At 47.8% G+C, this 144,179-nt stretch overlaps 4 protein-coding genes across 4 annotated transcripts; 1 reads left to right on the top strand and 3 right to left on the bottom strand.

Annotated features, from left to right (window-relative positions):
* Positions 1-12,554: 12,554 nt before the first annotated feature.
* LOC149361748 (uncharacterized) lies at positions 12,555-13,989 on the bottom strand. Its single transcript, XM_089569581.1, has one exon. It carries the CDS (start codon positions 13,782-13,784, stop codon positions 12,609-12,611), a length of 1,176 nt encoding a protein of 391 aa, XP_089425707.1. The 5' UTR covers positions 13,785-13,989; the 3' UTR covers positions 12,555-12,608.
* Positions 13,990-59,420: 45,431 nt separating this feature from the next.
* LOC149361745 (uncharacterized) lies at positions 59,421-124,443 on the top strand. The gene is made up of 9 exons (XM_089569579.1): positions 59,421-59,462; positions 74,765-74,904; positions 78,513-78,605; positions 96,395-96,533; positions 98,424-98,464; positions 104,250-104,319; positions 107,644-107,680; positions 112,251-112,314; positions 124,166-124,443. Exons 1-9 carry the CDS (start codon positions 59,426-59,428, stop codon positions 124,364-124,366), a joined length of 822 nt encoding a protein of 273 aa, XP_089425705.1. The 5' UTR covers positions 59,421-59,425; the 3' UTR covers positions 124,367-124,443.
* On the bottom strand, positions 65,214-67,298 carry LOC149361747 (uncharacterized). Its single transcript, XM_089569580.1, has one exon. The coding sequence runs from the start codon at positions 66,550-66,552 to the stop codon at positions 65,227-65,229; it is 1,326 nt and encodes a 441-aa protein (XP_089425706.1). The 5' UTR covers positions 66,553-67,298; the 3' UTR covers positions 65,214-65,226.
* Positions 66,941-68,908, bottom strand: LOC149361746 (THAP domain-containing protein 11-like). The gene is made up of 3 exons (XM_089567466.1): positions 68,680-68,908; positions 67,851-67,944; positions 66,941-67,071 (listed from the first exon to the last, which is right to left on the bottom strand). Exons 1-3 carry the CDS (start codon positions 68,830-68,832, stop codon positions 66,941-66,943), a joined length of 378 nt encoding a protein of 125 aa, XP_089423592.1. The 5' UTR covers positions 68,833-68,908.
* Positions 124,444-144,179: the final 19,736 nt, after the last annotated feature.

Raw genomic sequence — 144,179 nt, 5'->3', positions numbered from 1 at the left:
GAACACCTACTGCACATGAGACAATGCTTGACAATGTGGGAATCAGGGTCGTAGTTTTCGACATTTTTGTTGTGTTCGCGAAAACGCGTGTTCAGACACCCTCCAGTCTGCCCTATGTACTTGGCTCCGCGTGAATAATTAATCTGATATATTACGCCTTCATTGCACGCAATGAGCTGCTTCTCAAGGCGTACAGTGCAACCCTTGCATGTACCTTGGTTCTCTGGTTCCTGTTTATGATGCACCGACGGAAAAATGCGGGCCAGCTGCAGGGAAGCGGACAAAAAAACGTCAATTTGATACCGCTTCGCGAAGTTTTTGAACCCATGCAGGAGGAGGTGTGCACAAAGAATGACAGCCCCAGGACAGTAGTTTACAGTCTGTACACAACTCAATAACGGAAAATAATAACGAGTACGCCTCCACTGGAAGATGTGGGATTACTATAGAAGGCTTTCTCGAACTGCTTCATTTTTATCTACGTTTCCCGTACGTTGGCTGGGAAAGGTAAAGTGTATACCCAGAAAGCGGGAATTTGCATTCGCTCTAGTCTGACCCCAATAATAGGTGAATTGTTTGTGAGCTATGTAGATAGATCCCTAGAATTTGCATTGGTTTGGCTTCACTATAGAACATTTAGGTATATTGGTGATTACCTTGTTTTTGCCACTAGTTCTAATTCCAATTCTTGGCTTTTAACATCCTGCAAATGTTGAAGCTGCCAAAGAATGTTTCCTGCAATATTTAGGCGTACAGAACAAACTGGAAGAAAACAATGCCTGCTGGCACTAAACACAAGGTAAATTAAATCGATCCCTAATTTCAACTCGGCACACTCAAAGATAGTTAAAAAATTGCATAACCAAGTCGTGCCTACAGAATGCCCTGAAGAAATCGTGTTTCCATCTTACGAACATTAGCTCCGAAGCCCTGGTGAACAAAAAATAACGAAGTAGGCTACCCGCAGCAACTACTGGCAGGCATCTCGGGCGAGCTAACAAAAGGAATAAGTAGCCGGCCTTCCCTCACCGATCAACAACGCAGCATGTGCTATCGCGCTCAGTATGAGCTGCACCCCCCGAACGCATGGCCAAGTGGTCTGCAAATTTGTACAGTGGCGCCGGTCATAACGTATTTCCGAGTTATCAGGAGAGAGTTTGGCTTTTCCAGAAAGCACGCTGGATCCCCTCGGCCCCGCTTATCTGAAGGATATTGCTGTCATTTTTTTCTTCTTCGTTTTGTTTCCGCTGAAGAAGGACCTGTGAGATGTTACTGTATTTTCCCCACCGGCCACACATGGCATGCGAAATTTATCAAGGAACGGGCGCTTCTTGCGTGCAAGAACGGCTATGCGACTGCTTAGACATGATTTCAGCAGTAGTGGGCACCCGAAACATGGTGAGAGCTGACGTAGTACGTATTGCTCTCTATTCTGGACACTGCAAGCACCCGGTTTCACGTACATTGTCCCGAGGGCTACATTATCCGCAGTCTCGCCGTTTTGCTGTGGCTGTCGGTCGCCAGTTCTCCGCATGCGTGAAGAGCCGAGGGACGTCAGAGCCGCGCAGCTGGTGCGCCGACCACCGACCGCGGAGCAGACGCCTCTCACCTCCGACCGAGACGGCCGCGTGATACTCTACGCACCACCGCGCCGTCTTTCTACCTGTCAATAAAGTTGAGTAGCACGTTCCCCGTTCACCACATGTCTCGTCTTTAATGTCTAACACGTAGTCATGACGATAAGCAAAGCAAATAGACGTACAGGTGCCCCAAAAGTAATACGGAGCATGCGAGCGGTGGCAGAAATGGAAAAAACTGCATGCCAGCGCGCTCTATCAGCAGATGCGCGGCAAAGGACTAAGGGGCGTCGGCACATCCGGCTGACCCATCTCGATAACTTGATGCTCGTGTTATCGCTTCAACGAGCGAAGCTGCGCTGCTACCATCCCTGCCCGCCAGGGGCGCTTTCAATACCTCATGGTTTGCTGTTCGTCCGGGCCGTGAAGAAATGTTTGCCATCGGCATCGTGCGCTTTACGCTCCGTCAGGTCCTACATGATCTTTGTCTGTGGAGCAGCCGAAGTCTGTGATACACATGGCGGCGAGTTTGTGCGCTGACGAGTATAAGCACTCGAGTAACGTTTTGGCAAATGCGGTGACAACTTTGCTTCGCTCTAGGGAACGCATGACAAACAAAAAAACAAAAACAGTAGCATGCATGTGCTGTCTTTGATAAAAATATGTGCTCAACGGCATAGCAAGTGGGCTAATAATTCAAGACCATTTTCTTCCACACAAATTCACTTTCTTACATTGGACAACCTTCGAGAGCAACCCGGATACGTCGACTCATTTACGAGTCCCTTCATCGACGCATAGTCGATGTCATTAACGTGAGCGGGAGCTTTACTCGTCATTAAACTTTGAGTTTGCATGAATAGCGCCTTTGGAAGTTGTTTTTTTTTAATCGCCTCCACCCTGTAGTCCTTTTCTCCTTTGCATGTTTGTAAAATATAGCTGACAGGGGACGACTAAATGAGAGACAAGCTCGTTTTTTGTTTCTCTTTTTCCTCCATTCCAAGAAAGCAAATTTGTGCCAACGGAAGTGATCTTTAATTAGTTCAGTTGCGCACAAACTTCACGAACACATCACGAGCTTGTTCATCACGATAAAAGCAGCGCGAACTTCATGACGAACGCAGAAAGGGAAGACGATCAGAGTAAGACGTTCCATGGTTATGTCAGCGTCTGTGTCTCGTCTTCCCTTGTTGTGTCCTTCGTGAAGTTTGCTCAGTTTTCACTGTCACAAACTCGCCGGGAAGCGAAGAGCGACCCACGGCGGTCCCGCAGGCTGAAAATGGTGGCATTCCTGAAAAAGCAAAAAGTGCAACCTGCCGAACACCACTTTGTACACGGCGCGGCCAAACAACAAACGCTTGCATGATGTATTGAAAGTGCCCCTGGCGGGCAGGGATGGTAGCAGCGCAACTTCGCCCGTGGCGGCGATAACGCGAGCATCAAGTTGTCGAGATGGGTCAGCCGGATGTGCCGACGCCCCTTCGCTCTTTGCCGCGCATCTGCTCATAGAGCGCGCTGGCATACAGTTTTTTCCATTTCGGCCACCGCTCGCGTGCTCCGTATTACTTTTGGGGCACCTGTACCCAGGAATATACCGTACCTCTCGCTACGTATAACCTGTCATAGCTGAGCTAAGCTACTGCCATTTTTTAGTCTCCGGCGCTCCACTCCAGCATTCTGCTTTCAGTAAAATGATTAAGCGCAAAGTGGCGTACTAAACATTACCGATTGTGTTAATCGAGACTGGCCAGAGCACGAAGTTAGGGCGTCAATCGGCCGCTGCCGTTATCATTTTAGAAACTGATATCAGAACAAGACTAAGCGAGGTTGAAGGTAAAAGCAAACAAGTGCCTCTAGGCGATGCCTGCTTGCAAGAAGAGGTACACTTTCTCCAGATAACTCGGAAACACGGTGCGATCGGCGCAACTCTACAACCTTTTAGAGCGCCCGGCCCCGCGCTCGCGCGTTGCCGCTCATACTGAGCTCGATAGTACACCGCCTCTCGCATGGGTTAAAGAACGTGGCGAAGCGGTATCAAATTGATGACATTTTGTCACTCCCTTGAGGCTGGCCCGCATCTGTCCAACGAGCATCATAAACTGGAAGCACCGGGCCGAGGTACACACATGGGTTGCACTATACGCCATAACAAGCAGCTAGTTGTGTTCAATGAAGGCGTAGTATATCAGATTAGTTTATTATGATGAGACATGTATCGTCGAAACGAAAGAAGATTAGCACTGTGACGTGACACCGGAGCGCCAGGTAGCAACGCTTGGCGGTGCGGTTACGAGCATGCCGATAACAAAGGTGCCAAGGCGTGTTCGCAATGCAGGGTGCTGCGCCAGCCGCGCAGTGCGATTTTCGTCACTCCGGTGACGTCACTGTGCCAATATTTTTTCTTCGCCACTGTACATAGGGCCGACTGGATGATGTCCAAACAAGCGCCTTCTAGAACACAGCAAAAATGTCGAAAACAGTGACCCAGATTCCCACATTGTGAAGCTCTGTCTCACGAGCAGTGGGTATTCGTCCTTATTCAACACAGCAATAGTATTATACAAACACAGGGATAAGATCACACGGGAGTTTGTGTAATCCTACCATATCGCAAAAGACCGGGGCACGTGCATCAGCAAAGCCACAATAGTACTTACAGATAATAAGCTCGCATTCCTGGACAGAAGCTGACGACTCCATGGAGTGTATGTTGGTTGTTATCTATGACCGTACGCTGTTCGTTCCTGTTCCTTCCATGCAACTTTTTCCTGCCGCTCATGCGTATATAAACACCTTTTCAAGCCAAATAATCTTAGTTCACAGTTAGCGGTCGTCGTGTCGTCGTTACTTTCGCCGTCGTCTCTATTCGCGCTGTTGTTTCACGATGGGCCGATACCAGCTCACCCCATTCGCTTTTCTTCTACAATGAGTTTTCTTTATTTTCTCTTTGGGAGGTCACGATGAGTAAACAACGATAGCACACAAATATAAGGTATGTCTGTCCGCACGGCCCAATCGGCAAGAATACAACAGTGACAAACTAGTTATTAGCAGGAAATCAGGTGAGACTACGCACCCATCAATGTGTCCAATATGTTCGTCCTTTCTTAAACTGAAGCAGGACAACGCAAAGAAGCGAACACTCGACACCGCTGGTTCCGCCATCTGTGCATTATGAACGAAATAGGCGAGCAATTTACTGTACTTTCTTTAGCTATCTTAGACATTTTTGTTCATGCTAAAATCAAGGCCCAAGCAGCACTCTGCCGCTGCATGTCCAACTGGAGCTCCATTAGGCTATGCCAAGTGTGATTTTTTTCTTATTGCAAAATTTCATGTCTCATGAATGCATTCATTTAGAAAAACTTGTAAAAATTTACCAGGGCGCTTAAACGTACAGAAACAAGGTATACACGTTATAGCTGTTCTGGTTCGTCAGTGAACCCAGACTTGGTTTCAATGAAAGGTAGTTTTCGTGTAGTAGCCAACATATGAATAAGGCGACCTCCGCAGCTGATCACTTGAAGATCTAAGCTCCACTTCCGAAAGAAAATGTCATCTCAGGCAGATCAGGTGCGCATTTTCAACAATAGGTGTGCTGTAAGTAGGTTGCAGTAACCTCACGCCTGCGGAGCATTGCTTTCTAGCAGCCTGCTTCAGTTTAGTTGTGGCAATAAAGGCATGTGCTTCGACCACTGGCGCCACCCCAACCCATGTCATAGTGGACCAACTGGTACTAGAACACTCCTTCTCTCTGATGGGGCCTATATTTTTAGGTGGCGCCTGAGGCTAGCTGTACTGCCGTTGAAGCTTTTACCGACGCAAGCTATACTAGCACACACTATTATGCTGCTAAACAACGCGGGGCAACTTCTTCGTGATATAGCAATGGAGAGAGCCAGCGCATGGCTTGAAGCAAATAGCGGTTTCGGTTAGATCACCTTACCTACAAAAAATACCTGCAAATAAACCTTCTTTGCATTTCACTGTGTATAACTCTCCCCGACCGCTACACTCCCCTGCCCTCCTGCCACACCCATGCAGCGCGGTGTGATAGTTGCAGCTGCACCCTTTCCCGGCTGCTTTCAGTTTCGTAACACTTGATTGCTTTAAAAAGACACTGCTCATACTTTTTTTTCGCTGCGTGCGTTCTTAGAGGAAAACATAGCAGGCCTTTCGAAAATCTGTCATGACCTGGCCAGCTTTTACACTGGAGTTTTGGCATTCCCAGTAATTGGCGCCAAGCTTTGTAGTAGTTCTTTGTTGAAACCTGAAAGTTCTGGGGTGGTATTCTCCCGGTGTCGCCTTTTGCGACATGTCGCATTCGCTCTTCGCTGATTGGCTCGAGCCGCGGTGACGGCGTGACGACACGGACCCGCCTTCCTGCTACGTCATCGTGACGTCGCCCCAATTTACTACGCTGAGTCGAACAACGGAATGCGCTGAAGCGATTCGCGCGGGTGACGGGCTACCGTTAGCGTACGAACGCAATCGGCAGTTGCGGCTTTTGCGCCCTTGGCGTGAAAACATGGCGACGTCCTTTCAAGCGAGAGCCGCCCGCTTCAGCCAATTCAGCAGTCCTTGCGACTCCGGTCGGCATGTTTACCGGCAACTACTGGTGTTGTTACTTTTCGCTATGACTTACCTAGCTTCGACGATAAAGTTTAAGCTGCAATTCAGCCTAGTTTTTTAGATACGCTCTCGATTCTGGAGCGTGCAAGCCTAATGGAACCTCCAGCTACACTGCTACCGTCTGCAACTGCCCGAAACGCGGCCGAAACCTAGCACAACCGTTCGGAACGAAAGAAAAATAGATTTGGAGCTTTTTCGCGGTGTTGTATAGACTTAAATGAAGTAAAGCGAGTTTATATTAAATTTGCAAATTTTTTTTGAACGTTAGACGTCATGTGATGGCAAATATTCTTGCTATAAAAGATACGAAACTACTGCTGCTAGTGGATCAGCAGTGGTAAATTGTCGCTTCTCGGAGTGAATGAATGCACCGCAGACGAAAGTGCCGGCGGCTTTTTCCGTTTCTTCGAGCATCTGTAAGCACTTTTTTAGGCCCCGCCCATATGCGACATGTCGCAAAAGGCGACACCGGCAGAATACCACCCCTGGACGCGGCTTTGTCGTTTTGTATGCAGTGCAAGACGCGACCAGATTTATCGCGAATGCTCGTTCTCATGCGGAACCGATTTTACGTCGTTCCATAATTTTGTTGCGTGTCCTTTCCTTTCTTGTCTGTCGTCCTTGCATGGTGCTTCGTAGCAATCAAGACTTTTGGCGTTACTTTTCACACCGTATCTGAACAGCTCCTTATTTTGGAGCATTAGTTTATTAAATCATTCAACTGTTGACTTTGGTACTGCTTCGCGACCGCTTAATTTAAACCTACTTATATTATCTACACAATACCTTCGTCTGAGCTAGGCTGAATTGTGGTCTATTTCAGGTTAGCTTGCTGTCTGCTTTGTCAGTCTCAAGGATCACCGATGAAGAAAACTTTGAAGTAATTTCCTTAGCCCAGCAGGACTGCCGCAAATAATTTGAGTTTCTGGCACGGTCCTCGAAGGTCAATGCCTCTGGTCGTTGGCCAAGTGAAGACTTTTCTCTGGACTACAGGTGGAGGAAAGCCGTATTGAAAAGGCTGCCCCCTCACCAGTATCCCAAAAATCGGAGTGGGTTTAACTATTTCGGTGCCAGTTTGAAGAGGACGGACTAACGAGCGAAACAAGCTTATGACCCTCAGAACTTCAATTTCCTATCAAAGTTTGACAGCAGACGCCCTCTATTTGATTTGGCACGGTTCAGAAAGGTTGTCCACCCCCACAGAATTTTAAATCCTTCGTTTCAGAACGTGAGGAACTCTCGCAATAGTGCATGCGGGAGGTGGGGGGTTCGATCCCTAGTGCCGCCAGGTACCCACTGCTGAAACAATGGCTACAAGCTTTCCCGCTTTATCTTGCCTGGGCACAGATTCTTTAGGGTGAAATGGTTGGAAAATGGGCCTTTGACCCCACCTTAAGTAGAAGAAACAACCTGGCGCCATGTCGCGGTTTGGCGACAGACGCCCTTGCGCCATAAAAAATTATTCATAATCATCATCATCAGCTTCCGCGATAGTAAAATCAGTTGCCAAACATTGGAGTACCATCCCACATCTCTTCCCTCTTACCGTCCTATATTATTTGAGCCAATGGATTACGATTGACAACTTTCTTTATATGATCTGTCTCCAGGTGTATTCAGGGTTGCCAGCCGCTGTGTAAGCTCCTGATAGCGTCAGTTCAAAAATGCAGAAATATCTCTTTGAAGACCCGCCAAACTGTTTATTCATCCTGTTAACTATTCCATCAAGCACGGCTATCTACGTTCCGAATGAAAGGAAGCTCGCTAAGCAGATTTCTTTATTAAAAATCAAAGGGCTCAAGCCCATGCCCTGGAATGATATTCCACCTAGTTCTTTACTTTAAACATTAAATTAATAGGAAACGTTCTGCAATCTCGTGTTCTGTGCATCATGTGCAGCGGAGGTATTCTGAACACTTGCCTTTTTTGTGCCAGGACGCTGCCCATGAAATGCACAGGCTGACCTAGAGAGTCATATTATGTTAGCTCCACACAATATAATGTTCGCTGCTTTGCATACCCAACAATTCTGGACAGAAGCATTTTTAAGCGGAAAACGCGAGTCAACGCAATTTTTTCATATAATGCAAAATTTCTGCATAACAATCAATTTATCCGCATATCACCTGACGGCAGTTTTTCATTTCCTTGCTATTAACCTTTTTGTTTTTCCTGTTGTCAAAAGCGTTTCTCATTGATCTTCTAAGGCAGGCTTAACTATTCGATGTGGTCGATGGAAACTTTTTAACAGAAAGGTTTTGCTATATATCAGATGAATGGACCATTGTCTCCGCTATTTCCATAAGAGTGTCTTATATTTTCTAGTTATAAAAATTTTTGTCCAAGGGCTTTGGACATGATTACGCTGAGCATATCGCACCCTTACTATAGCTTTGAAATTTATTCTAAATGAATTGACTACAGTGCCTGAGCTTCCGAAAGTATTTCGTATAGTTGATCCCGCATTCTGATGGCGGAGAGCTTTTATTTTTGTTAATTATAGCACACACATTAAGCTGTAAGCCAACGAGAATCGAAACACAAGGACCTATCACCTGCTGTGCGTTATTGTTGCGAGTCGCCGAGCCATTTCGCGTACCTGAGACAAGACGATACTAGGCATGCGCGAGGAGCAGTGACGTCACACGGCGCACAGCTGGCGCGCCGCTACCGTCGCTGCGCGGATGACTCAGAGATGCCGCCGCCGCGCTCGCCAGTTGCGCGTGCGCAGTAGCGGTGCATAGATAGAGTGCCGGGGCCGCCGCCGCTGCAGCGCGCTCTCCATCGCCTCTCTCGCTCTCCTCGTTGCTTTCGCAATCCCGCAGATTAACCAGAGCTAAACCACTGCAAGTTTTTTTTACATTGTTCTAAACTGGAACCCATCCAAATCGAAAGTTCGCACAAGTAAACACATCGTTGGCGTCTTTTTTTGTTTGCAGCTGCAGCAGATATCCAACCTCTTTGTGTTCGCTTGCAATCCTATTTTAGTGCCCTAGAACAACAACTTTGCACCATACACCTCAAGAAAAATGCAGGCAAGTGTCTTGTAATCGTTAGAACGAACCAGGATTCTGTATTTCTCTCTGGTTTATTACCTACAGTCCATTCCTTAAGTTTGTATTTACAACCAAACACAAACCTTGCGGCCACACGTTGATCATTTCACGGCTAGGGGGGGGGCTCCTTGGGTTAATATGCTGCGAGGTTGGACATTCTTCGATGAGGAATTTGGAGATATGGAGTTCTAATGACCTACGGAATGTGCGTCAGACCAACACTCGAAATAGGTTCTGGACACTCCTCCAGTTTTCCTGCCTAGAAGCTTTGTCCCCTTGTTTCTTTGGAGGGGCAGCCTGTCATCTCTGTCTTGGGATGTCGAGGTATGAGGCAAATATCAAGTTCTACCTTGACGCGCCTAAGAGATTCCTTTTCTTAATGTTTAAAAGGCTTTCCGTGCAAATACATCTAAAACAGTAAGTATCACGCTTGTGCCACTCGTAGTCTATTTTTTATTGCAGGCCCTCCTCTTTTTTCTGGCACCCACTGAACTTTGTATTGTTGACACCCTGGTTTTTGACCGTCTTAGTATCCGATCATTTTCGGAAGCCTTCCAACTCAAGTTATTCTCGCCACGGGTGCCTCCAAATTTAAAGAAAAGGCATCCTAAATGGATGAATGGTGAAACATCAAGTAACGAAAACAATTGATGCTGCACCGTTCTTCTCTTTAAGCATGTCTTACCAACTTCCCCAATGCTATACGGTTCTTGAAGAAAAGGCAGGTGTGGATATTAGCGGCCCGACGCTGGATTCGTCCTTTCCTTCACAATTGCTCGGTTTCGCTCTCGCTTAGCGCGCAGGTACTGGCGGTTGTGTTTGCTTTGCGCAAAATAGAGCGGTCGCTTTCTTAATAGCGGGAGTAACTTGACGAAGCTTTCAAATATATACGAGGGGGTACCCAAAAGAAACCGGACTAAATTTTTTGGCCGGCAAAGCTTCTGTGGTACCGCGTTTTGCCACTAGGAGTGCATAGAACGAACATTTCAGAGTCAGTAAGCCGAGTGCCGTCGTTGAAGGAGGTCAGACTAGTTTAGGCAGAGTTTTAGAATGACGACTGTTTTGTGGGAATGTCGTTTTTGCAATGGCTGATTTTCGTGAACAGCGTGCGCCGGTGAAATTCTGATTTTTGCTCGGAAAAAGTTGAATAGAAACTCTTGAAATATTAAGAAAGACGTACAAGGACCATGCTAAGGGGACAACTCAAGCGTTCCTGAATCGAATCCTGAATCAAATCAACAATCATGCCAATGGAAAACTTCAAATTCACCTCGACTCAAGAAAGCTCGTCAGGTGAAACCAAACCTCAAAAAAATGCTGATTTGTTTTTTCGACGTGAGAGGAGTCGTCCATTGAGAATTTGATCCGCAGGGTCAGACAGTTAGCCAGGCTTTCTACTTTTATGTTTTTAAAACATTGGGCAACAGTGTGCGGTGGAAGTCGGCGGCGGATTTGTGGCGGTCGGGTGACTGGTTTTTCCATCATGGCAATGCCCCTGCTCACACAGCCCTGTCTATACGACAATTTTGGACCAGAAATGGCATGACCCCTATTCCTCAACCCTCATACTCTCCCGACCTTGCCCCGTGCTACTTTCTTTGTTTCCTAGAATGAAAAAATAGGCGAATGGAAAGCGTTTCGCTGATGTTGCTGAGGTGAAGAAAAAAACGACGGAGGCACTGTCAAGCATCAGAAAAGATGAATTTAAACAATGTTTTGAAAAATGGAATGAAAGATTCGACAAGCGTATCATTGCAAGTGGGGAATACTTTGAAGGAGATTGAAGGTCTGTGCTTAAAATGTGAACAAATAAGTTCAAACAAAAATAAGTCCGGTTTCTTTTGGGTACCCCCTCGTATTGGTGCTTGAAGCCACAAGCGCAGAGCTTAATCACGCTTTGACGCGAGATGCGACCATACTCTGCAACTATTTCAGCCACGCGCCACTGCTACATAATGTTATAGACTGTTGTGGGTGCATTTCGCGCCTTATCTTGAAATACCTTCGCTAGCTTTAAATTGAGCGCTACAGATAGTAGCTGATGGTCTCATCTTCGTCGACCGCCGGGCCCACTTGCTATCGCTGAAACGGAGGTCAGTTCTCTTCGGGACATATGTTTGCCAAATGAAGAGTTTCCTTTAAAAGGATTCTACCGTCCTTTTGCTAGAGTGCCCTCGCTACAATGCGATAATGTGCTTATTTTGGGCTGTTAATTAAAAATTCCCCACCTCGCAAAAGTATCATCGTTTCAGATTTCAGGCAGTAAATGCAACCTTCACCCGTCATTGCGTCAGTCTTTAATGATACGTTAGTGATATTTTAAAGTGCGGAGGTAGCCTCTGCTGAAGTGGACGGCTAAAATGTGCTCATAGTAATATCCCACTACAGCATATGCGACTGACTAACGTAGTGAGGATAGGGTGTCTTATGGCATCGAAGCACAATAAGTGAGGATTTTCAAGTGCAATGCGACTGTACTGTTCTGCACTGCACCACACCGAACCAGTTGTGCATTACTGAGATTAAAAAGAGAGGCCCCAGGGAGGTGCATCAGATTCAAATCTGATGCACCTGAATTCAACTGTATGGTACCTGTTGCCCACACCGTGCGTTAGAGAACTTCAAACCATAATATTTGTGCGATATTACAGACCGAACCAGTTGTGCATTACTGAGATTAAACAGAGAGGCCCCAGGGAGGTGCATCAGATTCAAATCTGATGCACCTGAATTCAACTGTATGGTACCTGTTGCCCACACCGTGCGTTAGAGAACTTCAAACCATAATATTTGTGCGATATTACAGAATTGTTAATTCGTGAGTGCATATCTGACGTTGAAAAATCAAAAAGAGGTTGTCCTATCCTCGTCGTCTTCCACAAATACTTACGAGGCGAACAATACGTTAGGTGACCTCCTCACCACCACTGTGATCAGGACGATTCCCGCAAATATATCGATAGCAATTACAACTCATTTGCGGTCTGCTATGGCACATTTGAAGGGTTATGAACCCACAACGCTATCTGGAGTCTTCATACCCCTTATTGCGCCGTGGTGCAGCGCTTAAGTGATGCGCCCCTGCTCTGCGATGGCAGGCGATCTCAGCGGTGGGCCTTGTGCGACCTCGGTTGCTCTTTGGGAGCGATAACTCATCAATTTAACTTCCACCTGCCACAGTGGCCAGTTTCACCTTTCTTCGGTGCTAGGTTATCATGTGTCTGCAACGAAACGTGTCTTCAACTCTATCGCATTAACAAAATTAAAACTATTTCCTTTGCACCTTTTATTTCTTTATTTACACAGTTCCCTGTCTAACAGCGCCTCCTCTCTTGCCACTTTTTCACAGCTGTGAAGTGTAGTTAGGGGTGCGCAAGAAGTCCATGACGTCGCTTCCCACGCCGTCAAGACGTACAGCGTTCAGGCCAGTCTGGTTCGCGTTGCTGAGGCCCAGGACACGAACGATTATAGGCTCGATCTTGGTGCGCAGCATGTATTCACCCCAAATGTCCCGCACAAATTTTGGACAGAGCACTTTACGAGCCTGGTCGACCGTCACCACAGCTTCTGTGATGTTGTTCCTCGGGATCCCAGCGGCTTCAGAGTTGTAGTAACTCACCGCATGCGCCCACTTGAGAGCCTCCACCTCTCCGGCTAAAGCACGTGCGTTGACGCCACTCCCGGACTCTTCCTGGTGTGAGAAGCAAGACTCGATGCCGTCCGGGCAGTTGTCATTGGCCTCGACTACCTTTGCATCGAGGACATGGTTCTCGTTCTCAGCTCGAAGCATACCAAGCGTGACGTGAGATTGGTAATCGCTCTTGCCCGTGAACATCACCGAAAGACGCCACCCTTCGCCGCAGACATGCTGGCCCATGGTTTCGTTGTTACGCACGGTGGCACGGAATCCCTGCTTCTTGATCAGCGCACACGCCGCTGAAAACCAGGTATCGGTGATTGCGTGTAGAGTATTCTTCAGTGCTTGCAGGATATCTTTGGCTTGGCTGTAGTCCACCCTCACGGCCAGATGCGAGGGGTAGCCGTGGCCGACAAGAAGCCACGTTTTTCCAGGCTGCACAGACATGCTAACCGATCCGTTGCGAAACAGGGTCTCGGCGGCCGCAATCTCGGTTCTGGCCCCATCAAGCAACTCGTTACGGATGGAAGTGAGCAGGTTGTTGGGCAGCGAGGCTGGGTTGAACTCGTCCGGATGGTCCACGTACAGGGCGGCGTGAAACACTGTCACGTGCATGGCCGAGTCTTTTGTCTTGAGCACAAACAGGTGTGGGGCCAGAGTATCTCGGATGTCGTGAATAAGTTGTCCTGGCGCAACCTTAAAAATCACACCGAAACCAGGCTTAGAGTGAAGCAGGGACGTACCATCATCAATGCAGCGAGAGTTCCAGGGGGGCGGCAGTTGAATCTCCAACCTTCGGCGAAATTCATCATGCAAGTCATCATTCAGCAATTTCTTCTGCGGCTGCTGCTGGCTGTGCTCCGAGATATTGGGGTCTGCCATCTCCTGCTAAGCGGTGTGGAGGATGCGCCGTAAGCTGGACCTAGGTTCCTTTATATTATGAGGGGCCACAGCCGCTGGCTATATTTGTTCTTATCTGAACCAATCAGCACGCTGGTGGCTGCAAAACGAGCAGCAATGAGAACAGCCGTATCAATCACCATATTTGCTTTAATTTAAAAAAAAAAGCGAAGACGAGGGCCCACGGATGAGAGGCATGCTGGAAAGTTAATAACATAAAAAGAGAAGCGCAAATATACGCCCCTAAAAACACAGTGACACAGTCGGTAGCACCGTAAGACTGAATAGGTAAACAAGATTTGAACAAGGGAGGTATAAAACAAAGCAGTCATAAGAGAAATGCGATTAATGGGCACTACAAAAGACGAGCATTCAGCAAACCCTAAATGCTTTATCCTGGCGTTTCGAAGCACTGGAGTGAATGCAGCAGTTAGGCTATTGCACTTGATCATGAAACTGGGGATAATGAGAATTTGTGCAGGTGGGTCCTCACAACAAACGAAGTAACAGGTACTGGATGAGATTGACAAGCTCTATCGGTAAGAGCGCTTAGGTAGTCTGTGTACTGTCCCCTTATCACTGCGTGCCTGGCAATCATGTTATCAGGTTCCCATTTGGCCACCACGGGCGTCGGAAATTGCGGTCGAGTTGCAAGTGCCATCTTATCTCCTGAATAAATCACATGTTTGATGTCGGAAAACTTGGCGATGAAACCATAGTGCGATCGTGATGTGTTGTTTAAAGGAGCCCGCCGCCAAACAGGCAGTCGTATCAATTGGTTGTGAGAAATTTCCACTTATGGAAGAATTCCGCCGGCGTCAGCTACAGTTCTACTGGGAATTACCTGAATATTTTACAGATGCGCCCATACAAGTGCAAGCACACGTTGAAACTCTTAGTGTACAAACCTTCAAGCAGTTGCTTGCACCACCGTTTCGACGACAGCCTAGAGGGTGAGTAGAGAAAGTCTGCGTCACAAAATTCTTAAAGGTGGCCTCACCAGAGTGTTCTTATTACATCACATTTTTCTTAATTGGCTACAAAACCGGTCATGTGCACTGCCACATTTCATGTAAAAATGTATAACCGCTTGATAACTATATACTTTGTAATCATATTGAAACAGTTTGAAGAAATAATGACGGTATATGATGCAATAATCACAATTCCGCCCAGTGCTTCTGCAAATATCTTCAACCCTATGTCATGAACTACTGATTCACTGCAGTAACTTTGAAGGCATCGAGGCAGAACTTGTAAATGAAGTTTTGGTGGCTCTACACGCAGCAAAGCTTTATGTGCAAGTGGAATAAGGATGCCCCACATTATTCTCTCCAGGTTCCGCAGATATAAGATCTTGCATAGAGAGTGGAAGCGATGGCCACTTGAAGTCCTCATGAACCAAAAAGGTAACATAAAGTTCGACACACAAAAGTGCAGGTATGTTATCCCGAATAAGTTACTACATTTGATTCAATCCTTCAGGAAAGAAAAAAAAACATTCATAATGCTATTTTTCGCTTTCTTAGGCTAATCCAATTTTAAAAATGAGATACATCTACTCACTTATGTTCGAAACATCATTTTTGTTTTTGTGCATTTATTCTGTAGTAAAAACATTCTTTTCTTTTCACAGCACGTGCGCCTTGTGATTGTTACGTGCAATTAAAGAGCACGTAAATTCCAATCAGTTTTTTTTATGAGCGGCGAAACAGAGTTTCTCGTGATTGGTAATCACAAAGTCAATAAAGGGAGAGAAAACCTCAAGGTGCTTGCCAACATTTCGCAAAGATAATTTGTCTTCCTCTGGGCCCAAAGCCCAGACGAAGGCCAGTCCTCTTGTCGAAACGTAGGCACCCACCTTGAGGTTTTCCATCTGTCGCAAAATTCAGCGCATTTCCTAAAACAGGGGAGAAGGAAACTGGAGAGCAACGAGCTTTCTCTGTACGGCTGCCCCTCCCCCACCGCTCGCCGACGCAACGCGCCGACGCATTGCGTCAGCCATGACGTCAATTGTTCTGGAATGTCGCAGACGTTTCTACTCGAAACCGACTTAGAGGGCGTAGCCTTGCGTGTGCTAAGAGAGCCCCCCCCCCTCCCCCCTTCCCTCCTTCTCTTCACTGGTGCGTCAGCGGCAGCGCGGCACCGGAAAGTTCTTGATGCTCCTCGAAGCCACTCCCGGCGTTTTGAACAATGGGGACGCGCCCACAAAACATCGCCCCCCCCCCCCTCCCCCTTCTATGAACCTCCCTGAAATCAACGTGCCAGCGTGGTCTCGGGCGTAGTTTGCCTAGCTGGCGAGCCAAGGGCCGTGTCCTCAGAAAAAATGAGTGAAATTTTTCTTTGCGTCACCATACAAACTGCGTCACTTCAGAATCGCGCCAAAATTTGAAATGCTCTTTCCACATAGATTTATTTTAGACATACACGTCTGACATCACGAGTTACGTAGGTTTTTGCCGAAACGCCACCGAAACGGCGCCGTTTGTCCCGCTGAATGGCAGACTTCAACAAACGGCACGAATCCGCGATGAGTGATAAGCCTGCCAATAGTCACGTTCGAGAACTTCACTCCCGAGCGCATCTCTGAATGGGATCACTGATAGGCTATGATACTTATGACAATCGACGTAATAACTTAGCCACTACCGAGATGGCATTGAAAATTTTTATCATCAACTTATGCACTCTAGTAAACGCGAAGGAGAGCTTTATTGTTGAATATAAACTGACTCGGCCATAATATCATACCCCCTTCCACATGATACCCTAGATATTTGAAGCAAATTTTCCATATTCCAACAACAAACACCACATATTCTTATAAGGAAGCGCCACAGAACAGGAGCATAGATCAACTTCCCAACCCCAGATCCGCACTATGGGACGCTGGTCTGAACAACGAGGACACTGGCCTTCGCAGCTGACAGGAAAAATTATCTAACGCGGATAGGAGTCCCACCCCTTGGTACTACAATATTTCTATCTACAATAAATTGTTTTAAGAAAACAATGACAAATGCGAATTTGGTATAACGTGTCCGTTGCACCCTTCAGATGAAGCAATTAATTCATAAAATGCAGAGGGCACTAACGCCAATGTTACGCCGTCGCTGCGTCTTCTCGATTAGGAACGCGTTCTGCAGTCGGTTTTCTGCTGGACGCACTGGCACGTTCCATGCAAGTGGCGCGCATTTCGGTCACAGAAAGCAGGGTGTGAAGGGAGCGTAGCGGTTTTAAATGGATGTACTGTCCGTGCGCAGCTGAGCGACCTAAATACAGGATACGAGAATGCGGGCTGCTCCTCCGAGCGAAATGAAAATATTTCCTCTAATTCGCTCCTTGTGAATGTGTCTTTTGAAGAATGCAGTTCGGACATTCAAAACCGGCGAACCAGGACGCAACTGAGCAGCGCCACAGGTTTCTTGGCAAACAGCCATGAAGGGTGCTTAAGGGGCCCGTGACCACTGGTCTGGACATTTCAGACACGTAACCCACTGCATAGAAAAGGTATCGAAGATAACCTCTGCAAAATACTAGAGCCATGCGGGTCCCGAAAAACTGTAAGAATTCATATCAAAGCCCCACCGCTCTTTCCTTCGATAAGGAAACATCCTCATCCTCTACTCTGGCTCCCGAACCATTAAGTTGACGCCATATTGAAAACCTTCGTGAAAGAGGCTTCAATGGTGCGTCCTTCTGACTGACGAGCGAAGGTTGGTCGTAGCTGGTTCGTCGCGTCGTCTGCTCGCTGCGCGCGCGTTTTCCGTAGCGACTTCCGTTTTCGCACAGGCAGACCCCCCCAAAACAAAGTTTTTAGTTACTCGTGCCACTTCATGTATGCTTCAGCCTTTTCTGTGCGTGTGTCGTTTCGTGTGTCGTACGGTGTCACAAAATTCGGCGCATTTTTGAAAAAAAAAATAGAAAAAGAACAGCGCCTGGCGCACGCCATCTGGCCAGCGCGATCGTAAAACGGGGGAGGTGGGAACCCCCTGGGGAGCGACTAGCCTGTGTGCATGGGTGCCCTCTCTACCACCGCTCACCGACACGGCGGGCGGAGAGGGAATGAGTCAACCATGCCGCCGATTTCTCTCGAATGCGTGAGTAGTTTCTGTGCGATGTTGACGGAGAGGGCGTAGCCTTGCATGCGCTAAGACCTGCCCCCATCCTCTTTACTCGCACGTCGGCAGCGGCGCCATGCCAGAACTAGCCCGAACCTTCGAGAAGCGTTTCCCGACTTTTGACCAATGAGGACGCGCGGCCGGCGAGGGAAGGAAAGGAGGACTGCACGGCCGACACTGCGTGTATGTGCGTGCCTACTCTGGCGCGTAGAACTAACAGACGCGGACCAAGCCTCTAGAGAAGGGCGTTGACCGCTGTCAGATTAGGGTGTATCTGTTTTTTCAACCAGCGTCCGCTCTGGCTGACGCGGTTGTTGCGACGCGCATCTTTCTCTCTTTTTCTCTTTCCTCTTATCTTTCAACTCTCTTCTACCTGCACGTGGCAGCGGTGGCGGCTCGGCTTGAGCCAGTTGGTCAGGCTCGTTAACTTTTCCTTTTCATCGTTCTCTCAGTCCAAACCAACCAACCAACCTGTCAGATTAGTCCAAGCCGCCGTTTAAGCTTCGAAGAAGAGCGCCCGCTTGACTCCCGGGACCATACCACTCGATCAGTAACGAACCAACGACGCAACGTGCTCCAGGCTGCGGGACGGCATCGTCGTGGACCTCTGGTCGTCGGACTGTCGCTGCGCCCGGTGAACAAATTGTGCTTTGTTTGGTTGTCTCTCTCTTGTTTAGTGCACTTTAGGTGTAATATTGCCCTTGTATTCTATTCTCTCTCGAGATTAACTTTGCACAAGTTGCATTGTTTTGTTAATCACTTTGTATGTGTTTGTACTAGTGATTGTGAAATCCTCTGTAGCGTCTGATTGCTGTATAAACATTGTTTTGTTTGTGAACCTTTGGCTCCGACCCATTCTCTGGCTTGCGACCGGTGAAAGCTGGGCAACAAAAGAACAGAAACCTCTTGTCACTTGGTAGCTGGTCTCCGCAGAGCTTGCCACGCTGAGTCGAGGGCATCTCCTTTGAGTCCGAGACCGCTACCCCCACACGCTCTAAGGGTGTCCGGGAACCTCACTCCAAAAGTGCGTGAAATTGGGTGACATACGGCCTTTCCCTCTCTCGCACTCGACCGCGCCGCACGCACACTGCTTCTCGCTCGTCCATCTTGTCTGCACTGCCGAGACAGGAACTTAGAAGCAGAGAAATGACACACACAGAAACCACAAACACACACGGAGAAGCGTAAACGTGCATTTCCAAGAAATGCCGGCGTTTCGATGGAGGCGGAACGTAAAAGGCGCCCGTGTGCTGTGCGATGCCAGTGCAGGTTAGAGATCCCCAGGTGGTCGAAATTATCCCGAAGACCTCCACTATGACACTTCTTTCTCTCTTTATTCTTTCAGCGCACCTTCCTCCCTTCTCTTACTGCGCGGTTCAGGCGTCCACCGAGATAAGTGAGACAAGTACTCCGCCACTTCCGTTAATCAAAAACCAAATTAGGCCTTGCAGAAAAAAAAATTACGGAAGATAAGATACTTCCTAATGTGAAATTTGAGCGCAGCTCATCAGCTGTTTAAGCTTTTCGATATGTTAAGACAAAGAATTCGGGCAAGTACAGACAACTTGTTATTTTTCACACATTTTCCTTCTTCAAAAAACACTCCACTAACAGTTCTTGATTGTCATAAAAGAAGCTTTGTGGTCGGCGCACACTGTAAGATATATAGGTGAGGATACTGCGCGGCCGGCGCACTGGCCGCAAGCGGCCAGATAAAGTACCAGCCGCCTCATCCGAACCGGGCCGCTGATCGCAGCGTCAGTTTCGATGAAGCAGGCAAACTTCGCCCGAAGAAAGAAAACATAAATGGAACATCTTGTTGCGATAGCAACCACGCAAATATCGCACGGCTCGTTTACGTCACAAAAGCCGTTCGCATGGCGCGGGCATCAGCAGCATCGTCGTGGAACTTTAAGCAACCTGAGCGCGGTCCATGGCGGTGCGGTTTTACGCCAGTGCTTCCCATCGGCATGGTGAGAAGAAAGTAACAATTAAATAAAACTCAAGAACGCGCATAAAATTGTCCACTGTAAGACTACATGAGTTATGGAAATCCATCTCTCCGCTTTCTTCTATCGCGCTCCTAACAACACCGAACAAATCATCGTGGGGCACAGAATAAAACAGATATTCCACATCTACCGAGAACATATACCCAAATGAAGAATTACCCTCGAGAAACCGTACAACCTGTAGCGAGTTTTTTACAGTGAAGGGGTCATGGACCTGTAGAGAGCCTAGGTGTTTCTGCAGGTACCTACTGAGGACGTGCTGCCATGTACCGTTTTCGCCTACTATACACCTAAACGGTGCATCTGCCTTATGGGTTTTAGCTGTGAAAAACACAGTGAGGGCATTAAACTTAGAGTCAATAATGCTATTCGCTAAGCTGTTCAGCTCTAATTCCCTGCACATAGCCGCCGCCTTACATGCATGGTGTCTGCTCTCTCGAAGTCGTGCCCGCATGCTTTGCAGTGTAGCTTTAATAAGCATGTACACCGGCTATTTATGCCTGGGTTCCCCTGCGTGGTCATTGTTTCTGTGGCCGAGGCCCTACTTCGGAAAACCAAACAGGTCATGTTCGCCAAAGCGAACGTACTAGAAAGGAACTCGTTTAAACCAGTAGTGGTTCCGTATATCCACAAGGTTGCCCATCATGTGAAGAAGGTGGCAAAGCCGACACGGCCTTCCTGTGGTGTTCTCCGCACCGAAGAAACTTGCCCAACATTGCTCACGCATTTCGTTCGCGGAAAAGAAGAGTGGCTGCAGGAAGAAGCACTCGAAGAAGTATGTCGACTACTGTTCCGGTGTCGTTTACGAGATACCTTTGACCTGCGGTAGGGATTATATAGGCCAGACTGGGCGGTGTGTCAATGACCGGGCGGGGGAACATTTGCGGGGATTAAGGGGTGGAGGGACACATTTGGCAGACCATTATGCGAACTGCAGAGCGTGCGAGCCGCGGCTGAAGGAGATAAAGATACTTGGCAGAGGCGGTGATAAGACGGCACATGAATTATTAGAAAGAAGCCTTTCACATCAAGAAGAGGGGGCATGACTGTGTGAGTGACACATCAGTTAATCTTTTGCAGGCAGAATACAGATACCTTGAGCACGCATTGTGATATGACGATCTGTTTCTTTACTGCGCATGTCTCGTTTTATGTATATATTTTCGCTCTCTTACCTGCGAATAAATGAGATGAAGTTAGCGCCTGTCCTGTGTGTATCCTCCTCTTGTGTGCGTTTTTCGTGTACGCTTAAATTTCATTTCAATATAAGCTATGCACCATCTACCCCAAACAGAACTTTTGTTAAATAATACTGTTAAGGTTAATCATTCCGCCCCGCCGCGTTGGCGGTGGCACAGTGGTTACGGCACTCGGCTGCTGGCCCGAAAGACGCGGGTTCGATCCCGGCTGCGGCGGCTGAATTTCGATGGAGGCGAAATTCTAGAGGCCCGTGTACTGCGCGATGTCAGTGCACGTTAAAGAACCCCAGGTGCTCGAAATTTCCGGAGCCCTTCACTACGGCGTCCCTCATAGCCTCAGTCGCTTTGGGACGTTAAACCCCAATAAACCAACCAACCAATCATTCCTTTTGCCTTACAGAGCAGCGAGTAGAAGCATAATGGTGCGCTTGATGTTGCAATGTGGTGGAGTGGGCGGCATATCACCCGACAAGTGATTTAGAGTTATTCTACTGTAGGCGCTCTGGAAACATAGTTGTTGCACTTTTAGTAAGCGCAAATTAAAGCAAGGGGACTGCCAAAAACATAGCGTAAAACATGTGGCCGCTTGAATTCGCTATCGGGAGAAAGACGAAAAAACACATCGAGAGGAGCGGAAAAATAAAGAGCAAGCAAGCAACTCAGTAAACTAATGGTATAATAAGCAAGTGCATGAAAGTACAAACGAGCCGCGCGCACGAAAGCAAATGCGACAATTATTTCAAGAACGAACTAACGTGTTAACTAGCGAAACAACGAGTGGGGCGCGCAGCAGGCGAACGAATGAACGGGCCAACCAACGCATAAACCAACGAGCCAAATTCAACAGAACAAAAAAGACGAGTGATGGTTACATGCTCGGTTATCAGGGCTCCGGCAAGTATTCTTGTAGTAGGGTCAAAAAACCCGCCAGAACTCATCACCTTCTTCGCCTTCAACTAAACCAGCGCGAAGCCGCTGCTTCATAAAAATGCAGTTGGCGACGAAGTGGTACGGAAACAAAGCGGCAAAAGTGTTTTCTTCTTTTTATGGGCAATAGGTTTCGGGAAAATGGCATTCACAAAACGCGCATTCTCAATAGAAAAGCATTGCCTCCCGCAACGGACCGGGCCGCTGAGCGAACAGCCATCTCGTGGCACTTCTGGAAACTAGGAAACTTTATCTGAGAGCGGCGCGGGCCGCTTTGACCAAGTCCGCATCCACCCCACAAACAACACTGTCACCATCAGCACACCGGCCAAAGGACGGGCGTTGCTGTATGCTAAAATACAAACTTTAACCATCGACTCCAACGCCATCCTGGTAGCCACATACGCCCCAGCCCCCGATGACTCCGTGCAAGTAATCATATATAGAGCCTACAGTCACGAGACCGACGCTGAGATCCTCGCTGAGCTCCAAGCTCGAAACCCCGATCTCCCCGTAGTCGCCGCACGCCGCATGGGCGGCACACGACATTTCGTGGTGACTATCGTTAATGCCAAGTTACCCCGCTACGTGAGGTATCTCGGCTTCACTTTTGAGTTGTTCCCCTACAAAAGCCGTCCGGAGGCATGCTTCAACTGCCGGAAGATAGGCCACAGGACGGATGTGTGACCCCACCCGCGACAACCAACCTGCCGACGCTGTGGCGCAGCCCATGACCCTCCTCCAGCTGGCCAGCCGCCCACGTGCCAAGCCTCATGTATCGTCTGAAAAGGTGCCCACCCTGCAGGCAGCAGAAGCTGCAAATACCGGTTCACGTCCTCCACTCGGCCCAAGTCCTCCCTATCGGTCACTGACACTGACACTGACACCGATACCGGCTCCAACTCGGCAAGCCCCGGACGCCAGTCGCGGTCCCGAGACCGCAAACGCGGCGACCACAACCTACTGCGGGACGGCTCCTTCCTTCCGCTTGGCAGCGACAGCCCTTCCAGCCGCACTCGCAGCCGTTCCACATCTGCCTCACGCAGCTCTCGGGACAGCTCTCAAGCCCGGCCGGAGATCAAAGCAGCCAAACAAGTTTGATGGAAGACTCCTGCACAAGTCACCGCTTCTCCACCAGATTCTCAGGTAAGGGAGCTGGCAGACATGGTCAAGGAACTACAGCTACAATTGGCCAAAGCAAACGCTAAAATTCATAGCCTAGAATCAGCACAGGCAAACCTCAAATTGCAACCGCAGCAGGTGGCTGACGCTGCCACATCCGACCCCGTAGGTGATCCACACATGGACACTCAGCAGTCTAAGCGCACGAAGCGTAAAGCACCTCCCCCTCCTCACTAGCAGACATAGATGCCAAATTTAGGCAGCTGATACGCGAATGGCCCAATTCGAGGGTGCCCTCCATCGACTCGCCCCCCCCCCCTCCCCCATTGACCGTCTAGTAGAAAGCTTCGCCACAATGGCAGCCAACATCCAAACCCTTCATGTCAAGCTCGATACCCTCACGAATCCCCCGACATCCGCAACCCCCTTGAAGTCGACAACCCCTCCTAACTACCCAGCACCCATCATTGTCGCCACATCGGAGAGTGCAACCGCACGCTCACGTTCAGGCGGCATTCTTAAATCACCCGTCGCGCTATCACAGCGCCCCGAACGCTACGGGAAACGCGATGGCTAGCTCCCCCTTCACAGTTTGGCAATGGAACTGCAGGGGCTTCAAGGCGAAGCGGCGAGCTTTGGAGCACACCCTGCAGGCCCAGCCGCAAACCCCCCACATCATCGCACTTCAGGAAACCTACATGGACACGAAACTTACCAGCTACGCCGCATATAACCAACAAACGACACCAGACCACCAGCCCAACACCGCCATCCTGGTCCACCGAAATTTAGCAGCTAATCATATAGACCTTAGTTACCCCGAGGTTCCGCACACTTTCGTACAGGTCCTACCGAACAGCCGCTCACAAGCCCCGCTCCACATCCTCAACGTCTACAGCCCCCCTAACGACAAAAGAACACGAGTGGCAACCCTCGTTCGTAAGACCGCGCGACTGCACAAACAGGGATGCTACTCATCTTAGGTGACTTCAACGCGCCGCATACCGAGTGGGGCTACCCCCGCAAAGCATGCGGTCGTAAGGGAGCCAAAGTGTGGGAGACAGCCCAAACACTGGGCCTGAGACTAATCCTAGACCCCGACAGGCCTACTCGCATTGGAAACAGTGTCACCCAGGACAGCTGCACCGATCTCACTTTCGCCCGCAACATCCCAGACGCACGCTGGGAAAACCTCGGCATGAACATAGGTAGCGACCACTATGTTCTCAGCACAACCTTCACGGCTACACACAGCAAAGCCCCCAACCGAACAATCAGGCACACTAACTGGGACGCCTTCCGATACGTGGGCGCCAAACGCACTTCGGCCCCCATAGACGACCTGGACACATGGACAAACTCGCTGCTCGAAGACACCGCCAATGCCACCTCCACGACTACCCAGAACGAGGATGGCCCCTCTCCCGACGCCAAACTCATACACATGTGGGAGGCCCAGCGCAGTCTTAGCGCTCGCTGGCTCCGCCAAAAACACAATCGACCCCTCAAGCTCCGTCTCGGTCGCCTCGAGCGAGAGATCGAAGGTTACTCCACCAAACTGAGTCAGGAGCAATGGCACCAAACCTGCGACCGTCTTAACAGCCAGTTAGGATGCAAAAACTCGTGGTTCTTGCTCAGACATCTACTGGACCCAACTCACACCAAATCCACATCTCACAAGAACCTCACCCGTGTCATACACGCTTTTCAGGGAACAAATGAGGAACTCCTGGCTACTTTGAAAGACAAATACATCAATACTTCCAATGAAATTCCCATCCCTTCAGGATACACGGGTGCTCAGAACACCAACATGGACGCCGACATCACGGCAGAAGTCCGCGCCGCCCTCAACCAGATAAAAACCACCGCGGCCGCTGGCGACGACCACATAACCAACAAGATGCTTCGTAACCTCGAAGATCAGTTCGTCGAGGCACTCACGGACCTCTTAAACCAACACTGGCATAAGGGTCGCCTTCCAGACACTTGGAAGCATGCCAAAGTGATTTTCATACCTAAGCCAGGCAAACGACTCGAGCTGGGCAACCTTCGGCCCATGTCGCTCACGTCCTGCCTGGGAAAGGTCATGGAACACGTCATACTCAATAGACTCCACACTCACGTAGACCAAGAGGACCTTTTTCCCCCCACTATGATCGGCTTCAGGACAGGCCTCTCCACTCAAGACATTATGTGGCAAATCCAACACGACACCCTCGATCCGAGACCCATCCGAGCTACACGAACCATCCTAAGCCTAGATGTCAGCAAGGCTTTCGACAACGTGGCACATGCTTCCATCCTGGCAAACCTCTCACAAATGAATGTAGGCACTCGCACTTACAACTACATCGCCGACTTTCGTCATAACCGTACAGCAGAACTTCACATTGCAGACCTCCACAGCGAGAAGATCACACTAGGCACCCGAGGAACACCACAAGCAGCAGTCCTACCTCCGTTCCTTTTCAACATTACAATGAGAGGCCTCCCTCCGCTCCTGGAAGAGATACCTCACATTAAACACTATATATATACCGATGACATTACCCTGTGGACCAACTCTGGCTCTGGCGGGGAAATCCAAAACTCCCAGCAAGCAGCAATCGATAAAGTACACTCCTTTGTACAGGCGAACGGGCTCACATGCTCCTCCACGAAGTCCGAATTACTAGTCATCAGGGACAGACGAGCTCGCCTGCCCGTACCCGACCCGCAAGAACCTATTGTGCTTCAAGTCGACACACATCCCATACCTCCGGTCCGCACCATCCGCGTTCTGGGTATGTTAATACAGAACAACACGCAAAACTCGGAAGCCATTCAGCGCCTCCGCACCACAGCCAATCAGATCAACGGCCTTATCCGCCGCATCAGCACCCGCCGCAGAGGTATGAAGGAGGATGACCTCTGTCGGCTCACGCAAGCTTTCCTCATTAGCAGGATAGTTTACTCCTACTCCTACTATCACCTCCGCCGGAAGGACGAGGAAGCTGTGAACAGCATTATACGTTCAGCGTACAAAGCGGCACTGGGGCTACCTCAGTACGCCAGCAAACAGCACCTCCTCCAACTCGGCTTCTACAACACGCTCACAGAGCTCATAGAGGCACACAAGACCACCGAAATCCACTGCCTCTCCCGCACTAAACACGGGCTGCTCATACTTGACCGTCTCAACATCAACCCCATAGGCGACGTCCACCCCATGACGCCCATTCCGATAGGGGTCTATAGCCGCCTAGTTATAAAACCAATCCCCAAAAACATGCTACCTGGCCGCCACGATACGCGCCGTCAGTTGAAAGCCCAAGCACTAGATGCCACATACCTTGCCGACGAACACGCAATATACGTAGATGCTGCACGGCAAAGTGCAAACACATACGTGGCTTGTGCAACCACGCCACAATCTACTCTCGTCACCGCCGCCACGGTAGTAGCGCACTCTCCGACAGCTGCTGAAGAAACCGCCATCGCGCTGGCCATCGCTGACCCACGTACGCGCACAGTCCTCAGCGACTCCAAAAGAGCGATACAAAATTACTCGGCAGGTTCTATCTGCCACCCCGCTGCACGCATCCTTCGCGGCTGCACTCCCGACCATAAGATCAACCTGGTCTGGGTACCCGCTCACGCGGGAAACTCTGGAAACGAAGGGGTCGACCGACTAGCCCGAGGACTAACCAACCGGGCGGCCGGCCCCACGGACCCAGACGCTCTTGCCGAGGCTCCCCAGACCTTTGCCGAAATTACCAACCTCTACAGAAGATGAGACGCCAGTTCCCGCCTCCACACCCCGACTTGAATCGAGGGCAAGCCACCTTGCTCCGCAGGTTGCAGACACACTCCATCCTTAGCCATTCTAGACTTTCACTCATCACAGACGGGGAATACGACCCCGTCTGCCAAAAATGTTAGGAGGGAGAAATCGCCACCCAGGCTCACATCTTCTGGGGTTGCGCGGGAAATCCGCCCCCTCGAACCTTACTGCCAGCTCCCTCCGAAGACGGATGGAACCAACTCCTCAGAAGGCCAGACAAGAGCATCCAACTGGCACTCATTTCGTGGGCCCAGGAAGTCGCCCCCGCCTGGGGGCGACACCAAGCCCACCTGCCCTAAATCCCGCCAATCTATGGCAATAAAGTTGTTTATCTCTCTCTCTCTCCAGCTTTGTCCTCACCTATATATCTTCCACCGTTGGTCGGAGCAATGGATAGATGCTCGACTTGCTGCGCCAATGCTTGGTTCTCGAAGACAAGGTCTGTGCAAGTATTTCGCGAGATTATCAGAGGCGTTGGAGGCGTCACGAGTAAGAAGGACGGGATGTTCTCCCGCATAAGTGATAAGAAATTCATGTTTGTCTTTATATGTACATTAAAGTCCCCACCCATCCTGCCACCCTAGAAGGTGGCAGTTAATGGTTGATCGCGAGAGTTCGCTCACCGTTGCCAGCACTAATCCATGCAGCTGACTTCTCTCTCTCATCACCCTATGTACCTATATGCGCAAATCAGGCGTCTGCTGACCCAGGGAGCCAGTTATGCGCACTTCCATTCCTTAAAATCAGGAGTGTAAAACGTTGTGAACGCAAACAGCAATGAACACAATGAACGCCGACGGACTATATCTTCTGCGCCGCGTTTCTGGTACAGCCTTGTCGATGCCTACAGCTCACATCTCTCTCTCATCACAACATGTACCTATAAGAACGATTCAGGCGTCTGCTGACCCAGGGACCCATTATGCGCACTTCCTTTCCTTAAAATGATCGGAGTGTAAAAACTGTCAACGCCAAAGCAAGTGAACACAACGAACGCCGACGACCTGTGGCTTGAGCGCTGCGTTTCTGGCACAACGTTTTCAGTGCCGGCCACCCACATCTCCCTGTCTCATCACCCCACGTACTTATAAGCGCACTTCAGGCATCCATTGACCAAGGGAGCCAGTTATGCGCACTTCCTTTCCTTGAAATGATCGAAGTGTAAAACGTGGTCAACGCCAACGTCAATTAACACAACGAACACCGACGGCCTACGGTTGGTTGGTTGGTTGGTAAACATTTATTAAAACAGTCAAGGGGCCGAAGGCCCAGATCTAGGGATCGGCCAAGGCTCCTTGGAATCTGGAAGCCTCTAGAGCGAGACCGATGAGCGTTCGTTGGTCGTCTAGGGTAGAGCTGCGTAGACGAGCCTCCCAGGTATGTTGTGTGGGTGTTGGCATCTGTCGTCGTGGACAAATCCAGACCATATGAAGGAGGTCTGGTGGGATATTGCAGTGTTTACACATCGGCATATACCGTTCAGGAAATATATTATGGAATCCTTTGGGATTGGGGAAAGTGTCCGTCTGGAGTTGGCGCCATGTGACGGCCTCTGTCTTTGTAAGTTCTTGGCGCGGACCTGGATGGAGTTGGCGAGAAAGACCATAGTGCTGGAGCAGATCACGTGAAGTGATTATGGTGTCCTTCCTGACCAACACGGGCATGTTGGGGTGGGGTGATAAGCTGCTCGGAAAGGGAGCCCTCGAGCTAGCTCATGTGCTCCCTCAGTACCCTTCAGACCCATGTGGGCTGGAGCCCATATCAGTAGGGTCAGGTGTTTAGGAGGATTTGATACGAGTACGCGAAACGCTTCGACTGAAATACGGCTATGAGTAAAATTAAGAAGGGCGCGCTGTGAGTCACTTATGACTACTCTAGCTTTAGAAGTGGAGAGCGCGAGAGCAATAGCTACTTCCTCCGCTGTAGTGATATGTGAAGTGCGTACGGAGGAGGAGGCATGAAGAGTCATGTTCTCATCTGTGGCAACCGCTGTTGAAGCAGTCCGAGTAGGATGGTCTGCCGCGTCTGTGTAAAGCACGTCAAGTCGGCCAGCATATCGCTGCTGGAGTGACGCGGCCCGAGCTTCTCTGCGATCTTGATGATGAGTTGGATGCATGTTGCGGGGGAGAGGGAGATTCTTGATGTTGGCCCTGATGGCAGGTGGGAGATTGACCAACGAGGATGGCAAACAGACGGCTTCAGCGCCGCGTTTCTGGCACAACGTTGTCAATGCCGGCCACCCACATCTCGCTCTCTCATCACCCCACGTACTTATAAGCGCGATTCAGGCATCCATTGACCAAGGAAGCCAGTTATGCGCACTTCCTTTCCTTGAAATGGTCAAAGTGTAAAACGTGGTCAACGCCAACGCCAATGAACACAACGAACGCCGACGGCCTACGGCTTCAGCGCCGCGTTTCTGGCGCAACGTTGCCAATGCCAACGCATGCACCGCACACCGGTCACTACCGCCACTTATCTTAAAGCATGTTTGAGGTGTCCACATGCGCCTTCTCTCTGTTCAGGTGTCCACCGAGATGTGCACACCTCGGCCTCACCTCACGCTACACTACGTATATTCTGGCATAGCTGAGCTAGTTGTTGTGACTGAAAGAAGGATGGAAAGGAAATTGCACGGGCCTGCCTGCTGGCTCAAGCCAAGCCACCACAGCTGCCACGTGCAGTAAGAGGAGAGTTAAAAGATCAAAGGAAAGAGAAAAAGGAAAGAAAAGGCGCACGTCGCAGCAACAACTGCGTCCGCGGGAGCGAACGCTGCTGAAAAAACAGATAAGCGGCCGAAGCCGCGCTCGCCGAAGCGAGAACAGATGACCTCATAGCAGAGCTAAGCCACTGCCAATTTGATATACACCACAAACCATGCATATGGCGATGTGCAATCACTATTGCGCATCAGAGAGGGATAGAGAGAGGGAGGGCTATAGCGTCGGCTAGGGGATGGAGAGCGCGCGGCGGCTCCGGCAGCGGCCCTGCGCGCCAGCTTTGCGCCGTGTGACGTCACCAGCCACTCGCGCATGCGCAGCTTGACCTTTCCAGAGCTCCTCGAAACGGCTTGGCGACTAGCGTAGTGTTGCTTTCGCGGCAAAAGCGTTACAACACACCACGAGGAGAGCCAAGGAGCAAATAGAAAGGGTGGAACCCCCCATGAAATATCTCGGTAGCAAAAAGTAGGAAAAGAATTTTTTTCAAGGCGGTGCCCTGACGCAGACATGTGACATACTCCACCAGACACCACGCCTCCCGCTAACATCGGAGGGGGACGGGTGAATTTCACTTGCGGAGCCTACTGGAGGAGGCGCGAGAACGAAAGATCGCGCGGAGGGAATAGAAGGAAAGGAGGATGGCGAAGTAGCTTGATTGCGATGGCTGCAACTACGCTATTTATGTCTTTTGAAAAAAAAATAACTTGCGGCCGCGCGTGCTGGGGAAGATGCCTCGCTACCAGAGAGGTAGAAAATATTTTCGACCAGAGGGTAGTCAGTGAACGTTTAAGACTATTGCTTTCAATCAGGTTTTTTGACGCTATGAATTAGCGGTGCGGTTCTCTCTGCGTAAGAATACAGTTATAGTTCGCATTGTCAAAACAATTTTTTTCCTCTTATTGGTGGAAAATTTCGCATGTTGGGATAGATTCAACTGTTTTCGCACGAGGAGAACGGAGACGTAGACGAAGAAAAGGCAGAACAAGTAGTCTTTAGTTTAAAAAACAGCAATTCAAATCTAGCATATATTTTACAATATTTTCTTGATGGGATTACATTTTATGCTGCATTCGGTGATGCTCCAGTTCAAATATTGTTCTTTTCAAAATCAATCAGGTGAAACCGGAATTTCCAGTACTGTATCGTCGACAAGAACGTAGTTACGCACCTGCGATTGTACCACGCTGAGCTAAGTAAAAGAAGAAGAAGAAGGAGGAAATCTTGGAAGAACACCGTTTTAAAAAGAAAAAGAAGGACGACCGTTTTCCATGAGCCTGCGTCGTTCCGGGCCTCATGCCAAGAAGGATGCCGTCACGCACGTCTTGGGAGCGCCGAGCCAATATCTCAGATGGCACCATGTCCCACACAGGCGACTACTTCACTGCGAGAGAGCACATACGGACATCGGATTACTCAGGCGGTGCCCCGATGAAGCCGGACGCCGCCAGGAACGCCGTGGGCGCTGGCCTTGGCATTGTCCAAGGCCGACAACCTCTCATTGTATTGTGCGTGGTCATGACGCTGTTGGTCGCTTTCTTGGTCCTGCTACTAAGCTCCGGAAGAGGCGAACATCCGACGTACGTTTTCCGCCGAGGTGCAGCCAACGTAGAAGAACGTAAGGACTCCACTACTGACAACGATTTGAGCCCTCCCTCTGACTCTGGAACTTCGAAGCAAGATGACCGTGACACCGTCGGGACGACGGCAACGACTGGGCCTCACCTTAGGCCATCTTTTACTGTAACGTACGAAAAGTTTACATCAACTCCCGCACTGGACGTACTGTCTAACGAAACTGACTTGAATGTGAATGCCACTCCACAGGCTGTACTTTAGTCAATGAAAACAACGAAATAACGCTACTGACTTTTAGTTTGTGTCATTCGTTTATAAAGAGGCCAACTAGTACCAGCACTTACTAGAGGGCAATGTTGTTCGGCACTACAAAAAGTAAAACCTCTAACATTAACCGACCATTTTTAAGGCGGAAGCCTTTAATGCCTCATCGTTGTAAGCAGGAGTTGTCGATAGAAATGTCACGCTTTTCAATTGCTCGAAACGCGGCCAATTGTACTTTGGCTAGGAACCACGCAACCAATTAAAGGAATGGTAATGTGATGCTAGAATTGTGATGTAGTTTAGTTAATTATCCACCTAGCCAAATTAACCTTTCTAATTAGAGCAGAAAAATAAATAAACCGGGCAGGAAACTCCTCGAGTTCAGGAATCGAACCGGGGTCTCTGGAGTGCGAAACATAACACGCTAACCACTCCACAATGCCAACTCGATGGTTTGGAATGAACAAAGGCGCGGCTAGTGAATACAGTGTCCTCCTTCACTCCCATCTTTCTGCCTTCCCTTACGCGAGGTTCAGGTGTCCACTGAAGCATGCGATACAGATATATTTCCTTTCCTCAAGAGAGAGAGAGAAATAACATTTGTTGACACTCGTCAAAAGGTTGACCGGGATCCGAGTCGCAGCTCGGTCCCAGCCATGTCCTCCCCCTTAACCGTCGACCGGAATCTCCTGGATCTCGGCAGCGGCCAGGGCGAGACGGATGACAAAAACCAATTTACCGACGAACAAGGCGTACAGCCGAACGAGCGATGGCATTCTGTGGACTCCCTGCCAGCGTTGCAAGACGATGTCGCGTTCGACTCTGAGAGGGGAAGCTTAACACCTTAACAACTCGTCAGTGACACAAGGAGCAACGCCGCGCTTAAGGCTTCCGCCTCACCACACGTTAGGTCAACAAAGTGCCCTGCTGAACTTTTCTCCATTCAGTAATATCAAGCTGAACTTGCATTGCTAAATATTACGAAATATTCATCCCAGAAATTTTATTTCGTTACGTAGATACAGTAAAGCTCTAAATTTTAACAATGCATTAGACGACATTTCTATCTTAGGGCTATGTGTTCCCATGTACCCGCTCCACGATACTTAAAATTTCAGTTATAAAGCAATCCATGGTTGTTGTAAATTGTAAAAATATTGTAGTTATATCTGCAATACGGTGTCCACGCCTGTACCTTCTGTTCTAAGAACTGCTACAATAGTGCGTTGAGTAAACCACGCTTTTCCTTTAGACAGCTGCTGACAACTCGTGTTGCATAAAGGGAGCGTTGATGCAAATATATTACAGAGTTTTAGAATTGGAGACACAAGACTCTCAGCCCCCAAGTAGCGTTGCGTTGTTACTTTTGGGTTTAGAGGAGCAGCAGAGTGTGTGAATTGGCACAAATGTGGACAGCGTTGGGTCGAGCGCTCGTTACTACTCAGTGGGGAAACAAAAAGGTGCTTGAAAGCAACAAAAGACAAAAGCTCTTGTTGCAAGTGAAAACGAGCAGAATGCATTTTTGAGCAAGACGAGCGAGTAATAGAATCTCATTAACGTAATCGTTTTTTTAATACTACAAATTAAGTAAACGATTTTAAGTCAAACAAAGTCAATCACAGCCAAGTGCTCTTAAATAGTGTTTTTTGGTGAGTCACTTTAAAACTGCTAGTTCATCTGTGTAAAATCCCAAAAATCAGTCAAAGGACAGTATGTTTACTCTGCGATCATCTGCGGTACACTGATGTGAGTTGGGCTGACATTGAATATCTATTTCTGCCGTTGCCAGAAGCGATTTACCGACGACATGGCCGGCGGCAGTATACGTCTCGCAAAGGATGGCTCGACGTCGGAAGCGTTGAAGACGACGTCTTTCGAAGAATGTTTCGTTTTAAGAAGGAAAACATCGATGAATTGTCATCTGCTCTCTTAATTCCCTCTCCTGGCTATCTCGCGATTTCTCGACACTCGCGAGGGTGACCCAACACGGCTTGGGGGCCTACGCTGGTTTTTGATTTTTGGGTCTTGGGTTGACACGAACGCAAGAGCCCAAGACTGGCTTGTGTTCTGCGCATGCGCACTTGCGGGGGGTAATTCTTTTGGGGCCTCCAGCCGCTTGGGCCCCCAATTCTAAAACTCTCTAATATTATCTACAATCCAAAGCAATCTTCGACAGGCGCGTGGTCTTTCCTCTGTGTCTGATACCTCATGTTTGTCCTATCAAACTCTGAGGCAGCAAAAAATCAGTGATATTTCATGCCCACAACCCTGGATATGTGGGAGGCTTTGTACTGCATTGCTCGCAAAAGTCAGGCTCTCATTCTGCGTGACGCCGGTATGCTCTTGAGGGCAGCTTTTGTTGCTGATTCCAGCTGTCGTGCGCTCTCTCTCCGGGCATTTCCCACGGGACCCGACGCCGACCAGGACACTGATTTCAATCCGATTTATACTTTTAAAGAAATATGCGAGTATTACAAATCCACGCACCAAACTCTACCCACCCCGTGCAAAGGGCTGGGGAAGGTCAACGAGCGGGTTCTCCTGCGCCTGCTCACCAACACGATGTTGTGCCCGGCAACTCTGCAACATTTCGATCCTCAATTCGACGGGCGGTGCTCACACTGTGGGGAGGTGTCTGACACTTACCACATGGTGTGGGCCTGCCAGCAGAACCCATCCCTCCCCCCTATCCCAAACCCCACCCGAGAGGACTGGGAGGCGACCCTGTCCGGTTGCTGCACCCTCGAGGCCCAAAGGGCCTTAACGCAGCGCGCCCGGGCTGCGGCAAACGCCAATGGGGTACCTGTCTAGGTATCCCACGTAGTGGTTGTAAGGGCGTGACCCTTCAGGTCACGACCCCCAACACCTCTCCCTATGATTTAATAAATGTTTTCACCACCACCACCACCAACCCGCAGGGTGTGCAGCGGTAACTAAGCGTCTGAGTAAAAGTACAGAATAAACCAGCTTTTAAAACCTATCAAGCGCTCTGGAGAGTACCAGCGGTACCGCGTAGAGGATTACAACAGAAGAATTCTTGAGGACTGTTGGCTTCATGGTCATAGCACCGCTCATTTCTAGCTCCATATATTTAGATAATACTGAATAAGAAGCGGTAAATGCCTTTCAAAGGAGCTCCGCCTACAACCAACGATCTAGAATTATAGGGATGGTGTAGAGGTTCACCGCCTTGTGCCTCCTAGCCTGGCAGAACGCATGGTTAGCGTTCGTGTTTAGCCTGTTTAGAACTTCGGCAGGCATATACTTTCTGTGACTTCTGCGTTTTCAACACAGTGCGTAGCGGTCGCAGAAAACACCTCCGCTTTCCAAAGTTTAGCACTGTAGAGCCTCCATATCACAGCAAGAAGACATCAGGAGGGGTTTAGTCTTGTTATGTCGTTTGGACGAACTTTGCTAGTTGCTTACTAGGAAAGGAAGCCTAGACAGGGAATAAAATCTGCATGTTCAACACCATTGGGTTGCGTTTACGTGCATCTCAAAGCCAGTTGTGACTCCGCTAACGGCTTAAAGCAAAACGAAGAGTATCCCTTCCAATGGTAAGAATTCTTTCCACTTTTGTTACCACCCTCTATTCTTTGCAGTTGCTTATTTTTTGCTTGTTTGCACTAACTACGTAGCCTCTTACATAAATGCAGGGGTTGAAAAGATTATCTGCGGTCGCTTCCATCATTTTTATACGTAGAAGCGCAATCTGGGGGAGCAGCATATCACTAACAGAAAGCAAAAGTAGTTCATTTAAAAAGGAGAAATTTAAGGCGTCTGTACAAAATTTTTTTCTAACTACAGTGTGCCCAGAACGGAGTTAAAATGAAGGAAGCTTCCACAGGACTGGCGGACTCAAAGTATAAAAAATATATTACGAAATATTACTATGCAGAACAAAATGTACCCTTGTCCCAGAATAGCCATCTAGAGCTTGGAAGTAATGCCGAAAAAAAAATTGGCTGTAGTTTGACCAATGGCCAACCCGAGTAGAATTGCGGAAGCAACGGCGTGGCAATCGCAGCGGCAGCGGCACCTCTGAGTCACTCGCCACCGGAGGAGCCGGTGGTGGCACCAGCGCCACAGCTGTGAGCAGTGTGACGTCACTCCTCCTGGAGAATGCACTGCCGGCGCAGCGGCGACGGCACCTATGAGTCACCCGCGCCGCGGAGGAGTCGGCGGCGGCTCTGCGCTGCTCTGACGTAACTCGCTCCTCGGTATGCGCAGTTGGGGCTCTCCGGGCTCCGAAAAATCGCTGACACCTAGCGTAGTGTTGCTTCCACAACAAAACATAAATGGTATAACTACTGCAGAACCTAGTTAGAGAGCGAAAGCTGTGGCATACCAGGCAACTATACGCGGCTTGGCGTAAATGACGTTCAGTGCGTTCTGGACACTGGCTAGGCAGCGTACCCACCCTGCCCCCGTGGCAGATTGCAGTTAATGGATGGAAACAACTTTATTACACCAAAAAAAAATAACAAAATCTTCCAGGGTGGTCCCCTACTGGTCCAGGAGTCCACGGGCTTGCGCTTCACGTAAAGTCCGATCCACTAGCCATTTCTGGCCGGCGGGCTGAGCGGTCCGTAAAGCAGCCTCCCAGGAAGAATGAGTGGGATTGGGGATGGGGAGTACTGCCTTTGGGGAAGGACATTCCCAAAGGTAGTGGAAAAGTGTAGATCTGGGCACGCCACAGGTGGTACAATCAGGAGGAAAGGTGGAGTTAAAGCATGAGAGACGGTGGGGGGAAATAAAACAGCCTGTCTGCAATTGCCGCCATGTGGCGCTGGATGAGGGCGACAAGGTACTGTGGGGTGGTGGCAGTGTCATGCGGCTGAGTTTGTAGAATGTTGTAATTTGATGATATGCCTACAGGACCGATGTAGCCTCGTTCGCAGGGTTGGGCGCCTGATCATCCGGGGTCCGGGAGGAGAGTTCTCGGGCCAGCGCATGAACGCGCTCCTTACCGGGGATCGAGGCATGCCCAGGGACCCACGACAGAGTAACCGTTCGGTCGAGAGAGGCGACTGTGGCAAGAATACGATGTGTTGCCGGCGTCGCCACGCCCTTTAGGTAGTGGCGGTACGCGGCCTGGGAATCTGTGCAAATTTCGGTTACGTTTTTGTCAATGGTGGAGTGGGCCAAAGCAAGTGCGATGGCGGCTCCTTCCGCTTCTGCAGGCGAATTAGTCCAGATAGTGGCGGCGGCCCCCACTGTGCCGTCTTCATAGGCTGCGACTGCCGTGAAATATCCTGGTTTCGTATTTTGTGCCCCGTCGACATAAAGGATATCGGAGCGGTTGCTGTATGTTTTCGTGTAATAGCTCGCTCGTGCCTGCCGCCTACCCTGATGGAGATTAGCGCTCATATTGCGCGGTAGGGGCTTCTGATATCACATGGGCCACACCGAACATAACCGTTAAATCTCACACGGTGCTCCAAGACAGCCTTGGATCTGACCACTTTCCAGTCTGCACTATTATAGCTTATGATTCCAAGATTTTCAACCCTCGTTCGCAGCTTCTCACTGACTGGGATAAATTGCGCTCATATTTGGCAGCTGATTCTACAGAACCCCGTACTGTTACTGACTGGACTGACCGTCTGGTGAAGGCCATCCAGGCGAACAGCAAGAGCATTAAAAATACCCCTAAGGCACCGCAGATTGATCCGCATCTTGCTCATCTATGGGAAGCCCGACAGGGACTTCTCAAGTGCTGGCGTCACCAGTGACACAATCGGAAATTGAGACTCCGCATAGCCGCTCTCACTCGCGAGGCAGAAGAATATGCGAACACGCTAGCCCGCTCAAACTGGGCAACATTTTGTAACGACCTCAAGGGTACATTAAGCACTAAACGCACGTGGTCCCTCCTACGTGCTCTCTTGGATCCAACAACCACTAAATCTCAGACACAACCCTACTGAAAAAAGTTTTATGAGGCTATAAACTCATACAGTTTATCATACAAATGTCATAGACTTATCATACCAATCACATAAAATTATCATTCAAATGTCATTCATTTCTGTGAAATCATACAGTCATCATAGAGATATCATAGAATATCATACAGTCTATGCAATTCGTATGATATTCTATGATATCTCAATGATGACTGTATGATTTCACAGAAATGAATGACATTTGAATGATAATTTTATGTGATTTGTATGAGAACTCTATGAAATTTGTATGATAAACTGTATGAGTTTATTGCCTCATAAAACTTTTTTCAGTAGGGAAGTAAACGCACAACGTCTAATACAACTAGAGCTCCAAAAGGGCACCGACGTAATTGGCCAACTACGGGACACTTATATACCCACATCTCTTCAGTCGGCAGATCCACCTAATCTACCTCCACCTAACCCAGAACTTGATGCCGACATCACCTTAAACGAAGTCCGCCGAGCACTCTTCAGTATTCGCCGCTCTACGGCGCCGGGGCCGGATGGCATAACGTACAAGGCACTACTCAATCTGGACGATGTCTCCCTCCAGGAACTCACGGAGCTCTTTAATAACCACTGGCAAGCTGGGACGCTCCCATCAGCCTGGACCCATGACAGCATGCGATTTATACCCAAACCGGGCAAACCCGTCACTCTTCAAAATTTGCGCCCAATCTCCTTAACGAGCTGTGTCGGCAAGCTCTTCGAGCATGTCATTCTCAATCGCCTGCAACCGTTTGTAGAAACAACAGGCTTTCTATCCAACGTTCAATTCGGCTTCCGCCCAAACATCTCGGCGCAAGACGTACTTCTTGCCCTTAAAGAGTCCCTCTTTTGCACCAGGCGCCGTACAGCCAGTATGCGAGCCATACTGGCCCTGGATATTCATAAGGCTTTCGACACAATTAGCCATGACCATATCCTCACGACATTAGCCACCACGGGATGCGGCACCCGCATATGGCAATATATTCGGTCCTTCCTTCAGGGACGCACGGCAGAACTCCACCTTGGGGATATTGCCTCCCAGCCTTTCCCCCTGCCTAACCGGGGAACCCCACAAGGGGCGGTTCTGTCACCTTTACTTTTTAACATTGCCCTAGCGCCACTGGCAAAGGCCCTTGCTGCTATCCCAGGGCTGCACACAGCCATATACACAGATGATATAACCCTCTGGACAACGGGAGGATCCCTTGGAACAGCCCAGGATATCCTGCAATCTGCCATAGACATCACCACCACTCATTTAGCTAACACAGGCCTCCGTTGCTCTCCAAATAAATCGGAACTCCTGCAACTGAAGCCCCTCCCCAGTGACCCCCAGATCGAACTACACATGTACGGCAATCCAGTGCCCATTGTGCCTCAGGTGAATATTCTCGGCCTTCTCATTAGCAACACACTCGTTGCAACCACCACCCTTCAGCTCTTGCAAAAACAGACCAAACAGGTCGCTGCACTTATCAGGCGGGTGGCAGCACGCAATCATGGGCTGTCTGAACGGGGGACCCTCAATATGACAAATGCACTAATCATTAGCCGCATTATATACCACCTCCCATACCACATACTCACTCAGCGGCAAACACAACAGGCAGACATCCTAATACGCACGGCTGTCACCTCCGCCCTACGGCTTCGACGGACGGTTAGCACGAAAGGTCTCCTGGCCACTGGTACCCACAATACAGTGACCGAATTAATAGAGGCTCAACGCACCAACCAAATAGTCCGCCTGAGTCGCACAGAAACAGGACAACGCCTACTGCGACAGCTACGTCTCAATCCACCCATTCCCACCCCAACAAGTTCTACACCTTACATGATCTCTCTGCGCTCTCAGGATTGCAGTTAATGGTTGATCGCGAGAGTTTGCTCACCTAATGAACGCTGCGTCCTAATGCAGCTGTGCCGAGTGTCTGCCACAACGTTGTCAGCGCTAATGAATGCAGTCCACATCTCTCTCTAAGTGGTAAGTTGTTGTTGTGTGTTGTTGTGACTGAGAGAAGGATGAAAAGGAAATTGCACGGGCCTGCCTACTGGCTCCAGCCGAGCCACCACAGATAGAGGATAAGGGAGAGTCAAAAGATCAGAGGAAAGATGAAAAGGAAAGAAAAGACGCGCGTCGCAGCAACAACTGCGTCCGCCGGAACGGACGCTGCTCAAAAAAACAGATAAGCGGCCGCAAGCCGCGCTCGCCGATGCGAGAACATAAGAAATTCCTGTTAGTCTTTATATGTACATTAAAGTAACCACCCACCCTGCCATCCTGGCAGGTGGCAGTTAGATTGATCGCGAGAGGTCGCTCACCGTTGTCAGCGCTAACGCATGCAGCCCACATCTATCTCTCTCTCTCGCTCACGCTCATCACCCCACGTGCCTATAAGCGCGATTCAGGCATCCACTGACCCAGGGAGCCAGTTATGCGCACTTCCTTTCCTTAATATCATCGGAGTACAAAAGCCTGTCAAAGCCAACGCCAATGAACGCAATGAACGCCAAAGGCCCGTGACTTCAGTGCCGCGTTTCTGGCACAACGTTGTCAATGCCAACGCATGCAGAGCACATCTAGCACTACCGCCACTTAGCTTAAAGCACTACTGAGGTGTCCACTGTTCCGAGAAGGCATTTATGCGCCTTTGCTTTCGTAGCTTAACGTGCGACTAAGGGGTCCACTGTCCCAGGGGGGCAGTTTGCACCTTTGCTTTCGAATCTCAAGGGCATTTGGAGGCGAAAACAAATTTAAGGCACACGATGATCGATGCACGAGGTCACATAGTGAAGCTTTCGCTTCAATAGATTTTTCGTCTAGCTTACTGCGGTCCCTTCCTGCCTCTCAAAGCAATTCTTTATTTTCTCTCGGGTGGAATTGTAGCATCACCTTTTAATTTTCAAGTGAAAAACAGTTTGGATCAGGTTAATTTCTTACATATTATCGGAGTCTAGAACGTTGTTAACGCCAACGCCAAAGAACGCAACGAACGCCGACGGATTACGGCTCCAGTGCCACGTTTCTGGCACAATGTTGCTAATGCCAACGCATGCAGCGCACACCTATCACTACCGCCAAGTAGCTTAAAGTACGGCTGAGGTGTCCACTGTTCCAAGGGGGGCAGTGATGCGCCTTTGCTTTGCTTTCGAAGCTGCCGCTCTTCATCGGTTTCGAAGCTCAATGCGCGATGAAGGTATCTACTGTGGAAGGGGGGGGGGGGGTGGAAGGGGTGCAGTTATGTTCCTTTCCTTTGCTTTCAAAGCTGCCGCTCTTAGTCGGTTTGTAGCTTAAAGCGCGACTAAGGTGTCCACTTAGTGTCTACTAAGGCGTCCACTTAAGCACCTTTCATTTATTTTGCTTAATCTGCAGGTCTAATGAAGGTTAAATCCCCAAACAGGGTTACCTTGGCTTTACCCAGAGTTTTGAAGGTTCCGCTTCAAAATATTCAGGTTTGTAGGTTATATCGAAGCGCCCCGTCATTACAACATGCTCGAAGCATCGCCTGCTCGCTGCTCAGCTTTATCGCCAGACACCGCGCTCACCTTCTTCCTTTTGTCTGTTTCTTCTTGCTACTTCTCTGTTTTGTTGATCTGTTATTAGGAATGTCTTGAGCGAGGCGAAATGCAAAAGTCGTGCGTGTGTTGTGATATGAGTGCAAGTTAAAGACCCCCAGAAGTTCAGAAAACTCAGGAGCGCTTCGCTACGGCGTATTTTCTCTAAGCTAAGAACAAGCTTTACCACGATATACCTCACGCTACGTGTATCCTGGCAAAGCAGAGCTAAGCCATTGCCAATTTTTTTCTCTAAATTTAGTCCTAGTGCCGGCGAATATAATTTATGCGCTGCCTGATAGCACCGTCGTATTTAATCCAAACATCAACTCGAACAATGCCAGCACCAGCCAATGAAATACGAGTACCAACGCAAATAATACAAACGCCAGCGGATTTAATACGGGTGCCAATGAATTTAATTCATGTGTGGCAAATGAACGCGCCAGAAGATTTCAACGCACACATTACACGAATGCCGGGAATAAAGCTGAGATAATTCTTCAGATCTTGTGACGCCTAAGCGAAGTATGCACATATTGCATAGGTTTCATCAATATTATAACCAACATTGCCTAGATGCAAATGTTGTAAAACGCCGTTTAAAGCGCGCAATCTAAGCAGTGCGCAGGAGCTCAATGCTATGGCTTACTGACTCTTACTTACAGCGCAGCTCTTTGGCGCCTGTTTCTGCATTTCGCGGCGTCGCCGTCGGATCGCCGTCGCCGTTGTCCGTTGTAACCAGCAGTGCACACCTTAGTCGCACTTTGAAAGCCTACTTGACCAAAATTTTGCAAACCTTGAAAAGGTTGTTTTTTCATAGTACACCATCTGATTATGTTACCCAGGAAACAATACATTCCAGTTTCAAGCAGTTAAGTTGCAAACTTCGCGCAAAAATCAGTTTTCTTTACCGAACCTCGAAAAACGGGCGCCATTGCCGCCCATCGGAAGTGAGGCATGTTTGAGACTGGAGTCCGGACAGGTACGGAGCGCCTGCTCATTGCGGCTCATGCAAAGCGCTGGTACCGGTAGCACGTACAGCACTTTGCTCAATAAATAATGGGTGTATATAAAAAACATATTAAATCATATAACACACATCTTGAATCGAATTAAACGCGTCAGAAAAAGTTTGCAGCGTATTTTATTTTTTGTAGTAGACAAGGAAACTCCTCGCTCAACCTCAGCGAATGTGATCTGATCGCAATGCTAATGAGCGTTGTTTACCTGGCAGTGTTAGATTATAGCTTGTGCAAAAATCAGTCATCTCGAAGGAAGGAGGCATATTCAGATGGAGTCCATGAAGAAAAAAATTCTTGTGTTATCAAGTCGGCTTTTTTGAGCGGACACGCTCGTGCCAATAGCACATATGCGCTGTGCTGAGCGCGCAATATGGTTATTTTCTTGATAAAAAAACTGCCTTCTCCTTTTCCTTCTCATTTTTATCCCCCGTGGAAAGGTATTCCTGCCTGTACATAGGAACTTCGAGCAGGTGCCATGAACATGAGGTAATTCCATCAAAACGGCTGGATGTCAAAAAAGGGAGCTCTACAGAATTAAGCGCTGTATAACGCGAAAGAATATGCCAGAAACAATATTTGCATTACAAAATAAATATATATTTTTCTCTTCGAAGACCGTAGCATCAATGCGGTGCCGATGGTGGGCTGGTTCATCTTTGGATGCCCCGGTCGGGCAAGCCACTGCGCGTTGCAAAATACCTGTCGATTCAAATGAACAAAAACGTATACGCTGAGTTCATTACTGCATTTACCTACAACCACTTAAAGCCCGTGTACTGCAGGGACGGAAAAGCTTTTCTAATCTTTTCATACCACACAGCTGGGCAGAACGACGTGTTTGCCGGACCCCAGTAGAGCGTATACATACACCACGCAAATTACCGTAGGCAGTGTATCTGTATCGACTGAGTAATAATGCAGAACATTAAGTGTTGTCTTCTTTTGAAAGTATTGTCATTCAAATAAAACGTGTTGAGGTATCGGGGTCTTGGAGACGCGCGGAAGGCAATGCTGAAGCTTTCTGTAATCGACGTCAATTATGACTGGCGTTAGGCAGTAAGTTACGTTTTCAGTAACGCTCTTGTGGCCTTCCAGGATTATCAGCCCGGCCTGCGAATCTTCGAAGCAGCAGATACTCTCGGCGCAGGATGGCATAATTGCGTATAGGGCGGAGCTGTACCTGCAATAAACGCGTGCATGTTGATTCCTTTTCAGACGAATCAGACCTCTCCATAGTGTAAACAACGTGGCGTCAAAAGGGTGGTGCTCGATGGACAAAGCCGTCAACTCTACCTTCTGAACCGGCTAAGCTAGCTTGTGACCAGCGATCCTCCGTGCTCTTTATTGTTTCGATTAGAGACGCCTCGGAGCTTTTTCTTCTCCCAATTATAGTCCCCTGGTATGCGGCATTCTTTGCCGATCGGACCAGAAACACGTATACGTGCCCTGATGCATGATGTAGAGCGGGAGAGCTCGGTTGACGAAGCCCTCTCTACAAAAGGGGTTAGCGCGAGGGAGGAGCGCCAGTCGCCAACCTTTGTTATCTTTTTTGAAGAAGAGGGGAATTCACGTTAAACACTGAGCTCCAGGCAGTGGACACCAGCTTTCCAGATCGAGTGGGAAGGGAAGTAGCCGAGAGGTATACAATGGTGCTTTCCGCATTCCTCGATTCCTCGTATTCCTTTCCACGGCCACGCACTTTGTCGACATGATGCCAGCAGTTACTTCTTTTCGGAGACCATAGAACTTCGCAGTGAAAATAGAAAGAAAGGCGCCAAAAAAAGGGTTTACAAGGGGCGCTCACTGACTTGAGAACGCCTGAAACTGGCGAGCCGGCGATGCCAGTGTGCGTCATTTCAGGTCAAGTTTGTTAGTTGTCCAACACATCGCCAGGGGACTGCGTCGTCTGCTACAGAGGTTTTTGAACGCTTCTAACGAAAAAAACTACATGCTTCAAAGCCCTAATAATAAAAATAAGTGCTGTTCATAACATGAACAATATATCGAGTGCAGAATTAGCCGAAGTAAACTTTCAATCAAGTAGGCCTTTAAGCTGCGACACCAGTGGAGCGGTAGCTTGAAAAGCAAAGGAAAGGCGCATAACTGCCCTCTTGGAACAGCGGACACCTCAATCGTGGTTTCAGCTACGTGGCGGTAGTGACAGTAGTGCGCTGCACGAGTTGGCATTGACAAAGTTGTGCCATTTTAAGGATGGGAAGTGCGCATAACTGGCTCCTTGGGTGAGTGAACGCCTGAATCGCGCTTATAGTTACGTGGGGTGATTAGAGAGAGATGTGAGCTGCAGGCACTGGCAACGTTGTGCCAAAAACTCGGTGCTGAAGCCCAAGACCGTCGGCGTTCATTGTGTTCATTGGCGTTGGCGTTGACAACGTTTTACACTTCGATCATTTCAAGAAAAGGAAGTGCCCATAACAGACTCTCTTGGTCAGGGGACGTCTGAATCGCGCTTAAAGGTACGTGGGGTGATAAGAGAGAGATGCGGGCTGCATGCGTTAGCGCTGATAACATTAAGTGAACTCTCGCGATCAACCATTAACTGCCACCTGCCTGATTGGCAGGGTGGGTGGGGACTTTTTTTATGAACACGAACAAGAATTTCTTACCATTTATTCATATATTTATTTATCTATATATATATTTATTTGGAATACTGCCAGTCTCTAGTTGAGACGATTGCAGGTGGGCATAACATACATCAGCTTTAACAAAGTGAATCTGATTACTCAAAGCAGCTTTTTGAAGCAAGTCATGCAGTGCAGAAAACAAAAATGAAGTTAACAAATTTATACAAGCACTTTCACGGAAGTCAAGTTGAATAGAAAACATTGGGACAACAGACCGCGTACTGTTGTAATTGTACATATTGTACATGCATGCGTTTCTCGAATCCTTTGCCACAATCGATCGAAAAGCTCAAACAGCTAATCAGCAGCGCTCAAATTTTGCTTTAGAAAGTAACGTAATCATCGGCACTTTTTTTTTTGCCAAGAGAGCAGAGGAGGGCCCAAAAAACTGCAAGTGAATCCGCGTTAGTAATGGATGCATCTAGGCTATTGCATTCTCTTGTTACTAGCGCGAAGAAGGAGTTTTTAAAGGTATCTCTGTGATGTACATATTCAGTTAGTGTATTCGCGCGCTGGTTTCTTAATGCTCGTTTCTGTAACAGTGAAACATAATTTAATGGATCAACCTTGAATGTGTTATGAAGAAGCTGATGGAGGAATTTTAGACGAGCGCGCTTTGCACTTGTTGATAGTGTTTAGAGCCCGGAGGTCGCAGCTAGTTCAATTGGCGAGTCTGTTTGTTTGTATCTATTGTGAATAAACCTCAGTGCTTTACGCTGTATTCTTTGAAGTCGTGAAGTATTAGTTGCAGACTGAGGAAACCAAACTGTGTTAGCATACTCTCCGAGCATACTCTCCGGAGCATACTCTCCGAACTGTGTTAGCATACTCCCCGATTTATGCGGGAGAACATCAGTTCCTCTCGCTCGTAACGCCTCACACGGCTGTGACAACATCGCGAAATACTTGCCCAGACATCGTCTTTCAGAACAAGGCATTGGTGCTGCAAGTCGAGCGCACCGCCACAGCGAAATCGCAAGTTCATGGCCAATGTGCCTTTCGCTACAATATCCTTCTATTTATACGACCACAAGACTTCCTTCATGACAATGAAGAAATGTTAGTGGAATGTTTCTTGAAAAAGGAACATGTGTGAAAAATAACAAGCCGTCTGTAATTTTACATGCATGCGTTACTCTAATTCTTTGTCACAATCGATGGAAAAGCTGAAACACCTAATCAGGAGCGCTCAAATTTTGCACTAGGAAGTAACGTAATCATCGGCAATTTTTTCTTGCTAAGAGAACGGAGCAGAGCCCAAATGCGCGGACTGTTTATAACAGAACATTGAATTTCGTTGACTTCAGTAAAATGTACAATTATTTTCTCAGAGATTTAAATTTTTTTAATAAACCGTACTTAGTGTTCTCCTCCATAGCTGCGCAATAAATAAATGGTACGCAGCCAATGATAGTAAGTTTTTGACCTTAGTTTAGTTCGCCGCATTGTCGCTTGCATTTGCACAATGGAGTAAAGCCGGATGGTGGTACTACGTACTAGTATGCTATAAGCAAGTGGCAGTTCACGTCTTTTAGTAGCGTGGCTTTTTGGGCTTGTTGGTACATTGTTCCAATATACTGTAGCGCAGCAAAAGACGAGGACACAAGAGACGAGAGACGAACAACACGAGCGCTAACTTCCAACAGATTTTATTCCCCTGAAGCATCACATTTATACGCCAGAAAACAGTAATCACATGTGCGAACAGTATCAATTCCTCAGAAAAACAAGCTCTTTATCTGTGAGGAGAATGGAAGGTGTGCTTACACACGAGCATCCTGACCTATTTATCTTTTCAGCTTCGATGATTTCGCGCGTTATTCTTTCTCTGCTTTTTCCTATTACGACACTTTTATCAAATAAAGGCTTACAGGTTTTTGACTTGCATGCGAGAATGTGGTCAACCAGCGATCCGCCTTGCCCGTTTCTGACGTTGCGAGCGTGTCCCATTAGGCGCTCGTTCAGACATCTCCCCGTCTGGCCGATATAGTGTTTCCCGCATGACAAGGGAATTTTATACACAACACCTTCATCGCACGTGACGTAGGGCTTCTGGTGCCTAGTTGCGCATCCGCGCGCTTTGTTGGTGTTTGTTTTTCCCAGTTTGCACAACGTGGAAAGTTTTTTCGGCGCCGAGAACACGACGGTTGCATTTGCTCGTTGACCAATTCTTTTCAAATTGTGGGAAATCTTGTGGAGATAAGGTAATACAACAAGGTTTTTTCGTTCACGAGGAACCGGGTTTGGGTGACATTGATTTTCTGGTCTACTTTTCTTAACAAGTTTTTCGGCAACAGAAACTTGAACATGGGAGGGATACCCGGCATTAGTCAGCCTCTTGGACTGCTCTTGAAAATTATCGGTCATCATGTGCGGACAATATTTCTGGAGAGCATTTTGAAAACATAAATTGACAATACCTCTTTTGACCAGTTTTGAATGAGCGGAATGATATGGCAGCATCGGCTTGTTGCTACGCGGCTGGTAGGCCCAGCATATGTGATGAGCGTGAAAGGTGAAGTTAATGTCTAAAAATCTAATGGAATTATTGATGGGCAATTCTGATGTTAAAACAAGCGGTTTAAAATGTTCTTTCATGATAGTTGAAATGCTATGAGCCTTTGGCTCAAGTGAGCCATGGTCACACTTAACAAGAATAAAAAAGTCATCAACAAATCTAAAGACCTTGATTACGTCCAAGCTGTCTAAGTGGCTGGAAACAGCCTTGTCAAGTTTTGATAAAAACAGATTACTCAGAATCGGCGCTATGCACGACCCGATGCAAATCCCTTCTTTCTGAAGGTAGGGTTTTCCTTCCCAGTTAATGAACGTTGACTGCAAGTAAATAGCTAAAATGTCTAAAAAACTGCTCGCCGACACACCCGCCGCGTTCTGGAAAGCAACACACCCGAACTCATCTATGCACTCCTCTACACAGCACAGCACCTTGTCGTTTGGCAGCGAGTAATATAGATCCTTAACATCCACAGAAAATGCAACAATGCTGTCATCAGAGCGCGACCGAACAAAGTTTAAATTTCCTCAGATTTCTTAACCATAAAAGGGTCGTCAAGCGGTAAAAGGTTAAGTTTGCTTTGTAAGTACATAGAAACCGTTTTTTGCCATGTTGCAGTTTCAGAAATTATCACCCTGAATGGTTTTTCCGGTTCATAGGTTTTTGCACTGAAAAACACGTCCAAAAAATCTTTTCGTGCATCGCCTATTGCTTTAGCCAGCTTGGTAAGGTTTAACTTGTTGCATAACTTCTTCGCTTTAGCTTTTACTTTTGACATCATTACTTCGTTGCGGCAGTTAAATACAGAAGACACGGCTTCGTCAGCCTTGGACTTGTAAAGTTCACAGGATAGAATCGCAAAACCACCTTCTTTGTCAGCAGGCAGCACGACCAGGTCCTGTTCCTTGATGAAGGACTCGACACGCTTGAGGGGTAGCTTGGAAGATCCTGGCTTTGAGCATTGCAGAACGTCGACTCCTTCTGAAATGCAGCGGTCGAGTTCCAGTTGCGTAGCACGCTGCGATACTTGGCGTACCATCGCAAGTAGTTGTGCAGCTGACGGCTTGGGCTCCACAGCAAACTTTGGTCCTAACGATAGAACCCTTGACACGTCATCCGGTAGATCCAGGGCCTCCAGGGTGTGGACGGTGCTCCGGGCTGTCTTCGTCCTGCTCGCAAGGTCGGCCCGTTTGCTGTGGTGCCCAAGCCGTCAGCTGCACAACTACTTGCGATGGTACGCCAAGTATCGCAGCGTGCTACGCAACTGGAACTCGACCGCTGCATTTCAGAAGGAGTCGACGTTCTGCAATGCTCAAAGCCAGGATCTTCCAAGCTACCCCTCAAGCGTGTCGAGTCCTTCATCAAGGAACAGGACCTGGTCGTGCTGCCTGCTGACAAAGAAGGTGGTTTTGCGATTCTATCCTGTGAACTTTACAAGTCCAAGGCTGACGAAGCCGTGTCTTCTGTATTTAACTGCTGCAACGAAGTAATGATGTCAAAAGTAACAGCTAAAGCGAAGAAGTTATGCAACAAGTTAAACCTTACCAAGCTGGGTAAAGAAATAGGCGATGCACGAAAAGATTTTTTAGACGTCTTTTTCAGTGAAAAAAGCCATAAACCGGAAAAATCATTCAGGGTGATAATTTCTGAAACTCGAACATGACAAAAAACGGTTTCGATGTACTTACAAAGCAAACTTAACATTTTACCGCTTGACGACCCTTTTATGGTTAAGGAATCTGACGAAATTTTAGACTTTGTTCGGTCGCGCTCTGATGACAGCATTGTTGCATTTTCTGTGGATGTTAAGGATCTATATTACTCGCTGCCAAACGACAAGGTGCTGTGCTGTGTAGAGGAGTGCATAGATGAGTTCGGGTGTGTTGCTTTCCAGAACGCGGCGGGTGTGTCGGCGAGCAGTTTTTTAGACATTTTAGCTATTTACTTGCAGTCAACGTTCATTAACTGGGAAGGAAAACCCTACCTTCAGAAAGAAGGGATTTGCATCGGGTCGTGCATAGCGCCGATTCTGAGTAATCTGTTTTTATCAAAACTTGACAAGGCTGTTTCCAGCCACTTAGACAGCTTGGACGTAATCAAGGTCTTTAGATTTGTTGATGACTTTTTTATTCTTGTTAAGTGTGACCATGGCTCACTTGAGCCAAAGGCTCATAGCATTTTAGCTATCATGAAAGAACATTTTAAACCGCTTGTTTTAACATCAGAATTGCCCATCAATAATTCCATTAGATTTTTAGACATTAACTTCACCTTTCACGCTCATCACATATGCTGGGCCTACCAGCCGCGTAGCAACAAGCCGATGCTGCCATATCATTCCGCTCATTCAAAACTGGTCAAAAGAGGTATTGTCAATTTATGTTTTCAAAATGCTCTCCAGAAATATTGTCCGCACATGATGACCGATAATTTTCAAGAGCAGTCCAAGAGGCTGACTAATGCCGGGTATCCCTCCCATGTTCAAGTTTCTGTTGCCGAAAAACTTGTTAAGAAAATGAGACCAGAAAATCAATGTCACCCAAACCCGGTTCCTCGTGAACGAAAAAACCTTGTTGTATTACCTTATCTCCAAAAGATTTCCCACAATTTGAAAAGAATTGGTCAACGAGCAAATGCAGCCGTCGTGTTCTCGGCGCCGAAAAAACTTGCAACGTTGTGCAAACTGGGAAAGACAAACACCAACAAAGCGCGCGGATGCGCAACTAGGCACCAGAAGCCCTACGTCACGTGCGATGAAGGTGTTGTGTATAAAATTTCCTTGTCATGCGGGAAACACTATATCGGCCAGACGGGGAGATGTCTGAACGAGCGCCTAATTGAACACGCTCGCAACGTCAGAAACGGGCAAGGCGGATCGCTGGTTGACCACATTCTCGCATGCAAGTCAAAAACCTGTAAGCCTTTTTTTGATAAAAGTGTCGTAATAGGAAAAAGCAGAGAAAGAGTAACGCGCGAAATCATCGAAGCTGAAAAGATAAATAGGTCAGGATGCTCGTGTGTAAGCACACCTTCCTTTCTCCTCTCAGATAAAGAGCTTGTCTTTCTGAGGAATTGATACTGTTCGCACATGTGATTACTGTTTTCTGGCGTATAAATGTGATGCTTCAGGAGAATAAAATCTGTTGGAAGTTTGCGCTCGTGTTGTTCGTCTCTCGTCTCTTGTGTCCTCGTCTTTTGCTGCGCTACAGTATATTGGAACTATGTACCAACAAGCCCAAAAAGCCACGCTACTGAACTATATTTCTAGTACAACGGGCCCGCTTTTTAATGTTCGCCAGAATCCCTGTGCTACAGTTTCACTCATAGCGCTTGCGACATGCCGTGCACGCACAATGTCGTTCTGCATTCGCAACAAGTTGCTGCCTGAAGACGTGAGGTGGTTGTTTGGAGGATTCGTCCCATCGGCTGGTCACTGCATGAGGGCGTGCAAGCTTGCCAAGTCCGAGTGGTACAGGCAAGCCCGGCTTCACAGGCAGTGCCTCGAGGCTCAGCTTCTCTCGAATGGCGAAAGTCAGGCAGCCTGGCGAACTCTTCGTGAATACCAGCGTATAACTGCTCAAGCTACCGAATGCTTGTGGGTTCAACATCTGCCACAACTACGGGCCGACCTTGCGAGCAGGACGAAGACAGCCCGGAGCACCGTCCACACCCTGGAGGCCCTGGATCTACCGGATGACGTGTCAAGGGTTCTATCGTTAGGACCAAAGTTTGCTGTGGAGCCCAAGCCGTCAGCTGCACAACTACTTGCGATGGTACGCCAAGTATCGCAGCGTGCTACGCAACTGGGACTCGACCGCTGCATTTCAGAAGGAGTCGACGTTCTGCAATGCTCAAAGCCAGGATCTTCCAAGCTACCCCTCAAGCGTGTCGAGTCCTTCATCAAGGAACAGGACCTGGTCGTGCTGCCTGCTGACAAAGAAGGTGGTTTTGCGATTCTATCCTGTGAACTTTACAAGTCCAAGGCTGACGAAGCCGTGTCTTCTGTATTTAACTGCCGCAACGAAGTAATGATGTCAAAAGTAAAAGCTAAAGCGAAGAAGTTATGCAACAAGTTAAACCTTACCAAGCTGGCTAAAGAAATAGGCGATGCACGAAAAGATTTTTTAGACGTGTTTTTCAGTGCAAAAACCCATAAACCGGAAAACCATTCAGGGTGATAATTTCCGAAACTGGAACATGGCAAAAAATGGTTTCGATGTACTTACAAAGCAAACTTAACCTTTTACCGCTTGACGACCCTTTTATGGTTAAGAAATCTGACGAAATTTTAGACTTTGTTCGGTCGCGCTCTGATGACAGCATTGTTGCATTTTCTGTGGATGTTAAGGATCTATATTACTCGCTGCCAAACGACAAGGTGCTGTGCTGTGTAGAGGAGTGCATAGATGAGTTCGGGTGTGTTGCTTTCCAGAACGCGGCGGGTGTGTCGGCGAGCAGTTTTTTAGACATTTTAGCTATTTACTTGCAGTCAACGTTCATTAACTGGGAAGGAAAACCCTACCTTCAGAAAGAAGGGATTTGCATCGGGTCGTGCATAGCGCCGATTCTGAGTAATCTGTTTTTATCAAAACTTGACAGGGCTGTTTCCAGCCACTTAGACAGCTTGGACATAATCAAGGTCTTTCGATTTGTTGATGACTTTTTTATTCTTGTTAAGTGTGACCATGGCTCACTTGAGCCAAAGGCTCATAGCATTTCAACTATCATGAAAGAACATTTTAAACCGCTTGTTTTAACATCAGAATTGCCCATCAATAATTCCATAAGATTTTTAGACATTAACTTCACCTTTCACGCTCATCACATATGCTGGGCCTACCAGCCGCGTAGCAACAAGCCGATGCTGCCATATCATTCCGCTCATTCAAAACTGGTCAAAAGAGGTATTGTCAATTTATGTTTTGAAAATGCTCTCCAGAAATCTTGTCCGCACATGATGACCGATATTTTTCAAGAGCAGTCCAAGAGGCTGACTAATGCCGGGTAGCCCTCCCATGTTCAAGTTTCTGTTGCCGAAAAACTTGTTAAGAAAAGTAGACCAGAAAATCAATGTCACCCAAACCCGGTTCCTCGTGAACGAAAAAAACCTTGTTGTATTACCTTATCTCCACAAGATTTCCCACAATTTGAAAAGAATTGGTCAACGAGCAAATGCAACCGTCGTGTTCTCGGCGCCGAAAAAACTTTCCACGTTGTGCAAACTGGGAAAAACAAACACCAACAAAGCGCGCGGATGCGCAACTAGGCACCAGAAGCCCTACGTCACGTGCGATGAAGGTGTTGTGTATAAAATTCCCTTGTCATGCGGGAAACACTATATCGGCCAGACGGGGAGATGTCTGAACGAGCGCCTAATGGGACACGCTCGCAACGTCAGAAACGGGCAAGGCGGATCGCTGGTTGACCACATTCTCGCATGCAAGTCAAAAACCTGTAAGCCTTTATTTGATAAAAGTGTCGTAATAGGAAAAAGCAGAGAAAGAGTAACGCGCGAAATCATCGAAGCTGAAAAGATAAATAGGTCAGGATGCTCGTGTGTAAGCACACCTTCCATTCTCCTCACAGATAAAGAGCTTGTTTTTCTGGGGAATTGATACTGTTCGCACATGTGATTACTGTTTTCTGGCGTATAAATGTGATGCTTCAGGGGAATAAAATCTGTTGGAAGTTAGCGCTCGTCTTGTTCGTCTCTCGTCTCTTGTGTCCTCGTCTTTTGCTGCGCTACAGTATATTGGCACGTCTTGTAATTCGTCTAGCATGGACATTAACTGAAGCCGATGAGCCGTGCTCTTACATCCTAGTCGGACACCGAACGCGATGACCGCCATTCAAACCTCCAGATGCACTAAGAATAATGAACAGCAAAGTCTCCGAACATGACAGGGCAAGAATGTACGTTCTGTCGACGCGTGGAGGAGATGTGAAAACATTGGCAGACTTGCTGGGCATCAATTTTAAGACAGCAAGATCCACTGCAGTTGCGGATAGAGAGGCATTAGAAAAAGGTGCAACCTCGAACAAATTCGGAAATGAGGTTGTAGCGGCTCTAAGAAATATTGTGGACAACAATCCTGCCATCACGCTTAAGCAAATAAATCAGGCGATGGAAGAATAATTGCCCGGAATTGCCATCAGCAAAAGCAGCATTGATCGCCTGGATGCGCTCGGCTACACTATGAAGTTGATGACTCACAGGCCGATCGACCCCAACAGAGATGACGTGAAACGCACCCGCCAAGCATATGCGTTGTGGCTGTAGTGTGAAGAACCCCGCTTGTGCAGGTTTTATGTGGATGAGAGTAACTATATCTTATGGTGTTTGAGGTGGTCATGCGGTTAAGGGACAGCTTGCGGTGCAGACGACGACTGACACCAAAGGAGCCAACTTAAACATTATCGCCTGCATGCCAACATATATTGTCATAGACTGGTCGCCTGTCGACAACGTTCACTGGGTCGTGTTCAATGAATTTTTGAGCGACATTTCAGCCCGTGTCGAAAGTGAAGAACCTGGTTCAGAAGAGGGTTTTATTTTTGCCAATGCTCCCGCTCACAGTCATGCGAAACAGGCAAGCCTGGCCGGTCAGATGCATTCGAGCAAGCGACGGCCTCCTTACAACCCACTCTTCAACCCTATAGAGTATGTGTTTTCGGACGTCAAAGCTTTCCTCAGCGAGAGGAGAGACCTGGAGCTCATCACCCCATCCGGCATGACTAAAAGGGAGCATCAGCGCAGTTTGTTGCTCGACCCTCTATGCAGCATATAAAGCGGGTAGAGTGTGCTGCTTTCGACCGTCATAACTTTTCTTTTAGGAAGCAGCAGCTTTGCAAGAAGATGATAGGTAAAAAGTTCGAGGTCACACTTCGAGCGACCTAATGTCCTCCAGAAAATAAAATGCATTTCAAAGGTGGCCTCTTCTCTGCTGTTATAAGCCTAGATTGATTATAATATGCACCGCTACCACTTCGGGGAGCAGGCCTGAGAATATGAGATCCTCCAGGCTCATTTTACTTGTCGGCTCAGTGATCTGGCGGTGTCGTAGCCTTAACTCTTGTCCCTGGTAAATTCCACATCTGAATGATATAGTCGTCACTCCCGCCACTAGTTTTCAAACTATAACTTTCGATCTGCTTAATGTTTCCGTGGCGCCAATTCTATGCGTCTAGGTGCGACAGCTGAACCAGTGCTAGCATGGTGCGACGAGCAGGCCGCCGCGAGACGTGTGACGCCATGCACTCCTCCCGCCTAGGCGAGCGGGAAGTGGCGCTCGTGCACAAAAGCTACAAAATAACAAAATCTGCGCAAAAATACATGAAATAAAGTCTGAAACTTTATATAATCCCACCTTCTGAATGCAGTTTGGCGATTTGACAGAAAGTCAAAATTTAATGCAGTATCAGTATAAAATTAGTGAAGCCTGCGCTTGGTTTGTTGGGAGCTGTGCGGCATCCAGAAGCCTGTTTGCAAGAGTGGTGCCGCAAGGTAGAGTCTCGTTTGAACCTGCGTACGGCACGCACTACGGAGACGAGCAATTCTCCCCACGATCGCGTCGTCTTCCTGACGGCGGCCAGAGGGCGGCATTTTCCGTCGTGGCCTGCTCGCGTTCTTCACTTCTGGCGCCGGCGATGACGGCCGCTCTCGTGGGACCACATCGTTTTCCGCGCAGCTTAAGTTAGGCTGAGTGGTTTTGGCGGGCAACCGTCCTTGGATATACTTCAGCGGCCCATCTCGCTGCCACCGAGCTGCTACACAGCTCTACGGCGGCCACAACAAGCGCCTCGCGCTTGGCTTTCTTCACGCCCCTCTGTGCGCCCGCTACGCTGCAATCTGCATCGCTCATCCTGTCGAGCTGGCTAGTCCAGCAAAATTACGTACTCTGCACTCCCCCCCCTCCTCTTCGCAGGAACCTCAGGATGCTCTTTTTATGGATGTCCGGACTCCCTAGAGTAGCTCCTCGCACCGTTCGGACATCGGCTCCGCGCACTGTGGCTGTGCTGCGCGGCGGCAGCAGTCGGAGCTTGCGCTAAAATGGCTGTTTGGCCTTGTTGGCCAGTTATCATGGTTAAGAATGCAGCGCGAGAAGACAAGCACAAGCGGAATGCGCGTAAATACATTAAGAGCTATGAGAAGAGTACGTTGTTTTGTATTTTCACTTTATCCAATATTCTACAGGTGCGCTTCGAAATGTCGTAAAAGTGTACCGTTGGCAAAAATGAAATGTTTTATTACTTTCCCCCGTGCGTTGGCACTCCATAAAACTCGACGAGGAGATTCGACCTCATCTATGCCGACATGCCTCACGAACCGGCACATCTGTGTCTGGCTCTATTGAAACCCACGTGCACTTACAACGCAACGTGTACATCCATACGCCAATTCAGGACATCATCGATCAAATATCATAGAGCAAATATCAGCTTCGCGAACTGCAAAACAAGCAGCATCAAGTTACAAACCCCATGTTCCTTGCCACACTGCCCTTGTGAATTGCGTAGAGCGCCAATGACGGGCTGGTTAAGAAATACTGCAAAACTTGCTCTCGATTTTTAACAAGCGCATTCAGCAGCCAGTAGCTTCGTATGAATACTCAAAGGAAATCTAAACGATATCATCGTTCAAAACTTTCAATCTATGATGGAAGTTAAGAACATGGCAAGAAATTACACAATGAAGAGGTGCCCTGCATATGAATAACTTAAATCTAATTTAGGTAAAGCGCATTACACCATTCATTTGGCGCAGAATCAGATGTAGATTAGTTTACTGCCTTCTGTGGAGTAATTCACGGTGGAAACAATAACATAAATGGTTGCCTTTAATTTGGTAATGAGCTTTACAGAAACAATGTCTTGCGCCTGAAAAGGCATTTTTATTCGGAAATGTTCAGGCTGCGCTTTAAGGTATATTGTAACTCATATCATTACATAAGTAGCAGATGCACTTTGTAGACTGAAGCTGCCATCTAGGTCCATTATAGCGTTATACACATAAAAGACAAGACCTTTAGTTGGCTAATATGCGCTCGCCATGCTCAGTTTGAAGAAACTACAGAGTGCAGTATTGTGTAGTACTACATGCGCCCGCTTCGGCTGGTACCTATGCTTAAATTAACTGAGCCGTAAAGTGCCTTTTCAAATTCCGATACTAATATTTTCATTGCGAAAAGTTTTCGTCTTAAACCATACCAACAATACTTTCATAAGGAGTTTACGATCATATCAAACTCACATAAAAATAAAGTACAATACAGTAATAAAATATAGCAAGTAAACATAAAATTAAAACAACATAAATGACGCACATTTGGCAGGGTAGGATATGTTATTTTGCTTGTATTATGGAGATAGGGAGACACTACATTTAACAAAATAGAACCTAGAGTATCATGACTTGAATTCAAGAAGAGGGTTCAGTCGGGCTGGTGGGTGCAAGTTGGTGGAATGGACTGAAAAGCGCTGACAGAGGGGCGGCTAAATTACTTCCAAATGATAACTAAATAGCCTCCACACGCACTCTCCTTCACTTCGAATTCATGGCCGTTACGTTTTGTCACTTACTATGAAATAATAGTAACTGAATTAAGTAATATCTGCAATAGCAGTTGATTTCATACTTTAAATAATTGATTGGAACATATCATTCTTTATCTAGAACTACGAGGTACTAAAGGTAATTTAGGGAAAAATTAAAGAAAATCAGCGAAGAGGTTTTTGCCACTTCGACTAAAATATGGCCATTTATAGAAATTTTTGTGTTACAAAAGACTTCAACTAATACTTAGAGACAACCTTATCCGTCGATATTTGCAAGATCCATATATACACAGGACGCAAGATCCATATACACACAATGAAGTTTGTAGCCACAACTGCTTAATCCTACTAGTCCGTTTATTGCCCTAAAAACTGCCCTTCTTGGCACGCACAACTTTTTGAGCGATGATTGCGACTTTTCTGCCAAAGTTCAAACAGCCAAAACATGTTTTTCGAGCTTTTCGAGCGTTAAATTTTGCCTGAAAATGCTAAGAAATCCATTCAGTTCGACAATTTATTTTGTTCTGCCAGTATATGTCTATGGGAGTTGGCGAAATTGCAAAAAAAACTGATTGTCGACCTTTTGCGAGATAAGGTTTTTTTTTCTTAATAATTCTACAGCCTTTCTTGAAAAACTAAGGTCCAGGGCTCTGTGTCTGCACATTTCCCTATCAGAATTAATATTTCATTGAAAAGAAAAAGTCTCACGTTATCTCGGTGAGAGTCCTTAGCTAAACACTTCTGTAAAAGAAATCCTTTAGTGTACACATCGAAAAATGCGCTACCCTTAATCAGGAGCAAACTTTGAGCCATGGAGTTCAATGCAAATGCATTCAAAAGCATTTTTGGAGAAGTAATTATCTTGAATGGTATCGATTGATTGACTGATTGATTGATTGGTTGATTGACTGATTGAAACATGTTCTTTATTAAAGAAACAAGGAAATCCGGTAAGGTGAAGCAGCCAACGAATGGTTGGCTACCTTATGATGGGGAATGGGGGAAGAATGAAACCAAAATATGAATATATATTGTAACGTGACTAGGTGGCAATATATACACGGTAGTAATTTTAAGTCTGACACGTAATTCACTTGGTCGCTTAAGGACATATCCAGCGCGCAGGAGCTCCATACGTTAGGGAGAGTTTTATCTCCGTACACGCATGTGGCGGCTGGTACAGACGTCGTGTTCAATAATGTTATTCAATTAGATACTCTAAGAAGGATCAATATTTTTGCCGGCAAAATGTCAATCGCCTAATTTTGCGTAATTTTTGCAGTCACACCTGCAGCAAATTTTTTTTGTCATCGGAATGCAATTTTTGTAATATTGTTCGCTATAAGTTGTAGTAAAACAAATTTTTGTGTTAACAAAAGATGTCTCTATGCGTTGTGCTCTCCCTTGTCATAGCGACAAATTAACAGAAAATCACTCTAGGAAGGCACTTCAGTACTACAGAAAAATCTGTCGTTACGACAAAAGGACCAACAAATTTTCCATATTTTGGGCACAATGCCCTAATATATTTTGTTCAACTTGGAGCGATCAATTTATTGCAAAATCTCCTATTCGTACTACAAAGGACGCTGAGAACAGAATTATATTTGCCTGTACGGGTAGTGTACCGGGTTGAAACCACCGAAAACTAGGCTTTTTAAGCTATAAATGACCAATAAATGAAACACAAAGGTCCCTGTTGATTTCGCGAGTGTACTTTGTGCGTCCACACCAAATTTGGAGCGTGGATCCCGTTGGCTTACACTGATACTGCGTTCAAAACGATGGTAACCAGGAGTTTTCAATGAACATATTACGAGCCTAAATAGAGCGACAGCGAGCTTTTGATATTGATTTCTGCTTCTCTAGTTGGCGAGCAAAAGTTAACATATTTGGAAAAGCCGGCGAATTAATTGTTAATTACAACTGTATTGGACGGCCTTTTTTCTCGGCATTTCTTTAAATGGTCACGTAAATGCTTTGACAATGTGTATACTCCGCAAAACTTTGCATAATGAGCTTTTGCTACGTAGGATCCTAATATGCAAGCAGGCCTCTAGGCTGCTGGAATCAGTAACCACCGCTTTGCCTAAAGAAAGAAAAGCGCCACGGTGAAGCAGAGGCGAAGAGGAAAAGAAGACATGTCCACGAATCCTTGCCTTCAGTTTACGTTGGTGCTCTCAAAACGATAAAGCAGCGAGACCAGTAACATCCACTGCGTAGGTTTAGTCACCCCAGAACGCAAAAAAAAGATCGGAGCAGGACGCATTTCCGGTGTCAATTCGGAGAGAGAAAAAGAAACCAAACGCAGCTGGCTGCTGCCAAAGATGTGCGGTCATGCGTTGTTTCGCGCTACATAGCTTTCTGCTGGGGTCTGCACTTTTCGCTCGATCAGAGCTATCTGCTTGAGCTGGCCCAAATAGAAAAGTGCAAAAAATGTAGCAACAGTTCAAGCTTTCGAGCAGTACGAATACGGGCTAGCGCGAACTTCCTGCGCCGGCAGCACAGCTGCACACGCTCGTCCTCTTTGCGAGCTAGGCTTTTGATTGCTGATCATTAGGTCGGCTGAATTTCCGTTCGCGAAATTCATTTCGAAAACTTGCCGCAGCCTGTCGACATGCCCGATCTCAAGGAAAAAGTGGCTCTCATCACTGGTAAGACCGCCGTTTTGTAAACTGCGGGGGAATACTCCCTTTGTTTCGTGGAACCGCAAGCAGCATGCGCCGTTGCGGGCAGACTGAGGTTGAATATTTTATTACGCTAGAGTGCTTACGGAGCGTAGCGGTCACCCATTTGTATAAACTGTTATCTATTCTGCGCGAAGGAAGTTGTACAACAATATAGTTTGGCATCTGCTCAAAACAACATACGGAAACACTACTCGACAAGAGATTATTAAAAGAGAGAGAGAGAGGCAGGTAGGTTAATAAAAGGGGTACTGTGAATGGTAAACAACCATAGAAAGCCGAGCAGTGAATTTGCGTATGCGTAGCGCGAAATCATATTGTATCGTTCATGCAGGACGACCTCAAGAATCAGAGAAAGGCATGGCAGGCCTTGGTTGTACCGCGAGTAGTTATGGCACTAACACGGTCGAAATAGCATGCTTCCATTTTTTGCATCAGGCTGCTAGTCTGCCTCCATTCCAAAAGGAACTCACGAGGATCTTCTCCACTTCCAACTCTCGCAGCTGCAGTGCGCACCCATTTCAAAGGGAGCAGCTCCAAGGAGATGCATTCATAATCGTGGTTATAACTCCATCATCTTGATCATTTTGTCATTTCTAAGAAAAACTATTGCTCGGCGGTTCGCTGATAATTATGGACCCGGTCAAATTTAGCGCTCCGACTTGTAAGCTTGTACTTGAATCTGTCTCTCAGGCGTGGACGTGCACAGTGGCTACAAGAAATGCTTCTCGGTGGAAGTACAGATTGCCAAGTAAAATGTAGTAAACATTGGTATCAACTCTGCAATTCCATTGTTCATATAAAAGGTGTACAAAATAGTTCACAACAAATCATCTTATTTACTTTGCAGGAAGATTTACTACTAAAAGATGCCGCGGAGGAAGATCCACATCTTGCCGCCAGTATTGCTTAAAATTAAAAAAAAAATGAAAATGGGTGCTGTATGAACATTCACACTGTAGTAGACTGCGCTGGAAGAGGCATGTTCATCAGAGAGACCCTTTGCACTCTCACCAAATTGTTAAGCAGTGGAAACCACAAATAATACAACTTCTTGGCCCCAAAGCTGCCATAAGCTGCAGTGCCATTACGAAAAGCGCATAAAACTATAATACTGGTAGGCGGAGCTTCATCCAGCGCATTTCCATTCACAATGCGCTCTCTCGTTACACATTCTCAAGAGGTCAAGCTTGCATTTGTGATTCAGTCAAGTATTTGTTCTACTTTTCAGGAAATATAACACATAGTGCCCTAGCAGGAAAACTTGACTATACCAGACACCCAACGTTTGTATTAGCGTGGAGCAGAGTTTTGCCTCAAGAGCGCAGGACAACAAACAGGGCAAATCTCAAGTGTTCTATCTTGAGGCAAGGAGCACGATGCACGGATCGGCCTTTCTGAACAAACTTGTGCTGCTGACAAATGACCTGTGGTCTTCCTGAACGCCAACTTGACGTGTCGTGGAGATTTGGTAGCACATGTTTAGCGCATTAATTCGAGCTCCGCAGTCCTTTTAAGCAGACGCGTCCGTGGCGTCTGTCAGCAACACTGAGGTTTCTGATATGTGTTTTGCGGTTCGACTGGGTTGTTACACAAGGAGAAATTAGAATAATGGTGGTGAGCGGTGCATTCCTTTACAGTCACTTTATTAAAGGAGCTTCCCATCGAAATAATTAGGTGAACCAGATTCAAACTCTTTTTCACTTGACTAGTAAAGGCTGGTGGTACGTTTCCACCAGACAGAAAAACGATAACGATCGCTTTTAGACACAGGAAGGGACCGCAGTAAGCTAGACAAAAAATGTTTCTTATTAATTAATATCTTGCCTGAAAGCAAAAAGCATAAATGCACATAGGCAGGGAATTCGCTACGGAAAAAAGGTAGCCGATTGTATTTTAGGGTAACGGAGTACATTCCAACCGCTGATTCCAATATAGCAGTAGGAGGCAGAGAGTAAGGCAGGGAAAGGGCGTCAGAACGTTTGAGGCGTTCGTTTGGGCCCACTTGACGAAGGAGTAGGTTTAATGGAGATTAATGGGAAAGTCCAACACTGAAGGTATACACTTTCTCCTTTATCATCTGGTCCGGTCAATGGTACATGGTCTCACAGTTAGGAGTATAGGTTATTTATGTTATCCAGTTTGTAGCTTGTCGAAAGAACAAGTACTGAACGAATAAGCAGGTAGCTGGGATATAATACAAGATAACGAAAATTCTGTCTGTGGGTACTTGCGGACACAGAAGGCAGAGGAAGGCATGATAGTTCGTCATGACAAGGGTTCAGTTCGAGCTCACGAGTACAACAAATGCACCTTCTTAGAGAGGTAGGCTTAGAAAAAGAGGACAGAGAAAAAGGAGAATATACATGAAAATAAACGAACGTTTCCATAAGATAGACGGGCTCCAATGGTAACTTCCATGTGGAGAACTGCAGATGATGTCCTTATATAGACGCTTTACATCACCGTATCATGGAGGCTGCCATCTTTGATCATGTGATCACGCTGCCATAAATACGCCTCCTGACCGCTCGGCGCGCACCTCGTCGCGACGGCTGCTGCGTCTGATGATTCGGCTCCGACTGGCCCTGTTTCGGCTGATACGGTTGCAAAGGAGTAAAAATACGACACTGCGGTTTGTCTAAAGCTTTGAAGGACATGTGAGGACCATAATTAGATCACTTGAGGCGTGAAAACATGATCGCGCTCCATGTCGCGAAGAGCCGTTTAGCTCTTCGCCTGTTGGAGCCAACGGGGGATTACTTGAATGCTCGTCTTTGCATCGGCTGAAGGATTTGCTCAAAGTTTTTATTATAATCTAAAACGCAAAGGTTCAATGCTCCTGAGAGAACGCAGATCGTTGATTTAATTATTGTATACATGCATGCACACACCGCTCAAAAACGCTCACATATATACCGTACGCATTTATTTACAACCTGTTAACGCTGCTTAGTAAACTTAAAAGATTTTCTACTCGTTTGGTAAACACAGAAAGGGTTAAATAGGCACACCAATGTTAACTAATCATGTAAGCAGTACCATGCATCAAGCAGCCTACACAAGCTGACGTGCAATCGTTTCGAAAGATTCCGAGATATAACTCTTATAACGCGCGCATGGGAACGTTCTACTACTACGCATAGTTCCCAATTATGTCAGCCTCGCATATAAAATCGTGGTACGCTCTATGCTCGATACGCGGACACGAAAATGAGGCAGGTATCGCCGGTTGTAAGTAATCAGCCAGAGTCACTTTTAGAGACTGTCTCCCATGGACCGTGAGGAAGTGACGACCACCCAGCGCAGCACCCGTAACGCAAATGCTTTATTCCGACTATGATCCACGAAAACAACTCTACTTGGAGCCAAGTTCAACAGTAGCTCCACGACGGCGTGTAATACAGGGACTGACGGTAAGGGCTGTCCGCTTGCACGGCTAAGCAGTGCAGAATATGCATTAGCGGTATGTAGGAGCGCGAGTCTTCCTTCTTTTACGTTCTTAATTCGGCCTCTGGCGCTCCTTTTACGAATGGCCGCACACCTTAACTTCCGAGCAATGGGTTCTCGGCACACTGCACAGCAACTTAAAGCACGAAGTGACGGTTTCGGTGGCTGAACAGCTTGTTCATGTGGCTATGCTGTGCACTTACCCTCGCAAGTTTTATTGCGAAAGCAATACTACTTTCACTTTAAGCTCCTCGCGTAGCGACGCCGCGGTAGCTACCATTGATCTTTAGCTTGACCTCTGCTATGACGTCATACCATCTGCCGCAAAAACCAGGGGCCCAACTTGTGCCGTCTTGAGGCGAGGCCGCGCTTGGTAGCTGCTGCCTAACTCCAGCGCCCGCCGCGCGAGGCGCGCCTAGAGGTGTGACGTTACAGCTGCAAGAGCAGGGCTCCAACTTGTGCCGTCGCAAGGCGAGGCCGCACGTGGTGGCTGCTGCCTACCTCCTGCCCCCGCCGCGCGCGGCGCGCCTAGCGCTGTGACGTCACAGCTGCAAGAGCAGGGCTCCAACTTGTGGCGTCGCGAGGCGAGGCCGCGCTTGGTAGCTGCTGCCTAACTCCTGCGCCCGCCGCGCGCGGCGCGCTGTTCAATTGGATTGGAATGGATTGGATTGGATTAGATTGTATAACCGATGCATCACCACAAGTCTAACCACAAGCACCACCACCAGCTACACCACCGGCTGAAGCATGGCGTAGCTACGGATATTGCTTTCGCAACTACTGGGCTTAACCAAGCTAAGCCACAGCTATTTTTTCAATATCAGAACCTTTCTTTCGATATTGGCTATCTAGCGCTGGAGATCTTGCTTTGTGCTTTCGCCCGTTCGGAAAGGGTGCATAGAAGAGGCGCAAATAGGGGCAGTACGTCCTTGTGCTCTTCGGCTCCGTTAAGCTCGCAAACCATCGCATCCTGCACCTTTAACTATATGTCGAAATTCTTGCAAACCACAACACAGTACGTATTTTCCCTGCCTTTTCACGTCTTCCTAGGAAGAACTCATTCGGCAGCCACCCGCACTATTTCCACTGCTGCGTTGTGGCGTACCCGCCGGCGACATACGAGGCCCGGCAACGCCGCCGTGTTCTGAGCTAGGGTGCCTCGATGCGCGCGCCCTCTCCTCCGCTCCGTGCAGGGTGGGGACAACCGCGTCGTCTGCTGCAGCGTCCGCCATATTTGAGCCCATTCGTTTCAAAACACTGGAGGTAAGCTTCTCTGCGCAGCGAAAACCCCTTCACCATCGCGGCGAAACAGGTTTTGGAGGCAGAAATAGGGTTTCAGCGCTGGGGACATCTATTGTAACCCCTTTCCTACAGGCTTCTGCCCTGTGTTGCTTTCACAATAAAAAGATTAGGGGCCGCTGTACAATGCACCCTCCCCGGGCTGCATTCCTGAAGGAAATTTGAAAAGCAGCTGCGCCAAGGTGCTCGCCTGTGCGGCACACCATAACACATTGGAATAAAAGTCGCTCGCGCTGCACCCAACTCTTCTCCCTCGGACAATTCGCGTCGCCATCGTGAAGGTATTTTTGTTATGCAGGAAAGCTGACTTACGGAATTTTGTAAATTGTCTGGGGCTCAGTGCGCTGAGTAGCAAAAACAATGTTTATCTCGTTTGCCGCAACGTATTTGTCAATATTAAATGCTGAGAATGATAAGGCTTATTAATGAAATATTTTACCAATACAGAATTAAATTGACCCAATCTGTAGGCTCTTGGACAGTCGTAGTCGTTAGGTCCTTGGCATCGCTTGTTTTAGGACACTTAATTTGCGCAGGTGAAAAAAGAGAAGCAATGCTGTGGTACAGGAGTTTGCACTGTACCTGTAAAATCCAATGCAGCTGCATAATTCGTGCAGCCTTTTTCATGCAATGTGGCCACTTTAACAACGCATATGGGATAATTTCGGCACCTTCATACCTTCACCGAAAACATTAAGTGAATGCAAACTTGAGTGTGAAAAATACTCTCATGAAAAGGCAAAAAAATAACATCTATCAATAGAGCATACGTTGGCAAAATGCGCGTGTCTCATTGACTGAGAAAGTTGTTCTTATATAGTGTGAAGAATAAATGAGAAACGTAAATGAATAAATTTCACATACTTAGGAGTTGTAATAATGCAGTTTATTTATGTTGGAAATTATGAAAGCTACTGTCAAAAATAGGACACAAGCAAACTATGGTGAATTTTACATATATGCACAATATTTACAAATCCCTTCACGGCAGACTGACGCCAGCACATGTTTTGCTTGCATGTCCATTGACTTTTTTTTCTTCCAGTTGTCGCAGGTGTATTCGCAGCCTAGTTCGAGCATAGGTCGTGTATAACAACTTTTGAATGATTTCGTTGTGAACCTGGCATGTTTCAACATTAAACTGCACCATTTGTCTTAGGTATGTTATCACAGCCTGCAAAGGAGATTTCATAGTTAGAAGGCTTTCCGCCCATTCTGTGATGCCTTTAAAATGCTCCTCGCACGATTTCAGCACTTTCATCCCTTCAGCACTGGGGTAATGCAGGTTGTCGCCATTCTCGATGTACTCCTTCAGCCTTGTGAGATATGCATTTTCAGCGTCACTAGAACCAAGCAGAGCAGCTTTGCATTGCTCGCAATTATTTATGGCTTTCAGAACACCTTTAACGAGGAATCCGGCAATGTGGAACAGGATGCTGCATTCAGTCGATGTTAGCGCTTCAGTTAAAAAAATCTCCGAGTCATCGATTTCCTGTGTGTCGGCTTCGGCGAGCTCACGTTTTCCGTTTGACAGAAGGTCAACCAGATACTCGGAATCGTCAACAGCGTAGCTGGTGGTAGTCGGCGTGTGCAAAAATTGCCTTATGCACACAAGTTTCAGAGCGCATTTCATATCATAGGCGTCTGGGACAGGCTTCCTGAGACGAACCACAGAGAAAAGATTCTCAAAGCAATCTTGTAGCAGCCTGCTGGTGAGAAAGAAGCCGTACCCCTCCGAGTTCAAAAGAATGTCTTGCAAGAGAAACACGACTGTTGTGGAGATCAGGAGGCCCGCCTGCGATGGCTTCCACTGAGACGTGCTGCCCATGCTCATCCCTTGAAAGGTGTTTAGAGCAAGGTTTAGAGTTTCCAGAGCTCTATGATGCTTCGCCACATCTTGCAGACTTAGGGCAACAGATGGATGACGCGACGACATTAACGTGTACCATTTTGATACGAGCTCTAAAAACCAAGCCGTTGTTTCTGCCTCTATGTCCAGCACTTTTTCTTTGATGAGGTATCGGATTGCACTGGGAGCTTCTCTGAAAAATTGTACGGCAAGTCCGACTTTCATTTTCGTAAAATGTCCAGATGAGACATGTGCTTCAGAGAGCTTCGGTGCGAGCTTCAGCTCCCTTTCCTTGTCAAACTGCAGCACAGCATGCACATGATCCAGTTTCGCTTCACGTGAGGGAAGATTGCACTGGCTGGCTGTTGCTTCACTTAATGTGAATACATGAGAGGTTATCAACTGACCTTTAATATTCTTCAAAACATGAGCAGCGTCTGCGTTGAAGAACAATTCCATTTAATTGAGTGAAGGGTGTGGTATTGAGCAGGTTGTCTTCTAATTTCGGTGGATAGAAAAGCCGAGCTCACGCCACATCGCTCGATTTGAGGCGCCCTTGTCGGACGTTACAACCCGAACTCTGAGGGAAATATCGGCGCAGAGTTGGACAACTTGCAGAACAATGTCCTTGAGCGTGCGGCCGTACATATGGCTTCCAGTGAAGTGATAAGCAATCACTTGCTTCCATCGCTGGTTGAGACCTCCAACCATAAACACAAGAGCGTGATTAGCAGGCTCATCTGGCTTTGTGGCAATGTCACTCCCCCATACACAATGTCTTCAGCGCGGTCAAGCTGAAACCCTCGGACAATCTCCATCTCATCGAGAAAGAGGACACAGTCTCTCTCTACATCTTCCATGCCTTGTGCTTTCGCTTGGAGAAGTTCGACAACGTCTGTGAGAATTCCTGGTGAGAACTTGAGCCATTGGAGGCGACGAGCCAGGGTTCTTTCTGCCGGAAGTGGGTAGCCGAGCTGTCTGAGAGTTCTGTAGCCCGACTTCCCACATGAAAACTTCAATTGAAGCCCCTGTTTAATAGTCTGCGGCGACCACATGCTTCCCTTGTTGCTTTTTCGGGAAAGTGCCCGAACTTGATCTTTATTTAAAAATTTTATCTTTTTTCCCAAGTGCTCTACGGCGCTTTTTAGCTTTCGCACCTTCCTTCTGAGAGAGTTAATAGTCAATTTGGCTTTTCTATGCACTTCTTGAAGTTGTCTGTGGTTCTTTCTCGCATCTTCCAGTTGTTTTCTCAGTTGAGCGCAACACCTACCGGAGGAATGTATATCGCAGCCTTCATTTTGCTCTGTTTGTCCATCGCTAGGCTGATAGACAGCCTCTTCACTCAAGTTCGTTCCCTCAGGCGCTTTTCCGGAGCTAGTTGGCTGTGAAAGATGACCTGATGCCGAAGGCTCATCGCAATCTGCAAAAACGCCAGGTCCTTGTTCCTGCACTGTTGAATTTGATGTAGTTGGTAGAGCGGGTGTGCCTCTCTCCTTAGGAGCCTTTCTTTGGTGGTGAACCATAGCTGCGCAACCAACAGGAAATGTAAGAGTATAAATGAGTGAAGTTTCTCAGAATTGCTCATTGTCGGCACTTATTTCGTAGCTGTGCGAACGATAATCTTAAAGCGAAAAGTTTCAGCTAGAAATGTTTGCACTTAGAAGTACAGTTTTTAAGCGCTATTATTCTAACTCATGAGTCACAACAGTGATGCACATCATATTTGGCATCAATAATGAAAATATAATGCAGCTTACATCTGAACGAAAAGATGGCTGGAACAGCGTTTGCCTTTAGCAGCTTCCTTCCATCCGCGCGGTGATTCTCGTAGCAGTTGTCTTCGAAATGGGCCTGCATAAAAAAATTAACTCAGGCGTCCAGTATGTAGTAGAAACTGAAAGAAATCCCCCCTTTCAAAGATACACAAGCTCTGGCACTGCTTCAGCGATATTAAGCAGTCGCGCACACTCGGCAGCTGCATTTATAAAATCCTAAAAGTCAGACTAATAATGGATGTGCATAGGAGAAATAGCCGGCAATGCACAATAACTGCGCCAGCGTTAGAAATGCCAGATAGCTAGAAGCACATTCACTGGAGTTTTACCGAAAGTAACTAATTCCCGGCTTCGTCACACAGCCTTGGAACAAATAAAAACTCTAAAAAACTACTGTCTAAGTTTCTGACTCGTGTCTCTTGATGCGTTTGCTTTTAGGACCATTTGGAAAATTAATCAAGAACCACTCGGCTCTAAGCTAACCGATTACCAGCAAGCCGTCTGTTATTGCATAAATGCCGGGCGCGACTGTATATAACTAATATTACTGTCAGTTGTGGTTATTAGCATTTGCACTGAAATACAAAATGCATGTCCACACCTGCGAGTTATGAAAATGATTCTCCGCCACTCATCTGCTGTATCATTTCGCCTTATATATGTTTCATAAAAGGTGCAGTCACGCAGCGTGCGGAGTTACAGCCTTTCCAGGAACACTAACACAACTTCTAGCGCACATATTAAATGCAAACCTGCAGCGACAGGCATAACTACAAAAACTCTCAAGCGTTCAAATAATCACTGTACTTACACTGCATATGCGCGAAGAGTTTGCAGGCTGCCATTTGTCCCGCTTTATCTTCACCGTCCAGAGGAGCCTTCTTTTGGGGTCTCTTGGGAATGAAAACATCCTCCAGCCATTTCTTGAGTGGTTTGAGCACAGTGGCACGCAACAGCCAGGCATCTTGGCAGTTTTGCAGCCGAAGAAAACTGCGACCGGGCGGACGCGAGACCCCGCACGTGCAACTGGCCCGTGGGGAAGCGAGGAGTGGGCTCAAATATGGCTGCCCTCCTCCGCGGCACGGCACTGACCCTTTCAAAGGAAGTCCCCACCCTGCACGGAGCGGAGGAGAGGGCGCGCGCATCGAGGCACCCTATTCTGAGCGCACCCGTTGCGCCATCTGGTCTCAAACGGAAGGACTGCGTGCTGTAAACGGTCAAGCTCTTTGAGTGCATTCTACGGGCTGCATTTTGTGGCTCTCATTTTAACGCAATAGGTCTAGACTCCCCGTTCCACGCGAACGAGAGTGCCTGTGGGATGATAATTCTCCAGTGGTTGAAAGGGACTCCACTTCACAACTCTCGGAGCGAATTATGTTTGGCGTTACCGTCCGAGGTGCCATTGCGGTTTATAGGGTCTACCTTCAGACCAGAAATTCAAAGGGACATAGAGGAATTGATTGATATTTATTTCTCGTTAAAAAATTTGAGAGGCCTGAAGCTCCGCCTTTAAGGCTATGACGCGACAGCGTTGTGTGTGTCGTCAGCGGGTCCTATTGCCCGTGCACGCATGGACGCGATTCCCTCTTAGCATTTGAAAGTAAGGTTTTATTGGTCCCAAAAAATACACAAAACATCACAAATGTACAGACGAGGGTCTCAAAGTCAAAGACTCCACCGGGACCCTCAATAAATCAATAATACAAGAAATGATTACAGCATAGTCAGGCGCTAAATACAAAATCTAGAAAATATCAAATCAATACTTCACCACAAAAACAGAGTCCAAAAACACAATAACGCAGGTAATATACAGAAAAAGGGAATAACACATCAGCATTCCAATAAGAATACTTTGAGCCTATTTTTGATTTCAGGCAAGGAAATTGATGTTTTTAGAGTGGGTGGCAATGTGTTCCAGAATGAAATTGCTTGAAAAGACGACGTCGATTTGCCATAATTGGTATGGACTTTGGGGAGCAGAAAATTGTTTCTTGCTGCAAATCTGGTAGGGTTGTGATTGATGAGCTGAATGGGGTCTACAAACTGAAAATGTAGGGTGCCATGTAGTAATCTAAAGAAGATGATTGCAAGGTGATACCGGAAAAGCTGGTGGACTGGTAAAACATTGTGCTCCTGCAATTAAGAACAAGCATTAGTTGAGAAAGGGTTACGGGTAATAATGCGGATGGCCTGGTTTTGTAAGTGTTGCAGAGATGATAAATGGCAATGATAAGTATTTCCCCATGCAATAATCCCATAAGAGGTGTGACTATGTATGAAGGCCTAATACAAAGATAAGAGTAGGCTACATGGAAAATATGAACGCGCCTTAATTAGAGCTCTGATGCCAAACATATATTGTTTTTTGAGGAGCGATATGGACAGAAAATCTAAGAGCTAAACCAAAAATAACGGCGAGGAAGTTAGTGTTATCAGAAGCCGGAACATTATAAGAACGAAGGGTTAACGTAGGAGGACACGAAAGAATTTTCTGGCTACTTTTGAACACTATGAATCTCGTTTTAGCGGGATTAATCACCAACTGGTTATCAGTGCACCATTTGGCTACATTACTTCGAACGGCATTCAATTCAAGAGTCAGATCATCTATGGACGTATTAGATAATGACACGGTAGTGTCATCAGCATATAAGACACAGTGAATTGGACTAATAGCATTAGGAACATCATTAATATATAGTATAATTAGTAAGGGTCCTAAAATAGAGCCCTGAGGAACAGCTTGGTTAATAGTCTAAAGCTTTTCAGCAGTATTTTGTAAATAGCTTTTCAGCAGTCGCGACACCAGACCTGTAATTCCATAAAATTCGATTTCTCGAAGCAATATGGAGTGATTATTCATATCAAAAGCTTTTGTGAAATTCAAAAAGACAGAACCAACAGACTCGCCATTATCAATCCTTTGCTTGATAAAATCAGTCAAAGAGATCAGAGCTAAGTTAGTCGAGCTGCGAGACCGAAAACCAAACTGTTCGGGGGAAATTATCTTAAATTTATCTAGGTAATTGTTTAAGCGTTCAACTATCAATTTCTCAATGATCTTACTGAGAGAAGATAAAATAGATATAGGTAGATAGTTAGAAATTAATCGTCTGTCTCCTTTCTTGAACACTGGGATTACCTTAGCTGTTTTGAGGCCAGCAGGAAAAACACCTGTCTTTAGGATGAGATTAACAACATGACAAAGTAGTTCATGGATCAGATTGGCTAAAAGTTTAAGGTGCCGAGAGGATACCTTATTTAATCCAGGGCTAGTGTCCTTGAGGCCAGTAATGAGCAGTTCGATTTCACGAGGGGAAACAGGAAAATGAAAAAAATATTGTTTAGAGCGCTTTATATTTTTCTCTGAACTAAGTGGACGACTATTATGAGGCGCAGAAAGGGCGTCACTAAAGGCATTTGCAATGTCGTATGGATCAGTGCAGACTGTACCATTAAAATTAATTTCAGTTAGGGGGCTGTTTGCGCTGGGTAAATTCAGGAAGTCACTCAAAAGTTTCCATTGATTTTTAGTGTTGTTTTCATGTTTATGTACTTCATGCTCATAATAAGATTCTCTAGCATGTTTCAGTAAGTCATTTAGCACAGTAGTGTATTTAGCACAGTAGCGTAGCAGCTGAAGAAACATTAAAAGGCTGCTTCTTGGTTTGTTTGTTTTTTTATATATTTCTTTGCGTCGCATACAGCTTAATAAACTGTCTGTCAGCCATGGATTGTGGGGAAATTTGTAATTCTCTCGACACTTTACTGATGTTGTACTCTCAGATACGCAGATGGAAAAAAGGCGGCAAAAAGATTCCATTTCTCGGTCTGAATCGCTCGATGCAAAGCACAGAGACGAGTCAATATCACTGATAGCACTAACAAATTCTTCGGTATTAAACCTGCAAGTGTAGAAAACTGAAGGTGAAGGGCGGGAAACTTCACCGTGAGTAATGAGTAGGGTGAAGGCGAAATATTGGTAAGAACATGGTCGATTAGCGAGGAAGATCCACTGGAGGTACATCAGGTTGCAGCATTTATGATACATTCGTACCCGAAACCACTTAAACAGTCAGAATAGGAAACAACACAGGAGTTTTCCGTACCTAGAAGGTTGATATTAATGTCTCCAACAGTTATAACATTCTTTTTTTTTTGAAAGAGTTTAGTTAATGTGGCATCTAGCGCTAACAGGAACTCAGGGATTGATGATGACGGGGAACGGTAGATGCAGCCGAGTACCAACTTACAGCAGTCAGCGGAAAACAGTGAATGATTGGCTTCAATCCAAACTGATTCGCCTTGCGTTGCATTCAGAACGAGATCTTATCTAAGGTGGTATGAAATTTCTGAGGAAATAAAAACTGCAGCACCAACATAGCTGCTGGATATTCGAAAGAATATCCAGCACACAATATTCGATAGACCACACAACACATTTATAATCGCGACAGTATAGGTGCTGCGTGCGACTGTTACTAGGTCTGCGCTTTCCGCAGCGCGTGGAGGCTTAGCTTCTGGAACTATGTCAACGGAGCGTGCTACGTCCGCCCACGCCCGAGCCCAGCGGCCCAGCTGTCGACTGGCGCCTCGCCGCCGCAGGGTCGTTGCCCAGAGTTTTCACCGATCGCGAGGCACGTAACGTCACACCCTGCGCGGCTGTCTTCTTGTCTATGGGGCTGTGACCTCATGACCTTATAGACCAATCAGGGGTTTTAGTGTTCAGCGACACCGACGCCGGTTTTTTTTTTCTGCGGCACGAGGTCCTTAACGTCTTCACTTTAATAGTTTGGTTAATTAGCGCACAGTGCGGTTCCAGATTGGGTCTCGTGTGTAGCCAGGCGAGTGCGCTGCCTATACGCCACAGAGGCTCATGCTTTCGACAGCGATAAAGTGGACAATGGGTGTCCTGAAGTATGATGGATGTGGAGGGGATTCCTAGCGTCTGGGACCTCGCAAGCAGCGCGCCTTCCAGAGACCACGATATGAACGCGATAGCTTACGGAGATACTTCTTCGAGAAACCCCGTGCATGGGCCCCACAGCACTCATTATTTGTCCGGCTTGGAGTGCGAAAAATAAAAGTAAAACCTGGAACCAAATGGTTGCTAATCACTTCACGCAGAGGGATCCTCGAGCGCTACCACGTTCAGATTTCATTGGGGATACCAATGTGTGCACAAAGCTTTCACTCACTTTATTTATCTTAATACTTATTGCCACTGCAATTGGTCGCTGCTCTAGGCGTGTAGATCTGGGAAAGTGACGTTAAACTGGTAGCGGTTGAAATACGGCGCAATGACAATTACACTTGAATTAACGCCACCCACACTCGTGCCAAACTGGTTGATCGGGGCCGATAATAACGAAAGAGACAACACGACGACGCGTTTGACAACCCTCAGAAGCTTTTTTGAGGTGCTGCTCCCGAATCAGGAAAACAAATTGGCAGAGCCTTGGCTTGGTTAAGCCCGGTAAGTTGCGAAAGCAATAGCCCTGGCTTCGCCTGGTTTGGCTGGTCACGTAGAGCGAGCGCCTCCCCCACGGCAGCGGCGCGTGGAGGATTCGCTGGGACGATCGCGACGAGCCGAGTTGGCGCTCCGCTTTTCCACAGCTGCCATGACGTCACGTACAGCGAGCGCCCCTCGCGGCAGCGCCGCGTAGCTGCGGCATGGAGGATTCGCTGGGACGATCGCGACGAGCCGAGTTGGGGCCCCGCTTTTCCACAGCTGATGTGACGTCATGTACAGCGAGCGCCCTCGCGGCAGCCCCGCGCAGCTGCTGCATGGAGGATTCGCTGGGACGATCGCGAGGAGCCGAGTTGGGGCCCCGCTTTTCCACAGCTGGTGTGACGTCATGTACAGCGAGTGCCCTCGCGGCAGCGCCGCGCAGCTGCTGCATGGAGGACTCGCTGGGACGATCGCGAGGAGCACAGTTGGGGCCGGCTTTTCCAGAGCTGGTATGACGTCACACATAGGTCACCCTAAAGGTCAATGGTGGATTCTCTGGGACGACGGCCAAGAGCGGAAACCTCGAGCAGTATATCTTTCGCAATAAAAAAACTTTGCAGTTGTGGTGCGCAACGCTGCGAATGCGGTCCCTGTGACACGGCCGGACAGTATGCGGCGGTAGAATGGCGGCCAGTGACGGCATCTCGCACAGATTGGCCATACTTTTGATTGGTCGCTTGGTTCACAATCATGAGCAGTTTTTCCCCCGGTTCACGTTGGAATAAAAAGAAATGATGCGATACAAAACATTCTCAATGCAGTGTTTCAATCCAGTGATGTTACAGATATGGCGTTATTTATTTTTGTACATTTGGTTCATTAGGCTTTTCCAGCGCGTACGGTTCGCGAGTGGAAAGAGCATTTAAATGCACTGATACTTGTCACGATCCGCTGCCGTGGCATAGCGGCCATCACGTTCGCCTGCCTGAATCCCGGTCGCGGTGCCCGCCTTTCGGTGAAGGCGGAATGCATAAACGCCGGAGTGTACAGCGATTTCAATGCAATTTAAACATTCAAAGGTGGTCTGAATTAATCTGGAGCCTTCCACTACGGCACCCTTCGTACCTGATTCGAATATCTGGCACGTTCTATCTCAGATACTATACCGCACAATACAGTACCAAACTATACTACACCATACCGTACCATGCCATACTTCACCATTTTATTTTTCAACTTATGTGTTAGAGAGAAGCGGTGAACTTGCCTCTTCTTTTTCTCATTGAACCTATCTGGTAAACTTTTGTTTAGCGCGAGGCAATCGCATTTGGTTGGAAAGAAATGCGACACAGCTTTAGACTGAAAGAAGCAGAACCGAGCTTTACTCCGCATCCCAGAATTCATTGAAATGTCCCTTTCCACTCTTGCTGTTTTCTCGTAGGAGCATCCTCAGGCATCGGAGAAGGCACAGCTCTGCATTTCGCCTCCCTTGGCTGCTGGCTTGCACTCACTGCTCGCAACACGGAAGCTCTTGACAATGTGGCCAAAAAATGCAAAGCCAAGGGTTCTCCTAGCGAGAAGGTATGATTACAGAGGTGGTAATTATCAAGGGTACAACATTCATCAATAAGCTTGCTCGGATTTCTTTTTCTTGATTATTTACTTCGGCATGATTAAGACGCTGAAACAGACCACATCGACCGCTTAATGGATTATGACATTCTTTGGTGATGGTTGCTCTAAGACTTCGGCGTTCGCGATAACTCTGAGCAGTCATTAAACCAACCGTTTAATGACCGTTTAAACTAACCAAAGGACATTTGTGAACTATTTAATATTGCGCTGTGCAGAAGTGGTACGACCAACCGGCGCCGTCGGCCTGGTGACTGACTGTGGTCTAGGAGGTGAAGTTTTTAAAAGAGCAGTTAAAAAGATTTCATGCCGGCAGATCTGGCGGACGTAAGCCACTTGATTTTTCCTAAAAGATTTTTTTTCTATTGAAAGCGTCAAACAAGTTTACTGATCTACAGCCTCGTGGCACTGAAACTCCATGCTTGCCCAAATGTTCTTGCTGGAGCAGAGTTAACATAATCACGCGGAATCTGATGACATAAGACCGCGATAATAAAAACGCTATATTGCTTATGTGCGTCAATTAACCATGTCTTAGTGCAGCCATTAATTTGCGTTTTCGCCAGATATTTCCGGCCTATCTTTCATGATCTGACACCCAGCAGTTGCCGTGGCTTAGTGGTTGTGGTACTTGGCTGCTGACCCGAAAGTGGAGGGTTCGATCCTGGCCACGGCGGGCACAATTCAATAGAATTTCTAGATGCCCGTGTACTGAGTGATTGCAGTGCACGTTAAGGAACTCGAGGCGGTCGATTTGATTCGGTTCCCTCCACCACGACGTACCTCATAGCCTGAGTCACTTTGAGACGTTAAACCCTATAAACCATTTGGCACCACAAATGGCCAAAGTGTCTTTCAGGTATGATATTCGGCTATATATATGAGTAATTTCTCCCTTATTACATACAAGAACATACTTAAGAATCAAACCTTCTGTTTCGCTTTAAATAAATGAAAGAAATATCGGCTGTCAGACGTGATCAAAAAGGCAGACGATTCACCAATGTGCCACAGAAGATTAAACCACAGCTTGGGCTGTTGATCACGCTGGCGAGTTTTTTTTTTTTTTGCGTAGCCCCTGGCCATCACAAAGATGCAGAAAGACATAAACTAATCCTTTAGTGTTTAACTTAAGGCGCACTCCTGCACCTTCCATTTTGTCGCCGATCGAAGATATGACAAATACATAACAATGAGTAATTTTCCTTTCTTTTGCTAATTTTTCTTCTTCGATGCATTGCCTTTCTATCTACAGCAACAGCAGTGATTTAAAGGAGCGGTATTTGCTTCTTAAAGGGGCGCAAACACAAAATTTCAGAAGTGAAGAAATGATGTTGTTTATTTAATGGACGTAAGAAGACGCTTTCAATCTCGTTGTTTCAATCAGAGGCATGAAATGAAACATCAGTTATTATGATTTTCAATGTTGTCCGCACTTCCACTGGCATCGAGTGACCTCAAGGTGCACTTTCCCCAATTACTGCGGCGTCACCAGGCCAGCTGATTGTTGATAGGAACAGACAGTGCTCCCCGAATACGCCGACGCCATCAGGAATGTGGTATTCTAGGTCAACTGGTTGGTCGTGACATCATTGCACTCTTCAGCACTGGCTCCGACTGCGACCGAAATCGCCTGTACAAAATCGTTTGGAATGAAGTATTCACCCTTTTTGGTTTCATTTTGACCTCATTTCCAGGATTACTAGGCCCGTAGGACCTTTTAGGTCACATTTATCCGTGCGTTTCCTTCTGATCCCATCCTTCGGCACAGGCGCTGTAGGTATTTTGTTTATGAGTGACTTCATGATTTTCTTCCCAAGAATAGCTGGCGTGTAGCAGCATTGCTGAAGCCATCTATACCGACAGCATACTTCACGTATTTCACAATTTGGACCAATTTATATAGCCGCAGGAAGCCTATATTGGTATTTGCAACGGCCCTTTGCAAGCGCTTTCACGGGGTGCCAGGATATTCATTCGGTTCTCTATGCTTATGGCAAAAATATATGCATCACACAGCTACTGCGCGTATATATGTGTTAATACATATAAGCACAGGAGGCATATCGCCAGAAACTGCCCTATTGAAACTACACATGAAACGCAACCACCTGAGCTGCCTCTACACTACGTAGGCTACATAACTAAAAACTCTGTCCATCTACGTCAAGCACGGATGCACTTTATAACAGTGGCCACAATACTGGTTTTATAGGTCGCCGTTGGCGACAATTCTCAACATCTATATTCACGCATGAGCATTGATTATTAGCATACTGGCGATTTGTTTGCTGTTCTTAAAAGATGGTGGCACTACTTCATTTTCTATGAATTCTTGCAAGCCTGCTCTACTTTCATTGAATGCTGAGAGCTCTCTCCACTCTTTACTGTTTCTCATTCTATTTGCAATTTCAAAGCTTGACAGGCGTTTGAATTTGACCGATCTGCCTATTTCTAATTAAGTGGTGTGGAATCATCGTCTAGTACAGGCCCTTTCAAGGTGATATTAGTAGGTTTTGATCTCCTTTAGTAATACCACTCAGCAAAAGTTGTAATAACATCGAGCTGCCCCTAAACTGCGCTGCGGAGAAGTTTCTAAGCCATTAATGACATGATGTCGTGTAAGGCAACTGCTAACTTCCCCTGGCCGCAGCTTTTCGCACTCATTTCGTGACAGGATTTTGTTCCCATGGCCGCTGAAACAAGAGCTTGTCCGTTCAGACCATCCTAAGATAATGTTCTGGAGGAGCACTTGACGCCAACTATCATGACGGCGCACGGAAGCCACGTTTCAACCAGTCATAAAGACTGAGGATTTTTCCCTACCAGTCGTGCGTTACATTCTTTCTGCCCCTGCGCACAGTAGTATGTTCACGGTGAAGAAAAATCGTTATTTGCGACCAGTGTCTTCCGTACACTGCATATATAAGCGCAAATAAAGTCATATACCCGGTTGTCCTGAACTGGAGCATTCTCGCAGCGAGACCACAACCTTGAAAATCAAGTGAAATTTCTGCTCGAATGACTGCTACATGAACCGCACTTTTTGCTAGCTTCTTATATCGCCCTTTAACCGTGCCCTTAAGGTGCTTTCCTTAACATCCTCCTCATTCCTTCCAGAAAACGGTGGGGTCGCTACGTTAACCGACAAATGCCGTCTAAAGAGTGTCCCCTGAGGCCTTTCCCCCTGCCTCTCTCACTGCTTGCTTTGACCTTTCAGTGCAATCACCATTCCTTGTTACCGATGCTTCGCGCTACAAGGCCTTACAGATTGTCCTGTGATGCTTTGTTTTAGATATGGAGAATAAATTGAGTTCATACAGCTGGAAAAGACTCACTATGCAAGACAGACGCCGATAGGCAATGAGTTAGCTATTGATACTCGAAAGGCGATTAACAGGGGAACGGGTGCTAGAGAGGACACAAGTCGTGGCAAGGGCCATGCTGGAGGATATAAAGAGAGCCTTGCTTCTTTCTTTAATCAGATCGTTCGAAGTACATAGCAATGAAAGATGCATAGGACTTTACGGGTACTTCACTCCCTTTCTCGCCTTCAGGTTCTCGTGGTTCCTGGTGATATCCGCCAGCCTGAAGACGTGGCAGCAATTGTAAAGAAAACAGCAGACCACTTTGGAAAAATCGACATACTGGTGAGTTTGTGTCATTCTAAAGCAGGAAATGCTCCCTTTCTCCTCGGTGCAAATGTTTAGAACGGCACATCATCTATACTGAAACTGGTTTTCAGAAACAAAGGTAAGAGAAAGTGCGTAGTCGGCGGTAAACAGGCATACTTCTCTCGCTCTGCTGTGGACATGCTACTTGGAGTGCATATTCCAGGAAAACTGCCTGAAAATTTAACAACACCAAATAGACTGCAGGACATGCTTGCAGTACTGCCATGAGACCTTTCTACTGCTGTCAGATGAGATTTATTTGAGCACACATTAAAATTTTAAGCATGATTTCTATATGATTCTAAGGTGCACAAATGCGGATAAGTAGCATGTGAACACGTAAGGCTAAGAATATGCCGTAGGAATAACAAACGCAAACTGTGTCTTATAGCGAACAAATCTGTAGATGGAGACAGCACGTTGTGGTTTTGTGAGATGGTGGCAAGTGCAGACTGTAGCGCACAGCTCTGACTGAGCTTGAAGACCTCCCCAGATTTGCTTAAAAACTTCATTTAGTTTTTAACGTGTCAGAAATAACAGGCTCGCAATGGAAATAGCACGTACCTTTAAGGTAATGCTTCCCGATAAATGAAGGCATGCGTGAATAGACAGTTTTAGCTGTGCGTCCTCAAGGGCTTAGCGTACGCAAGGAGGTTGCGGGGACCGTAGTGCGCATGCGCAGAACGCAAGCGCGAGCCCTGCGTCTTGCGTACGTACGCAAGCCAGCGGACTTTTCGTTGCGTTGCTTGCGTGGCTTGCGTAGCTAACGTTGGCAACATGGCGGCATCCTGCACGCCCGCTTCGAACCAAATACTGCGTCGCCGCTGCATTTTTCGACGCGATAGCTCGCTCTAAACGGTTGTATTCACTTTTATTTTGTGCATTCTCACCCCTCCGTAACGATATATGTGACAAATAGTCATCGTTTTTTAGATAAATCCAAGAATTTCTTGGGGTTAAGCCTATCTACGGCGTACACTGTCGTCATAGCAACGACCTCCGGTAAAGTACTTCTCCAACTTTGCGCTAGAACTTATATTTTCATTTGATTCAATTGATTTACATTAAAAAAGAAACAAAGCCTTCGAATGCAACCACCACTGCCATTAATAAAATAAAAAAGTTTCCTCAGCACACAGTTCAGGAGCTTTGACTTGCTGTCGCTAGATGGCGCCACTGTATCCTACGCTGCCCTGGCGCTACGCTAGCCACTCCCCCACCACAGCGTGATTGCTACAGATGCGTCCGGGGCGCGTATTCGCCAACTGCAGCCTGTACAGCCACAAGGCTTGAAACCACGGTGAATTGATCACGGTGACTGAAGATTGTCACTACGCCTTACCTAAAAGGGATAATAAATCCTCTTAAACGGCTTTATATGCCACTAAGCATCACGATTTGCGACCTAAAAGGGAAATAATGGAAAAAATTGAAATTAAAAAAACAATAAAAGTACAGTACAGAGAGCGGAGTCGAACGGCCGACCTTCCATACGCAAAACGAGCCTCTAATCCACTGCGCCATAGCAGCGATGTCAAGCCGTCGTTCTGAATGAATATTTATAACCAGCCTTAATGTGGCTGCTACCTGCCGGTGGGCGGCGCTGTCATCGCTGGCTGTACCGGCTGCATTTGGCGAACACGCGTCCGGGGCTGGCCAGAACGCAGCCGTTGGCATTTTTTCTGAGGATCTCTCTTGGAGTTATTCACTTCGAGTCCCGGATTACACTCCCATATTTCTAGCGGAGTTTATGGCTCTTGGGCTGGCTGCTTTAAAGATTCGCCCCAGTGTCTCCCAAGTGATATTCCTGTCAGACTGCCTCTCTGTGTTGTTGGCGCTGGATTCTAAACGGGACGATCTATTGAGCCGCTCATTGAAGTATTTCATTCCTGGATGGGTGAAAGAGGTGCGCTTCGTTTGGATCCCAGGTCACTGCGGTATTTCTCAAAACGATGCAGCAGACTTTTTAGCAAAATCTGCTCTCAATGCACCGGTCGCCTGTAGCGTCCCTAATCTGATCCTTTTCGGAATGTCTTGCTTTCAGCGCTTTCAGCATATTACCACTATGTGCAACGATCCCTTGCTGTCTACTATTGACTACCACCATCTCATGTACCCATGGAAGGTTCGTGCTTGTAAATCCCGGCAGTGTGAGGTTGCAATGACACTCCTGCGGTGCAGAATTCCCAGCTTAAATCTTTATTTATGCAGATGCGGGTTCAGTCCCTCAAACCTTTGTGCGACTTGCGGAGAGGTGGAAACACTAGAGCATTTCCTACTCTATTGCCGGAGGTTTGCACTTCAGAGAAGGACGTATCTCGAAATTCCAATTACTCGAATGGGACTCACTTTGTCGGTTCCGCTTCTCCTGTCCTTCGGTGCTAGCGCCAGAGGTTTTGCATTGCACCAAGTTTCGATTTCCTCCATAATTACATAATTGCTACCGGCAGGTTCCCTTGCTAATGGTACCCAAAATGTCCGCATTGCAAAATTCTTGAGAATTTTTCTGGTATTCAGTTCTCTAATCTTTATGCCGGTTTTTTTTCATTCATTTCTTCCCGTAATTCCTTTTTATCCATAATTCCATCTTTAATTCCTCGCAATACGTACCCAAAGTTAATCATTAGCTTGGCCCCAAAAGGTTATCCATTAGCTTGGTACCAATTTGCCTTCTTTGGGCTCTCCTCACTGAACCCTGGCCAATCCCCCGTCGTGGGTATGTGCCATGCCACCAAGGCAACAACAACAACAACAACAACTAAAACTGTCGTTGCCAGGACGGGTGGCACTGTGAGTAAAGTGCGCCCGTAGCGTACGCACAGCTTTTGCGGACGCACAGCTAAAACTGTCTAATATATTATGGCCGCATAAAATAAATTCGCTGCATTTAAATACCTGCATCTGACTATTCATACGCCTTTTCAATTCTGAATCCAACATTTGCCCACATCAATGAGATCACACTTGCCGTAGTCTTCAAATTATAAAAAAAATAAGCCGACACTATTGTCTTACGTACATTTAAATATGCGAGTAACCCATGTAACTCACCCTGCTACATTAAAGCAGGAATGCTTGTCCACGCAGCACTGATTTATGGATGATTCCTCGTTTCCGCACCAAATACAAACTGCAGTCCGCAAAATACATCCTTCTACTGACAAGCCTAAGTGCTGACCACCTACAAGAGCATTTTGTTCCGGCAGGTATTGGCAGTTAATTGCGTGCTTCTTCCATTAGACTGATTTTTTGCATTGATTCCAAAGGCATATGGACGCCAGCGCTACTGAAGACGACGACGTGAGGACATTAAGCGAAGAGGACGAAGTTCGCCACCGTCGGACTCGGCACCGGACGTTCTTCGGAGCCTTCTAAACCGCCTTGAGCGTTAGCGCGTCTTACACCAACGTGACATCTGGTGGAGCTGCTGGGTACATCTTTCATGTACCGGACGCCCCCATCAAGCCGCGACTCCAGCAGAGGTCGACCACCCCCGGTAGACACGCCCGTTCACCAGGGCAGCCGCCGACTACAAGGCCTATCTTCCGAGTTCGGGCTGCTCCCCGACCACAAGTCTGCAAGGAGTACCGGCGCTGCTGCAATGAATCCTCCAGCATCAACTGCGCCAGTCCTTCTCCACCACCAACGGGATCCGCCGCGTTTCCACGGCTTACCTCATGAGGACGCCGAGGACTGGCTGGACCAGTTCGACCGGGTGGCCACATTCAATTCTTGGGACGGGGACTCAAAGATGCGCCATGTCTATTTTGCTCTGGAAGACTCTGCAAGGACATGGTACGTAAACCATGAATCTTGCCTCCAAACATGGGAGATATTCAAAGCAGAATTTCTCCAGGCGTTCACCAGTACGTTTCGCAAGGAGAAGGCCGACCTTCTTCTGCAGAATCGCATCCAACTTCCGAACGAAAGTGTAATGGTGTACGTGGAAGAGATGGCACGCCTCTTCCGTCGCGCAGACCCAAGCATGCCGGAGGAAAAGAAGGTGCGATTGCTGATGAAGGGTGTAAACGAGCAGCTTTTCGCAGGCCTGGTTCGGAGTCCACCCGCAACAGTAAATGACTTCGTCAAGGAAGCAATGTCCATTGAGAAATAACTCGACATGCGGGCACGACAGTACGAGAGCACTAACGTATCAATGCTCTGCACCCGTACTGAGGGAACCTCCATGACCTCAGGAGAATCGCTGCGTGAGGTCATTCGAGCCATTGTAAGGGAAGAGGTGGCGAAGGCTTTGCAGCACGCCCCTGCTCAGCCACAGATTCCGTCATTTACAGATGTCATTCGCGAGCAGGTCGAACAAGCATTAGGTACGTCGCAGCTTCCGGCAGCCACTCCACCGCCGCCACAAACATTGAGTTATGCTGCCGCCGCAAGCCGTTTCCTTCCGGCCTCGACCCAGCGATATGAAGCACCTACGCCAGCCGCTCCTCAGCTTCCACTTTCCGAGTCGAACATTGTCCAGCGACCTAGGCGTCGCAGAACTGACGTCTGGAGAACCCCGGACCATCGACCGTTGTGCTACCATTGCGGGGCACCTGGGCACATCTGGCGCCGCTGTCCATATAAGGAGATGGGTCTTCGAGGGTTCCCCTTCGGTGCTCCCCGTCCGCTGCCTGGAGAGCGACCAAGGGAGATCGCAGATTACATCTCCCATGCGGACTCCGTCCAGCGTCGCATCTCGCGATCACCATCTCCGCGCCGCTGCAGTTCTCCGGGACCCAGCGACCAGGGCCAGTCTAGAAGTCCCCGTAGGGGAAACTAGACGCGGCAGCCTCTGGAGGTGCGGCTGCTCGACGACAAGAACAAGACCCTCCAACGCCGCCAGACATATCGCCAATGCCGTGCAACACACCGTCCTCGACGACCCACGAACGAGAGCATGTTAAGACAAGCCGACAACCCGCCGCACTCCTTCGTAACCACGACGCTTCTCTTCGACGCCGCATCCCTTCGACGCACCAAAGCCGCGATCGGACTCCTCGACTGTACCGCAAGACGCCACCACCGGCCAATTTAGACGTTTCAGTAGACGGCACAGCCGTAACTGCTTTAGTTGACACTGGTGCCGATTATTCTGTGCTCAGTAGACAATTCGCCGCTGTGCTCAAAAAGGTTATGACAGCTTGGGACGGCCCGCAGTTACGTACTGCTGGGGTACATTTGATTACGCCGTTAGGAATGTGCACGGCTAGGGTCACGGTGCAAGGGCAAACGTTCCCTGCAAAGTTTGTTGTCCTCCCTGATTGCTCTCGTGATGTTCTCCTGGCTATGGACTTCCTAACGGACAACGGAGCCATCATCGACCTGCAGTGCCAGTCCGTCCAGTTTTCGACAAAGAATGTCATTGACACCACAGATGCCCTCCCGTCAGCGCTCCATATTCTTGACGAGCAAGTGACCGTGCCTCCCCGGTCCAGTATACTGGTGACTGTCGGTTCGCATACCATTCGAGACACTGAAGGTATAGTCGAGAGTAAACAACTTTTGCTTCTCGACCGCGGTATTGCAGTACCTCGGGCGGTCGTGTTTCTGGAAGACGGCAAAGTTGATCTACTCCTGACTAATTTGAGCAATGAGCACCAGCACCTGAACAAGGGGACGACTGTCGCTTACATAGATGCCGTCACTGATACCAAGTGCGCACAAAGCCTGACTCGTGTTTCAGGACCGGATCCAGAGGACATAGTCGACGTCAAGTACGACATTAATCAGACAAGGCATGCTGCGCGACCTGCTCAATCGCTACAGACACACATTTGCGTCGTCTCCGCGCGTCGGCAGGACACACCTTGCTACACATCGGATTATTACGGACGACACGGCGCCACCACTGCGACAGTCACCCTACCGTGTTTCCTCTAGAGAACGCGCCGCCATCAGCACGCAAGTAAAGGAAATGCTTGATAACGACGTCATTCGACCGTCTCGGAGCCCCTGGGCCGCACCTGTCGGGCTCGTAAAGAAAAAGGACGGAACATTGCGGTTCTGCGTTGATTACCGACGACTGAATAACATCACTAAAAAGGACGTTTACCGTTTGCCCAGAATCGACGACGCTTTGGATCGTTTATGCAACGCCAAGTATTTCTCCTCCATGGATTTGAAGTCTGGGTACTGGCAAATAGAGGTAGAGGAGAGGGACCGCGAGCAGACGGCATTCATCACTCCAGACGGGTTGTACGAGTTCCAGGTCATGCCATTTGGTCTTTGCTCCGCCCCAGCGACCTTTCAGAGGCTTATGGACACAGTACTCGTGGACCTGAAATGGCACACTTGCCTCGTATACCTGGACGATGTGATCGTATTCGCCCCAACTTTTGACGAGCACCTTCGTCGCCTCGAGGCGGTGCTGCCGGCCATAAAATCCTCTGGACTCACTCTAAAAGCCGAGAAGTGTCACTTCGGTTACGAGGAGTTGAAGTTTTTAGGTCACCTAGTGAACCAAGAAGGGGTCCTTCCGGACCCTGAAAAAACCGTCGCCATCGCGAACTTCCCGCCGCCACGCGATGGGAAAGAAGTTCGGCGTTTCCTTGGACTATGTGCGTATTATCGCCGCTTTGTGAAAAACTTCTCTAAAATCGCTGCGCCTCTTACTTACCTGACCAAGGCCGATGTCCAGTTCCAGTGGGAAGCGCCGCAACAACAGGCGTTCCTAGAGCTTCAACGCCGCTTACAGTCACCACCCATTCTGGCGTACTTTGATGAACATGCTGACACTGAGGTACACACCGACGCCAGCAATGTTGGTTTGGGTGCAGTCCTAGTTCAGGTCCAGAAAAATCAACATCGTGTAATTGCCTACGCAAGTCGTGCACTGTCTAAGGCCGAGGCAAACTACTCTGCTACCGAAAAAGAATGCCTCGCCATCGTGTGGGCAATTTCCAAGTTTCGACCATACCTTTACGGTCGACCTTTCAAAGTAGTGACCGACCATCACGCCCTTTGTTGGCTGGCCAACATAAAGGATCCTTCAGGGCGCCTTGCACGATGGAGTCTCCGACTGCAGGAATACGACATTTCTGTAACCTACAAATCCGGCCACAAACACTTGGACGCCGACTGCCTTTCCCGTGCCCCTGCACAACCAGCTCCTGACGACGCTGCGGACGACGACGCCTTTGTGACCGCCCTAAACTCTACCGACTTTGCTGACCAACAACGCGCCGACCCGGATCTTCGAGACGTCATTGATTATCGTGAAGGTGCCAGTGGCAGAGTACCTGCCGCCTTCCGGCGAGCTTTGTCTTCGCTCTGCCTGCGTGACGGCGTACTCTACAAAAAGAAATTTTCTTCTAACAGTCGCGAGTACTTGCTCGTCGTGCCCGAGAACCTACGCGTCGAAATTTTGAATGCCTGCCACGACGAACCTGCTTCCGGCCACCTTGGCGTCACTTGAACGCAAGCCAAGATTCGCGAAAAATACTACTGGCCTCGCCTTGGACATGACGTTACGCATTACGTTCGCTCTTGCCGTGACTGTCAGCGCCGCAAGGTTCCTCCTGCCAAGCCCGCCGGCTTCCTAAAGCCCATTGACCCGCCGTCCCGACCATTCCAACCAATCGGGATGGACTTGCTCGGCCCGTTCTCCATATCAAACTACGGAAAGCGGTGGATAATAGTCGCCACAGACTATCTCACGCGTTACGCGGAGACAGCCTCTCTTTCGAGTGCAACCGCTATCGATGTGGCCAAATTTTTTGTGCTTCAGATCGTCCTGCGCCACGGCGCACCCCGGGTTCTCATTACTGACCGAGGAGCTGCCTTTACTGCTTAGCTCATGCAGCATATCCTTGCTTTCAGCCACACGAGCCACCGCAAGTCGACCTCATACCACCCCCAGACGAACGACCTGACCGAACGTCTGAACAAAACTCTCGCGGATATGCTTTCGATGTACGTGGACGTGGAGCACAAAACGTGGGACGAAGTCCTGCCTTATGTCACGTTTGCCTATAATACCGCCGTCCAGGAAACAACCAACATGGCACCGTTCAGTCTCGTCTATGGACGACAGGTGACCACAACACTCGACGCTATGCTTCCCCACGTCGACGACCACCCAAATGCCGACGTTGCCCACTTTTTACAGCGCGCCGAGGATGCTCGTCATCTAGCCCGGGTGCGAATTCACGCTCAGCAGGACCAAGATGCCCGACGGTACAACCTGCGGAGACGGGCGGTCGAATATTTCCCAGGCGACCTTGTCTGGGTTTGGTCCCCAATCCGACGTCGCGGACTCAGCGACAAGCTCTTACGTCGTTACTTCGGCCCCTACAAAGTCCTGCGGCGCATCGGCGATCTCAACTATGAAGTCATTCCTGATCAAACACCACGCTCACGTCGCGACGCGCGCCCCGAGGTGGTCCACGTCGTTCGCATGAAACCGTATCACGCAAGGACACCGTGACACCCCCTCTGACGCTGGTTTCCTTTTAGCATCGGGACGATGCTTTTCGAACGGGGGGGCTAATGACGCCAGCGCTACTGAAGACGACGACGTGAGGACATTAAGCGAAGAGGACGAAGTTCGCCACCGTCGGACTTGGCACCGGACGTTCTTGGGAGCCTTCCAAACCGCCTTGAGCGTTAGCGCGTCTTACACCGACGTGACAATATTACCTTTTTATGAGCGTTGTAAGTACCTACTATGCGTTTTTGTGTTTGCTAGATATGCGCATATATTCGACTGAATATATTGGATTTACTTACGCATTGTCTTTCAGGGCGTCTCATATTTATCATTTCTAATTTTAGTACGAGTCAAAAAGCATATACACGTTCTTGTTGCAGCCATATTTGACGAGTACACGTAACTGCTTTCTATATTACGTTTTGTGTATTCCTATGTTGATGTTTTGAATAACTTTCTGGCCTGCCTTGTAACGTATTCGGTCTTAGGTCTAGTAAAACTGACAACAGCTTCTTTTGTCCCATGTGACCCATGATATTATACCTCGAATTATATAAATTCTACTGAATCCAATTGAGAAAGAGAACACGCAAGCAGCTTTATTGTGATTGTTAGACGGTACGTTATCAGAACTAGTGGCATTTTCTACTTGGCACTAATATTCAAGCCGATGTGTATCCGAATACTTGGCGGTAGAATCCCATGTATCGCGAGAAATATTGAACTGTTGAGGACATGCGATCACTGAACAGTGTAGGTAAATTTTATTTCGGGCAATGACCTTGTCGGCTGGTTTAATGTGATACCTAACACCATCGTCTGTGCATGGCAAAAAAGTGAAGCACTGAAGAATGGCAATGCAACGGTCCTGCATCACATTTGGTCGCGACTCAGGTATGAGGGATGCCGACGTGAAAGACTCCGGAACTATCAACCACCTGGGGTTTAATTAACATTCACTAACATCGCACAGTACGTGGGCCTCCAGAATTTCGTCTCCATTGAAATTGCACCAGCGCGGCCGGGATTGAACCCGCGTCTTCCGGGTCAGCAGCCGAGCGCTGTAACCACTGATCCGCTTCGGCGGCCTTGTTCCATGACGTGTTCACATGGACAACAAATGTTTTACGAGCATCACAAAGCATGTGAATAAATGAAAATGTGACTAAATTATTTTTATTTGAAGAGAGGCTGACGAGCAAATATGAGCGCAATCAAACAGAAGCCGCAGGAACTCGTCCCGTACGCACATGGGAGAACACTGCTTCTCTCTAGGAGACGACGTGAGGGGCGATATTTTGCTCGCCACAATGTGACAACGATGCTCGGCATTGCGTTTCGTGTTATGCGACAAAGCTGATTATCGGGGGTTGCTCCACTTTAATCCTAAGAACTTTTCATATATTGCCGCCAGGTGTCCCCGTGCGGCGCCTAAAGGACGAAGAAGTGAGTAACTCGCGTGCTCTCGGAGCTGAGACTGTTTCTCTGTTTGCGGCCTGTGCCTAGCCTGTGTGATTAAGGACCCATCTGTGACATTTGTGGTGGAGTGCGCTGGGTACATCGCCCTGGAATATGTCGCACACCCCTCCTAACACCGAGGACCACCCCAGACCTCTCCCTATCGACACGCCAGTGCATCGGGTCAGTCGCGGCAATCTAGGACTGCCGCGTGAGCAGGGGCTGTTCGAGACTACCTCGACACCTGGCCGGCTGCCTCCTGAGCTCAGGCCATTTGACACTACCTCGGCGCCTGCCCCTCAACCAGTTATGCAAGGCGCCGCGTACTACACCCTCCACAACCCACGGCTACCAAAATCCTTTCACGGGACTCAGCTGGAGGACGTGGAAGATTGGCTCCTCCAGTTTGAACGTGTCGCCACATTTAACCAGTGGGATGACGCCGCCAAACTGAGGAACGTTTTCTTCAGCTTGGAGGACGGTGCTCGGACGTGGTACGAAAACCGTGAGGACGCTCTTTTGTCATGGCATGAGTTCCGACGTCAACTGCTCGCCGCGTATGTCAGCGCTGATCGTCGGGAGCGAGCTGAACGCGCCCTGCAGTCCCGCATGCAGATGCCCAATGAAACGGTTACCATGTACGTCGAAGACATGACGCGTCTCTTCCGACGGGCTGACCCAGCCATGTCGGAAGCCAAAAAGCTGCGCCACCTAATGCGTGGTGTGAAAGAACAGCTTTTCGCCGGCCTCGTGCGCAGCCCCCCAAGCACTGTTGCCGAGTTTCTAGCAGAGGCTATCACGATGGAGCAGGTTCTCCGGCAGCGTTCCACCGCGTACGACCGGCCCGTCCTTTCTGCTTCTGTTACGGAGCCTCTCCCGGCGTTCAACACCAATACCGACTTCCTCCGTGACATGATCCGCACTGTCGTCCGCGAGGAGCTGCAGAAGATCTGTGGTACGTCGCAGACCACGGCCAGCTCATTTATGGGCGTTATCCGCGACGAGGTGCAGCAGGCTATCAGGCCACAGTTGCTACGCGGCGAACCACAGCCAGTACAGCCAGATTACTACCGCCCGACGTACGCTGAAGCTCTGCGACGCCCTGCACCGAATCCAGCGGCATTTACACAGCCTATCGAGACGGACTACTGCCGCCCGACGTATGCTGACGCTTTACGACGCCCTGCCCCAAATGCAACGGCGTTTGTTCAAGCCAATCACGACGTCCCGCTACCCTCGGTGCAGCCAGTGCAGCACATCCCGAGTGACCGACGATCCCTGCGCAGAGCGGACGTCTGGCGTGGCCCAGACCGACGACGTTTGTGTTTCCATTGTGGGGAGCCCGGTCACCTGTTCCGGCGGTGCCCATATCGTGAACTTGGCCTGCAGGGTTTTTCCCCCGATGCGCCAAGACCCCGATTTGGTCAACGGCCCCCTGCGATTGAAGCGTACGTGACGCAGCAACCTATGTGGTCCATGGCGCGCCGTCAGTCCCGATCACCGTCCCCTCGCCGGTCATCATTTTCGCCGAATCCGCAGAACTTTTCCCGAGCGACAGCGGACCGCTCGCCCAGTCCTCGTCGGGAAAACTGAAGACAGCGACCTCCGGGGGCGTGGTCGCTGGATATCGATGCTGCAAGGACCCCCCGACGACGCCGACATCCGATGATAGAGCTTTGTCGACGTCGACGACAGCAGGTGATCTAAAGGAGCGATTCTCACTCGACATACCCGTGCTTCTCGACGGTCACAGCATTAGCGCGTTGGTGGACACAGGAGCAGAGTTTTCAATTATTAGTGGCAAATTGGCAGCGCTTCTCAAGAAAGTCACGACTCCCTGCTCTGGTCTGCAGATCCGGACGGCGGGGGGCCATATCATTACTCCGCTTGGACAGTGCACGGCTAGGGTCCAGATCATCGATTCGACGTTCGTAGTGAGCTGCCTGGTGCTCCGCGACTGTTCTCGGGACCTGATTTTGGGCGTAGATTTTCTCCGTGAGAATGGGGCCGTTATCGACCTGCGGAACAGAACCGTTACGTTTTCTACACCGAAAGCCGACGACACCTCCGATGTTCGTCAACGCAGGTCCGCCCTTCGTATTTCCACTGAGAGTGTTTTAATCCCGCCGCGCGCCAGTGTTTTTGCAAGAGTTGAATGCGATGATAGGCTACGTGATGGACCTGCAGTCGCCGAGGGTAACCTTTCCTTGCTACTGACACACGGCATTTGCTCGGCCCGAAGCCTTGTCCACCTCCATAACGGTCGGTCGGAGCTCCTGATTACTAATTTTACCAACGAACCTCGTCGCCTTTTCCGAGCTACTGCCATCGCGTGGGCCGACCAATTGGCAGATGTTATTGAGTGTTTTGCGTCCGAGGACATGGTACAACCGGACACGTCCCTGGATCGCATCGATATTAGCTCCGGGCTATCAGCGACTCAACAGCGCGACCTACGCACTCTACTGCTTCAATACCAAACCTGCTTCGCATCCTCCTCGAAAGTGCGGCAAACGGCGGTCACAAAGCATCGAATCATCACTTCCGATGATGCTCGCCCCATACGACAGCAGCCATACCGCATTTCTCCGAAGGAACGCGACGCCATCCAAACGCAGGTGAAGGAGATGCTTACAGACGGCATAATTCAGCCTTCTAAGAGCCCATGGTCGTCGCCTGTTGTTCTGGTAAAGAAGAAGGATGGGACTTTGCGCTTTTGCGTTGATTACCGTAAGCTGAACGCCATAACGAAAAAGGACGTCTACCCGCTGCCTCGCATCGACGACTCACTCGACAGACTTCGCCGCGCCAAGTATTTTTCATCGATCGATCTCAAGAGCGGATATTGGCAGATTGAGGTCGATGAACGTGACCGCGAAAAAACTGCCTTCATCACACCCGACGGCCTATATGAATTTAAGGTGTTGCCCTTCGGCCTTTGTTCAGCGCCTGCGACGTTTCAGCGCATGATGGACACTGTCCTGGCTGGCCTCAAATGGCAAACCTGTTTGGTTTATCTAGATGACGTGGTGGTGTTCTCAGAAACCTTCGACCAACACCTTGAACGCCTGCGAACCGTGCTGGATGCCCTGCGATTGGCCGACTTAACACTTAAACCCGAGAAGTGCCACTTTGGCTACAAAGAGCTCAGGTTTCTTGGCCATGTTGTGAGCGCCGACGGTGTAAAACCCGACCCCGAGAAAACAGCCGCCGTAGCCGAGTTTCCCCGTCCTACTACAAAGAAAGCGCTCAAGCGCTTCTTGGGTTTGTGCGCCTACTACCGCCGTTTTATCGCAGACTTCTCCAGCATCGCTGAACCCTTGAACCGCTTAACGCGTGAAGATACACCGTTCGTCTGGACTGCCGCGCAAGAGGCTGCTTTCACAGAGCTGCGCCGACGGCTGCACACTACCCCTGTGCTTGCTCACTTTGATGAGGAGGCTGCTACCGAGATACACACCGACGCTAGCAATATTGGGCTTGGTGCCGTCCTCGTTCAGCATCAAGAAGGCGTGGAACGTGTGATCGCGTATGCGAGTCGCGCACTCTCGCGCACCGAAATCAACTATTCCACCTCAGAAAAGGAGTGCCTCGCCGTCATCTGGGCCACGATGAAATTTCGGCCTTATATCTACGGTCGCCCTTTCAAAGTCGTCACAGACCACCATTCCTTGTGCTGGCTGACCAATCTCCGGGACCCATCAGGCCGCCTGGCACGCTGGAGCCTTCGCCTTCAGGAATTTGATTATACAATTGTCTATAAGTCCGGACGTAAACACGAAGATGCCGACACGCTCTCGCGCGCACCCGTCGAGCAAGCTGATGACAGCACAGAGGACGACCATCGTTTCCTAGGTGTGGTCAGCAGTTCGGACTTGGTGGCAAGGCAGCGTGCTGACGCTGACCTGCGGTCTGTCATGGATCACCTAGAGGGCCATGCTTCCAACGTACCTCGACCCTTTTCCCGCCACCTGTCCTCTTTTTGTATTCGCAATGGCGTACTCTACAAGAAAAACTCACGTAACGGTGACCGGACCTACCTCCTAGTTGTGCCATCAGACCTCCGCGACGACATCCTTTCAGCGTGTCATGATGAGCCCACATCTGGCCACTTGGGATTTGCACGCACGCTCGCTCGAGTGCGTCAGGCCTATTATTGGCCTAAACTTGCAGCGACCATCCATCGCTACGTCAGAGGTTGCCGTGAGTGCCAGCGTCGTAAGTCGCCACCGCTAAAGCCTGCAGGTTTGCTCCATCCAATTGAACCACCCCGCACACCTTTTGACCAAGTCGGCATTGATCTTCTGGGCCCATTTCCTGTATCAGCATCTGGCAATAAGTGGATTATAGTTGCGACTGATTATTTGACGCGCTATGCGGAAACCAAGGCGGTGCCGCGCAGTACATCCTCGGAAATCGCGCATTTCTTCATACACCACATTGTTTTACGACACGGCGCCCCGTCTTCCGTAATCACCGACAGAGGCACTGCGTTTACTGCACAGCTCATGCACGAGGTGTTCCAGCTGAGTCACACGACCCACCGCAAGACTACTGCATACCACCCGCAGTCAAACGGGCTCACGGAGCGCCTCAACAAAACCTTAGCGGACATGCTCGCCATGTACGTCGATGTACAGCACAAGACCTGGGACGAGATCCTCCCATACGTGACGTTTGCCTATAACACGGCGCTTCAGGAAACGACTCGCTTTACGCCGTTTCGCCTCGTCTACGGGCGTGAGGTACAGACAATGCTCGACGCCATGCTTCCGTGCGCCCCTGACGACCAGGAGCTCACGTCGGACGCCGAGGAGTTTACCCGGCACGCAGAGGAAGCCCGGCAACTGGCCCGTATGCACATCCGACGGCAGCAGGCCACGGATGCACAACGCTACAACCAACGACATCGACACGTAGAGTACCACCCCGACGACAAAGTGTGGGTATGGACCCCAGTACGTCGCCCAGGACTGTCGGAGAAGCTCCTGAGCCGCTACTTTGGACCGTACACAGTGTTGCGCCGTATCACGGATGTGACGTATGAAGTCCTCCCCGATGGCACTCTACCGAGTTCGCGCCGTCGACCTCAGCCTGAGGTCGTGCACGTACTGCGCATGAAGCCTTACTGTACACAGTAAGGAACGTAGCCTCTTCCGTGCGTTCTTTTTATTTGTACCTGCAGCCGTTGAGCGGCATGTGACCGTTTGTTCACTTGCTTACTTCCTCCCGTTCACTCAATGTGCGCCCACGTTTTTGCTTTCTTTTTTTGGGGGAGGGGGAATAATGCCGCCAGGTGTCCCCGTGCTCTCACCTGCTCTCACCTGTCGGTGCAAAAATTTATGAGCAGTAATTTGAGACGTTCTCCACAATTTCTGCAACGACAGGACGGAAGAGTAACCAGTTATTCTTCTTGGGGTTAATGATAATTCTGATAAAAATGTTTTGAATCCTCCTAAATGTATGTCGATACACTGACCCTGCTCATTCGGCGCTCACGAGAGGATCGTGTAGGCCTGTAGCCAGACCTAGAGGTTTCAGTTAGTGGAAAGTATTTAGGGATTAACACATGAAAGTGTGTAGCACTGCTTGCCTGCCACGGTGCGCCGACCTCAGACTGCCTTGCGCTCTCGAAATGAAATCTCCACATTTGGTTGTCGTGGTGGAGCTTTTCTAACCGGCAAACCATCGCCAGAGTACAAAGATAAATTTCCGAGATGTTGATAGTTTTTGTCTGGCGAGCCCTATGAATGGTTCAAGAAAACACACATGCCATAGATGCAGGAAGTGAAGAATTATGTCCCAATTTGCGGAACTTAGAAAAAAACGTAGGCCAATTTTCGAAAAGCTGCCGTTGCAACCATTCGTGAACATTTACTGTGATGCAGAGCGAAACATTTTGGAAAACGGAAGCTACCCGCAAGATTGTTAGCACGGGGAAACGAAAGCTGACATGCTGTAATGCTGAATTCAGAGAATGCACACCATCGAATGTGACTGCATCCTTATGATAAAATAGCAAAAACTTTTAAAAACTCTAACTTCTTTCGTTAAATATGCCGCTAAAGTGCATCAGACCTATGCAAAGGTCTCTATAATAGCATGTAGTTGATGGTTAGCCGTTTGTAGCTGACAGAAATGTGTGCACCATGCTACCAAGCTTCCACATATTCGATCAAACAACGAGCACCGGTGATTACATGAAGATGCTAAAATTCTAGTCATGTTTCACATGTTATTGTGACTGATTCGACCTAACATGCAAGTATGGGCAGAAGGCCGTTTTCATTAGCACTGCGCATTTTATTTATTTCATTCATAAAATCTTTATGGTATAAAAAGAAGGGCTAAAGTTTTGTACACATACACGATGTTACGCAAAATCGTCACAACTTCATCTGCTTTTGGAGATCCGACTCGGCCTCCATGGGCTACTCTGTTCCCGGAGGGCTGCGGCTTAAGCTGCTTATTATATTTCATGTGAATTTGGCGGGAGACAAGCAAAGTACCGTCATGAAATTTATGAGCGTGAACACGGCAGCGCGTGGCAAATAGCCTCCAGCCCTACTTGTGGCGATACGCGGCGGCTGCTTTGGACAGACCTCCCTTTCCACTTTGTTTACAAAAGCGGCCGCTGCGTATCGCCACGAGTTGGGCTCGAGGCTATCTGCCATGCGCTGCCGTGTTCACGCTCATAAATGTCATGGCTGTACATCGCATGGGTCACTGCTGGAAATGGGCTCTAGTGGCTGGACTGCATTACTGAGCAACACTCGCAGTGCCAGGAGCAACCGCTGCTTTAACCAATGGCGTCTTCTTTCAAGACTTTCTATGAAGAGTATTGGTAATGTGAAACGAATATGATTTTACGTGGTTTCATTTTCGCCCAGGTCAGCAATGTTTGTTGATTGTGCAGCCGGTGGATTGATGAAACACAAGAAGATAAATATTTCCACGCCCACTTCTCCCTTCGGCCTCCGACAGAAACTACAACATTCTTGAACAGAAACCTTTTCCTTTAAAAAAAAAAAGAAGTTGGCAGTTCTTGTTAAATGATCTCCTCTTGTACTTTCGTGGAAACAAATATTTATAGTTAAATATTAGTGGGGTCAAGCACCTATAGTTCAGATTGAGTGTCAGTTACATGAGGTTCCTACTGCCAGACGACATATTTACCTCTCCTGAGCCGTCCCGTTGGGAACTGCATGATAATAGAGTACTCGGCAAAATTGTCAAAAGGAACAGAGGGCGAGATGTGTCGGAATGGTGGTAAACATTGAAATTAGTTGCACGACAGACCCTACCATGCTCGTAATTTTTTCTGGAGTCGTAAGACTCCAACATGAGTCTTACGACTCTTGTTGTAACTTGACAGGGTACTCGTTCGCCTGTAAACGCAAAGCCAATTGGAGCATGTAAAATTTCCACCGTGATACACTCACTAGGTACTTTGTGCACCCAGCTAGTTCTTGGGCAACAACGAAAATAGGTTGACATAAACGAAATTTTAGCTAGTTTGTTGGTCAACTGGTTACTACATGGACAGCTAAAAGATATTTACGGAAATATAAGGCACCCTTTAGAGCATTGCATACAGTTCAGATATTTCACTACTAATTTAGATTTTTTATGTAGCATCTACAAGCTTGTATTCAGGTGAGCATAGCAGTGGAATCCGAAGTGCCCACAAAAAGTGGTATAGAAAGTTTTTAATGCCTTACTTAATTAAAATTGCAATTGTGTCCATTCTGAATGGTCATTAAATCAACTCATGAACTTGTAATTCATCCCCAGGCGAGTACCATATGGGATGCATGGTTGAGATCACTGTTTACTTTCTGGGATAAATGACTCTTTTCGGCGAAATTTTTTTCAGGTCAGCAATGCTGGAGTGGCACCAATTGGACCTCTTGGAAACATTCCCCTGGAAGAATTTGATGATGCTGTCAATACCAACTTGCGGTCCGCATTCAACATCACGCAGGAGGTCCTACCATACCTGAAGAAAACGAAGGGTCCGTACCGGAATTATTCTATCCATAAAGTTTACTTTCCGCTCCTGAGAGTAAGCAAAAACTAGTGTCCGGGACATCCAACTGAGTCCTGATGAAAATGTTTAATACATAGAGCGGCACACTTTTGGTAAAGGCACTGCAAAACGAGTATAAAGCGCGCTTCAAAGGCAAGCAGCCTTACTTACCATTCTATTGTTCAGTTGCGCAGACGTCGCAAGGTTACCTGAGACTTCTACTTTATAGTAGTCAGTACAGTTTCAGCAGCTTTTGTAAGGTGAACGGAAATAAATGGAGCAACATTTAACTGAGAATAATCGTGTGACCGCTTAAGGTAGAAATAACGGGTCAGGTGCATTCATATCGCAGAATAAGCGAAAAAATATGGCAGAAGCCTCTATCCAGCAAAGGGTGGAGCTAGGCTTATGATAATATCGATGATGAATATTTGCGAAAAGAGCTGGGCGACGCCTACAACACGGAAAAAAGAGAGGGAATGCCCCGATACATTGACGCCGTGAGTTTTGAATACTAAGTCTGGCGCTGTAGACAGAGTGCCAGGTTTAGGGCATTTGTAGGGTGAGAAAATGTGCTAGGACAGGCTGAAGCCGGCTGGCACAAAAAAATACGCAATTAGAGATCGCGGCAAAAACCGTTTTTTCTGGAATAAATAAGACCTTCAGCGGATTTCAATGCACCGTGCCTAAAGCTCTCTTCTAAGACTGGCGATTTCTTGTGCACCCCTATAAAAGGGGAATATTTTCAAAACAACCAGATACAAGTGGCTAGAGTACTGAGCGATTTTAGGTGGATTCTCAGAACCCGAGACACTCGTAAAATCCGCTACACTACATTCTGCTTGTTAGTACTACACGCGCGTGCGCCGTTCGGTGAAGCCTTCGTGGGATGACGACAACAAAGACTCAGTCCCTCGTCGCACGAGTGCTACGTGTGCTGCTTGGAGGTATCGCAGAAATTTAGTCATATTTGGTGCGCATAGTCATTATTCCTCGACATTTGTTCGATGAAACGTATGGGAAAATCGCGATAATGTCTTCCCACATTACCCAAAACACGGCATTGAATCTTACTGCCGTGGTGATATTCCACTGCATAATAGTGCTCACAAAGCAGGGAACACCGCCTCTGTCAGTGTAGTGCCAAAGGCGCCGCTTTTCTTTTAGTTTCTAGGCCGTTTAACAGCGTGCTGCTTTGCCTTTACATGTGGGACATCTAGAATTTTTCACTTATCGATTATTTTATGTAGTGTGCTTCTCACCACATCGGGGCCCGAGCTAACTCAGCTCAGTAAGCATGCGAGGGCAGAAATATCTCTGTCTGTTGTGAAAATTTCGGCGATCACAGTAAAAAGACGTCGTAATTTGATATATTCACCTAGCGATGCATGCCCAATGGCTTTTCGGTCAAATTAACGCTATCGATACTTAGATCTCGCTTAGGGCTTTATATATTGTCGCAAAATTTAGTATATTTTTTCTACTCCACTGGTACTTTTTACTATGCGATTACGTCCCGATACCTATAAACGCCTCATTTGATTCAATAATTTTTTATAGAAAATAATTGTAGAACATCGACAACAACGACAGTGCCCAGTGCACTATTTTCTAAAAAATATTTTCTCGCATACAATTTCGCCTAATAAGACAATCCGTGCCTCAAACGCATACGGGGAAAACCTGGTACAGCGAAGTATACTCTCCGGGTCTTGTAGTTGTTTGTACACCTGTAGGAAGCGACGCTATGTGGTGCAAAATAATTAAATGAGCTCTGTGCGCTCACCTTACTTTAAACCTGTCTCGCCAAGCCTACCTTATCTTCCTGTCACCGTTCAATCTAAATATCTTAATTTTCGTTGTCATTACCACGCAGGAAGCATCGTCTACGTCTCAAGTATATCGACCATGAGACCGGTAAGTAACGGATTCGATTATTCAGATTTAGAAGTTTGTCTGCACACTGCCATAAAAAGAAGCAGCGGTTGCACATCTCTTCCTGGCGACGTGAGGAGAACGCTTACAAAATTTATGGCCTTACGCTCACTTACAGCTTGATGGTGTTGTTGTTTCAGATTATTCGTTGGAGGTATTGCTTTAAAAACCGCATGCTCTTGCAGTCAGTGCATGGAGAATGTACGGCATGGACACCATTATTTATGCAATAGAGGGCGTTCGAAACTAAAGCAGGTTATGTGCTGAAACACCTAATTTTATTTTTATTTTTGGCATTATAACGCCAGAATATAGGAGGGCAATTAAAAAATTATAAACATTTCTGTCCCACAATCAACGTTTGCATAATTTTTCTGCACAGTCTCCCCTGTTTTCAATGCACTTGGGATTTCGTGCCGGAAGCTTATCTAATCCTTCGTTGAAGACAATTTTCAGTTTATTATGTCTCCACTTTTGCACCGCCTCGTGCACTATTAGGATTGCGGAAAGTCGGTGACCTCGCAAAGCGCCCTTGAGTGGCGCAAGCAGACGGAAGTCGGAGGCAGCGAAAACTGTACTGTAGGCAAAATTTTTAAATACCTTTTAAAGTCTGCGATGACTAAAGCCTTATTCACAACATCCGACCAAAGAAGTAGGATCTCTGCTCCTTGTTTGCCCTTGCTGTAAGCTCCTAGCGGAATGGATATGTTTACGCGGCAATAGCATGAAGCCTACCTGCTCAAATATTGAGCCGCATCTAGCGGTGTGCAGAGACGAGCGGAAGGTTGTGGAGTTAGACGCTCTATAAAATATCCCTGAATACTATGATTATGGCTTCGTCTGCAAATTCAGCTACGGTTACACAACGGCACTTCAACTAAGCTTCTGCAGGACATCCCTGGTGACGTCTATATCTATTTTGGTAAAGCCATCACTGGATACCTGACTACTAAATAGATCATTTGCAGCCTATGAAACTGATACTGCTTGAGCGTACAGCTTAGCTTGTGGGAAAAGGTGCCTAATTCGACGCGCTTCAAACAGAGATTAGAAATGATTCGTCACAACCAGGCCGTCGCGTGGACACATCCATACTTGGCAAGAATAAAAGCGCAACAAGACGACACAATGAAGGAGAAAAAACGACAGGACAGGCGCTAACACTTTACTGTCTTCTTACACCGCCGCCTATATATAAAACACAAGGGGGGGGTAAAGATAGATAGGGGAGAACACAGTTGAAAGCACGTGCGTAGAAACTCGAATGTGGCAAAACAAGAACAGGTGATTCCGCAGATACTATGCCATATCTAAAAACTGACATTCTTTTTTATATATCAGGATCGAAGGGGCGCTAACACATGCACTCCCACTTTTACATATTCGGTGCGCTTCTATCAATTCGCGTGCGATCCTGTCTTTACTTTTGCAGATTACACTTGTTTCCAGAAGTTTTGCTCCACATGCCTTCTTTTTTCCTTCTTCTTTCCAGCAATCGAACATGTTCTAAGGAACGGAGGTAGCCTAAAAGCAATAAAGAGGAAATTACGCATAAGTAAACACCAGATGTAAGCATCAAGAGAAAACGAGGGAAATGTCTTTAGCAATACAGATAAGATAGTTTAGGTAGATTAATAGTTCTACACAAATCTATACAGTTGCCAATTTAATCAGAACGTCGATGAGACAGGCAGTAGCGCACAGCAGTGGGACTTCCCACCTGCACTGAAACAGGAAGTAAAAAAATATTTAGGAAAAATTTTTATGGGGGAAAGTAGCCGGCGAGGAACAGGCATCCGAAGGTCTGCTGAAGGACGGAGGGAATATTCTGCTAGAAAATTAAGCCACCTTGTGTGTGCAATGCCTTATCACCTCGAGCGCACAAGAAGCTTGGAAGAACGCTTACAAAATCTTGATCCATGACAAAGGAGACGCCAAGGACTTGGAAAAATAAAGAACTATCAGCCTGCTGTACATTGCCTACAAGATTTTTAATAGAGCCAGGATCAATCATCCAAATGATCAGGCAGGCTTTCGAAAAAGGTAATCAAAATGGACGATATTCACACCATCAATCAGATGATATAAAAATACGTAGAATCAACCTCTATGCATTGCATTCACTGATTACGAGAGAGCATTTGACTCAATGGAAACCTGAGCTGTCATGCATGCATTGCGGAGTCAGGGTGCAGAAGTGCTTTATGTGAAAATACTGGAAGAGATATATAACGTCTGCATAGCTACCATAGTCCACCATAAATTAGCAACAAAATTCTAGTAAAGAAGGGAGGCAGACAGTGAGACAAGATCTTCTCATTGCTATTCACCTGCTGTTTTCAGGAGGTATCCCAGTGCCTGGATTATGAAAATCTGGAGATAGGAGTTAAGATAGAATGCCTAAATAATCAGCGATTCGCTGATTGCATTGTCTTTTAAGTCACTCCCGGGATGATAGATAAGTAAATTGAATGAAACGAAGGCAAAAGGGTAGGGCAGAAAGATTGGTACCTGGCCTCCTACTCTGAACTGGGGGGGGGGGGGGGGGGTGGAGGAGCAGAAAGAGGGTCGTGACGGATGACGATGTGGTGAGAGGAGAGATGAGAGTATGTACACGCACATTTGATGGCATTACAACCGCGAGTCGAGCTGCAAAGCATGGTCAATGAGTTAGGGGGAGCAGAACGGTGGGTGTGTAAGTTAGCATACAGAAAACTAAAGTAATGTTCAACAGTTTAGCAAGAGAACAGGAGTGCACAATTGGTAGCGTGGCACTGGAAATGGTAAAGCAATACTACTTAGTGAGGTAGAGACCATTGTTCCAGATAATAAGAGGAAATTAACTAGAAGGTTAATTATGGGGCGTAGCGCGTATGGCAGGTTCTCTCATATCATGAAAGGCAGCTTACCAATATCCCTCAAGAGTGTACAACCGCTGTATCATATCGGTACTTACCTATGGGACAGAAACGGGGTGGACAACGGAAAGGGTTCAACTTGAATGGAGGGCCACACACTGAGCATTGGAAAGGGAAATGATTGGTGTATCTTTAAGAGAAAGGAAGATGGCAGGGATTCCGCAAAGAACAAATGCTGGTTAATAACGTCCTAGGGGAAATAAAGGCCCTCCTGGAAAAAAGTTCTATGTTGCAATAACCTCATAGAGGCTTCATCATGGAATATCGTGTAATTTGTATGATATTCTATGACATTTATAAGATGACTATGATTGTGCAGAAATGTTTCACATTGTATAATAATTTTTTATGATTTTTATGATAAGTATATGATATTCGTATCACAAGCTGTACGAGTTTATTGCATCGTACAATTTTTTTCAGGAGGGGGGGGGGGAGAAGAGATGGGCGGGAGCAGGGCATGTAACGCGAAAACAAGATAACCGATGGTCTTTGAAGAGTAACGGAATGGATTCCAAGGGAAGGCCAGCGTAGTAGGGCCCGGTAGAAAGTTTGGTGGGCGGCTGAGATCATAGGAGAGGGTTAATTGGTGAGATATGGCAGTTGCTTTTGCCTTGCAGTGAGCGTAGTTGAGGTCATGATGATGATGATGATGATGTCATCACCTGCCTAGATTACTCAAGAAATTACGCACGGTACTGAAGTCTACTTCCATATCTTTAATGCGGAAACATTGATTTCTCCTTCATTTTCACTTTATTTTTAAATTCTTTTCTCTATCTTTCTAATGACAAAACTACACATTATCATTCATCCGTAAGCAACTCCTGTACTATGTAACCTTGTTCTTCAAGACGCACTGTGGTTTTCCGGTGAAAAGCTTTCATACTCGCCTCGCTATCTTAAATTGCTGTGTTCAATTCCCCCGCACCTTCGGAAGTTTTCTTTTTCTTTGTACGACGGTCACATCATCTGGGATTTTTGGAACCACTGCTGATTGTTAACACTGACGCCGGGTTTCGGTGGCGATGAGTGGTATAGTGCACTAGCATTAATAGGACGCAGGCCCAGGCAAAACACAGTAACTCAAGCATTTTGCCCGTGCCCATAGTTGTAGGGTAGCTAACATACCACTGTCTACCCTCAATTCGGTACTACCTATCATAACGGCAGCAGTAGCTAAAGGCCGCTGTATATTGTAGCGGATTGCTCAGAACCACTCATGTGGTTATGAGAAAGGCAACTGCGAGAAAGATCGCCTTTCTCAGTGCTATGATGGCGTCATAAATGATGAAAAGATGAGGATGCTTCTTTGACCATTAACTTTGACGCTACAGGGGCCGGACCCAAATGTACCACGCATGAACTTATGTTCAACGTTTCTTCCTTCGCTGACGAAACGCTAAGACGCGCGTTAAAAAAACCCATTCACCTACCCTGCAGTATAAGGAAAGTGCGCTCGGTAAATTTGGAGTCTTACAAACGAAGCTAGCATCTATGCGACGGCTTCAAAGAAGCCAAGATAAACTTCCGCATATATCCGGGAGTGAATCTACATCAAGGATAAAGCCTTGCCACCAAGGTTGGGGCTACGCCTAGTCCATTTTTCACCTCGCTCACTACAGGCAACCGTTCAGCCGAAGGAACGACTCTTCGAGGAATTCCCAAGTAACATAAGTGACGGACCTTCCGAGACTCCAGTAAGGAACGGAAGCAGCAAGCCACGACAAAATTAGGTTCTTTGCTTTAAAGACGAACGAGCTACTGAGAGCAAATCAGTCGCTGCTCCGCTACTTCAAAGCCGGAACTGCCGTATCTCGATGTTGAAAAAAAAAACCTTCAAATAAGACTCCATCGAAGCACGGTGTCGTTGCGCAGGATTACGAAACAAATACAAAGGATGGAAGCTTGTACAACTGCCTGGCGACATTCGGTAGGCTCTTTTATGTTGAATGGACACTTCGCCGCTGAAAAAACAGAACCTTCGTCTCATCCGGCACGAAGTTAGGAAAGCACAAAAACATCATATTTGCCCAATGTTATGAACTAATTTTTTATGACACGCCCATCAACGGGGCTGAAAGAACAACCGCCTTCACAGCCTGCACAACAACCAAGTAATCGTTCTTTACGAATGTTGACAGAAGTAGTGCTGTTTAATAACAGAACTTGGTTTAGGACCGGTTTGCCAATTGGTTTTCAAGCATGCCCGACAGCCTCACTGCTGAGAAAAAGGAAAGCATAGCCGCTTGCCCTAAAATTACTAGTGATTGCCACTAGTTGGTCGCGAAATTATTAACAAAAAATGATGCCATGCGTGCGTACCACTTCCATTAGGGTGGCACTGCACAAACAGAAATAGCCGCAGTTTCCTTTCAATAATTGGGTGAATTCTAGGTTGATGGGAATTTCGCTCGGCATCACGGTCTGGGCCATGGCTTTCGATATAGATTAAGCTGCCTAAGTTGACCCACACGAGGGTGCCGACGTTGCAGTATATAGTGTAGGTTAGAGTTAAGGTCCAATTCCTGAGGCAGCAGCTTTCTTTACATGGCCATTTTTTTCCATCTTTTTGCCTGAGGAATGCAGCATGCGGGGAAAATGGCGACACGGACGACCACGACAAACCGGGAAAGCTAGGATAACTAGCGCTGTAAAAGCTTGGGATACTGTGTAAAGTGTCCGAAACATTTCTTTTTGCCCGCATTTAGATGGGCGCAGTCATTGCTGTCAACCTCTTCATGCGATAACTCAGGCCGCCATCATCTGACCTATGCAGTTTCGCATATTACTTCGTTATTGCAAAAGCACTGACAATCATATCTCTCTCATTTCCATGTTCCCTAAAGGAACAATCAGTTCCACTGTCGGGCATCACCAAAGCTGCTGTAGATCAACTGACCCGAGCGTCCGCACTGGGTAAGTTCTCCATGCGGCTGTTTTCTTTTTACAAAACATTCGAGCGGCTTGCCTATTTCCTACATGGCAAGTTGGGTGCTCGAACAATATTTTGTTTGCCTTTTGACAGAAAAAAATACTGCGTCCTATCATATGCTAATAGCATCAGTGTGTTTTATTAAAATAGCTGTTTATCTTTCGCTCTGACCCTGCCTTAAGTAGCACAAAGTGTGCAAAGGGAGTGCTTGCAATTATTGCTGTGGTGGGTTAGGCGTATAAACTTTACATGCGTCTTTTAACAAGTCCGTAATTTTTGCGATAAAAAAAGTACCGTATAATATATAAAAAAAAACAGTTGTTCATTTTCTGCTACATTTGTTGCCCAATTTGCTTATGTGGTAGCAGAAAATAAATGAAGTCTGGGAAACGTGTCGATAGTTTGTCGATGATAGTGATAAGGAAAGGTAGTTCTTGTGCTTGCACGACATCAGATGTCGCTCCACGTGTACTACGGAGGTACAAAAGCAACAACAGGGAAAAGTAGGTTACCTTGAACAACAATCACACAAACCCCGCTACCGAGAGAGCTAACTGGATACCAGAAAAAATGGGAACAAAATTATCATTTCTGTGCAATGAAGAGTGCGAAGGCAATACCGAAGGAAACGGTTCATGGTAATTTAAGTGGCAGTGGCCTTCCTTTTCAGGATTATAAAGCTACTTTTAAACCATGTAGCATGGAACTGTGAACAAGCATGATATTATGCAGCATGCAAGGACAGCAAAAGCAATAAACATGTTCTGGCGGAGTGTATAGCTGTACATCTCTACATGAAAGAGAACATGGTTAATCTCCCTTGTGCTTTGAGTTCCAGTAACGTTTAAAGTAAAATTACCATGGCAGCAGAGACGAGCAAAATACGACCGCAGTACTGGTGCCGGAAAATCATAAATCATTGTTGCACTAACCGTCACATAAATAACAATAATATATCATATAACTGAGAAAAAATTGGTACAAGGGAAACGAAAAAGATACGATTAATTGCGAAAAAACGGGGAAACGTACGAAATAAGAAAATACATGCTCTATATTGTTACGAGTAGGCAAGCCTAGGAAAAGGACGACATGATGACAGATGATATGATTTAATGGCTGCGGGCCTATCGCGAGCGCTCCGTCCCGCGCCGCTCCCAGCTGCGTCTTCTTCGTAACATTACCCGGGGCCACCGAGCGACCGTCCCGATCGTAAACTGAGGAAGACGTGGACGAAGAGATGCATGATTCAGAGATAGTTTCCAGGGCAGAAAAAAAGTGGCAAGGTGATGAAGTGCTGGCCGCCACGGTGGATGAGATGATAGGCGGATGAGTCCCGGTCCACGAAGCATCCGGGCCGTAGTGTGCCAGGAGCTGACGGCCGAGGCCCTTGGACGCACCGAACGGCAGGGGCAGCGGGGGCGGTATCCTCATGTGTGGGCACGGTCTTGGGTCGGTCGGGTCATTATGTTCGCGGCAACATCGTCAGGTCGTCATGTCTTGTGGTCCGGGCGGGGGACGGGGCTGGGTTGAGCGGCGAGGTCCGTTCAGGTCGGGCGGGCTGGGGCACGGCCGTGCGGGGCGGACCAGGTACTCACGGCCGACGTCCACGGCAGTCGCAGGACGCCGAAGCTCCATGACCAGGATGGCGATGAAGGAACCCCAGCACCTCACACCAAGTGTTACGAGATGGCAAGCCTAGGAAAAGGACGATATGATGACAGATGATATGATTTAATGGCCTAGCGTGAGCGCTCCGCTCGCACCACTCTCAGCTTCAACATTCAATTAGAGGTGTGGCTTCTCTGTTTGCGATGCAAGGAAGTCCTGCCTATAAGTCTTTCGAACTTATTTCGATGATTGTCAGAATTTGTATCGCGATGCTAAACTTCCGCTGCAGGTCAATCCTGGATGAAAATATTGCGTCTTATTTAAGTGTGTTCGCAGCAAAACCGTAATCACATACAACAATGTCCTAATGCACTGCATGCGAAATTTGCTATATTAGCCCAAAGAATAAGAAATTTGGCATTTTCGACTGTTATATTTAGTCTTTTTGGGCAGCGCATCATGAAAAAGGGGAATCATTGTTAGGTCAATGTTTTGAGAACAGATAAAAAAAAATATGCATACGAGCGAACGGAATGAACATGTTTTGACTCACCAAAAAACACGAAACTGCAAGCTTTCCGGGTAATAATAACCTCATTAGCAAGGAATTCTAGCATAACCAAACAAAAAGCCCACAGCAATGTACGCGACAAATAAATCGAGAAGGTGGAGCCGCAAAAATATAGCAGCGAGGTCTTCATGACATAGTGGCTTAATGCTTTGCACGAGTCTGCACGAGTGGGCGGCGCAAGTTCAGGTGGCCGGATGAGATTTAAAAGTTTGTGGGAACATGGTTACTGCTGCTTGCACAGGTCAGGGTTTATTAGAGATACGAAAGAGACCTTTGTCCTGCACTGAGCGCAGTTAGGCTGCTGCTAGTGCTGATGATTATGATGACTTATATTTGTCTTTTTTAAGCGTTTTATTTGCGAATCCACCAGCTCGGTTATGAAAAAGGGATAAAAAGAAAGAACTTCACTATACTTGTGTGAACACCAGCTCATCCCCGCCGACGGAGATCATTCGCCGGGGGGCGAGCAACCCGAACCTCAATGCAGAGCCAGCCTAGCCGCCCGCATGAGCAGGACCAGCGCTCACGCAGCCGGTGTAGACAACAGACTCCGGTGTTCGACACGAAAGAAGCAGCACAGCCTCTTCTTAACCCAGCAATCCATTGTAGCAGAAAGACGAATAAACGTCTCTGAATTGTTCTTTCTCCTAACACGTGTACTGTAATAAAGCTGGTTGTTGGGATGTTTGCTTATGGCATAGGTATGAAAACAGCGTGCAGAGAAACAGGGACGGGAAGAAGATGACACGGACTTACGCTAATATTTTCCTACCTTATTTTGGTTTCATGCGCTCCCGTTCCCAAACACAGTAATTATCATGAGGCCCGAATAACTGAACGGAACAGTTTGTATACAGCGTCACTGAACACGGTTTAGGAGTTGTGTAATTTTAACAGTTAGCGGAACTTTTTCTGCTAGGTTCTTTATGCTTTTCGCAATGCCATTCTGAGAAATAGCTGTATTTACAGTTAGCGCGCTGCACTTCAACAAATGAGAACAAAGAATAAAATAGGCACTTACGGTCAACAGATTATGAGGCTTAAAAGCCTCTTATAATCTCTGTATTAGCAAAAAGAACACCATGTCCGCTCAGCTAAATGTTTGACATTTTGCCTTTTTTTTCAGAATTCGCCCAATATGGCATACGCGCGAACTCCGTCAAGTAAGTGTTCTGAAGTGGCGTTATACACATCCTGAAAACGCAGGGCTGACAGACGAGGGACGAAGGAGAGAGGAGACACACAGGCCGCTGCCTCTCCTTCGTCCCTCGTCTGTCAGCGCTGCATGTTTAGGATGTAAAACCAACTTGCCCAGCAACACACCCTGCTCAAGTTATGCACATTATCAGCGCTTTTAGCAACGATGCATGGATCGGAGAGCATGGTAACATGAACCGAGCTGAATATACCTTCAATCCTCTTGCCTACACGAAAGTATTTGCTTATACAAGACTAGCATACGGACTCTATTTCCTGTGAAACTGAAAGTAGAAACCCCTCCAGGCGTCTTACCAAGGCAAGGTGAATGCAGTGTTAATTTCATTTCTGCAGGCAGTTAGACGGTGAAGATCGGTAGCAAGAATAACATGAACGAACACTTTTTGGGCGTTTACAAGAGTGTACTGCGAGATTTGGCGCCAGTTGTTGGCGGTGATAAATATTTTTTTTATTCGTTAATTCTCATCTGCTTTCTTGAACAGAGTGCGCTTGGCGTCCCACTGCTGTAAGAGGCGGCATAAATCCGTTCAAAACATTATGCGCAGCTTGATTCCCTCGCCCGTAGTCATGGCGCCTTGCAGTGATGTCATCGTGACATCAGTGCATGCAGATGAATCAGGGTGGCGCGTCGCAGTGAAGTCATCTGCGACAGCACTTTCGAACGACCAATCAGGCTTTTTTATGCCAGCATCGAACACGTCCGAAAGCTGTGAAACGCGCCCGTAACAGCTTCTGCTGTCAAAATACGGCGCATTTCAGTAAGCGCCTCAGCAGAAAGCAGGAGACCAAAAGATTACCTATTTTCTTAGCGTGGGGAAAGGGATCGTTGAAGGGTGGTGTGCGTAAGAAAATTATTTTTCAACAAATGCGCACATTCGGCTCTATTTGGGCACACCATAGTGTCGCCAATATTGACCTATTTCAGTGATATCAAGAAATAAAGAGAATTTGTAATGCTTAATAAGAAAAACATTTCGGCGGAATATCAGGCACTTGCACAAAAATTAAAAAATTAGCACTAAGATAATAGGTGTAACGCACGACATCGATTGCGGCCTTATATTAATTGTATTAGCCTGAATCCACTATACACTGCCTGGCTACAGGAACATTTCTGGGAGTTCTCTGCCCGCGCTTCCCCGGCAAGCATAAACAAAAGTGCGGCGCATGCGTAAGTCCCTGTCGGATTAACAACGCCGCTACTACGGACGAAGGCCCCTAGCTTTGTTAACGATGGCTTCCCTGTAGGCGCCAAGAAAGCTCGCGGGGAGCGTACAAAGGGTGGCAGTCGACAGGCGGCGCCCTTCTATTACGGCGTGCGTTCCCACGCCAGGCGATACGCATACCGCACATAGGAAGCATGCGGGGCTGCGAAGAGGTAAACGAAAGTCCTCCCTTTCGTTTACAAGCATTTATGCCTTCGCCGCAGCGTCGGCGTTGTCGTTTCGTGCCTCACGCGTCCCTATCCGCCCCTTCGGCGGACAGGGACCAGAGAAAGAAAGACACAGGACAAGCGCTGGACAATAAGGTCATGCAGGTGCGGCGGCGACGCACCGGACGCAGGAAGCATGTGAAAAGTGGAAAGAGAGAACATAGAGAACATTGGAGGGCAAAGAATCTTTTCTTTTCGTGTTTTGTATCCAAGGCCTGAGTTTGAGGTCGTGCCAACCTTCAGGGACTGTGGCTACTTCGTGTTAAAACTTCATTGGTTAATCGAAGTCAAGGGCGGGCCTCATGCGGCTGAAGAAAAACAAAATGGGAAAGTGGAGTGCAACTGTTCAGCGACGTGCTTAATGCCGTTACTTGTCTTGAGGAGACCCCGGCGCCACCCAGATGGCACATGGATATCAGGGGGATAAGGGCGAATCTGAAGGAAATCAGGTAATTCACGCTTCCTGGAGAGTTGTCCGCTTTACGCAGTACTGAAATAGAAATCTTGACGGGAAGCTGCGTCGTTTTTCAGACAATCAGACGAGATTCAAGAGTTCCAACTCCTGACGCTTGTTGGTAAATGGTGCCGGGTTTTACGGCGCTAGCACCTAAAATGCGGATTCTCTCCAAAATGGAAACGATACTGATGTTCAAGCTACTTCTGAATACTTTGAAAAACTAAGGCAAAGCTTACACTGACATAATAGACGGCGAGATTTCAGATTACCGCCGCAATTGGACACACCCTGCAGTTCGCCATGAGATGCAGCCAAGCAAAGCTCTGCATAATGTAGCGCCTTTTTATGTAAACCACACCGCCTGTTATTGCGCGGTGCCGAGAACCCAGAACTCTGGCGGGGCTTTATTCGACGATGACGTCGCTATCTCAGACGCTAGCATAATACGCCTTCCAGGGATTTAAGGCCAATACTCACGCGCTCGATTTCATAAAGCGCGTATAATTAAGAACGCCTCTTCAGATCCCCTTTAAAGCGATCCCAGAACTGTAAGCATAGCAAAGCTTAAACTGAAAGGAGTGAATCGAGAAAACTGCTCCCGCGACAACCCAACATGTTAGACGAGTGACTTAGGGGTTTGGCTGGTGATCTCGAGAAAGTAGGATCGAATTAAAACCCTGGAGTCACATTTCTACACAGGAAGAATGCAAAATCGGAAGTGCGCTGTGCTCTACGAGTAGTCACAATTATTGCAGAACCCTCAATTCCGGCATTATTAGTTTCCCGTGTATTGTTTTGGGAAGTTAACAGTTACATGCGACATGTCTTCCTGGATCAGAAGAAAAACAGAAAACAGGATACTCAAACAGCGTGAAATAGATATTTCTGTGTTTGTTAGAACTTGGAAAAAAAATGCCTTCAAGGAAGCGAATGAAAACATTAGGCAGAAGCTTGCAGCGCCTCTCATATCCATATCTGTTCAAAAATGAGGTGGATAAAAAAAATATTTTAATGGAGTGAAGGCTGGTAAGGAATAAATATTATTAAAATCACAGCCCGCATTTTTTTCAGAGCCACACACTGAAGGAAAGGCGAAAGCATGGGTAGTCATCTTAGGGCTTTAAATACGTTGCTGTTGTAATTGAAACGTATTTAAATTCAATAAATTACCGTGACGCTAAAGTTTACACTGTGAAAATGGATTCACCGAGAGAGGCACTGCAATCGAAGGAGTCAGCTGGCCAGTGTTGTATTTCGCATCCTTATCAGCCGATATTCTTCTATGTGGAGCCTTACTTCTCATAGATTAGTACATGGCAGGATTTTTTCGATACAAATTTTGCAAGAGCACATTCAGCGCGACATAAAAGAGCTTGCATTGCCTCACCCGCCCCACGCATGCAGTTCACGGCTTTTGTAGTGCGCATGAAATAAGGGCCTAGCTAGCGAAAAAGCCGTTTTGTCTAGAGAGGGAGCGTGGGAGAACATTTAAACAAAAATAAAACACTTCACGGCCGCGGGTTGCTTGCGAACCAGAGGCGGCGCGAGCAGATCAGCTTTGTTGGCTACTGCATTAGACAACCGCGTCATCGCCGGGATGCGACTCGGGCCCGCTACCTCTCGACTATCGCCGCAGCCAAACATCGAGCGTGCTAAACTGAAAGACTCTGGCGCTGTGCTTTGTACGTCGTTTTCCGCCTCAACCTTCGTCGATGCACAATGGATCCAAAAATCGAAACTGAGTGCTTGCGCTCCGAATTCGCATTTGGAACAAGTACCTCGATAGCGAAAAAGCTGTCTTGTTTGGCGGTAACGGAAGAGCCAACTGACACAGTTGACAGGTGGCAAAACAGGGCGGGAAATTTCCTCCTTCACCTTGTAGGGGGATAGATGGAAGAGTCAAAAGACTCAGAGATATAAAAAAATTTGGATGTAACGAAATATGAGCATATGACCGCCATCTTTGTAGTGCTCCTCATTACTACTTACGTGCAGCCGAAAGGGCGCACGCTCTCGCGTTTTCGACGCAGAAATAAAATTGATAGCCATAAATTTAAGCCCCCGTTTAACCTTGGTATCAAAGTCACCTTAACGAAGATACACGTAGTTATGCAAAGCGAATGTGCCAGTGCATCGATTTTGCATTTAGATTAACGAAGTAAATCGGTGTTGTAAGACTTTAGTTTGAGCTAGTTGGTGAACAGACAACGTAAAGGGAATACCATGGAGCAAGAAAACGAAGACCAGAACACACAAAAGGCAGGATAAGCGCCGTATATCGGGGTTTAATTCTGCTGTCTGTGGTGTGCCCTGATGTCAATTGTTATTAACGGTGTTTCTTATCATCGCACTCAAATGAAGCCGCTAAGAGCGAAAACGTCGGACTTTTCCGCCCTAACTCCTGCAGCCCAAGTGAAAGCGGAATGTCAGATTCTGAATATTGCTTGTGATCGCTGAATTGTATTACTGCTTTTTGACATAAACACGCACGATGCAAACTAAACATTTTTTTCTAAATGCACCTAAAGCAACTAAAGCAAAATTAACAAATGTACACAACAGAAAAAATCTCCCGAAATTTATCGGAAGTAAGTTCCTAACGATACACTCAATTCTATGTTTTTAGCCCTGGCGCAATTGACACCAAGATGGTCTTCAGACCAGAAATGAGTCCGGAGCAACAAATCATGGTAAGATCTTTAAACATCGACTTCTATTTTTATGCTTTTGATTCGGGCGTTGCATTTTGCGGGGCGTTTTACTCAAGCAAAATTTGTAAATATTCTGAATGGTATTAATATGTACACTGACCAACAGCAACTACGAAGTTCAATAGAGGTACCGCCCATGAAGCAAACAGGAGTATGTATCAATATCACGTCGAAGTTAACAAATACGACCTTGAGGCATGTAGATGGAGATGATATCGGCAGCCGTTCTTGTTTCCTTTTTTCTTTACTATAGCTGGCGCTAAATACAGATAATTGTAGAGGGTTCGAAGAAGCCTTTTCATTGCACTGATATAAATGCGGCCTATAGCTAGGATGACGCTTTTAAAACCAGTAATTTTCACCTCACAATGTCGGAATGGAAGTCCGTACTGCCTAGTGAATTTGAGGCTGATAATGCTGTACATCTTTTAAAGGGTCTGTTCTTGTTTCTTTATATTTGCTCATTGTTTACTAAGTCTACTGATTTCCTTCAATGACATTGATTATAACATATTGGAAGCCTTTGCTTGCAACTGTGACGATGCTTGAGTGTTCCTTGCATCACCCCTGCTGCTTGGATCAATATAAGGGCCTGCACAAGGCGTTAAACATAGAAATATAAATTGTAAATGGCATCCATGGTGCAGTGTAGCCTGCATGATAACTGGCCTGTTGTAAAAACAAAATCCGGTAGGCATTGCAGAGCGTCTCATATGAGCATTGATTGATGTCCCACCCTTACTCGGACGTGTTGTTTCAAAAATAACATCAGACTCAAGAAAAGCAGTATTCGAAGACGGCATCTAAAGAGGAAGGTAAGAGAGTACTACTGCAAATATTAAATACCAAGAAACATTGTTAGTCAAACGTGCGAAACAACAAAAAACTGGAAGAAAAAATAATAAGGGAAGGCACAAACCCGAACGGTGGTATATGAAGCCTCCTATTTGTTTTATTTTATTTGTTCTAGCACCTACATTGCCACATGCATTCGAAGATTATTCATGTGTGCGACGGGAATGAATCCATATATGCAGCAAAGATTTTCAAGGACTTCTTGATGAAAACAAAAACTCAGTGTACAATCACGGTAGTGGTGGTAACATTTCGATGGAGCCGAAATGCTATAGGTCCGTGTACTGTGCGACGTTAGTGTACCTTTAAGAACCGCAGGTTGTAGAATTTACCTGCAGTCCTCCACCACGGCGTTACTCATAGCCATTCTTGTTTTAAGATGGTATACACCATATATCAAAGCAATGAAGGCGTTCACAAATAGAAACGGAGAACAAATTAAAAAGCTCCCTAATCAAAGTAAGTACAAATAAAAAAACGCCGCCTACACACGTGCAAACGCAGAAAACAATCCCTTTCTTCCGCGTTTACTGCTCTTGTATCTGTTTTGCGTTGTGTTTCGGCATGTTTGAATAATACATTACACGTTGCGACAGTACCAGCCCCACCCTCGGCTATTCTCAAGCAAACCCCACTTTCACCTCGTCGAGCGGTTTCACAGCGCAAGCGTTGCCACTCGGCATTTAAGATCATGCAGCCGATCCGTTCACGAGAGACATGGGTGGTCGGCGAGCGCAGTAAGGAGAAGGGCCGATTGTAGAGGCGCTGCGCGCATTTCGATATATCGTACAACCGGCGAAATTGCTGCTCGATATAGTGCACATCTTCTCTATACGTTAGAGCAGGTTTTTCAATGGGTTAACTTGCAAAATTGGTACGGTTTTAAAGTTGTTAAACCGAGTGCGCGTTCGAACGCTGATGTTGAGCCTTGAACTGGAGGAGGCACATAAGCACCGCCGTAAGGGTACGATGTGCACGTTCAGTGGGTTAATGCCAATATGTGGAGAATTTGGAATTCTCTAATTAACCTTCATACGTGGCGGCGAGTCCTCACACCTATACCAGCGCAGTGGCGCGGGGGTTAAGAGATGCGCCACCGCACTGGCAGGAGGCTGTTTCTATCCCAGCCACCGATAGGGATTGTGTGACCTATGTTGCGGTGTTTCTCTTTCCGAGCTACCTCTCGCGCAGCTGGCGCGATGTTCCTCTGAACTTACCCGAGCTTCCGCGAGTTGCTACCCGAGCTTACCCGAGTTTTTAGCCGAGCTTACCAGAGTAACTTGGGTACGCTCAGGTACTAAATTGGGTTGCTAAGCAACGACACACTATTGTACCTACGTACGATCTCACCGTACCATTCACAGTACCTGCTGCGAACGTACTTACGGTGGCAAGATTCTTGGTGATTGATCATCAGGGTATGAGTGTTTTCGCACTAATATATCCATTATTTCAATATAAACTGGTCTCGACTTCAAACTCCTGGTAAAATAAAAGCGGTGATGTCTATTATACAAGCAAGCGCTTTTGTCAGCCGGGATTGGAGCGGCACTGGTCTTATATGTGGGCCTGCCTTTAGGAAACACTAGGATAGAGACGTGAAATCATGGGTAAACCTTGAAAAAACAACAAAATTTGCTAGAGAGCAAAAATCAAGGGTGATGAAGTTTGATTAGTAAAAATAACGAATAGAGGGCTGTGGATTGTTCTCAGCCCTATTAATGAACTGTAGTACTGTGTATCAACTGCAAGGGGCATGGCCGGAGCACTTAGTCAAGCATGAAATTTTAACACGTTACGCCTCAGCCGTGAGCTATGGCCTAACTTTCTTTCCCCATTTAAATTATAAATTGCTAGAAAAACATCGAGTTGTTCCCAAGCCATCGTCATCAGACGCAAAGGTCTACAAAAGTTATGCGAATATTTTTATGCTTGTTGCTCCCAGTAGACGGTCCCTTCAATATCAAGAGACAAGAGTAATATCTTGTTCAATGTTTGTCGCGACTTGTTTTTACGCGTTTGTCCCAGCCCCAACTGCATTTAGGAACAGCAGCCAAAAACAGAGCGTACGAACATTCGGTTTTAACCAAGATGGTATTACCTCCAAACTTTAATGTGGTAAAACTGAACCTTACAATATTATTCTAATATGTCCCCCGAGTACTATTTTATTCACACTAGCATCACAATAGTCGTATACATGCTAAGAGCTGTTGCGTTTAAAATATCAGGCGAATTAAAGGAAAGTATGCGTGCATAGGAGGGGGTGAGTGATCGCAGTCAATCAATATACAGCAGTGACATTATTCATAAAGCAAGATTTTATGTATTTTGCTTCATAAGCTCAGTGCTAGCTTTTCGGTCGGCAAGTGGAGCTGTTTCTTAAGCCGAGACATCTGCTGTTCAACAGAATAAATCTTGTTCGTTCAGGAAATTAAACCTTTGATTAAGGCTGACTTCGCGACACCCGATCTGAATGAGCAGAATCACTTCGTCAGTTTAAATTTTTTATTAAGATTATTTTCCTCTTAGAAGTCGTACGTCACTCTACAAAGGAAGTGTGCAAACTATCTTCATAGCTGTCTGGATGAGTGTCGCAATTTTTTAGCAGAAGGACAGTAGAACTGATGAACTTTATAGCCTTAAAATCGTCACCACCCAATCTGCGAAAACCCTTATGGCCAGCAGTCAGGTATACTGAGCGCTGCCGAGTTTACTTTCCAGAGCAGCTGTTTAACAATTCGATTTTAATGAGGTAACGCCTAGATATGCCGAATACTTAAAATCCACTTAACGATCATCGATTCCTGGGAGTCCTCGTACCACTCCTGGCATTTAGGTGCAGCCGTTAAGCGGTGCGCCACTGCCCTGCGATGGCAGCTTCTGCCACCGGTGGGGCCTTTGAGACCCAGGTCGCTCTTCCCGAGCAACCTGTAGGGAAGAACCATTATTTTAACTGCCACCTGTAAAGGTGCGTTGTTTGCTCACAATCCGATTGGCAGGTTTCAAATGAAGCAACAAGGTTACGTAACCTAAGTGGCCAACCTGCCTTCTGGGCTGCTTCCCTGGGGATTTTTGGTGGATTTTCACTCACGGTCAGCAAAGCCGACGACGCCGCCGTATTTCCTGCGACATGAGCTCCTTAACGCTATTGCTTTAAAGATCACTATATTCGACATTCTTGAAAAATATTCTAACGACGTTTACCTCATATCGCAAAATATATGTCCCACAAGCGTGGGGCATCAACTAGATATTGTAGGCGCATTATCAGCCCCAAGATTCCTGTAAATATATACGTTTACCGCCGGAAAAATTTTTCTGACGCTAACCTACTGATCACCCTCATTATCTTCAACCAAATTACGTCCAGTAAAAGACAAAGCCCCAAATAAACACTCTCCCGTACCAGCTGCGGTGAGCAAACTCCAGCAAACTTCCTAATATCTTCTTCTCCTTAATAAACATGGCATATACCCACGCGGGGGGAATCAAATGCCCACCTCACTGTCGGGAGCCCGGTGCTAAGCTTTCACTCTTTTGGAATCCACTCCGTTACCTTCAGGATAACGGTACTCTTTGCTTGGGTAGCGGTACCTTTGCGTTACTTGCTCTGCCCGTGCCCACTGCTTCTTGATATCGACTGCTGGCTATATTTAACTGACGTTTGTTTCCTGAACATTCCTGTCTCTCAAATTTAAACCTATTGCTTTGTTCTCCAGAGCTACTTCAGCTTCACTCAATTTAAGTGCAACCGATTTGGTTAGACTCCACATTTCTGCCCCTTAGGTTAGTACTGGCAAAGTGCTGCCGGTATATTCTTTGCTCTTGACAGGTACTGGTGAACTGCTGCTATTCGTCAGCTTACAGTGCCTGCGACATGCTCGCTGCCTCATTTTAGATGATGATGCTGGATTTTTATGTCGCAACGACAGCTTTGATCGAAGAGTGCCATGGCGCAATGTATTTTCAAACACAGAAGGTGGGATAAAAGACGAATTTCAAAAGCCTTTGACCGGATACAAGTCGAGCACCAGGCCATGGTATAACTCACTTTACTCTCCTGGTGCAGATCTGTGCTCATCATCTGCTTAATTGAATGTAATTCCTTACCACATTCTTGCAATGTTTCGTATACTGTTGTTTCCTGTACAACGCAACTGTACAACAGAACTCTGGATTTCTTCGTGCTTACTTTTAGACTCACTGGTCTCCTTCACCTGTCTAGGTCTTCGATCATGCTTTCTTATTCATATTTTCCGCTATAGATATTCATATTCTGCGAGCTTCTCTATTGCCTGATTGATGGTTGTATTAAAGCCTTCCGTCGAGAAGCCTTTCCAGAGGCCAGCCTGCTGCTTTGGTTAACCGAAAACTATCATCTATTCTTCAATGAGCAATTACCTAAGTAAATGCCTTGTAAACAACGCTCAGTAAACCTAAAAGCCTGTAGTTTTGCAAGCCCTTGACATCCCCCTTTTTAATGGGTTCAATATATGTAAGCGTTATCCAGAGGCACTGGGTTCGTAGGGCACTGCATATAATGGGTGGCTAGCTTATCTAGTGCGATTCCTCATCGCTCTTGAACAAACCTACAGTTACCTGACCTGATCCTGGCATGGAGATTTCCCCTTTGCATTGTACGCAAGGCTTAATTCGCTTGTTCCTTCTTCCTTTAGCTGTCTCCATTTATTGGGCAGTGCTGGTTTGAATATTAGCATCCTGATTATTTCGGCAGAGAATTATTCGGCTAGTTTAGCTGTGTTATTCATAATGGCATTGCCACTGCCCCCCCTTGTCTCTTTGGCTGATTTTTTTCTTGGCCGCTTTATGGCTACCTCGCGTATCAGCAGCATTCTCAGTTCTTTCCATAATATACTTTTTATGTAGTTAACCTTCGCAGTTAAGAAAACGCTTTCACTTCAATTCACTTCACTTTATTACCTTAAAGACCCCACTTTGGGGGGTATGACATAAGGGGTGGGAGTACAAATATAGGTTGAATATGATTGCTTACATGATGTTTCTGAAATCCATATGTAAATTGTTCACAAAACTTGATTGGCAGGTGATGGCATCAACGTCGTGCGGAAGGCCATTCTAATCTTTAGCAGTGCGAAGAAAAAAGGATGCGGAAAAAGTTACGGTGCGGCCGCGTTGGCATGACACTTGCAGGGGATGGCCGGTGCGAGGAGATATGCGAGCGGGCGGTGTGATCTAGGGTGGTTGTCCGAGGGAACTTTAAAAAAAATATGAAACAGACTGACAGAAGCAATGCGACGACGATGGGCAAGAGCTGATAAACCTGATTGTCGTTTAAGTGACGGTGCACTGATGTCGTATGAATAGGCAGAATGAATGAACCTCGTGGCGCGATTTTGGACAGATTCTAGTGAACTGATGAGATATGCTTGTTGCGGGCTCCAGATATCAGATGCGTATTCTAGTTTTGGTCGAATGAGTGATTGGTAGGCGAGAAGTTTAATACTTTGAAGGGCGTGCCGTAGATGACGTTTCAAAAAACCCAATGACCGGTTAACTGATGCGACGATGTTCGTTACATGAGAGCGCCAGGAGAGATCCTGACACAAGGTGACACCTAGGTACTTGTATGAGTATACAGATTCTAGTGGAATGTTAGCAACGGAGTGAGGGAAAATATGGGGGTTACGCCGGCGGTGAAAAGATACGAGTTCACATTTATTAGGATTAAGCGACATTAGCCAGTCATCGCAGCAGGCATGCACTGTGTCAATGTCGTTTTGTAGCTGTGATTGGACAAAGGTGTTGGAAATCGTGTGGTAAATAACGCAGTCGTCTGCAAACAGACGAACATTGCAAACCAGGTTTGAGGGTAAGTCGTTTATATAGAATAAGAATAGGAGGGGAGCAAGTACAGAACCTTGGGGATACACTTGATGTTACTGGAAGAGAGTTGGAACTCTGGCTGTTAACGAGAACAAACTGGGAGCGGTTAGAAAGGAATTCTTCGATCCAAAATAAGACGTTTGGATGCAGTTTTAGCATGGTTAGATTTAGCAGTAAACGCCTGTGGGGTACTTTATCAAATGCTTTAGCAAAGTCTAGAAAAATAGCGTCAGTTTGTAAATTTAGGTCCAGGTTGGAGTGAACGTCATGAAGAAAGACGGCAGTTGAGTTTCACATGACAAACCCTTGCGAAACACGTGTTGTGAGGGATGAAAGAAGTTGTTAGCGTCAAGAAAGTCTATGATTTCAGAATAGATCACGTGTTCCATGATTTTGCAAGGTATGCTGGTTAATGACATCGGACTGTAATTTAACGGAGCATCTTTGTCACCGGACTTAAAGACGGGAATGATCTTTTCCACTTTCCAGTCATCCGGAATGGAACCTGTAGAAAGCGACTGTGAAAACAATAACAATAAGTACATTGCAGAAATATTCTTAGTGTTGCGCAGTATTTTGGAGTTAATTTCGTCGACGCCGGCCGATGATGAAGTTTTAAGGTGTTCAATGAGCGAGGAGATGCCGGCTTCAGAAAACGCGATAGCAGGCATGCTGGACTCTATATTGACGGCGAAAGTTGTAGTTGGCGGGTGAGTTTCATTAGTCAACACAGATGAAAAGGCATTATTAAAAATGTCAGCGCACTCAATGTCATCAGCTTCTTCTCCAGACTCTTTAGTTAGAGTGATGGTATGTGCCGGGTGCTCACTTACGACCTGCCAAAACTTTCTGGGATTGGAAGTAAACAATTTGGGGAGGTCGCTGTGAAGGAAAGAGTATTTTGCGTTGCGAATTGCTGATAGGTAGGTGTGTTCGGCTGTATAGTAATTTTCCCATGCGCACTCGTCGTATTGCTTTAATTTTGCCGCACGGAAAAGGCGTTTCTTTTTATTGTCGAGCCTTTTTATCGTTTTGGTATACCATGGTTTCTGGCGGTCCGAGTGGAAGCTAATTTTGAGGATGTATCTATCGGTTAGTTTGCTAACCTTCTTCTTAACACCGTACCAATTATCATTTATTGAACGATCGTGAAAAAATGCTTGAAATGTTGTGAGATATTGGTTTAATTCAAGACTAAAGGCTTCATAGTTTCCTTTCTCGTAGAGGCGAATAGTTTTGTTTTGATTCTGGCGTCGTGATGGGTGGAACTCAAATGTGGCGTGGATTACTTTATGGTCGCTGATTTCGCGTAGATAAGTGATAGATGAGAGGGCTTCCGGGTGGGTAGTCAGGATTAGATCTAGTGTAACGACGAAGAAGTTCCTGTTCAAGCGAAGGCGACGACGAACAGTTACTTCTGACCGTTGTGTTGAGCGGCATTGCCATCGCTTTGTGTGTGTGCTCGTGGTGCTCGACCTCTGTGTCTACGAGGCCTGTGTCTCTGTGTCTACCGCCGGCGCCCAGTACCTCAAACCATCCCAGTACCCATCTTACATTTGGTGGAGGTGCTGGGTAGAAATCTACATCGTGGAGCTGCGTAGCCGCACTCTTCCTACGCTTGAAATGCCAGAAGACACCCAAACCCAATCTGTGCAAACGGGACCAGCTCTACTCTGCGCCGGCTCCCTTCGCCAGCGAGATCCGGCAATCTTCAGCGGAGCCGATGAGAATGACGTGGAAGACTGGCTCGCGTCATACGAACGGGTGAGCCTGTACAATAGATGGGACGACGATTCGAAGCTGAACAACGTAATTTTTTATCTAACGGGGGTCGCTAACCTCTGGTATCGGAACCATGAGGGAGACATCCGAACATGGGCGGCCTTCAAAACGAAGCTTGCCGGAGTCTTTGGTCGCCCCACTGTCCGGAAACTTCGGGCTGAACAGCGTTTGCGTGAACGTTCGCAGCACGTCGGCGAAAGCTTCACCAGCTATATAGAAGAAGTCATTGACTTATGCAAACGTGTCAATGCGAACATGTCCGAAGCCGACAAGATAAAACACATCTTGAAAGGTATCGATGATGATACCTTCCAGATGCTATTAGCCCGCGACTTGCGCACCGTTAAGGATGTATTCACGCTCTGCCAGAGCTTTGAGGAGCTGCGCAAATAGCGGTTATTGACGCGGCAACACCAAGCCCAGGTTGAATCGCTTTCTGGACTGGCGCCTGCAGCTGACAACACCTCTATGCTGCAGCAAATCAATGATTTCGTCCGTGAAGAGGTAGCTCGGCAACTTTCTCTTCTGCCTAGCCCTCAACAGGCGCCGCCTTATTTGGCCCCGGCTCTTCGACAGGCCATACAAGACCAGGTTACTGAGGCGCTTCCAACCTTCCATCCTCGTCACAATGCGGACACGCAGGAGTCTTCAAAACTTACAATCGAATCCGGCTGCGTTACTACTGGCGCGGAATGTATACCTTCATCCTTAAGCACATCCGCTCATGCCTGCCCTGCCAACGTCGCAAGCCCCCTGCTCACCTTTCTGCAGGCGAGTTGCAGCCGCTACCTTGCCCACCGCGCCCATTCGATTGCGTAGGCATTGATTTATATCGACCTCTTCCCTACACTGCAGCCGGTAACCGTTGGGCTATCGTCGCCGTTGACCACTTGACGCGGTAAGCAGAAACCGCCGCCCTTCCATCCGCCTCAGCGTCTGACGTAGCCTCCTTCATTTTGCGACGGTTCATTCTTCGCCACGGCGCACCGCGCGAACTGCTGAGTGACAGAGGCCGCGTTTTCTTATCGGAAGTTGTCAAAGCCTTGCTCCGCCAGTGCAACATCATTCACCGAACAAGCTCTGCCTATCACCCGCAAACTAACGGCCTTACAGAAAGATTTAACCGTACCCTCGGCGATATGCTCTCTATATACGTCTCATCAGACCATTCCAATTGGGATCTCGTCCTTCCGTATGTGAAGTACGCCTACAACACCGCAACGCAGTCGACTACGGGCTTCTCATCGTTCTATCTTCTTTACGGCCGTCATCATTCTGCTCCACTGGATACCATTCTGCCATACCAGCCTGACGCATCTGAGTGTACTTCTATTTCGCAAGCTGCACGACACGCGGAAGAGTGTCGCCAAATCGCCCGTTCTCTCACAACTGAGGCCAATACCGTCGGAAATCCCGCCACGACAGCCATAACTCTTCGCCGCACTTTTCTTCTGGTAGCCTCATGTGGCTCTGGATTCCATCCAATACTCCGGGCCTCTCCTCGAAACTTCTTTCAAAGTTTCACGGCCCCTACCGAGTTGTGGAACGCACCTCGCCTGTTAATTACGTGGTGGAACCGCTGATGCCGTCTCCTGATCTTCGTCGGCGCGGACGCGAGACTGTTCACGTGCAGCGCCTACAGCCGTATTATGACCCGGCCATCCCACCTACGCCGTAAGTCGCCAGGATGGCTCCTCGCTCCTCCCCGGGGGGCAGTTGTAACGACGAAGAAGTTCCTGTTCAAGCGAAGGCGACGACGAACTTCTGACCGTTGTGTTGAGCGGCATTGTCATCGCTTTGTGTGTGTGTGCTCGTGGTGCTCGACCTCTGTGTCTACGAGGCCTGTGTCTCTGTGTCTACCGCCGGCGCCCAGTACCTCTAACCATCCCAGTACCCATCTTACATTAGGATGTTTGCAACACGGGTCGGTTCAGATACCACTTGAGTTAAGTTGAAGTTTAGGCAGACCTCGATAAAATCATTCGCTTCCCTGTTGCCGACTGCTGTCTGTTTCTGCCAGTTGATTTCTATTTCTATGATAATTAGGCACAAGGGCTTTCATGCTCTGGGGTTTTGAATGAGGACTTCTGTCTCCTGAAAGATCATGCCAGTATACCATGTAGCTATCGTGCCCCCAGTTCAATTCAGAAAAGGGTAATAATATTTTTGAGGTTATTACTTACCTCCTGCACATTAAAGTCCCTGTCGTCTGTTAAAACGTAATACATGTCCTTCAGTACGATCCTGCATTTGTCTACTTTCCCCCTTTAGGTTTACCGCAACACAAAAAAAAACTTTTTCCGCCCCCCCCCCCCCCCCCCTCCCCCCCCCCCCTCCAGTGTAATGCCAAGCTTGGAACCGATAATGTGGATTATGGAAAAGCACAATTAACCGCAAGATATTGTTAATTGTCTTTTGAACATTTTCTTTTCTTCAGAAGTGTGCTCATGAGTACAAGACTTAATGCAGAGTCGTCAGTAATATAAGTGACATGGCGCGGGACAGGCACTTCTATTTCACATTGTGATACTTGCGAAGCCCCTTTCTTTTTCATGGCAGAGTGTGATCATGCCCTCTTAAAGGGTTCACTTTTGGCGATTTTAGCAGGAAAGTTGTGAACTCTGAAAATTTCCTGTAAAACCATTTAAAGCCATCTTTAACTCAAGCAACGTGTAGGAGTATCTCGCCTTCAGCGCTTCTATGTTTGATTACACCAGCTGCACGTAATGCGCGGTTAGAGAAGGCGTAGTGTTATTTTTGTAATGCTCATGAGGTGTCTGTAACCCAACTGTGACCGTTATTGATTCTTTAAAAATTTTACGCAAACCAAAAGATTAATGCTACCGCGACAAACTTCACCTCTTGACAGGAGTGCTATGATTCGGATGGGCTTAACGCATTCATTGCATGCAGAGAGGCTTAGAAGGCTGGCCACCGCAAAACCCTGGTGATATAACTATTCTGGTGAACGTTTTTGACTTCGTTTAGCGGTGCTTGCACTCCTAATGTTATGCAGGAAATTTTTCGGGAGCGCGCACTGTCCCCTTCGGTTTCAATGCCGGTACGTTACCTTCAACCTACAAATTAGGGTAGAATTCGTAAGCAGTTTTATTTCTGACCGACCAGCGTTGGCGTCACGCCCAAACGTGATGCCCGCCCGAACCTGAGCCCAAGTGCAGTGACTGGTGAAGGTTTAAGCGCGGGCACGCACTGACTTTTGAATACAGAAACCTCTCCACGCTTTTCCAAGTTCAGTAGATACTCAATGTGCAGTCGTTGCGGTATGTAACCGCCCTCTGTGTGCTCTTTGTTCTGGCTCGTGCAGCTGCGGAGTATGTTGGCTCCATCGCATGCCCTGGGCCGCATCGGTACCGTCGAGGAAGTTGCCCGGGCCATCGCCTTCCTTGCCTCGGAAGACGCATCTTTCATCACCGGCCACTCCATACCCCTTGATGGTGGAAGTCTGCTGCTCGGACCTCGCTTTGTGCCAACAGTGGGACCAGGGGGCCTCCCGAAGTTTTGTTGACAAAGCCACCTGTACTGCCCGACGGCACGTGGCACTCGGAGACAAGCTATCATCGCTCTGCTCACTTCCGTGAGGAAATTCTCGCACTTAAGGAATGGGAGAATTGGTGATGGCATGTTTATTTTTCTTAGATGGGAAATGTACTGTGCGAATAACTTACCAGTCAGTTCTCTGGCTTACTACTGTGGTTCTTTGCGGAAATAAATCATTTACACCAAAACTAAGTACGCGTGTTACTCTATGGTTATTGACATATTAAGCAAGTAGATTTTAATTTATTGCAAAACCAGACGTTACAACCGAAACCTTTCTTTTTCTCAACCCAAATGTCTAAATCGCTAGAGTACATTGTTTTATTGTCACAGCGTTCCTCATTGCACAAAGTGTTATTTACGCTAAAGGATACACGTCTCAATCCCGAATGAAGTCCAGCAAGTCCGGTGGTGTGGCCCAGCGATTTAGCTTCCGAAATCTGGCGGTCGACGTGGGGACGGCCCACAACGGACCCGGGGTTTCCAGCAGATGCCATTTAAAGAGATCCATGCCAAGATCAGGTGTATAGTGTCTGCCTCGCATACAGGAGCGGGACAGAAGGGGCAGTAGTCGCCGAAAAGGGCGTTGTACTGCGCTGGCCGCGACCAGGATACTTCTCGGACAAGAGCGTCTGGAGACGCAACCATTAATTCAAGACCTCTGCCCAGAGCTCAAGGCCTCTAGCGAACTTGTTACCACAGGGTGGGAGATTTCTCGTGGCGCGCAGTGGGTTTCCGGCCCCAGAGCGCACACAAACGATACGGACAGAAAGAAACACGCCACAAAACGCTCATAAAATTCAGTTGAAGTCAGCGGTTTGCGGTCTGCTTCATTCTGCCCGTGTCTTTTGTGTCCGCAGTAGGCAGGTTTCTGTCTTCTAATAGAAGTATTCAATCTGGAGAGGTTGGTGCAGTTTATAGAGGATTTTCCATGCCAGTGCTATGCGGAAAAATGTGTTCATGTAACTTGAAATACCTTTTTCTAAACTATAAAAATCATTAAGTGAAACAACTGTATACTGAATACGGACCCTAGATTATGGTCAAATGCCTCCTTTTACGAAGTAAGTATTTGTTGGGCAGCTTCGACCAAATAAACTTTGATGCAGTTTATGCAGCACTTTTAGAGCAGTGATGTTATGGCATAACGTATTTGCACATGCCAGAATCACGTTGGTGGATAAAAGAGAAGTGCAAAAGGATTCTCGTTCCGCGCTTTTTTTTTTCATCTGTAAGCCTTACGTGGCAAACTTACCAAAAGAGCGTGCAATTTCAGTAAATTGAAAAAAAAAAAAACGGCAGACAACTACGCATTCACACCATCGCATCTTTCAACTGGACACGGCAAATCGAGCTGGCAATTGAGTAGATTTCATTTGCATTGAACACATTATCTTGTTCAAATAACAGACTCAGCAAGAGAATGGGCCACAGAAATGCGCCTTTTTAATTACCAGGTGTAGCTTGTCACAACAGTGGGAAAGGTGTATGAGTGGCAGCCGAATCCATACGACAGACAGGACGAATAAGAAGCAAGGTACAAATATGCGCGCTGAATTCACGGCAAGGCATTAAGGGAACGAAAGTTTAGGTTCAGTACAAAATTGGATTTGCTTTTTACCTGTGTGCGGCTATGTTGCGCGCGGGTGCACGTGGGCGGCCAAACCTAGGTGGCCTGTAGTGACTGCTGCATCAGCCCCGAGACATTGCATAGGTCTGTTGGGTTGAAGTACTTCGCTATAGAGTAGGTTTTAATGCCCGTGCGGTAAGAAAACAACGCAGTGTCCCCTTTAATGCAAAAATTTTGCGCTTATGCTGATGAAACTCCGTGTTCTCGCGTAAAAAGCGAGGGTTGTTTCTAACTGAAATGCACAATGAACTTTGTTGCAGTGTTTTTTTTTCTTCCAACAGAGACAGTGAAGATGTCGACATGGTGTTCATAGGGGATTGCAACATTACACCCTACAATAAGACTTACGTTAGCCAGCGATTACGATGCTGAGCACAAAAAGGCTATCTTCACAGCTATTCAACCAATTTTATGCTGCAATTGAGGCTGCTTCGATCTTTCGCACTTCTTCCATTTTAACACTGTATTACGGAGCGTTTTTGCCTTTACTTTTCTACCGGCATAATTTTTAGATATAGGCAAGAGTTTTTATTAAGCTTGGAGCTACTGTTTGTCGTACGTTGTTTATTTTCATGCCTTTTGTCTTGTGGGCCGTTTCCTTCATTAGGAAAGCCGTCCAATTGAACTTCCTTCGATTTCAAAATCTCAAAATGACAGTAAGATCACATGCGGCACAATCCTGCTCGCACCTCACGCACAGGAGTAGCGCAAGGTGACAAACCAGGAACAGACAAACGAAACGGGGAAAATGATTTTGTTCTGAGAACGGGGCTGCCCGAGCGCTCGACGGCCCTGCATTTTTGCGGTGTCCATCTAACACAATATAAATAAGGGAGAACCCAGCCACTTCTAAACGAATGAACGGCTTTAAGCGACAAAATATACTATAGAAGGACTGCCGTTTTCGCAGTGTGCAAGATAATTACGCTCTACTGAGATATCATGCGCGGTTAATTAAGTCATACTCTACTTAGACACCAGAATAGGAAAATTCATCAAAGCACCGTGCGAGTTAAGAAAAAATTTCGAAGATAGCAACCATTGAAGCATCAAATACAGTCCCAAGACGAGTCTGTGCGCCCCCTAAGTAGCCTATGTAGAGGTGCCTGAAGAATAATTCACTGATCCGAGTTGCACTGTACTAAACGCAAGTCCAAATATATTTTAGGGGGTGGATTTATCCTCAAGGACAAACCGCGATATTGTCTACAATTATGTCCTGTTGCCGCAGCTGTTCAGCGTGCAAATGATATAAAAGCCCCAAAGTAACAAAGATACAGACTCCAGATGGCAGCATGCTCCAGCTCAGGTTGCTATTACTTCACACATTTCAAAATGCACGATCTGATAAAGCACTGATTATTTAAAATCAGTGAGACAGAACTGTCATCTGAAGAGTGCGTTGATATGGAGACTGAGATGCGTGCTCAAAAGCGCAGTGCGTCTCCGATAGGTGGTGCTAGTCCGTCTTGCTCTCAGTCGAAGAATAAAAAGAATCACCCTAGATCTACACCCAAAGGCCGCATTTTGGATCAGGCGGTCTCCGCTGCGGCCCTTTCGGCGACATAGGGTCGTTGAAGGTGTTGCAGTGGAACTGCCGGTCTATTCTTTCTGCTTCAACAGATTTAGTTTGTTTAATCAGTAAATTAAGTCCAGATTTAATTGCTCTTCAGGAAACGTGGCTCTCTAAAGATTCTAGGTACAATTTACAAAATTATCGTTCTTTCAGGCTTGACCGGCCCTCAAGAGGTGGTGGGTTGCTATTGTTCGTATCCACAAAATTTTGCCACAGGGCAACTGTGTCATTTCAATATATGGACAGGCAGTGCGAAATTCAGGCACTTGATCTCAATATTCCTGGATATCAGCCACTCACTCTGGCTAATGTATATTTTCCAACAGGTGTGCATGACGTTCGGCCTCTTGACTCGTTTTTGTCTAGTTGCAGGAAACAGGTTTTAATTGTTGGAGACTTCAACTCGCATCATGTTTCGTGGGGGTTTCGTACAGATCGCTGCGGTACGCTCTTATGGGACTGGGCTTGTGTGAATAACCTCATATGTTTAAATTAGGGTCTCCCCACATTTGTCCGTGGTCAGGCTCGCTCAGCGTTAGACTTGTCATTTTCTTCCCCCGGAATAACTGTGTCCTCTTGGGCGCCAGTTGACTGTGCCTCCAATAGTGATCACCTTCCGATCAGCTTCCAAGTTATGTGCCAGTTGACCTCTCCTAACAGCACACGGCGCACATTCATAAATTACGACAGTTTTAAAAATGCCCTCAAAGCAGACCTTCAGGAATTATCTCATTCCAACAGTGGAGATAATGCCATCCGCATTTGTTCAATTTTGGATGGAGCTCGTAAAAAATCGGAGTTCTTGGTTGAGGCACATAAGGGAACATCGCCGTGCCTTTGGTGGAACGCAGAGTGCGCTCGCGATTATAGGCGCCGAAAGGCTGCTTGGAAGAAACTTCTCCATAATCAGTGTCCCAAAAACTGGATCGATTATAAGTTCGTTGCAGCTACGTTTAAGCGCACCGTATCTCGTGCAAAGGAGTTGCACGATACTGAACGGTACGAATTCCTTTCAAAATCTGGTAATAGGCGCGCTCTATTCAATTACCTAAAATCCAGGAAACTAATCTCGTCCACGATGAACGCTGTCTCCCTAGTTCAGTCACCGGCTGAACTTGCACAGTCCCTGGAAGAGATAGGCAGAGGTCTTGAGCGCCGGTTTACGGCTCTTCTTCCTTCTCCTCAGAGATTTCTTGCCACTTTGGACGATTTCGAGGAGGTCACCCTCACTGAGCTCTCGAACACTGTATCCCGCCTTCCACCCGCGGCCCCTGGCCCTGATGGTGTGACTTCTTCTATGATTAAAATTTTGTTCGAGGAATCTCCCACCGACTTACTGGCGCTTATAAATTACTCTCTTAAGGGGCCGTGGATTCCAAATGAGTGGCGTTTAGCAAAGATTATCCCGTTGCTTAAAAAGCAGGGAGATGGTTATGTGTTAGACAATATAAGGCCAATTTCTTTAACTTCGAATCTCGTTAAGTTAATTGAGAGGGTGTTGCATGGTAGAATAATGTCTGTTATTTCAGAGGCTGGGTTGTTGAACCCTTGCCAGATTGGTTTCAGACCAGGATGCTCTATATGGTGTGCCCATACCGATCTGGAGAGCCGCATACAGTTAGCTCGGCGCCGAAATCAATACGCAGCGCTTGTTACTTTAGATGTATCTAAAGCCTATGACAGCGTTGAGCACAGGACGCTCTTGCAAAGACTGCAGGCAGTAGGACTTCCGAGATACTTTGTGGCTTGGGTTGCTGAATTCCTTGCTGACAGGGAATTTTACTGCTTTCAGAACGGTGTTTCATCAAGCAAATTTCGACAATCGAGAGGAGTGCCCCAAGGGGCGGTCCTCTCCCCTGTACTTTTTAACATCTTACTCAGCAGTATTCCCTGCAGTCCTCAGGTGTCCACCTATGTGTATGCTGATGACATCGCCTTTTTTGCTTCAGAGAACGACATTTCCTCTTTGTACCAGTCCTTACAGTCCTACCTCAATGTCCTAGACCAATGGTTAGGAGACATTAATCTGTCCCTTAATGTCAATAAATGTGCTTTATTGGTTTTTCCGCTCTCTCGTCCAGTTAATATCTCTATTGTTTACCGGAACCATGTAATTCCTCAAGTGCAAAGTGTCAAATACCTCGGAGTAATTTATGATCCTTCTCTTTCCTGGGCGGCCCATATCGAGCAGATCACTGTGAAAGGAGTCCGAGCAGTCGGTATGCTGCGCAGGCTGAGCAGTGTTCGTTCTGGCATGAGAAGGCACTCACTTCTTATGATTTATAGAATGTACGTCCGTCCAGTCTTAGAGTTCGGCTGTGTTTTATTCTCTGGTGCACCAGCGTATAAACTTCGCCCCTTGATTCTCTTGGAGCGGGAGGCGTTGCGCCTTTGTTTGGGCCTTCCAAAATTTGTGGCGAATTTCGTTTTGTACCTGGAAGCGCGTACTCCATCATTGACTTCTAGATTTTGGCTCTTAACGGTGAAAACGTTCGTAAGAATGTGCGATTCTTCACTCCATGCCTCCAATTTGATCTTACTTCGTCAGCCTAGGCTATTTTTCAACGAAACCTGGTCTCGTTTCCGTACCCCTCAGATATGTTTGGTGCAATCCCTCCTGGACCCCTTAAACGTCCGCATTTCGGACATCCGTCCGGTATGCGCCAACTCATCTATTCAGATTGTCTTCGATGACATCTTTCCAAAACATGCAAAGTTAATGCCTTTTCATTTGCTCAGCGGTTTATTGCAGGATTACCTGCTGTGCTTTAAATCTCATGTGCTCATAGCGACAGACGCCTCACAGTGTGAAGAAAAGGCCGGTGTTGGCATTTTCTCCATCTCCCTTGACTGGTCATTCTCACTCCGCCTTCCCGATTACACCCCTATTTATTTGGCCGAATTTCTAGCAGTAGTCTTAGCGTTGCGCAAATTAAACAGCTCCTTGTCTTCTGTCATAATTATGACAGATTCATTATCGTTGTGTTCCTCTCTCACCGCGCCTACAACATCTCAGGCACTTCGGTTACTCAAATGCTTGGTTCCACCCCACGTGTGTTCATTACGGTTGGTCTGGGTGCCTGGGCACAGAGGAATCCATTTGAATGAGGTTGCTGATACCCTGGCGAAGGCATCTCTTCAAGGCCCAGTCGTATCTGTGCTTCCACCCAGCGCATATATTACCGCGGCCAGGTTTCGCAGGTATCTGCTCTTGAAAGAATTCGCAGCATCAGCTCTGACCTCCTCTCCCGAATTCCGGCATCTCCTTTACCCGTGGTGCAGTAAAGGATGGCGATCACGCAAGCTTGAGGTTTCCTTCACTCGTCTACGTTGTCGCGTGCCTCTTTTAAACTTCTACCTTTATAGATCTGGTCTGGCGGTGTCCCCATTGTGCCCGTTCTGCGGAGAACCCGAAACGATAGATCATTTCTTGTTGACCTGCCGCCGTTTCTCCTCTTTACGGAGCCGCCTGCTGGAGCTTCCGTTACGACAGCTTGGTCTAAGTCTGTCAGCTGGGGTTTCTCTGTCTCTTGGGGCTTCCTCCCTTGGGCACAGCAACTGGAATGTGCTCTCCGCCATGCAAAACTTCCTTACAGACACTAAACGGCTGCCGTCTTAAGCTCTGCTCTTTCTCATGATCAATATTTCTCTGGAATGAAAGCTTTCTGAAACGTGGAATATTTAGCCCCATTCTCTATTTCATTCACCGATCTCACAGCATTTGTTTAACCTATTTCAATTACACATCTGAGATCCTTTCATTTATTTCCTAATTGCTATTATTATCATGATTATTTTATTTTTCCCCACCATTATTTTCTTGTTTAACATTTTGTGCACCTATCAGTTGCCGCCTGTGTCTTGGCCACGGTGTAAGAATATTTTAGGTGAGAGAACGGCGCGCAAGCGATGCTTCCCGGGGAGAGGAGAGTTGAGTTCTAGTGAGAAGAGCCCTCGAGAGGTGGCGCGCGAAACTAGCGCCCGCTAGCGCCCGCCGCGCCCGCCTCTGCGCCTGCTCTTGTGATCGCGCGCACGTGTGTTTGCGCGTCGATCTGTTTGGTTGTTTAGTGTACTGGTATGCTGCGCGATGGGGAAGTGCTTTCTACCTTACTGCAACACAGGCTATAAGTCCGGTAAAGAGAAGTTATCGCTTTTTACGCCGCCGCACGACCAAGCCAGGCTCGATGCATGGAGACGTACGGGCGATCCCTCGCAAAGACCGGGTACTGCAGCGCACGGACCGTGTCTGTGAAAAACATTTCGCTCCTCACTTCATACCGAAAACGTGGTCCGCAGCTATTGATGGCCGCGTTCTGATGTCGGGCAGCAGGAGAGCGGGACTCGCCAAGGATGCTCTGGCAACTATTTCCGAAGGAGCGCCGAGCTACTTGTCAAAGAAGGGGAGAAGTCCTCGCAAGCAGTCAGGACGGCAGGCTTGTCGTGCAGCTTCCTCCGCGTGTACGCGCAGGGCCAGCAGTGGAGGTACCGGACTTCAAACCCTGCCAGCAGCACCATCTGCCCAAAGCGCAGACGGCGAAGTCAACGAGAGCAGCGATGTTGTCGGGGCAAGTGACCTCTGCACTTCATCGCCGTTCGAAGAAATGTTCAACACAGCATCAACTCTCTGTCTTCCGACACCGTCCTGGGCTGTGCATCGCATCGACGCGGAAGGGTTCCGTGACCTCGTGTTCCACGACGCCTGTCTGCTACGCACAAGTGACGGTGCATGTTAGTTTTTTAACAGAAAGTCTGTGCATGTGAAAAGTGACATGGGTTTGCAAGTGTGCATATTCGGCAAGCCGGTTGAATGCAGTGCTGTAGGCATAAATAATTTTGCTGGATCGAAATCTCAAGTTGAGGATGTGCTAAAAACCGTTCACAACTTACACATTTGCAGTGCAGGAACTAATATGAAGGAGTTTCCTTCTGTGGCTCCTGAATGTGCTTTAGTTGACTGCCAGCGTAAATGGAGGCATAAAAGATGCCCACTGCTGTTACCGGTGGGAGACATATGTCGTGCATGTAGTAGCCTATCGGATACTCTCAGAATCCATGCCGACCGGCAAGCTCTTTTGCAAATAAATTAAATTTATGATGTCAACGCCTTTTTGCCATCCACACAAATGTATGCATTGTTCTCATGAACAACACTATAAACTGTATGTATCTTAACATAGGAATATTAAAGCATACAGACAGTATCGAATCTGTAGTTATCAATATCACGCCAACACAGCAGAATAAGGATGCAAGGGTTATCACAGTTTATTAGCCGTTTTCTGGGCTGAAATGTTGCAACTGTTTCCTGTGAATTCCCTTTACTTTGACGCTCATCACCAACTTGCGGCGTTATTGCCATGACGGGCCACTCGATCGCGAGCGGTAGAATATAAGCTCGGTGTCGGTGTATAACAGTAGCTACGCTTGACCGCCTAAGACGGGTGACTGGGGTAAGCGAAAACATTGCAGACGTTTGTTCATGCGATAGCCAGTATCAGAGAAACTACCTAACGCATGATCCAACATCGGCCGGACGAACGGGGCTTAGGCCCCCCACTCGCTGTTTCGCCTTCGCTGCACATAAAACCGAACGCTAGGGGTTAACATGAAGCTGTTAAGTGATGCTATTTATTTTACTGAACGATTTGCTTTGGCCTCGCAACGATGACGTTGCGAGACCAAGTTGGTTTCTTGTTTACTTGTCGCACCTATTCTTATACCGTGACTTCGCCCACACAGCGACCGGGCACTACCGGGTCTGAGTTGGTAGCGCCATCTGTTGGAGAGCTGAGAAGCAGAGGTTTGTCGCGAAGCGGAGAGCGGCGGCGTCGTCTCACCTAAAATATTCTTACACCGTGGTCTTGGCCAATCCCCCGCAGGCGTATTCGCCAACTGCAGCCTGTACAGCCACAAGGCTTGAAACCACGGTGAATTGATCACGGTGACTGAAGATTCTCACAACGGCTTACCTAAAAGGATAATAAATCCTCTTAAATGGCGTTATATGCCACTAAGCATCACGATTTGCGACCTAAAAGGGAAAAAAATGGGAAAAAATGAAATTAAAAAAACAATAAAATTACAGTACAGAGAGCGGAGTCGAACGGCCGACCTTCCATACGCAACACGTGCCTCTAATCCACTGCGCCATAGCTTTTTTTTTATTTATTGCCTGACTTCGGCAAGAACCACAGTACACAAATACACTTACAGAGCGCAATGAGCAATAATTAACAACACTATCCGCCCGGGGGTGCGTGGCTTCATCATATTAAAACTCCTTAAGCGTCACCAAAGGCTCGACTCTTTCGAGCCACTCGGGAGCTTCAGGAGCAAGTTTCTGAACTTCAATATACTTATGCATGCACTCCCGAAAATAGATCCGTGCTGGCCGTGCATCAGGATCGCAATGATATCCTGCCATTCTGGAGCGCCAAATACAATGGAGGCCCATTAGCATAATGAGGTCGAATGGTGTCCCATCCTCACTCTCTACAGGCAAGTACCGAATACCATGAGCGTCGAGCGGAAATTCCTTTTTTAAAGTCCGTTGCAAAATGTCCCAAAAGTATACCCCCTCCCAACAGTGCAAAAAAACGTGGTCTATTGTTTCTGGTTGTTTACAAATTAAACAATGTGATCCCCAAGGTAGAAATAACTGCTTCCTTTCCAAGAATTCCTTTACTGGTAGTGTTCCGGTATGTAATTTAAAGAAAAAAGTTTTTGCACTTGGCGGCACCTGCATCGCCTTCACACGCTTAAGTACGTCGCGTCCCTGGCCTCCATTGTATAAGGCCCTGTACATAGGGTGTGGAAGAACTACATCGCACAAATCTTTATACAACTTCTTCCTGCTAACAGAAGATAAATATTCATACGAAAATCGAACAGACAGGAATCAAACACTCACGACAACCTCTCTAAAGTAACCAAAAATACGTCCCGAGAACCTTTCGGTTGTGACAACAAAGTCCGGCAGTGCATTTCCGAGCCTTAATTGGCACACAGTGCGCAAAAACGGATCGCTTACATCGCGCACAAAACAAAATCTGCTTACAATCTGCCGCAGAAATAAGTGTCCCAGACTCAGGCCGCCATCCTTCACCCGCCTAAACAAATTGGTCCGGCTACAGCGTTCCCAGTCCGCAGCCCACACAAAAACGGCAAAGATCCGGTGCAGTCTCTGTACGTTCATCCTTGCACAATGCAACACTTGCATCATGTACCACAGCCTAGACATAAAAAACAGATTGCACACTGTGGCCCTTGCGAAAATTGAAAGGTGTCGCCCTTTCCACCTTTCCACCGTTTCACGCGTGGCTTGCGTCTGTGCTTTCCAGTACGAATCGCTATCGCGATAACCGTCCAGTGGAACGCCTAAGTACTTTACTGGGGTCGTCACCCAGGACACGTTTGCAAAATTGCCGGGCTTCGTTGGCCATTCTCCGTGCCAAAGCCCCAGGGACTTTGACCAATTCACTTTACTACCGGTGATCTTGGTGAATTCTTTTACGCATGCCACGGCCTCGGTTATACCCTCCCGGTTCACTGTGAACACCGCGACATCATCTGCATAAGCAGGCAGCTTAACTTCTGCTGCCTGTAGCTGGAATCCTCGAATTTTTTCACTTTCCATGATATTCAAACACAACGCTTCAATGTAAATACAGAATAGAAGAGGGCTGAGGGGACAACCTTGGCGCACCGAACGCTGCAGGCTAATGGGGGCCCCCAAACTCTTATTTACAATTAATCTTGTCGTGCAGCTCCGGTACGCCAAGGCCACTCCCTCACAAATAATGGACCCTAAATTCACATGGTCGAGTATGCAGAACAGGATATCGTGCGAAACACAATCGAATGCCTTCTCAAGATCTAGCTGAAGGATGGCTACACAGCTATTTGTGTAATCACAACATTCCAGCACACACCTCGCTTTATGAATATTGGAAACAATAGAGCGTCCCTTGATCCCACACGTCTGGCGGGGACCGACTATATCCTGAATTACTGACTGTAGTCTACAGGCTAAAATCTTCATGAAAACTTTATAATCCACGTTTGTGAGGGCGATAGGACGATATGCTGTGACCTGCTTTAACTTTTCTGCGTCATCGGATTTAGGGATTAGCACTGTATGGGATTTACCATAAGACGGGGGCAATTCATTTTCTTTATAGGCTTCGTTAAAAACTGCTGTCAGTACTGGCACTATTTCGCGTTTATATGCTTTGTAAAAAGCGGCGCTTAACCCATCAGGTCCAGGAGATTTTCCCAGGTTCAAATTTTCTATCGCTTGCTCGACCTCCGACGCAGTTATCGACAGCTGCAGCCTTTCTTTCTGTTCGTCATCTAATCGCGGCAAAGCGCCAAGAAACTTCTCCTTGAATGCGCTCACATCCACTTCTGGCTTTGCAAACAGCGCCTGATAATATTCAAGAAATGCCTGCTGGATATGCCCGCTTTCTCCAGATAACGCCCCGCCCCATTCAATCTGTTCAATGTGGTTTCGTTGAGCATGCGTTTTTTCCATTCCTAGCGCTCGTTTTGAAGGTGTCTCCCCATCAGCTATATCTTGCGCCCTAGCCCGCACCAGTGCGCCACGATAGCGTTCTTCGTCAAAGAGTTCAATCTTATTTTTTATTTTCCTAATGTCATCCATCCATTTGCCAGGCTCTTCGCTTTCTCTTTCGAGAAGTCTAGCTAGTAAAGATCTTAAATTGTCCTCCTCACGCTTCTCCTCTTGTCGTATGCAACTTGACCTTTCGATTGCTGCTATTTTTATTTGTTGTTTGCAAAGTTCCCACTGCTGCCATACTTTCAGTTCCCCGCTCGGCTTTAATTTACTGATTTCTTCGTTTATCTCCACTGCGCCATAGCGGCGATGTCAAGCCGTCGTTGTGAATGAATATCTATAACCAGCCTTAATGTGGCTGCTACCTGCCGGTGGGCGGCGCTGTCATCGCTGGCTGTACCGGCTGCATTTGGCGAACACGCCCCCCGCAGTGGGTATGCGCCATTTTCTAGAGGACAACAACAACAACAACGACAGATTCCACTCGGCGCGAGCCCTACTTCGTCGTCGTCGCCCAACTTCGTATGCGCCACCTGGCAATACTAGGTGGCATTATTCCCCCCTTATGAAAGAAAAAAAGAGCGCTGTTGCTGTCGACGTAAGGGTGAAACAAAAAAATAAACAAAAAAACAAGCAAAGTGTCGCAACTGAAGCGCGCGAAAACATCAGCACGGTTGCGTTGCCGTGTATAGTACGGCTTAAGCCACACAACGTGCACAATGTCGGAGTCGGGCTGTCGGCGTCGCGGTTGCGCAGCACCGTCCGGAACCACTTCATAGTTAACCTCACTCACACGCCGTACCACTCTGTAAAGGCCAAAATAGCGGCAGAGCAGTTTCTCACACAAGCCTTGGCGACGAACAGGAGTCCACACCCATACTTGGTCACCGGGTTTGTAGTCAACCTGTCGGTGGCGAAGGTTGTAGCGGCGCACATCCGAGCTCTGCTGTTGCCCGATGTGCACGCGGGCCAGCTGACGGGCTTCTTCAGCACGTTGGGCAAAGTGTTGGGCGTCTGGGGTGAGTTGGTCATCCTCTGGGCACGGGATCATGGCATCAAGCATGCTCTGGACTTCGCGTCCGTACACAAGGCGAAACGGGGAGAAGCGCGTAGTTTCCTGCAGGGCGGTGTTGTAGTCAAAGGTGACATACGGCAGGACCTCATCCCAAGTTTTGTGTTGGACATCTACGTACATGGACCACATGTCCGCAAGGGTCCTGTTTAATCGTTCGGTCAAGCCATTGCTCTGCGGATGGTAGGCCGCGGTCTTGCGGTGTGTTGTGCAGCTCAGCCGAAAGATGTGGTCGATTAGCTGCGCTGTAAACGCCGTCCCTCTGTCTGTAATTACGTGCGAAGGAGCGCCATGTCGCAGGACGATGTTGTGCATGAAAAACTCTGCGACTTCTGAAGCTGTGCCGTGAAGGATCGCCTTGGTCTCGGTGTAGCGAGTCAAATAGTCTGTAGCAACTATGATCCACTTATTGCCGCCCTGCGACAAAGGGAAAGGGCCGAGGAGGTCCATGCCGATCTGGTCGAACGGAGCGCGAGAGGGCAGTAACGGGCTTCAGTAAACCCGCCGGCTTATGTGGTGGCGTTTTCCGGCGCTGGCATTCTCGGCAGCTTTTAACGTATCGTTTCAAATCAGCAGAAACTCCAGGCCAGTAGTACATGTTCCGCACTCTGGCGAGCGTACGTGAAAAGCCCAAGTGGCCAGACGTGGGCTCATCGTGGTAGGCGAAAAGAACGTCAGATCGGAGGTCGGCTGGAATAACGAGAAGGTAAGGTCTATCGTTGCCTCTCGAGTTCTTGTACAAGAGACCTTGCCGCAAACAGAAGGAGCCAAGACGTCGAGAGAAGTGGCGAGGTATAGCCGGATCACTACCTTCAAGGGCGTGAATGAGAGGGCGAAGGTCCGAGTCCGCCCTCTGCCGAGTCAGTAGGTCGGAGGCGGTGAGAGTACCAAGGAAGCCGCTGTCGTCATCGGGCGCTGCGTCGGCAGGATCAACTGGTGCACGCGACAGTGTGTCGGCGTCTTCGTGTCAGCGGCCGGACTTGCAGGCAATAGTAATGTCAAATTCCTGGAGCCGTAAGCTCCAGCGTGCCAGGCGTCCAGATGGGTCTCGCAAATTTGCCAGCCAGCATAGGCAGTGGGAATCGGTGACCACTTTGAATGGGCGGCCGTATAGATAAGGGCGAAACTTCATGGTGGACCACACGACCGCAAGACATTCTTTTTCAGACGGAGTAATTGCTCTCGGCGCGAGAGAGAGTACGGCTAGCATAGGCGACGACCCTCTCAAGGCCCTCTTGGTGTTGAACAAGGACAGCGCCAAGACCGATGTTACTGGTGTCGGTGTGGACCTCGATATCGGCATCTTCGTCGAAGTGCGCAAGAACGGGAGGTGTTTGAAGGCGCTGGCGAAGCGTAGAGAAAGCGGTCTGTTGCTCAGTGGTCCAGACAAAGGAGGTGGTATTCCTGGTGAGGCGCGTCAACGGCTCAGCAATCGTGGAAAAGTCCGCAATAAAGCGCCGATAATACGCAAAGAGATCCAGGAAGCGCTGGACAGCTTTCTTGTCGGTCGGAACGGGAAAACGTGCGACGGCGGCAGTCTTTTCGGGGTCCTGCCGCACTCCTTCAGCGCTCACAACGTGACCCAGAAATTTGAGCTCTTCGTAACCGAAATGACACTTCTGGGGCTTCAGGGTAAGGTCTGCCGAGCGGAGGACTTCGAGGACAGCCCGCAGGCGCTGGAGATGTTGGTCAAATGTTTCCGAAAAAACTACGACGTCGTCCAAGTAAACAAGACAGCTCTGCCACTTGAGGCCTGTGAGGACGGTGTGCATCATCCGTTGGAACGTAGCCGGGGCGGAGCACAAACCGAAAGGAAGCACTTTAAATTCACAGAGGCCATCTGGAGTCACAAAGGCGGTTTTTTCGCGGTCCCGTTCGTCTACTTCAATTTTCCAATAGCCGCTCTTTAAGTCAATGGATGAGAAGTACTTAGCGCGCCGTAATCTATCCAGCGAGTCGTCAATGCGCGGCAACGGGTAGACGTCCTTTTTGGTCGCACTGTTCAGTTTGCGATAGTCGACACAAAACCGGAGAGTGCCGTCCTTCTTCCTAACAAGGACTACAGGTGAAGACCACGGGCTTTGGGAAGGTTGAACAACGCCATCGTCAAGCATTTCCTGAACCTGAGTTTGGATATCCGCCCGTTCTTTAGCAGAAACACGATAAGGCTGCTGTCGTATAGGGCGAGCGTCGTCATAAGTGATGATGCGGTGCTGCGTAATAGGTGTTTGACGAACCTTCGAGGAGGAAGCGAAGCACGACTTGTATTCCTTCAGCAGCTGTTCCAAAGCCAGTCGTTGCTCCCAAGATAGGTGGCACTTTATGTCGACGTTTTCAAGGGAAGGTTCGTCAGTGCCGGCTGCCGCAGACGCAAAACAAACGGGAATACCGGTAACAGGTTCGGCAGAAGCGATAGCAGTTCCTGCAAAAAGGAGCCGGTACTCATTAGAAAAATTAGTGACCAGGACCGCAGACCGGCCACCACGAAGCGTCAGTAGACTGCGAGCGGCGCAGATGCCTTGAGTAAGCAGGAGTGAACGGTTAGCCTCGGCGACTGCTTCTGCGTCATGCAAGTCGTTGCAAGTGACTTCAACCAAAACACTGCTCCGTGGGAGCAACGTGACACTGTCTGCAGAAACACGAAGGGCGGCACTGCGGTGGCAAGATTCGGCGAGGTGGGTCGCTTTACTGGTCGAAAGGGTGATGATTCGTTGGCGGAGGTCGATGACAGCACCATACTCCCGCAGAAAGTCAATGCCGATAATGAGATCGCGGGAGCAATTGCACAGAACTACACAACTGACGACAAACGTAGATCCCTGAATCTGAACGCGAGCCGTGCAAATACCATTTGAAGTAACGAGATGACCACCGGCAGTACGGAGATGCACTACAGAACAAGGCGTAAGCACTTTTTTTAGGAGAGTCGCCAATTTATCACTCAGAATTGAATAGTCGGCCCCGGTGTCCACTAATGCACTGACTCTGTGACCGTCAAGAAAAACAGGTATGTCCAAAGAAACGCAGCTATCTTGGTCAGATGACGGTGCTATCTGTTCACGGTCGGAGCGTAGCGGCGGCGGCGGGAGGTCTCCAGCGCAGCGACTACCAGCGACCTCGCCCCCGAAGGTCGCTGGTCTCAGTTTTCCCGGCGAGGGCTGGGCGAGCGACCCTGTGCTGCTCGTGAGGAGCTGTGAGAGTTCGGGGAAGAGCGCCTCGGAGACGATGAGCGTGGCTGATGCGGCGCGCGGGCTGAAATTCGCTGTTCCGCTAAGAAGTCTTCAAGGGCAGGGGGCCGATGGCCAAACCGGGGTCTGGGCGAATCGGCTCGAGAGCCCTACAGACCGAGGCGCCGATAAGAGCAATGACGGTAGAGATGTCCGGGTTCTCCGCAGTGAAAGCATAGTGGCCGGTTATCAGGTGTGTGCCAGACATCGGCCTTCCGCAAGGGCGCTCGGCGATCGTTGAAATACTGCACTGGTGGCACTTAGGACCGCGGCTCAGGAGGCATTACCGGAAACGGTGGTGGCGAAACTGCAGCCGGGCGCCTCGCAATTTCAGCATAGGTGGGGCGGTGGCAGTCTCCTGGTAGAGGAGGTGTTTCGAAAGCAGGAGCCCTGAACGCCTGTTGCACCTCTTCGCGAACAAGAGCAGAAATCGAACCGAGCGCTCTCTGCGAAGGGCTGCAAAATTTCAGGACCTCTTCACGCACGATGGTGCGAATCAGTTCGCGCAGATCCTCAGGGTGGCTCCCGGAGGTAGCAAACGATGCGGTGACAGCAGCAGCATGCACGGGCCGGTCGTAGGTCGCAGAACGTTGTTGCAGCACCTTTTCCATCGTTGTGACCTCTGTAAGGAATGCAGCAACGGTCGATGGTGGGCTGCGCACGAGGCCTGCGAAAAGCTGCTCTTTGACGCCACGCATCAAATGCCGGAGTTTCTTTTCTTCCGGCATGGCCGGGTCAGCTCTTCTGAAGAGGCGCGTCATGTCCTCGACGTACATCTGAACGCTTTCGTTCGGCAGCTGGATGTGGGATTGCAGCGCACGCTCAGCTCGTTCGCGACGATCAGCACTTGTGTAGGCCTCCAGCAGCCGACGACGGAACTCATGCCACGGGATTAAAACGTCCTCTCGGTTCTCAAACCAGGTGCGAGCACCATCCTCGAGGCTGAAGTAAACGTTGCGGAGTTTGGCTGCGTCGTCCCATTGGTTGAACGCAGCTACGTGTTCAAAGTGAAGGAGCCAGTCCTCCACATCCTCAAAAAGTTCCCCACGGAACGTCTTGGGAATCCGCGGAGTCTGCAAGGTGTAGTGGGATGGCGCGGCAGCAGCGGTTTTCAGAGGAGGAGGTGCGGCTGTCGCCATGGCGCCGCTCTCTAATGGTCCAACCTCCGATGGCAGTCCCTGGATCCTCCGACTGAAGCGATGTACCGGGGTGTCAAGCGGTACAGGGCTGGCTCGACGGCTGCCTGGAGGGGTCTGTTGCATGGGCTCACAGGTACCCGGCACACTCCACCAAACTGTAGCGTACTTGCTGACGAAGGGGGCTTTATTAGCAGGCACGAAAGGGAAAGCCAGGCAAGCTGGGGCAACAAAAGCGACAGATTCCACTCGGCGTGAGCCCTACTTCGTCGTCGTCGCCCTACTTCGTATGCGCCACCTGGCAATACTAGGTGGCAATATATGAACAGAAAAGAAAAAGATTCGGAACAGGACAGAATCAAAAGAGAAATTCAGATCACCAATTACCACCCGTAAGCCCCGTCCAACTTAATCGTACTATGAGCCGGACTCTTCACTAAACTGCCTGAAGGAAGTATTATGAATAATGAATTCCTGCTTCCTGAAGACATATTTTCCTAAAAAATTGTATTCATGTCTGAAAATATGTGGCTTAGCACTTGCTTAGCAGATATACTTGAGTCTGTACTGAGTCCTGTCTTTGCCACTTCGTGGCTGCGCTGTCGATAACCTGGCCGTGACAAATCTGCAGCAGAGGAGTAGTCTAAACGTGTGTATTAAAACCTCCGTTTTCCACTGAGTGGCCTTTAGCGCCTTAACTTCATATTCACGTGACGACAGACCACTATAGACAAATGTGCATTACAAAATCAACATATTTACTAAGTTGTTTTGACGAAATATATTGTTAGGCGCAAAAGATAAAGTGTTGTTGCACTTGGCACTCAATACGAGCCAGTCCAAGGCACTGCGCGAACGCGTTGGCGAGTTTGCGATGCAGACGCGAACCTGAAATGAGTCGTTTCTGTGCTGTAAGACGTTCAAACAGCGCTCGCCAGCACCTGCCGGAGAGCAAGGTTAGCGGATCGCGCTCCCACTCAGTTCCATGCTACCCTGCCAGCCGACGCTCCGCCGCGAACCATTTAGGCCGTTCACTTAAGGCACCGCGATGCACGGAGCAAACCAGAGGGAGCGAGGCACGCTGTTCTCTGATCCTACTGCACACCCCGCTACTACAGGCAGTAAGTGCATCAGGCGCTTGTGATCTGCGACGGACCCGTACTATAAACCGGCACCACTGTGAAAAAATTCGGCGCATTTAAAAAAATAAACAAATAATGGCTGTGGTTCAGCTCTGGTTAAACCTGGTTCGAAGCGATAGCATCGTACCACTGGCTACGCCTAGTTTCCCCATGACCAAGCTTTTACTGGCTAGGTTTGTTAAGCCTTCATTCCATCCCCTTCATGGCGTTTTTCCAGGCGTTCGATGCGCTCTTCTGCTGTCTCCTTAGCACGCCGTCTACGCTTCGTTTCATTCGAGCGCGTAAGTCCTGTAGACGGCCCATCATCCTCCATAGCGTTCGGTACGCTATCTGGTATGACATCATCTAACCGCTCGGCGGGTGTAGGTATATATAGACGCAGTTGTCTAACCAACTGCCTCTCTATATGTGTACACCCGCCGAGCGGTTAGATCACGTCGCACCAGATAGCGTACCGAACGCTCTTGCAAATGACGAGCGCTACGGTTTGGTGACGTCATACCAGATGGCGCGGCGGAGTGGAGCGGCGAAGCGCAGGTACGAAGGTTGCTAGGCAAATGCTCCTGCCGCGGCTCCGGCACATAGCTGCAGCCACGGGCATACGGCCGAGGTGCGACCACGCTGGACGCGGCGAAGTGGGTGGCGTAGTGAAGCTATCGCTTCAAAACCGCGCCGCGCGGACGCCTCCCGCCAGCGCACGTCATAAGACAGCGGAGAAGGAAACCCCTGAAGGCAACTGGCCTTGTGTGTGTGGATTCCCCCTCCACCACTGCTCGCCGACGTGACGCCAAGGGGTTGCGTCAGCCGTGACGTCGAACCTTCTTGAATGTCGGAGACGTTTCTACTCGATGCCGGCGGAGAGAGCGTAGCCTTGCGTGTGCTAAAGAGATGACCTCCCCTCCTCACTCGTGCGTCGGAGCGGGGCCCGAACAGAAAAATCTGGAAACAACTCGAAGCCCGTCACAGCGCTTGACCAATGGCGACGCGCGCCCGGCGCGGGGAGACTGCACGGCCGATACTGTGTGTATATGCGCGTCCTGCCTTGTCGTGAAGAACAAACAGGCGTGGAGCAAGCCTATACAAGAAAGGCGTTGAGCACTGTCGGTTAGTCCGAGCCGCCGTTCATGCTTCCGAAAAGCGCGCCCGTTCGACTTCCGGGAAAACACCCCTCGCCCAGCCACGGTCCAACAAGGCAGCGCGCGCCAGTTTGCGGGACGGGATCGTCGTGGACCTCTGGTCGTCGGACTGTCGCAGTACCCGGTGAACAAACTGTGCTTTGTTTGTTTGCCTCTCTCTAGTGTCAGTGCACGTTAAGTGCAATAATTAATTTATATTGTAATCTCTCTCGAGTGTAACTTTCCACGAGTTGCATTGTTTTGTTAATCACTTTCTATTTGCCCGTACGAGTGATTGTGAAATACTC

This window comes from Amblyomma mixtum, chromosome 2, assembly GCF_055824585.1.
Source record: "Amblyomma mixtum isolate Tamu chromosome 2, ASM5582458v1, whole genome shotgun sequence".
NCBI classification, from domain to species: Eukaryota; Metazoa; Arthropoda; class Arachnida; order Ixodida; family Ixodidae; genus Amblyomma; species Amblyomma mixtum.
This window is presented reverse-complemented; position numbering and strand designations above follow the sequence as displayed.

Excerpts from the sequence above, each read along its gene's own strand:
- LOC149361746 (XM_089567466.1), bottom strand. The coding sequence starts at position 68,832 with ATGCCTGGCTGTTGCGTGCCACTGTGCTCAAACCACTCAAGAAATGGC. Across the intron at positions 67,945-68,679 it reads ACTCTTCGCGCATATGCAGT|GCCCATTTCGAAGACAACTG; the intron begins GTAAGTACAGTG and ends TTTTTTATGCAG. Across the intron at positions 67,072-67,850 it reads AGCCATCTTTTCGTTCAGAT|ACAGCTCGGCTACCCACTTC; the intron begins GTAAGCTGCATT and ends CAGAACTCTCAG.
- LOC149361748 (XM_089569581.1), bottom strand. The coding sequence starts at position 13,784 with ATGGCAGACCCCAATATCTCGGAGCACAGCCAGCAGCAGCCGCAGAAG.
- LOC149361745 (XM_089569579.1), top strand. The coding sequence starts at position 59,426 with ATGCCCGATCTCAAGGAAAAAGTGGCTCTCATCACTG. Across the intron at positions 74,905-78,512 it reads AGGGTTCTCCTAGCGAGAAG|GTTCTCGTGGTTCCTGGTGA; the intron begins GTATGATTACAG and ends TCTCGCCTTCAG. Across the intron at positions 96,534-98,423 it reads ATACCTGAAGAAAACGAAGG|GAAGCATCGTCTACGTCTCA; the intron begins GTCCGTACCGGA and ends ATTACCACGCAG.
- LOC149361747 (XM_089569580.1), bottom strand. The coding sequence starts at position 66,552 with ATGGAATTGTTCTTCAACGCAGACGCTGCTCATGTTTTGAAGAATATT.